The following is a 139,187-nucleotide window of genomic DNA, read 5'->3' as shown; positions in this document are numbered from 1 at the left end:
AGATGAAAGGGAAGCAAGCAGAGAATTGGGAACCTCATACCACCAGGAAAGAAGCACCTGGAGCAGGCATGTCCTTTGGACCTCGGGTTCCTGCAGGAAGAAGCTCCTCGACCACGGGAAGATTGCTGACAAGGACCTAACTCCAGAGCCAACAGGAAGAGAAAGCTTTCCCTTGGAGCTGATGCCCTGAATTTGGACTTCTAGCCTACTAGACTGTGAGGAAATAAATTTCTCTTTGTTAAAGCCATTCACTTGTGGTATTTCTGTTATGGCAGCACTAGATGACTAAGACACTTTCCATTCCCATATGAATTTTGGGACCAGCTTCTCAATTTATGCAAAAAAAGCCAGCTGGGATTTTGGTAGGGATTTTATTGAATTTGTAGGTCAATTTGTGGAATATACCCATCTTAACAATATTAGATCTTCATTTATTTAGATCTTCTTTAATTTCTTTCATCCATGTTTTATAGTTTCAGTGTATAAGTCTTACACATTTTTTGTTAAATTTATATCTAACTATTTCATTCTTTTTGTTGCTATTGTAAATGGAATTTTGTTCTTTATTTCATTTTTGGATTATTGTTAGTGATTAGAAATACAATAGATTTTTGTACATTGATCTCATATTCTGCAACCTTGCTGAACTCATTTATTAGCTTTGATAGTTTTTTTTTTTTTTGTAGATTCCGTAGGATTTTCTATATACAAGATCATGTCATCTGCCAATATAGTTTATTTCTTCCTTTCCAATCTAGATGTCTTTCATTTCTTCTTCTTGCTTAATTACCCTGTCTAGAACCTTCAGTACAATGTTAAATAGAAGTGGTAAGAGCAGAAATCCTTGTCTTGTTCCTGATTTTACGGAAAAAGCTCTCTTTCACAATTAAGTGTGACGTTAGCTGTGCGTTTTTCATAGATACCCTTTGATAAGTATCAAGTTGAGGAAATTCCCTTTTATTCCTAGTTTCTTGGGTGTTTTTATTATGAAAGCATATTAGATTTTGTCAAATGCGCTTTCTGCGTCTGTTGAGATGATCATATGGTTTTTGTTCTTTATTAATATGCTGTATGATATTAATTGATTTTTGGATATTAAACCAATCTTGCATTCATGGGATAAATTCCACATGATCATGCTATATAATTCTTTTTATTTATTACTAGATGTGGTTTGCTAGTATTTTGTTGAGGACTTTGGCATCTATATTCATAAGAAATATTGACCTGTGGTGTTCTTTCCTTGTGATTTCTTTGTATCAGTTTGTATTCCCAGTAGCAATGATGTAGCATATCTGCTTACATTAGAGCCCAGTCATCAGAGTGCATTGTCAAGAGTTTAAATACTTGATAATCCAATAGTTGCATTCTCTCTTAGTAGGAATTAAGAGCAATTTTTGTATCTTATTAAATGAACTGCCCGCTTGTATATCTTACCATGCGAAAGCTGAACAATGAGTAAGGAAAACCGAAGAAGAATTGATACCTTTGAACTGTGGTGTTGGCAAAGAATATTGACTATACCACTGACTGCCAAAAGAATGAAAAATATGTCTTGGAAGAAGTACAACCAGAATGTTCCTTAGAAGCAAGGATGGGGAGACTACGTCTCACATAATTTGGACTTGTTATCAGAAGGGATCAGTCCCTGGAGAAGGACATCATGCTTGGTAATGTAGAGGGTCAGGGAAAAAGAGGAAGACCCTCAATGAGATGGACTGACACAGTGGCTGCAAGAATGGGGTCAAGCATAACAACAATTGTAAAGATGGCACAGGACCTGGCAGTGTTTCGTTCTGTTGTGCATAGGGTCACTATGAGATGGAACCGACTCGACAGCACCTAACAACAAAATATTTTACTAATTTTTCTAGTTTTCTGATAACACCCAGACGGTCTGACTTCTGACCTTTGCCTTTTTTCTGCCCCACTTCCCTTACCTCCTCAACTCCCTATAGGTCTGTCTCAGGTAGTCCCAGGTAGTAAATGCATCTGGGAAATGTAAAATCTCAGGCTCCACTGCTGGGAAAATAGCTGACATGACCCCTCAGTCTATGCTGTGGGCTGCAGTCATCATTCCCTCCCCAGCCAAATTAATTGGGGCTCCTCACAGGGGAATTTTCTAGGACCAGGGCTGAGGCAGTGGTCCTAACAACAGGCTTGGTAGGTGGAGCAGTCATTCTAGACTCAGCAGTAGAGATTCAGAGATCAGTTCTCGATGACTTACTTATACCCCATTCTCAACAGAAATCCTTCCCACTGGAGCTTGCCCTCCTTTCAGCCCCTGCCCAAGCTCTGACCTCATGTCCTTCTCCTACTGCTTCACTCAGCAGGCTCTGGCCATACTAGCCTTCTGTTTGTTTCTCCAACACTCCCGAATCCTTCCCAGCCTCAGAGCTTTTGCATTTGCTCTTCCTTTGGGCTGGAACCCACTGCCCTAGATGTGTCACTGATGCTCTTTCTTATCATTCAGGTCTTAGCTCAAATGTCATTGCATTAGTTTTCTATTGCTGCGTGACAAATTACAACAAACTTAGCAACTTAAAAAAACATCCATTTATTACCTCAGCTCTGTAGCTCAGAAGTCCAGGAGCACTCAACTGGGTACTCTGCTTACAGTCTTACAAAGTTGAAGGCAAGGTGTTGGCCAGCCTGGGCTCTTAACTAGAGGCTATGGAATAGAATCTTCTACCAGGCTCATTCACATCATTGGCAGAATTCAGTTTCATGTGGTTTAGGACTGAGGTGCCCGTTTCCTTGCTGGCTGTAAACCAGAGGTTATTCTCAGCTTCTATAGGCCATCTACATTCCTTGGCTTGTAGCCCCTTCATCTTCAAAACTAGCAATGACACATTGAGTACTCCTGATTTTAAGCTCTCTGAATTCTCCTTCTGCCTTCCTTTTCTGCTGCTAGCTGGAGAAGCTTCTGTGCTTTTAAGAGCTCGTATGATTACATTGGGCCCACCTGAATAATCCAGGATAATCTGCCTATTTTAAGGTCAACTGATTAGTAACCTCAATTAAAATCTAAAAAATCCCCTTTGTCGTGTATGATAGTATATTCATAGGGATTAGGGCATGGAATCTTGGGGGACCATTATTCAGTTTGCCTTCTAGCCCTCAAGGAGTCACATCTATCCCACAGGTGAAATACATTTGCTACCCCCTCAAGATCCCTAAAGGTCTCATCCCATTACAGGATCAAATCAAAGTTCAGAAAAAGCTCATCAGTTCAAAAGTCTCAAATCTCATCATCTAAATTATCCCATCATCTAAATCATCCTAGGGCACAATTCCTCTCTTATCTGCGAACCTGTGAAACCAAAGCAACAAGTTACCTACTCCCAGCATACAATGGTCAAACAGGCATAGGATAATAGTTATACACATCTGGTTCAAAAAGGGGGAAAATGGGAGGTTAAATGGAATGGCCACTCCAAAGCAATTTCAAAATCCATGTGGGCAAATCCCCTTAGGTTTTCAGAAGGAAATAATCCTCTGTGGCTCTGTTCTGCCCTCTGAGCTCTTAGTTTAGCCCTCTGGGTTATCAGTTCCACCCTCCATGTTAGTCACCTTCCCTAAGAGGCCATTTCTGACCACCTATCAGAACAGCCATCTTCCACTCCCCAGTCATTCTTTGTCACATCATCTGCTTTATTTTCTTTATAATACATGTCATGATTTGGAATATCGTAGATATTTGTTTACTTCTCCTCTCCACATTACAGTTTGAAGCCACTAAGTTTGTGGTAATTTGTTATAGCAGTAATAAGAAACTAATACAGCTGAGGATGGGTTAACATTCAGTTTCTGGGAGCAACTGCTGGTGGCCCCCTAATATTCCTTCTCTCCTTCTTCAAGAGTAATACAATGTTTAGCTGGGCAAACAGCTGCCCAGACTAAAGACTATATTTCTCAGTCTCTCTTTTAACTGAATGTGGCCATGTGACACTTTCTGGTTAGCTGGATTAGAGCAGAAACGAATGTACAATTTCTGGGTCATGCAGTTTAGGAGAAAGGGCATGCCATCCAACCCTTTCACTTTTCTGCCTTCACCAGGGTTGACTGTGGCAGTGGGGGTGGACCAGCTTGGACCCTGTGGTGAGGGCAACTCCCTAGGGATGGAACAACAACAATATAAAAAGAACCTGGGTTTTGATGACTTCATGCAAAGACCTACCACATTATCTTGGACTTTTATATAAGAAAGTGATAAACTTCCATCTTGTTTAAGCCATGGTTAGTTTGGGTCTCTGTTTCATACAACTGTACTCATTCACAAACCAATACAGAATTTTCACTCACCATCCATTATGTTGCAGCTACTTGGAAGGGTGGGCATCTATGGAATTATGGTGAGTTTGGGCTTTACCTTCCTGCCTCTTGTTTCCATTTGAGCAGCTCTGTTGTAATGGTGCCATTGTGGTCTTAGGATGTATGTGAGATTGACATTTACTAGGCACCAAGTTGATGTTAAATTGGGCCCCATCTCTCCTGGATGTTTTTCTAGTTCTCATGAACAGCTGTCACCAGTTGTCAAAAGCTAGCAAGAATGAAGAAGGCTCACTAGATAGGATCTGAGGGTAAACATCTCTGAGTAGTAGGTGTCTTAGTCATCTAATGCTGCTGTAACAGAAATACCACAAGTGTATGGCTTTAACAAAGAGAAATTTATTCTCTCACAGTCTAGTAGGCTACAAGTCCAAATTCAGGGCATCAGCTCCAGGGGAAGACTTTCTGGAGGAGAGTCCTTGTCATCAATCTTCCCCTGGTCAAGGGGCTTCTGAGGCACAGAGACCCTGAGTCCAAAGGATGCACCCTGCTCCTGGCACTGCTTTCTTGGTGGTATGAGGTCGCCCTGTCTCTCTGCTCACTTCTATCTTTTATATCTCAAAAGAGATTGGCTTAAGAGACTATTTAATCTTGTTGATCTCATCAATATAACTGCCGCTAATTCATCTCATTAACATCATAGTGATAGGATTTACAACACATAGGGAAATCAGATGACAAAGTGGTAGACAATCATACCATACTGGGAGTTATAACCTAGCCAAGTTGACAGATAATTTGGGGGGGACAAAATTCAATCATGGCAGTGAGCAGAGTTCATTGCAGGCTCAGACCTCATAACGTCACCACAACTCATTATAGTACGCCAATTGTCATAGTAATGGGAAAGGAGAACTGAATAAGCAGACTCTGCAGTATGGAAGGAACTTTCATCTGTCAGCTAGGACCCAGTTATGCTGCAATAACAACAACACAAAAATCTCAGTGATTCACAATAACAGATGTTTACTTCTCATTCATATTCAATGTTCTCCATGGGACAACTGAGGCTCTGCTCTATGTCTCTTCATTTCAGGATTCATTCAAGCATCCACTCTGAAGGAACAACCTCAGTCTTGCCCATCTTGAGGCAGAGAGAGAAGAGAAGAAAGGTGGCAGGCCCCACAATGGCTTTTAAAGCTTCTAATTGGAAGTGGTAAATCCATTGGCTAAAGCAAGCCATATGCCCACACTTGATGTCAGTGGTATGTTGATCTATAATCCTCCCATATGATGGGCCTCATAAGGAGGGCCAGCAAATGTTTTTAAACAATTATAGAATCTTCCCCAGTCTGTCCTTTTTTGTCACAAATACTGCATTTCCTTTTCTTCCTTCTACATGCAAAATAAATGCATCCCCTCCCCGAGAGAGACAACCTAAACGACCCATCTAATTATGGCATCAGGTTCAAGTCCAGGATCTGTGATATCTACATCACATCCAGATATGGTGTCTCTTGACCTAGACAGTTATGAACAACAACAAAAGATGCACCCCTTTATACCCCGCCAAAACAAAAAAAACCAAACCCATTGCCACTGAGTCAGCTCTGACTCGTAGTGACCCTCCACACACCCAATATATAAAGTAGAACAGTGACAGGAAAACAGCAGTAAACACTCTATTCAGAAGGAAGAATGAGGGACACTGAGCAGTCACTGGTCCATAGTAATTCTAACATCCTGCTGGGCAAATGGTGAGAGGGCCCCTTACTTTACTCCTGGGAATGAGACTGTTTCTAGATTAGACCTCAGTTCTGTTTCCAGGGAATAGGTCATTCTCCCTGTCCTTGGTTCTGCTCTTAGAGTGGCCCTTCCTTTTCTATTATTCTCCTTGGCCCCTGTTATGGATTGAATTGTGTCTCCCCAAAATATGTGTTGTAAATCCTCACCTCTATGCCAGTGGTTATAATCCCATTTGGGAACAGGTTGTCTTTGTTATGTTAATGAGACAGGATTAGTATAGGGTATATTTTGAGTCAATCTCTTTTGAGATATAAAAGATATTCAAGGCAAGCTAGCAAGCAAAGATGGGGAAAGAGAGATGCCAAGCCACATGAAGATCACCCAGGAGCAGAAGCTCAAACAGACACGTTCCTCCAGAGCCAACAGAGAGAGAAAGCCTTCCCCTAGAGCTGGCACCCTGGATTCAAACTTCTAGCCTCCTAAACTGTGAGAAAATAAATTTCTGTTTGTTAAAGTCACCTATTTGTGGTATTTCTGTTATAGCAGCACTGACAACAAAGATGGCCAACCACCTTTTAAGAGGATATTAGAGGCTATGCCTTCCTCAGGAGTGGAACAACTTTCTAAGCCTCCTTTCTGTCTGTAGCAATTTGAGGGCCAACGGTCATTTTAAATCTGGAACACTCACACTCTTTGAAAAACCCAAGCTGGTGGTTTTTGTTTGTTTGTTTTCAGTACAATTCTCTTAAAACAAACAAAAACTTAGCTTCTTATCTATTTGATTCCAATCAGTTCCACGGGCCAATAGCCATACCCACCATTCTTTTCAGACTAGCCTCTTTCTTTAGACCTAATTGTAGGCAAATTGAGCCTACTAACTCCATTAGAACAATACTCAATCTTTTTTCTCTAAATTGACTTGACTAACTGTAAAAGTGGCACTGCAGGGGTGTCTAACCACCTCTAACTTCACAAGGAAGAAAGAGAATTAAGATCAACAGCCCAAAGCTGATTCCTATAAGGTGGAGGTCAGACATGCCTCCACCCTCCAACCTTTTTACCAGCTTTGATACCAACCCACCCATGGCACTCTCTACTTCTCTCCTGGGTTTGATAATCTGGTGCAATGGCCACAGAGGACTCACAAACAATACTCACGATTATGGGGCTTATTAGGGAAGTAATAAGCTACAGTTCAGGCTCCGGAACGCTCAGGATACAGTTCTTCGATCAGGACAGACTCTTCTCAGCTGTGTCCACAGGTAGGTCTCTCTCTGGCCCTTGGCCCCTGGCCCTCGGCCTCTGCCCTGCTCGGAAAAGTGTTACAAAGGTCTTTTAGCTCTGCCAAAAAGTACCCAGAGGCACCCTACCCTGCCAGTAAGCCTTGGCCCGAAGGCGCTCAGCTCTACCTCCAGGAGTTGGCAAACCTAGCTCTACCAAGTGCCCAGCGGTAACCTACTCTGCCAGCAACCTTCCTTTTGAAGGCACTCAGCTTTCTTGCTCCATGGACCAGGAAGACCACTGCACTGTCTCCTGCTGCCATTTCTGTGCTGTAGCTTCTCGTCATCTTTGGTGTTACAGCTGGCTCAGTCTCCTGGTTCCAGGAACTTCTCAGCACAGAGACCCCGGTCCAAAGGATGTGCTCCACTCCTTTCTTTCTTGGTGGTGTTGAGATCCTCCCTTCCTGCTTCTGGAATGGCTCATTTTAAGCCTAGCAGAACGGGAAAACTGACCAATCCCCTCACTGGGGTTCTGTCATGGACTGAATTATGTCCCCCACCCCAAAATGTGTGCATTTAATTTGGTTAGGTCATGACTCCCAGTATTCTCCATTTTATTATTGCAATTTTTGGTTAAACAGGATTAGAGTAGGATTTTAACACCCTTACCAGGTCACATCCTCGATCCAATGTAAAGGGAGTTTCCCTGGGGTGTGGCCTGTACCTCATTTTATCTCTCAAGAGGTAAAAGGAAAGGGAAGAAAGCAGAGAGCTGGGGACCTCATACCATCAAGAAAGCAGTGCTGGGAGCAGAGCACGTCCTTTGGACCTGAGGTTCCTGCGCTGAGATGCTCCCAGACCATGGGAAGACTGATGCATCACAAGGACATTCCTCCAGAGCCAACAGAGAGAGAAAGTCTTCCACTGGAGCTGACACCCTGAATTTGGACTTGCAGTCTACTCAACTGTGAGAGAATAAACTTCTCTTTGTTAAAGCCGTCCACTTGCGGTATTTCTGTTATAGCAGCACTAGATGACTAAGACAGGTTCCATATACCTTATTTGCATGGTTCCACCCCCACAAGGGTGTGATACACCTTACTGACATTATTAGCAAGCTATCCAATCCCTGTGGTAGGCCACAAACACCTCATTTGCGTAACCCTCCAATCATTTGGTGGGAGCTACAAAACCGTGGTGAGAAAGGCCATATAAAAGCAATCCATTACACCACACTAACTGAAAAGACTTAATGAGGACCACTTAGATCAATTCAGGGTGTTTTTTTTAACAAAGACACAACAGACACACACTTGATATGGCCCTTGTCACAAAGATGTTTGTTGTTTAAAGGCCTTCTCAATTATATTTTTTACTGGTTGACAATGTGGATCACTTGCCTAAAGTGTCTATATTCTCTCCCATTCTTGCTTAAAAACTGGCAAATTAGTTTCTAAGTCACTTCTCTTATGGTAACTTGCCAAATGCATCCAAAGCAACGAATGCATGCTACTAACATTTGCTTTCCCAATCTTTTTTTTTTTTTACTCTAAAGTCCCAAGCTCATTTGGACATTATTTATCTTCTTAGTTATCACCAGCTTACAGTTTAACCAAATGCTTCACCACTGTGTAACATGGGTCACCGTCTTTCCAACTTCCAATGATAATTTCTTCATCATCCATTGCCTGGCCACAAAGTTTAGGTTTAGTTTTTATTGTATAGCACCCCACTTCTGGGCATTAATTCTGAAACAGTTCATTTAGACTACATAATGATGTGGGAACAACCCTCAAATATTAGTGGCTCACAGCAAAAGAGGCTTTTATCTCACTTATGTATCATTTTGCAGGTGGGCTAGAGCTCAAATTCTCATCATCTTCATTCTGGGTTCCAGGCTGAAGGAGAAGTCTTGATCTGGAAATGTCCAGGCTCATGGCAGAGGAAAAAGAAAAGCAAGGCTGGAAGACTACTCATGGCACTTAAAGCTTCTATTTGGAAGAGGTGCTTGACAATTCTACTCACAGTCCATTGGCCAAATGAAGTCATATAGCCAAGCTTGTTGTGAGTGGGGCATGAATGCATAATCCTCTAGTGAGAGAACCAGCAGGGAAGGACAGTAAACATTTGGAACAAGAATACAACCTACAGTGGGATGTACCAGAAATTTCGATTACTGAGTTTGTTCACTCCTCCCTTCCTCAGATATACACACTCTGCTGCAGCATTTTGTACCATGAAATGCCTCACATATACCTTGCCTAAGCCTTGACTCGAAAGCAGACAATTCACAGGCAGGTCAATGTAGCCTGACCTGGAGAGTTGATTGGACCAATCAGATTCCCTTTCTTAGGAATTTGAACCATGAAATATTGAATGAGTGAGACAATTAAGTGAAGAGAGCTGCAGATGAAAGGTTGTGATACAAGGTGGATTTGGAAAAGTCACACTATCCAAGACCCTACTCCCTGAATGTTGGGCTGAGAGCAGCCAAGCCAGGATTTCAGTGCAAAATCTGGCCCTTGCCCCTCGTTCAGGTCAGTTTCCCACACAAAAAAAACAGTATACACAGGGGAGCCTGTGAAATCTCCAGTGCATGGATCCACTTGTCCACTTGCCTGTGTCAGACCTGCTCCAAACTTGTTACTCACTTGCTCAAGTGTCTTAGTTTCTTAGGGCTGCTATAACAGAAATATGACAGGTGGGTGGCTTTAGCAAAAAGAAATCTATTTTCTCACAGTTTAGGAGGCTAGAAGTCCAAATTCAGGGCATGAGCTGTAGGGAATGGCTCTCTCTGTCCACTCTGGGAGGAAACGATGTCAGCTTCTCTGGTGTTCTTGGCATTCCTTGTAGATCTCCACTGGCATCTATCTTTCCCTGTTTGTCCTTACTTGCTTCTGTGCCTGATCTGCTCTTTTATATCTCAAAAGTGATTGGCTTAAGATACACTCTACATTGATATGGCCTTGTTAACATAACAAAGAAAACCCTGTTCCCAAATGGGATTACATCCACAGGTATAGGGGTTAGGATCCCAAAACATATTTTGGGAGGACACAATTCAATCCATAACCTATGGATTCCCATTGCCCACACGGACAGTTCAAACTAGTGAACTTGGCATCTGAGGCCTTCTCACCTGACATCTACCCACCTCTGCCAGGAGGTTCTAGACAGCTTGTTGTGTGGGACAGATGTGCAGTCTTTCAGCAGTAGTACTGTCCAGAGGAGGGCCAGGCAGAAGGCACGGCTGCACAGGGGTACCCAGCTGCGTAGATGGGGCACAGTGGGTGCCGGGTGCCGAAAGTCTCTACCAGATCCCAGTTGGTGCCGTGGTCCTGCTTTTTACTCTGCGGGCAGAGAGGTAAGGGAGTTGGACAAAGGTGCCAGACGGGACAAGATTCCACAAGAGATGCAGGCTGCCGGAGGAAGGGACCAGAATCAGTGAAGCCCAGAGGCTCCGGGGCCCCAATCAGTCTTCTAGTGAGGAGGGGTTCCCCTGCCCTGCAGCTTCCCTGTCGGGTGGGCATCCAGATTGTGCTTGCACACTCCTGGGGGTGGGGAGACCTTTCCTGTAGGTACCTAGGGCTTCATCTGGACACAGGACACGTGATCTTACGCAGGCCGAAAGCACAAGTATCCTTCCCGACTCCCATGTGAATTCAGCGGCTGGGGAGTAGGACCTGGCCCCTGGCCGCGCCTTCTCGGGTAAAGTCCCTGACTCTTCCCTTCCCAGTGCCCTGCCCACCTCCTTTGAAGGTTTGGCCACGCCCCCTGTGCTCTGTGATCCAATCACTTTTGGGTGCGTCTGTGGGTACGCCTTCCCTGAGGCCCAGCCCACATCAGCTTCCTAGGTCCAATTGGCTTTTAATAAAGCAGGGGCATTCTCAGGCCCGCCTACGGACCAATCTCGATGTCCTTAGAGGACAACATCCAGGTCCATTGCCCAATCGTTTTCCAGTTCCGATGGCCACCGTCTCAGCCACTCCGAGTAAACCCCACGCCACACTCGCAAGCTCGGACCTGGCGCCGGCGCCGTTCAACCACCAGGCTAGGGCCACCGGGAGGCGCAGCAGGTGGCCTACCAACCGTGGATTAAGGAAAGAGCAGGCAGGGACTTGATTTGGTCCCGTCCTTGGGACCAGTTCCGTCCCCTGATCCCTCCCGCATCCCAAGGTCCAGGGCAGGGGTCCGAGGGCACGCTAGTGACCAGAGACGTCACCCCCGGCACTCACGTGTGGCGCGCACTACATGGCCAAGGCTGGGCAGTCAGGAGCAGCAGTGGCAGCAGGAGCCTGTGGGATTGAAAGTGGGATGGGACTGGGCGGCTGGCACCGGGACCCTAGACCTTGGTGATGGGAGGAGGAGAGTCAGGCGCTGCCGCACTACAGCCAAGCCTGAGCCACGACCCAGTTTATCCTTAGAAACTGAGTATCCGGGACCAGGAACCACATCCCTTTCCAGAAACTAAGCTTCAAGAAGCCGCTTGCCCTTAGAAATTTAGAGTTTGGGCCTGGAGCTCAGATGCCTCGGAGAAACCAGGACTCAGGCTCTTCTGCCTCCTCTCCCTGCTTCAGCCACATAACTCCTTAGAAACCAGGTGTCCAGACCGGGGGCCACTAAGTTTAACTCTTATAAAACGCAATGCTTTTTTCTGGTCACAGGGCCTGGCCTGCTGGTCCCTCTGCCTGGCACCCTCTTCCCCTGCTTCTTAAAATTGGCTCCTCATTTAACGTTCCACTCAAAATGCCACCTCCTCTGATAGGAGACATTCCCTGACGACTCTATCCAAAGTAACGGCCTCGGTTACTTTTCTGGTTCCTCTTCCTCTTGGCCTCAGGAGTACCCAACTGATGCCACACCATCTCCTCCCCTCCCCCACCCCATCTCGTTGTGTCCCAGCCTGGCCTGGCCCAGTCTTGTTTCAGGGATAGGTATTCATAGTGGTCTTTCCCCATGGACAATACTGAGCTGGGACAACCTGATGTGGGAGAGAACAGCAGTGCCAGCCTGCTGTGGTCACAGGGTGGAGGCAGTCTGATCTGAGTCTGCCTGGGCTGGATCTGAATCCACCCATTCTTCCAAGGATGGTCAAGGGATGGGGAGGCTGGACTCCTGGAGACCCTGGGCCAGCCCTTCCAGGAACACACATGCACAGGGGAGTCTCCAAACTCTTTTTTTTTTTTTCTTTTTTAATTTCTTACAAAACCATGTGTCCCAGCCAAAGAAGATGCTACAGGACCTCCCCAGGCATTGTAGCCTGAGGGGGGAGGCCCTCATGAATGGGCAGCTGCCAACTCCAGAAAAACCATCTGCTCCTCTGCACAGAGGCCAGTTCAGGGAAGGCAGTCTGGCTGGAGGCTCTGCCCAGTCCCTCTGCTGCTGGGAGAGAAGGCCAGGCCCCAAGTTCCTGGTGCTCCCGGTGTCTGCAAGGGAAGGAGGGAGAAGAGGGTCTGAGGGGAGGAGGAAAGGGGGGAAAAGGAGGAAGGCCAGGGATGGGGCAGGCGGGGGGTCAGGCCCCCAGTATCTCACCAAATGCATGACGCTATCCAACCGCTATGGCAATGCCAATGATGACAGCCAGGATGAGGACAGTAATGGACACGCAGATGGTAATCAAGATTTTCTTCTGTAGAAGAGGAGGGGCTCAGGGAAGTTCATTCAGGAGGGGTCCAAGGGGCATTCAGGTCACTTTGGGGAGAAGCTCACCTTCCGTGCCTTCTTCTGGTTCTCCAGGGCTATCTTGACGTGCTCCTGCCCACGTTCCACGTAGTCCGCTGAGCTCAGGATGTTCTTCTCAATCCGGTTGATCATCTCCCCCTGCTCAGAGGAGGGGCAGCTCAGGGGGGTCGGGTTGGCTGGGGCTGGGGGGCCCAGTAGCCCCTCTGTCTGCCCACTCCAGACCCAATGGCTGAGGATATTCCTGGTAGAAGAAACTGCGCTAACAAAGAATGGAGGCAGGAACAGACCTGGCAAAAGTTCAGACTCCTGAGGGTGGCTTCCAAGCACCCTTCTATCACATGGTCCCTTCTCTCCTGCTCCCCACACAACCTCGTTTGCACTGATGGCTCAAACCTCTTCACAGAGGGGGAACCTTTGTTCCCTTACAAATCTGTCTGAATCCACTCATTCTTCCAGGCTTGTCTCCCAGCTGCTGTGAAGCCCTTCCCCAGCCCTGCCTCCTCATGGCACTGCCAGCCTTCAAGGTCCTGGTACTACTATTGAATGAAATCACTTCCCCTTGACGCCTCGCTGCAAAAGGACATAGGCTATAGCACTACCTGAGGTCAGTTGCTCCAGGACAGGACTGGAAGCTCATCTCATCCCATATAACCAGGGCTAGGGGAAGAACTCCATGCCCCCAACTGTGTACAGATTTTAAGAAGCAGACCTTCTAAGGGGCAACTTTGACAGGAACTCTTGAGGGTATAAGAGTGAACTCTGTGGGTGGAAGAGGAGCCAGGGCTGGGGTTATACCTGAGGCAAGTTCAAGTTGGGAGTTGTTGGGGCGGGGAAGGGGGATACAGGTCACCATGTGTGGAGGAATGATCATCTGGATAGGTGTAGCCAAGTATTGTGGAGGTGCACACAATTTTGGGGGCACAGCTAAGGATGGAAGCCCCTGGCTGGGGGCTCTGACTGGTGTGTGGCCTCATGTCTAGGGAAGGCTCATCCTGGGGGCATGGCCAAACCTGTAAGAGACCAAAACCTCCTGGGAGAGGCTAAGGATGAGGAATGCCAACAGTCTTGGCTGGAGGTTCTGATGGAGAATGGTCTCACTTCTGGAGGTGGAGCCAACTTGGATGGGGCCAAGCCCAGCTAGCTGCCTGGAGTGCCCACCTGCATCTCCACCTCAGTAGCCAGAAAAGTGAAGATCTCGTGAAGCTCACGGATACTGCGTTCAAGCTGCTGGATTTCGCTGTGCCGGGCTGAAATCTCATTTAGGGCCTGCCGGGTCACCTGTGTATCCTTCAGTATCTGGGAGGGTGGATAGAAGTGGGGAAGGTAGGTCACAGGGAGACCAGCAGCAGGTCAGAAGTTCCTGTTGAGCTCTGGGAGCAGCAATATGGCCTTGAACTGGGGCCAGGGCCCTGATGAGTGACTCTGGGCAAGCCAGTGAATTCCCGTCTGTGCCTCAGTATTCCCTTAAACAAAAAGGTCCTGGGTTCAGGCAGGATGGGAGGCCCAGCAGAGGGAGGCTGGCTGTGGCCACTCACATTGGACACGAACACCTCGCTCTGCCCACTGTCCAGCATCTGTTCCAGCTCCTCGTCAGACACCATCCCAGCATTGGCTGTGAAGGAAGAGGCCAGGCTGTGTGTGGGGTCACGGTACTCCCATCCCTCCCGCTCCACGCTGGGGCTGGGGACCACACGCACTGATCTTCAGCTGCCTTCGAATCCGCTCCACGTTCTTCTCCCGGTATTCAGACTGCATCGAGTTGCACTTGTTGATGAGCTCCACGAATTGCTGAGACAGGACTCCATGCTATAGGTGGAGAACATAGGTTGGGTACCTTGGGGAGGATCCCTGCCTGGTTTGGGCCTCAGCATCCCCGAGGGTACAGTGAGCAAACAGCATGAGCTATCGTGAGGTGTCTGTGCCTTAACTACCTTATGACGGCTTGAAAAGGTTCTCCCATTTCTCTAAGAGGAAAAGCTAGAGCTCTTACCAGGACCTACAAGGCCCTACATGATCTGCCCCTCCCCCACTGCCTCAATGACCTCACCACCTACCACTGCTGTCCCCTCACTCGCTCCCTGCAGCCACAGTGGCATCCTTATTCCTCCCTGAGCAAAGCACACTTGCACCTTAGGCCTGTTCCTTGCCTAGAATGCTGATTCCCCACAAAGACTTTTAAGTATTTGTTCAAATGTCGTCTTCTGAATGAGGCCTTCTCCACCTTTAAATTGCAACCCTACCTTCTCCCAGCACTTTCAATCCTTCTCCTGCTCTATTTTGTTTTTTTTCTTTAATACTTACAATGTTCTAAAATAATTTAATGTTTACTGTGGTGATTGTCTGTTCCCACCAGAATGTAAGCTCTATGAGAGTGGGGATCTTTGTTTGGTTCACTGTTTTGCAACCCAAACAACAAGAAAAGTCAGTAGGCACTCAATAAATAGTTGTTGAATGTTTGCTGACTGCTGGCCTCTCTCCTTAGAGCCTACAGGTGTGCCAGGACTCCTGGCAGTCAGCCTGACGTACAGATTTACAGGTCTGTCTAGGCCCTCTGCCTCTCACAAAAATATCCACCATGGCTCCTGCTGAAATACCCTCTCTGGACTTCTGTGAGGCTTCTTTGTCCTGCCTTGTCTTCCCCCAATGTCTGAAATGCGTTCATTCCTTGCATTCCTTCTTCAGAGGCACATCTGCTCTCAAGATGCCCAAACCTCTCCTTCTTTGATCTGAGGTCTTTGCTGAGCTCTGGGCTCACCTACTGTAACCATGACCTCCAACAACCCCAACCAGTCCTCACTGGACACCCAGAAGGGGCCCATCAGATCACCTCGAAGCTCCTAACTAAGATGTTGATTCAGTGACCTTTCCCTCAGGGCAGTTCCTCTTCCTGACTTCCCAAATTCAAGTTTGTCCTTGTCATGTGGGCTGGAAACCCCTAGTCATTTGACTTCTCCCTCTCCTTCCTTGGGCAGAGCACCATTAGTCATCAAGTCCTACTCAACCTGTAACTCCCCACCTCAGGAAAGTATATCTCCCACAGCTGAGCCTAGGACATATCTGGGGACTCAGCAACTGTTAAAATGGATTGGGAATCAGAAGACCTGGGTTCTTGACCTTGGGTGAACCCTTTCTCTCTCTGAGCCTCAGTTTCCTCATTTGGAAAATTATCAGGTTGGACTTGATCTCTAAGGGCCCTTTGTTTTCACTTCTGCCATCTAATGATCTATGAAACACTTGCTGGAATGTCCTAGTTCTCAGAACAAGAAACCTACCTGGGTTTTTCTCATCCTCATGTTGACTGAGTTATAATTATCATCAGCTTCCTCCTTCTGGGGCTCTATTGCTGTGGGAAGACACCAGGGTAAGGGCAGGGGTTGACCTGTGGCTTCTGAAGACTGAGGATGAGGACACAGAGCGAGGGCCAACCCCCAGCCACACAACAGGAAGGTGTTTGCATCCACAGACTTTTTAAGGGAAATACAATTTAGCGTAAAATGATTAATTCTAAGCCTCTAAGAGTAGAAAGTGTATTTTTGGTTTACAATGCATCAGTCAATTCCCACAGGTATGCAGAGGTCTCCTAATAAAACCCCCATCTGCTTGCACAAAGAATGCACACTGGGCAGGAGGAATTGTAGGAGTCAATGGTTTCATTGTAAATAAAAGTACAGGAAAAAATCAGGCGTTTGCTGTGGAAAGTGTGCTGGACTGGACACTGGAAGACCAAGGTTTTAGAGGCCTACTGTGTGACCTGGATATACCACCAGCCTCTCTGGGCCACACATTCCACACTCCCCAGATGTACCAGCAGGTAGGTAGGATCAGAAGAAAGGATATATCTGAAGTTCTAGGAGCTCACCCTTCAGCTGTGTGCGGATTTCCCTCCCCAGCTGTTTGATCTCCTCGCGCAGGTTCTGCAGGTCCTGCTTCATGCCTGAACAAGAGATGACCATAACTCCCAAAACAACAGTTCCTACCTCAACCAACCACCCCGGCCACCACCTGCATGGAACTACAACCCCCACAACCCCTAGGACTGAGCATGCGCTCTGCACCCGGGGTTTCACTCACTGTCCTCGGGAAGGGGCGTGGCCAGGATGGTAACCTGCTGCTTCTCCAACTCCCGGACTTTATTCTCCAGCTCGACAATAGTTTGCCGAATTGTCCTGACCTGGGGAGGGTGACAGCGAAAGCTAAAGGAGACACGGGGTACTCCAGGCCGCACTGCTCTTCATTTTCTCCAGCCCCGTCCCCTCGCAAATCTAGGCCAAGACCGCAGCCCCTTACCTGCTGGAAGAACTCATCGTCCGGGTCCCCCAGCCAGGCCGTGCCCGGGTGCATCATAAGCGCGACCCGCTCCTTGTCTTCATCGTCCGAGCTGTCATCTCCCTGCCAGAGCCGGGGTCATTGGCACTACTTTCTTGCTACTGCTCTCGCCCCACGGAACCGACGGGCTTCCGGGTCTTTCCTTCCCTGCCATCAGCCACCCTTCCCTGCCCCGAGGACCAGAAGTCCCGCATTCCAGCCAAATCCACCCCGTTTGTCCGCTCCCAACCCTGCTGCACCGACTCCTCACCTGCCTCAGCTCGTGGGTCCTGTCCCGCATGACGGCCCGAGCTCCCTCTCCCCCGCGCCTGAGCCCCGAGGGCCTCAAGGATCTAAGTTTGGAACTCCCTTCCCCACTCACACTCTGACGCTCCCCTCCCTCACCCTGCGGACCCCAACACCTCCACGAGCCGCCAGAGGCTCTGTCCCTTGCACGGTCCACAGCCAATGGGAAGGAGCCAGCCTCGGATACCCCCCCGATTCCACAGGTTGGTATTCCCTCTTCTTCCCCCCCTACCAGCTCCCGTAGCCTCAGCCCCGCCCCCGCTGGGAAGATTCGGGGCATGCGCACAAGGACGCGTCTCTCCCTTGCCCCAGGGAGAGGAGGAAGTCGGAAGCTGTGGCGCCCCGAACGGAAGCAAAACTTCAAGGATGTGAGAACCCGGTCCCTTTACGGGAACAGTCTCATCTTCCAACGGAAATCTAGTTGCCAAAAGGGGTGGGAATGCGTCATTTGGACGTCATATGAGAGGCCCCTCGTCTCACATCACCCCATGGTGGCCCCCTGCGTCATGTGACCGGCCCCATCTCAGCCCCGCGGACCGCAGAACTTGATGTTTTCAGTGTCACGTGTACCGGCTCTATGAACTCCTTTTCTGGGACACCCTCCTCCCCACGATGTCCCCGGCTCTCCCGCGACCGAGCTACACCCCTACAGCCCCCAAGAGTTGGGGGGCGACGCTGAGTACCACCAGAGAGGCCTTTTGAGGCAGTGGGTGGTAGGACCCTTGCTGAATTTCTCTTATTTCTTTTGGGTTCAGGGGCGTGGGCAGAGGCTGACTTAGAGTTTGGAGCTGTCAGTATCATGGGACCTTGAAAGTCAGAGAATAATAAGATCTGAGTTTTTAGCGTTAGAGAATTGCAGGGCTTTGTAGGCAGAGAATCTGGGGGTGGAAAGTGACCTCACCCAAAGCAGAATCTTCTCTCCCGCATACTCCTGGCACAGCCTCTGACAGGTGGGCGGTCAGCCGCCCTGCTTGAACACTGCAGTCCCGCTGCACTCATCACCTTCCAAGCAGCAAGGCCATTTCGGGGCAGCTCAGGCTGAGGAAAGTGTCTGCGTTATATCGAACCGTTCCCTTCCCTGCCACTTACACCCCCACCCCCGCCTTCCACCTGGTTCTACTCTGGAGTCCACAGGAAAATGCCCACATTCAACATTACAGTGGACTGTGAGTTCTTGAGGCCGGGGGGAGGGAGGGGGCATGACTGGCTTGTCCTTAACTGAATCCCCATAGTCTGGTTCAGTACCCAGAACAGAATGGGCCCTCAATAAATATTTGTTGACAGAATTTTAGCCTTCTACGTATCTGAAGATTTAGCTCGTTGTTCTTGGTCTTTTCTCCTTTAGGCTTCAGGCTCTCTGTCATGACACTTTACCAACCCTGGCCTTGTAGACATTCATTCATTTAACAAATATTTACTGGGCATATACTATGTTCCAGACACTGCTCCAGGGGCTGGGGATACATCAAGCACTAACAGACAAAAATCCCTGCACTGGTGGAACTTACATTCTATTGGAGGAGTGCCTAATGCTACTCAGTGGCTCTGAGGATAGCCAGGAGTGGATTTCAGGTTTCCTGGATCCCAGAGCTCTCCCCAGGGAGCTTATATGAGGTTCAAGCAACAGAAGGAATGGCCCCTCTCTCATATACCCTGGTCAGAAGATCTAGATTCCTATCACCGAGTTACTACAGACGTCTGGAAAGTCATTTCTTGTCTCTGGGCCTTGATCTTCCGTCTGTACAATGGGTTGGCACTAGAGCTGGTGGGTATTCCCTGCGCTAAATTTCGATGGTTATGAGCTTGAACACTGTGAAGTACTATCCGATTGATTCTCTGTGAAGGGCTTCAATCACTCTCTTTCCTTTAGAGCCCAACTCACCTGGGGTTGGGAATGAGAAAGCAAGGATGCTGCTGCTCTGATCAACCCACAAGAGGGCCTTTTCAGGAGCCCAAGCCCTGCTACGTGAATACCCTGAAGGTCACAAAGAAGAATTTCCCTCCTCTTGTGGCTTCCGGGTCAGCCTTTGCCTCTTCAGTTAACTGCCACTTGCCTCCTGCCTCCTGTCCCCATCCCCCCTCTGCCTTTCTCATACTCTCTGTCTGATTGGTATAGGGGAAGGGCTCTTGGATCCCTGATTCCTAGTCCTGCCTGTGATCTTGAATAATTCATTGTTCCTCTCTGGGACTCAGTTTCCCGTTTGACAGCTTGGTCTACTAATTTCCGCCTTGCCTAAGGTAAGAATTGGACAGTATCAAGTGAGGCCAGGAAGGATGTGACAGGGTTTTGTAAACTGTTGATGGCTTGCCCCTCTGCAGGCTTCCACTACTATGGGTTCCAGTTATGTGGGGCCCAGCAGTCCCATCTGCCTCTCTTAGTTTCTCCGTCTCTTGATGACTTGCCTTCTCAGGCCCCAGAAGCAACCTGGAGTTGTTGGTGCCTCTGTTAAACTTCCCAGGATTATGATTTTCATTACGTTATTTGCGGTCTGTGGGTAGGATCACCAGGCTTTGGGATGGTGACTTAAGGCCACATGTGGAGGGGGCGGGAGACCAGGGGTATTCTGGGGGGCTTGGGTCTGAGGATAGAGTTCTCCAGAGCTGAGCCCTGATCTCTATTTCATGGCCCTTAGTTACTCCTCCCAGGCCCTCTGAACAGCCTCGAAGCTGGATGTGTGTTAAGTATATTGAGTCTTGGGTATACACGTATCAAGGGTGTATGTATATTCCTTCCAGTCCAGTCTGTGTGAAGGGCAGGCCCTGGCTGGTCCTGGGGCGTGGCAGCCTGTCTTGTCCCACCACCTGCAGGTTCAGTCCTATGAACGCTAGAGCCAGATGACTTGGGTTTGAATCCCAGTTCTACCACCTCCTAACTCTATGACTTTGTTAGGCAAGTTAACCTGTTTATGCCTCAGTTCCCTCATTTGAAAAATGGGATTAATAATAGGACAAACCTCATTGGGTTGTTATAAGGATTAAATGAGATGAGATACATAACATAACGCGAATAGAATAGTGCCTGGTAAGAAATAAGTGCTATTTAAGTGTTTGCTGATATTATGTTGTGTTGTTGTTAGGTGCCATTGAGTTGATTCCAACTCATAGCACCCATATGTACAACAGAATAAAACACTGCCCGGTCCTGCACCATCTTCACAGTCGTTGCTATGGCTGAGCCCATTTTTGTGCAGCCACTGTGTCAATCCATCTCATTGAGGGCCTTCCCAAGTAACTTGCCCTAGGTTACACAGCAAGTAAATGACAGAGTCAGGATTTGAACCCAGATAGTTGAGCTCTGGAGTCTGTGCTTTCAACCACTACACTATGATCCCAGTGTTTGCTGATATTATATGATGGGGATAAGGATGATTGTTACTTCAAAGGTTCAGCAACCACCAGGGAATCCACTCGGCCACTTGCTCAGTGTCTTCCTTCCTCTTTCCATCTCCTGAGTCCCACTGTGCCCCAGACCCTAGGCGAGCAGTCTTGCCAACTCCTGTGCATCTTTCATGTCTCTGCTTGGGTCTGACACGCCATATATTTTGCGAATTTATTTTGTGGATTGTCTGTCTTCAGTACCCTGCTGGAATGTAAGCTCCACGAGGACAGGGATTTTTGCCTGCCTTATTCACTGCTGTGTCCCACCACCTACAACACTGCTTGGCATGTAGTAACTATTCAATAAATATTCATTAATGAATGAAATTTGTAATTCTTAATTTAATAACCATATTGTGTTTGCTGCGTGCCACGAACCAGTATAAACACTTTATAAATGTTATCCTCGTAACAAGTCTATGAGATAGGTATTTCACTGAAACCTGTGAGAGCCGGAACATGACAGGACTGCCTTGTTCTTCCAGGTCTCATGCGTTTTCTGCCTTTGACAGGGTACAGTCTTACCACTTTTTCCATCACACCTTTTAGTGGAAAATATTTGAGTTTTCCTTCACTGACAGGTTTCCACTTTACACAGGCTCCAGCTTTTGAGGGTTCTACTATATTATTATCCTCATTTTACAGAGGAGGAAACTGAGGCACATAGAGGTTAAGTAACTTGCCCAGAGTTACACAGCAAGTAAATGACAGAGTCAGGATTTGAACCCAGATAGTTGAGCTCCAGCGTCTGTGCTTTTAATCACCATACAGTGATCCAAGAAAAACACCAGCCAGGGGTGGCTCCCCATGTTCCACACCCGTTGGGGACTTGCTGACCCTTACAGACACTTGGCTTCTGGTTAATTTTGCCTGCCAGACTGAGTCCCTGTCACAGGGTCTTTCTCCCGCACCTGCTGGGTTGGAGCTGACTGGGAGGTTGTTGGTCCTCCTCCCCCTCCTTTTTTGCTGTGTCACCAGGAGCCAAAAGTATCCATGCACGTTTCACCTAAAGGGCCTCTATTTACCTTACGCACATCTGAGGCAATTCTGTGCCAAAACCCAACAGTTGTAGAGATGAACCCCTTACAGCTATCTTCTTGAGAGTATGTTTTGGGCCTGACCTTGACCGCTCTCCAGAGCTCCATCTGAGGACCTCTCTTCTTCAAACTCTAAATACACTCTCATGGCTTTAACTGACATCCATATGCTGGCTCCCAAATCCATAACTCCAGCTCAGACTTTTCTCCTGAACTCCAGACCCACTCCTGATCCATCTGCCTCTTGGACATCCCCACCTGGAAGTCCCACAGGCATCTTAAATTCAATGTGTCCCAAACAGGATGCGTTGTAGCCCCCTGAGAGTCTCCTAAGCCAGCTTTTCTTCCTCCTGTTTCTTCTTCAGGTGGCTGACACCACGTCACCCATGACATAAACTTGGCCTTGAACTTCATTCCAGAGGTGACGGAGCACATAAAACCCTTTTTTTGGCAAGACCATGGGGCAACAGCACACATATCCCTTGCTGGAGGGAGTGCAAAATTATACAACCCAGACAACATTTGGAGCCCCGGTGTGCGGTGGTTAAGAGCTTGGCTGCTAACCAAAAGGTCGGCAGTTTGAATCTACCAGCCGCTCCTTGGAAATCCTATGGGGCAGTTCTAGTCTGTCCTACAGGGTCACTATGAGTCAGAATCGACTCGATAGCAGTGGGTCTGGTTTCGGTTTGGTAGACAACATTTATCAAAATTCTAAGTGCATATATACGTTGAGCCGGCAATCCCACTTCTGAAAATCTATGTGAAAGCTATTCCTCCTGTATTAGGATAAACGCCACGTAAATACTAGAAGAAAACGTGGATAAAACCCTTTGTAACCCTAGGCGTAAGGAATGCCTTTCTAAGTTCAGCTTAAAATTCGGAAGCTATAAAAAGAAAAGATGAATACATTTGTCTACGTTTTTAAAAAATCTGCATGACAAAAACATTGTAAGCAGGAGTTATTAAGGGGTACTGAGTTTCTGTCTGAGGTGCTTAAAAAGTTTTGGAACTAGATAGTGGTGACAGTTGTACAACATGGTGAATGTAATGTCACTGAATTGTACACTGAAAAATGGTTCAAATGGCAAGTTTTTGTTACATTTTAAAAAACAGCATATGCCAAATCAAAAGACAAACAACAAACTGGGAAAAACATATTTGCAATTCTTATCATATCCAAAGGGCTAATCTCCCTACTATTTAAAGATCTCCTACATATTGATAAGAAGGACCAACAGTTCAATAGAAAAATGGGCAAAGAGCGTGACAGACAGTTCATAGAAAAGGAAGTACATAAGGTCTTAAATATACACGCAGATGTTCGACCCTGCACCTAATATGAGAAATGAAAATTAAGACGATAATGAAATATCAATTTATTGCACTAGCAAAAACTCACGAGCTTAACGAAACACTCTTTTGGCAAGGCAGTGGAGAAACAAGCACTCTGACTCCTTGCTGGTGGGAACACGAAAGTATACAACCCAGACAACATTTACCAAAATTACTATGGTTGTTAACCAAAAGGTTGGCAGTTCAAATCCACCAGCCACTTCTTAGAAACCTTATGGGGCAGTCCTACTCTGTCTATAGGGTTGCTATGAGTCAGAAATCGACTTGAAAGCAATGGGTTTTGTCTTTCTTTTGGTTTTATATACTTTGAACCAGCATCCCACTTCTGAAAATCTCTGTGGAAGTTAGTCCTGCTATATGAGTTAGCTACTGTGGCATAACAAACAACCCCGATACTTACAGGCATAAAACAATGATTTACTCCTTCTCCAGATTCTGAGGATGACTCCGTGGTTCTCCTGCTGGTCTTAACTTTGGATTACTCAAGTGGCTGCAGTCAGCTGGCAGCTTGACCGGGGTGCAATGACCGGATGGCTTCATTCACTCTCACGTGTCTGGAACCTAACCTATGATGGCTAGGTTGGCTGGGATGGCTGAGTCACTCTCCCCATGTGGTATTTTCATCCTGAGTTTCTTCACAGTATGGTGGCCTTAGGGTTCCAGAGGGTGCGTGTGGAAGATGCAGTGCTTCTTGGGGTCCTGATCAGAAGCTGCACAACATGACTTCTACCATATTCTCTTGGTGAAAACAAGTCATAGGTCTAGATCAGTTTGAAAGGGTGAGGAAATAGACTTCACCTCTTCATGAGAGGAGTTGCAAAAAACATTTATTTAATTCGCCACCTCTGCCATGTATGAAATGACATATACATCCAACATTTTTCATTTAGTATTGTTTGCAATAGATCAGAAATTTGTCCCCCAGCAGGTACGCAACTGTAAAACAGAATGAGGACACTCACTGTGACATATAAATATGAAAGAGCTTTAAGATGTATTGTTACTTAACAATATCAAGGCGCAGAATGATTGTATTATGCTACTGTTGTGTGTGTGTGTGCACATACATACATATATATATACAATAGGTATGTGTGTGTATTTCCTTGTATCCTCATCAAGAAACCCTGGGAAGTTATATAAGAAACAAAAGTGGTTCCCTGAAGGTGGTTCTTGGGAACAAGGTTATAGAAAGAATTTTCACTGTAAACCTTTTTATATGAGATTTTTGAACCTATTAAAAAAATTATCTCTCTCAGTTACCACCACTGACTGCTCTGGCAGGGATCACAATAGAAAGTTGTGAACAGAGCAGGAGAAAAATGTAGAATCAAATTCAAATTCACATACACACACAAAAAAGACCAGGCTTGCTGGTCTGATAGGGACTGGAGAAACTCCACGAGTATGGCCCCCAGACACCCTTTTAACTCAGTACTGAAGCCACTCCTGAGGTTCACCCTTCAGCCAAAGATTAGACAGGTCTATAGGGCCAACAATAACACACATGAGGGACATGGTTCATAGTTCAATCATGTATACGAGACTAATGGGTATACCAGCCCAAAAGCAAAGACAAGAAGGGAGGAAGGGACAGGAAAACTGGATGAATGGAAACAGGAAACCTGGGGTGAAGAAAGGGAGAGTGTTGATACATCACGAGGTTGGCAACCAATGTCACAAAATAATTTGTGTATTAACTGTTTAATGAGAAACTAATTTGCTCTGTCAACTTTCACCTAATCACAATAAAAAAAAGATCATCTCAAAAAAAGAACGGTGAAGGGATATCTTTGAATAATTTTAAGCAAAGAAATAAAGTGATCAAACTTTCATTTACCAAGATCGGCCTAGTGGCCACGCGCAGGGCCTCCACAGATGACTGTGCCAGGTGTGTGCTACACAGGGCACCACACCTAAGGGGTACTGTTCACATTGTAGACATCGTGTACTTGAATATTCACTACAAGTACCCAGCAGTTGGAGGCAGAGTGTCGTTGTGAAGAAGGGACACCTTTTTTCTAATTTACACAAAGAGGTAATAAGAGTTGGAAGCAGCCCTGGCTATGTGAACATGGCCTGAGAGATCATTTAGGAATTTCCCAAGCCAAAAATAATGAAGCCCACACTGAGGCCTGGAGGTGGGGATGGAACATCCATTAAAGAGATGGAATCAATCAGACACCATGGCAGATTGGAAGGGGTAATGAGGGAATAGGAAGATCCTAAATCCCTTCTGGAGCCCTGGTAGCGCAGTGGTTAAGAGCTACAGCTGTTAACCAAAAGGCAGGCAGTTCGAATCCACCAGCTGCTCCTTGGAAACCATATGGGGGCATTATACTCTGTCATATAGAGTCACTCCTGGGTCTCTGGCTCTGGCTATGCATCGAGACAAGTTTGCTGGAATAAGAGCAATATCATAAAATCAATTACTATATATCACTGCAACCAATTATTAGGAAATATAAAACACCATGAACAGATAGTGCCTAAGAATAAATCTTCAAGTAATATGTTCAAGTCCTATATGAGACAAAATTTTTAAATGTTCTTAAAAGGCTTTAAAGAAATTCTAGATCAATGGATCTTAATACCAGGCAAATATGGATAGGTAGACTCAATATTGTAAGGATATCGATTCTCCCAAAATACATCCACCGAGGCATTGGAGCACCGTGATCAAGTCTCTGCCTCTGGTTCTGGTGTAAAGAAAGGCTGGGATGAGCCACTTGGAGCAGAGACCAGTTGACCAGGAGAATGTTTTGACAGGTATTTCTGTCTCACTTGGATCCCAGCTCCCGCCTTGAGCAAGTTACTTAAACTATTTGTGCTGCAGTTTCCTCAGCTACAAATGAAGATAATAAGAGCAGTTACCTCCGATGGGTGTTGTGCAGTTCAAATGAGTTATTACATACAAAACAGAACTTGGTATATGATAAACACTATATAAGAATTAGCTGTTGTTATCATTATTGAAGTCTCTGGGAGGTACAAAATGGTAATGCACTCGGCTGCTAACTGAAGGGTTAGAGGTTCCGGTCCATCCACAGGAGCCTTGGAAGAAAGTACTGGCCATCTATTTCTGAAAAACCAGCCTTTGAAAATCTTATGTAGCACAAATCTACTCTGACACACATGGGGTGGCATGAGTTGGAGTTGAGTCAATGGCAACTGGTTATCATTATTAACGTATTGGCATCATATTCATCTTACAGGTTCATGATGGTCTAAATGGAGCATGGAAATAGTGAGGAGAGAGATGTGTGACCAGCTCTGGGGGCCTAAGAATAAAAACCTGGAAACTGGATGTGAGGGATGGAGGAACAGGAGGAGGCACACACAAGAACAACAATGCTCCCCTGTCTCCTTAAACTGAGCTTTCCAGGCTACAAATAGCTTCCATGCTTGTTTTCTCATTAAGTCCTCATACCATGCATGAGGAATGGGTATTATAGCCCATTTTACAGATTTGGAAACTGAGGCTTAGAGAAGTTAGGTAACTGGTTCCATGAAGATAGGATTGACGTTTATTTTGTTCACCACTGTATCTCTAGCCCCAGAGCATAGTCCTGGCACAGAGAGTAAGGCCTCAATAAATAATTACTGGCTAACAAAAGGATAGGTCAAATCGGTATTCACTTTTCTGTTCCTGGGAGCAGTAGTTGTGAAACAGAGATTAATCAAAGAGGGTTCTTGAACATGAGGGACTTAGAGCCCAGTAGGTTATTGCCTATATATAAATTTCTCCACCTTAAGCACTAGGTCTTCCTTGAAGGACAGATGCACTGGACATTAACCCAAACCCATAGCAAAAGTAAACATTTGTTGTATTAAATCACTGAGATTTGGGGGATGTTTGTTACACAACATAACCTCGTCTAGCTTACCTATTATATGCTGGTTCTCAAACTTGACTAAAGATAAGAATCACCAGAGGTAACTGCTGAAAACTCAGATCCCTGGGCTCCAACCCAGAGGAAGGAAAAGACAGGGAATGCCTTGGGCCTGGAAACAAGGGTGCAGAAGAGGTGGTGGCAGGAGTGAAAGCTGAAAACCAGGTTAGGAATTCAGGCCTTTACCCCATGAGCAATGGGAACCAGGGGAGTTTTCTGAGCAGGAGCTGGCCTGGTCATATTTATGGTTTAGGAAGGCCACCCAGGCAGGAAGACCACATACAAGGTTGGTGCATGGTCCAGGTGACTCAACTCATGGGGTTACTGGGAAGACTTTAAGCGATCATGGATGTGATGAGCTCAAAATCACCGAGCAAAAAAAGAAATTAGCATCATCAATGCACAGTGCATGCCTGGGTCCATCGTCCATCTTTAGGGCTGTAGCCAGCTTTGTGTTGTGTACCTTTCACTCACTCATCATTCATTTAACAGATATTTATTTATTGAGCCTCTACTATCTGCCAGATGTCAGGCACTGCAGAGCCAGCAATGAACAAAACAAAAAGACCCCTGCCTTGATGGAGCTTATGGTCTTTGTCTTTATGCCTGGGTAAAAGTGTGACTATGCCATTCATTTGCTCAGATTTTTAGTGAACATCTACTTTGTGCCTGGCCTTGTGTTGACTGCTGAAGAGAAGCAGATATGAGTCAGGCCCAGTCTGATCTAGCTGCGAAGCAGACATAGCCCACACCTAGTGAGGTTGTCTGCCTGGACTGCTGGGAGGAGCCTGAACTGGGCCTTGAAGGGTGAGGAAAAGTTTGACTATCAAAGAAGCAGTGAAACAGTGTTCCGGGCAGAAGAAGTGTTAAAATAAAAGACTGGAAGGTGTTTTGAGCCCGTGATGCCTTGGTGTGGTTAAGGCTTGGGGTCCATGGAACAGGGAGGGAAGTGGTAGGAGAGATGAGGTGATGATGGGTGGACTCAAATACCAGATTAGGCTTTTGAGAGTAATCTGGGAGGTTGTGGGGCCAGTGGAGGTGTTGGTGCAAGGGACTGATGACATCAGATTTGTTTTGGGGACACTCTCACTGGTGGCTGGGGAAGAAGAGGGACATGAAGGAGAGGGGCTGCAAGTGGGAAGACCAGAGAGGAGGCTGTTCTGATGGTCCAGATGAAAGTCAGTGAGGCCCTAGACTAATCTAAGGATCCAGGAGACAGCTCTGGATTTGGCAGCTGAGGGGCTATAGCATGTGGATATAAGAATGGACTTTGTAATCGAAAGATATAAACTAGAGCCCCAGCCTTGCCTTTTATTAACCTTGTGAATTTGAGTACATTATTTAATCATTCTAACCCTCAGTTTGCTTATCTGTACACTTGGGATAATAGCAATAACGACTATGAGGCTAAAAGGATTACGGAGGCTACGTGGAGCAGCACCAGGGACACAGTGAATGCTCAGAACATGGTAGCATTATTATGATGGAAAAGGGAGTTAAGGACAGCTTTCTGTCTGTTGTCAGTGACTGCATAGATGGAGATGGCGTCTCAGTAGAGAATACGGGAAGGAGCAGTTTGCGGGGGGTCAAGGCCAACATACTCTTCGAGATTCCCCTATCAAAACCCTGCTTTGCTCATGACAGTTATGGATCTACTCATAACAGTATCTCTTATCTCTGTATTCTTAGTGTCCCTCAGTGCTTCAGTACACAGTAGTTGTTGCCTTTGCGGAGGGGTATCTAGCTTGCAGACATAGTTGGCCATTGTGGGAATGCAGGTTCAGCTGAACCCAGGGAGGTGAGAGGGTTAAAGACAGAAGAGAAGAAAACCTGGGATGGGGCCTAGGAAACCCTGATGTTGAGGAGTTGTAGGAGAAAATAGGGGCCCATGGAAGGAGACTGGGTAGCAACATCCGGAGCCTGAGGGAGGGGTGGGTGTGGGAGTGTGTGTGTGGAGGGGGGGAAGAGTCAAGGAAGGGAGGGTTTCAAGAAGAGAGAGGTCATCGGGGTCAAGTGTCACTAAAAAGTCATCAAGAATGAATGAGACCTGACAAGTGGTGGGTGAATTTGGCATCAAGGAGGTCACTGGGCACTTGGCAAAAGCAGGGTCAAGGCCCACAGGGCAAAACCCCATTGCAGGGTGAAGTTGATAAGACGTTAAGGTGCAGAGATAGGGAGCCAAGAAGTAGACATTGAGAAGAAGGGGATGCAAGGCAACGTTGGACCCTTTGGGGTACCAGATATCCCTCCCATTAAGAACAGAATTTCTTTTTTTTAACAGTCAGAGTCAACTAAAGATGGGCCAGGAGCTGTTGGTATGGTAGGTAGTGAACACCCTGTGCCTGGAGGTGGACAAACAGAGTTCTGAGTCCCACCACTGCAGGGGGATGCTCACACTTACAGTGGAGAAGACTGCAAAGCAAACCCCTTGTCCTTAGCTAGAGCTTGGCTGATTCTTTGCATTACGAAAGCCATGCAAAGGGTCGGTCTTGCCATTTCTAGCGTCCAAAGAGCCTCCTGCAGGGACACTCGAGCGCGCGCGAACACACAAACACACACACACAGGTGGTCGTGCGCTGGCTCACATACATACGGACACAAAACATAATATCTCTCTTGATGCAAACGGGTTCACAGCGCCTCTCCCCAAGGTTATTCCCTTAATTTCTTCCCTTACCCTTCACTCTCACTCTTCCAGCATCTCAGTACCTCCCTCCGCATCGTCTCTCTTCGCATCTCTCCCAGCTTTTCTGGCTCTGCCCTTCCCCAGCCCTCTGTAACCCCCTTCCAGGCTTCTCCAGACCCTCTCCTCGTGCTTCCCCCTCCCGCGGACTACAACCCCCAGGCGCCCCCAGCCCCCGGCGCTGCGCATGCCCCCTGCTCCCCGCCCCCTCCCGGCTCCCCCCTCCCTCCCTTCCTCCTTACCTCCCTCCGCCCCCCTCCCCCACGCCTCGGCTCCCGCATCCCTCCATCCAACCCTGTGCCGCAGCCGCATCGCCACCGCAGCCCCGGCAGAGCCGAGCCCGGCCCAGGCCCCTGCCCCTGCCCGGCCCTCGGCCAGCCGCCCCTGGTCCCGCCCCCGGCAGCGGGCCCCCTCCAGCAGCTCCGGTGCCCCCCGGCGCCCCTAGACCCCGGCCCTCAGCACCTGGGCAGGAGGCAGGGAGCAACAGCAGAGGCAGGAGGACGAGGAGGAGGAGGAGGAGCCGTCGCAGGATGAAGGATCGGACTCAGGAGCTGCGGAGTGTGAGCTTGGGGGTGGGGAAAAATGGGGGGCGGGACCCCAATATTTGGGGAGCGCTTGGGGGTTGAGTGGGGGAGGCTCTGGGACGTGTGGGCGCATTATGAGACTGGAGCTTGGTGGCCGAGGCTCCCAGTATCCCGAGGCACCTGATGTCTCCAGTGAACCTGCATTTTGGGAACAGTGGCTGGAAGGGGTTGGAGGCCATTAAGACACAAGGGGGCAGGAGAAGTCTCGGGGGCCTCAGACACCCCACATTCCCCGGAGGGCCCTGGGGTCTAACCTGGGGGTTGGGGGAGAGTGAATGTCAGGAGAAAATTGAAGGTGCTGTCACCCCCTGGGCAGATTTGCCAGATTAGAAGGATGGGGACGGTTAGTGGGCCCGGCGGAGAGTCTAGCAGGACCCAGATTTGGGGGATGCTGTGAGGAAGGACGGGGGCTGGGACCGAGATGCCGACAACTGGCAGTGAATGAAGTGTGTGTGTGTGTGCACCCGCATGCGAGTGTGTGTGCTCTGTGTGGGGAGGAAGACACCTCTCAGAGATAGGGAGGGAAGAGATGGCCTTAGCTGGACAGCCAGGCCCTGAGATGGGGTGACCCTAGAGGTGGCAGATGGGGGTGCAGAGGAGGAAGGGAGGAGGTGGCACATGCAGGACCATGGAAGTGGGTTGTGTGACATGGGCTGTGCTCTGCTGGGGGGAACTGGGGCATCTTGAACCGTCGGGGTCGGGGAGAGGCTGATGTGGGCCCCGGGGTGCAGGCCTGAAGAGGCCTGCCTCCAAGAGTCTGGCCAGGCAGTTAGTTGTGTTTGGTGACAGGGGAGGAGTGTGGCACTGGTGTCTGCAGTGGAGGCTGCTGTTTGAAGGGACTGGGAGTGGGGGCTTGATAAGACTGGTTTCTGGGGCAGGGAGGATGCTGGGGGATTTGGAGAGATAACCTAGGGCTTGGGGAGGCAGAGCTGACAGTCTGGCATGTGCGCGGGCCTGTGGTGTTATATTAATAAACATACTAGCCTTGGTCAGTGTATCCTGGTGCACTGGGTCTTTACTGAAAGTCTGTTGGCTGTTGCTCTAGGGGCTATTCCCCCATTTGACAGATGAGGAGACTGAGGTTTGGAGATGGGTGGGAAGGGACTTGCCTAAGGTTGCCAAGCAAGTGGCTGGGGGTGGGGTCACACTGGAATCTGAGTTTCCCATCTGCCAGGTTGACATGTGTCTCTGCTTTTCTGACCTTTGAAACAGAGGTCTCGACCCTGGGGGTGAAGGGGTCTGCCTTTGAATGGAGCCCTGGATTTGGGGGTGGGGAACAGGTTACAGAGAGACAAGGGGAAGGGGCTTGGAGGCAAGGGATTGCTGTCTCTGGGGAGAGGCAAGCAGGAAGAAGAGAGGAGCTGGTGACTGAGGGAGGGAATTTTGAAGGTTCATTTTTTATTAAACTTTTACGAAATATACTCTCAGCATCAGGAGAATAACAACAATAATAATAATAGCCAACACTTCTGCACCAGACACTGTTCTAAGTGTTTTATTCATATTAGCCCATTTTGATCCTCACAGCAACCCTATGAGGTTGGTACTGGCATGTCCTCTTTTTTATTTTTAATAAAAAAAATTATTAAGGCCCCTGGGTGATGCAAGTGGTTTGCACTCTGCTGGTAACCAAAAGGTTGGCGGTTCGAACACACCCAGTGGCACTGCGGAAGAAACAGGCCTGCTATCTGCTTCTGTGAAGATTGCAACCAAGAAAACCCCATGGAGCAGTTCTACTCTGTCACAAGTGGGGCGTCCTCAGTCACAAATCAACAACAGAAACAAATGCAACAGCAACAAAATTATTGTGATAAAATATATATAGAATATTAAATTGGCCATTTTGACCATTTTTAGGTGGGTATCCCATTTTATAGAAGAGAAAACTGAGACCCAGAAAGGGTAAGTAACTTGACCAAGGTCACACAGCTAGTAAAAGGCAGGATTTGAACCCAAGCAGGCTGGCTCCAGTATCGGTGCTCATCATTCCCCTTCTCTTGAAGTGCAGTTTTCAAAGCAGGTTAGATCCTTACCAACCTCCTGTTGAGGTAGTAGGACTACCTCATTCTATAGTTGGAAAAACTGAGGCCTGGAGTTGTAAAATAACTTGCCCAAGGTTGTTCAAGAGAGGAATCTAGATTTGAACCCAGATCCCCTGCTGCCAAGATGATTCCGTGACTCAAAAAAAAAACCAGAGAAATGGAAAGTCAGTTTGGGTGAGGTGGTGGCAGAATTGTGGTATAATTAGAGGAAGAAGGAGGAAAAAAGGGATAAGACAGGGGTGAGGGGGGAGGCAGGGGACAGGGAGTCCTTATCTGAGTAGTTCAGGGTGCCCCTGGCCAGAGGTGAGAAGTCCTGTCAGCTGGGGGTGCTGGGGGCTGGGTGAATGCTGGTAGGTTTGGTGTTAGTCACAGCTCAGGGAAACTGGAGATTTGGGAGGAGGCGGGAGGAAGCTGCCAGATGCAAGGAGTGGGAGTGTCCCCCCACCAGTGTTGAGAGCAGGAGGCTGGTAGGTGGGAGAGCCTAGGCAGGGCGTGGGGGGCTTAGGAAGAGGGCCTTGGAAGATGCTGGCAGGACCAAGGGGGCTGGTGGTGGGAGGGGGTGTCACCCAGGGGGCCTGATTGTCTTTCCATCGGTACCTTAGAGTTCCCACTGGTTTCTCAGGTCCGATTATCACATAGCCATTGAAAGCACAGACTGGATTCAAATTCCAGCCTTGCTACTTCCTGTGTGATCTTAGGCAAGTTGCTTCACCTCTCTGGTCCTCAGTTTCCTCATCTGTGAGTTGCTAGTAATGATTAATACCTGCTTTGCAGGGTGCAAAGTGCCTGAAAGAGGGTCTGGTGCACAGCAATGCTGTATGAGTGATTGTTATTCCACAAATGACTTGCTGATTTCTCTGGACCCTCATTATCAGTCCCCTAAGGTGGGCAGGATATGCCTCCCAATTTATTTTAGAGTAATTTGAGGGCCAGAGACGTAAGCTGACTTGCCTAAGGTCACATAGCTGTTAATAGCACAGCTGGGGTTAAACCGGGGTTTTTGTCTCCAGTTCACCAAGCACATATCGTTGGGAACTGGGAGCTGCTGGGGTGGATGTGGAGGCTCTATTGGGGTGTTAGTGAGCTGAGTAGGGGTCTCAGGGCCCAAGGAGTGAGGCTAGGTTGGGGCTCCAGAGGAAAAGATAGGGAGCAAATGAGATAGAGAGGGAAGTTGGGCAGAGAAAACAATGAGACACGTTATGGGAGGTGGCTGTGGAGTGGAAGGCAGGAGAAGTGGCAGAATTGGGAGACTGGAAAGAGAGGTGAGAGGAAGCTGAAGTGAGGGGGGCTTGAACTTGAGGCTGCGTGGGAATGGGGTTGGCATAGGACAGGCCACATACCCTGAGCACCTATCTGTAGCACTCAGGTAGGGGCAGGTACAGTAAGCACTTGATAAATGCAGACCTGAAGGAGCATCAGCAAAGAGTGGCCCATCGTGTCAGAAAGGTGGGCAGGGACCAAGGGAACCCTGGGTGATGGCTTATATCCTCCGGTGGCCCTGGACTTCTTTCTGTCATTCAAACACGCCAAGTTCATCCCTGCTTCAGGGCCTTCGCACTTACTGTTCTCTCTGCCCAGAATATGGTTCCTTCTATCTGGAATACTGTTCCTTCTGCCACGAATGCCGTACCCTCTGCCTGGAATGCCGTTCCCTCTGGCTAGAACAGTGTTCCCTCTGCCTGGGCTGCTGTCCCTCTGCCTCGGATGTTGTTTCCCTTAGATTATGGCACAGTTGGTTCCTTCGGGACTCAGCTCAAATGTCACTTTGCCAGAAAGGCCCTCCCTGACCATCCTCTATAAAGTAGCCTCCCCTGATACCCGTTTCTCTCTGTCACATCCCCCTATTTCTCTTCCTCCTACTATTTAGCACAATCTGAAATGATCTTGTTTTTCCTTGTCTGTCTTCCCCCACTGGAACATCAGTTCCTTGGAGGCAGGGTCTTCTTGCTGGTCTTGTTCACCACAGTATTCCCAGCACTGAGATGACAACTTGGCACAAATCGTACATATTTGTTAGATGAATGAATGACTCAGTGGGGCAGAGGGAGGACAGAAATGCAAGGTGGGGGAGGGTAAGGCAGGGAAGATGGAGGAGAGAGGTAGGAGTGGAGGCTGGGTTATGGAAGGGAAGGAGGAGGAGCCCAGGCCAGGAGACAGATGGACAGAAGCTTGGGGGGTGGGGGTTCCGTGTGAGGCTGCTGCCTCCAGATCAAAGGACACTTAAGGCTCCTAAGGAGCATGTGTGAGTGCGTGTGTGTTATGTTTACAAACACATGCACACACTCTAGGATTTTTCTATCACCCAATTCCAGTCTCTTTCCACCTCTGTTTTGGTCACCATCTTGTGTGTTTGTGTCAACATCTTGCCATCTGTCTCTTTGGTCACTGACTTGTGGCTCCCTTGTCCCTCTCTCCTCTCCTCCTTCCATCTCTGTATTTGTCTGTGTTGTCTCCCCACCGGCACACATACACAAGGGCTGTTGGTGTCTCTGATATGGAAGGCCTGTACTTTAAGAGGCCCAGAGGAAGCCAGACTGAAGCTAGAGGTTTGGATTTGATGCCCCCTATTTCTAAGGAGGAGCCCTGGTGGCATAGCAGGTAAGAGCTTGGCTGCTAACCAGAAGGTCGCCAGTTCAGATCCACCAGTTGCTCCTTGGAAACCCTATGGGGCAGTTGTACTCTCTCTTATTAGGTTGCTGTGAGTCGGAATCAACTCAACGTCAGTGGGTTTTTTTTCTCCACCAAGGATGGAGCCCTAGTGGTACAGTGGTTAAAATGCTCAGCTGCTAACCAAAAGGTCAGTGGTTTGAACCTACCAGGTGCTCTGTGGGAGAATGATGTGGCAGTCTGCGTCTGTAAAGATTTACAGCCTTGGAAACCCTGTGGGGCAGTTCTACTTTGTCCTGCAGGGCCACTAGGAGTCAGAATGGACTTGACGGCAGTGGATTCTGTTTTGGTTATTTCCAAGGAAGTTCCAGAAGGTACCCAGGAACTCTGTACAGGCTCATTTAATCTTCAGCCTTCAAAAATTGGTGAAGAGTGAAGAGCAGACAGCTTGGGTTTGAATCTAGGCAGTACCACCCCATCAACTGCGTGATCTTGGATAAGTTACTTAATCTCTCTGTGTCTCAGTTTCCTTCCCTGTCAAATGGGAATAAGAAGAGTACCTACCTCATGGCGTGGTTGTAAAGATTAAGGAGAAAATGCAAAGCATGGTAATAGGGCCTGACCCCTGGTAATCAGTACATACGTGTTAGATGTACGTAAATGATTATCTTCCTCATTTTGCATGTGAGGAAACCGATGCTGGAATTGTCCATCCGTAACAACAGAAACTGGATCAGGGCACATTTGCCACCTTTTCCTAGGTAGTCTCATTTGCCCACAGTCTGCCTTCTTTTAGGCTGGGCCTAACTTCCTCCAGAAATGGAGGTTGTACTTATTATTACACATGTATACCACAGAGCAGGGAAGGCCCTTGAAGAGCACACACCCCAGCCTGCCCATTTCCCAGGAGATGGGACTGGCGCTCAGAGAGGAGCTGGGATTTGTCTAGGGTCACGCACAGGCTGGAACTGCTGGCTTCCTGTCTGGGTTCTTCCCGCAGCCCCACAACAGACAGACATGGGCCCTTCTTCCTGATTTTCCATCCCAGTCATGGGAGTTCAGCAGCACCAAGGGCACAGCAGAGCAGGCTCTTTGGGGCCAGGTGGGAATAGAGGGACAGCATCTGTCAGCAGGATGGAGGGGAAGAGCCCGAGATTTAGATTTAGCAGCAGTCAGCACTGGGCTCAGTTCCATCTCTGGCCTTCTTTGCTGTGAAGCCCTAGGTGGGCCAGGCAACCTCTTTGAGCTAGTTTCCTCATCTGGAACATGAGGATAGGAGGGGAAGGGGGTAATATCTAGTCCTCACTGAGCAATTAGTGTCTCTGGCAGCATTAGGCATTCTTTCTGCCAGGCCTTGTTGCCTCCTCCAGACCACCATTTGCCATTTGGGGTAGACAGTATCACTGCCATTCTGCAAATGTGGAGACTGAGGCTCAGAGAGGCAAAGTCACGCGGTCTTTCTAGCTGCTGACCTGGGACAAGTTACCTAGCCTCTTTATGCCTCAGTTTCCCCATCTGTACAAGGAGGTTATAATGATACCTACCTCAGGGTCCCATTGTAAGAATGGATGGATGAATATATGCAGAACACATAGAGCAGTGCCCAACATATTGTAAAATGATATGTAAATGTCTGCATAATTATAAACATGGCGGTCAACAGTCCTTACAGAGTTTTAATGAAGATTAAATGAGATAACAAGAATGTAAAACTTATGCAAAAAGTGATAATATTTGCTAGGTTTTCAGGGCACAGAGACCCACCCAGATTGGGCCTTAGCAGAGGCTGACCTGAGAGCTGGTGGTAGAGTCACTGGGAGGAGGGTGGCCTGGTCTCAAGGCTTCCAAGGGGCTGTAGGGGAGGCATGTCCTGGAAGCCATGGCTCCCCAGCCCTGCTCAGCCTGTGCACCCTTGGGTAAGTCACTTTCCTCTCTCCCCTCTGACTTTCTGTTCCCTCACCTGTGAAATGGGGACAATGGGATATGCTCAGCCTTTCTCAAAGGGCTTTGGGGGTGAGGATCAAAAGGAATTAGGGATGTGAAAGTGCTTGGTAAACCATAAAGAATTATTAGTTTTCTTTGTAATTATCATACCAAATAAATCAAACGTGAGTCTGCTCCTTTTCTTCCTCTCTCAGAGTCAGGTAAACAGATATCCCAGGACATCCCAGGCCAGAATCTAAGGGAACTGGCTCTGGGAACAACAGGAGAGATTGGAAGAACTTCCTTCCTGAAGTCAAGATTGGAAAGGGAAAGAGAAAGAGACTGAAAACAGGCCTTGTGACCTGTAGATAGCAGGGCTGAGAGCTGCGTGAGGGTTTGAAGTCAGAGAAAGTGCAGAGAAATGGCTTTTGGCTCTAGGGGAGGGAAACCTCGTGTGCCAGCTGGCTTTTTGAGGACAGAGAAGGTGGAGAGCATCATGGAAGGCCCATGGGTCCTCAACAATGAGCCCGGCATCCCAGAGCGGTCCCGAGTCAGGTGTAGACTTGAGAAGCTAGAAGTCATATCAGCGTCTCCAAGACCCACCTGGTGCCACCCCTCCTTCTGGGTGCAGCGGTGGGTGCGCAGAGACAGAGAAACCACCCTTTCCAGGCAGACATACGGGGTTGTCTGGAAATAAACATCAAGTGTCTGTGGGAGGAATCCCTGGGGCTTCATCTGGGCAGGGGTTGGGTGGGAAGCTGAGTGCCCCCAGGAGTGTCTAGCTGGTGGTCTCTGCTGGACTGTGCCAGCTCTTCCAGATTCTCCCAGGGCTCAGCTGATTCTGAGTTCTCTTGGCTGTCTAGATTCCATCGAGGGCCCATCTGGCTCTGTCTCGGTTCGATCTCAGTTGTCTCGTCCTGTCTGGGTTTCATCAGGTGCTGTCTGCGACCTGCTCAGACCCTGTCAAGGTTCTGTGTGTGTTCCTCTCTTTAGATCCCAGGTGGGCCTACACCAGAAGGCTCTGTTTGGGTGCTGTCTTGATGCTGTGTAGGTTCCGGCAGTTATATTCTGCCTGAGTTCTGGTGAGGTTCTTTCTGGAAATCAGGGTGAACTCTGCTTAAATTTCTATTGGAGTTGACTAGGGCTTCAGGATGTAATTAAGCTTGACGGGCTCAGGTTTGGCCCTCAGACCTCTGTCCCAAGCAGACAAAAGTCTGCAGCCAGGGGTGTACAGCCTTGGGAAGCCCTTTTCTGGCTCTGAATGAGTGCACAGACCTGAGGCGCGGAGAGGCAGCGCCCTCCTGAATGTCCCTAGGGCATGAGAGCACATCTGTATGTCCACATGTGTCAGTGTGTGGCTTCCCGGTGGGTCTGCGTGCAGGTGGATGTCAGCTTGTCAGTGTACTCTGTGTGGGTGCCAGTGGGCCTATTTCTGTGTGCCTGCATGTCAGCCCTTCTGTCTGTGTCACTGGTCTGTCTGGCGGTGGTGTTGGCTGTGTGGGTGGGTAAACCCCTTTGTGTCTCTGAGCCCTGGGGGTGGAGTGCTGAGCAGCTGCAGGTTGCAACTGGGAAATCCAAGCAAGTGAGAGTAGGTGGGTGTGAAGTTGGAAGGGGCTGGATGAAAGGGAGAGAATACTTGGAGAAGAGTCTAGAGAGCAGCTGAGAGGGGGCGAGAGGGAGCGGGGAGGAAGACGCAGGGAGCCAGGGGGGATTGGGGCACTGCCTGTGTTTCTCATCCAGCCCTCACTGGGTCTGACTGTGCTTGCTCAAATTGGCGCCTGCCAGTGACCTTGCATAGGGGACATGGTTGATTGAGTGGAGGCTGGAGGGGAAGAAAAGGGGAGGAAAGCGAGGCTGGGGGGTGGTGGAGTCGTTCAGGCCCCTGGGCCTCCAATCCAGACCCCTTCGGCGAGACTGGAGCCAAGAGTATAGCGCAGGCTGACATTTAGCTGGTTGTAAAAACACTGAAATACTTCCAAACTGGTTAGCCAGTAACAACTGCCCCAATGCACCTCCTACCTCCTGAGTGCGACTCTGCCTCCACAGGGCCATATCCACTCAGAAAGTGCACTTTTGCCAATTCCTTCCAAGGTGCCCTTTGGGCTCTACGCTACCCTGGCGTCCAGGACCCCGTTCCACAAGATATCCAGTGTTCTCCTGACTGGTTGGTGCCCTTGCCATCCACCCTGCATAGGACCCCTCCCAAGACCCCTTTTCTGAGCCTAGAGCTGGGAGCATGTATGTGTGTGCAGTGGGGAGAGGGCCAGAGGGTTAGCCTTGGGGATCACAGTAGGGCCTGCCCATGGATTCAATCTTTCTTTGTCTCCCAGGCGAAAGACAGTGATGATGAGGAGGAGGTGGTCCATGTTGACCGGGACCACTTTATGGATGAGTTCTTTGAACAGGTAACTGAACCTCCCAATGTCCCAGTCCCAGCCCCCAGCCAGCAACTTCCTTTTTCCTGTCCCCCCCTCCCCCCACCACTTCTGTACCCTCCCTGGCCTTTTATCAACCCCTTTTTGTGCCTGGCCCATTTCCCTGAACCAAATCCCCCGGGTCCCCTTGCCTGGCCTGGTGACTTGGCTGAGGCAATCTTCCGCCCCAGGTGGAAGAGATCCGGGGCTGCATCGAGAAGCTGTCGGAGGATGTGGAGCAGGTGAAAAAACAGCATAGTGCCATCCTGGCCGCCCCCAACCCAGATGAGAGTGAGTGCCCACTGCTGGAGGGCTAATGGGGCAGGGGAAGGAGGAGTCTGGGCCCCACCAGGCTTCTCACCTGCCCTTCCCCTTCCCTCAGAGACCAAACAGGAGCTGGAGGACCTCACAGCAGACATCAAGAAGACGGCCAATAAGGTTCGGTCCAAGTTGAAAGGTGAGGAATGCAACCCCCTGACCAGGGCACAAAAGAACTCTGCCCTCCATTGAACAGAAAAGGCCTTTCCATTAGGCAATATCCACAGACTTTCATAAGCCAAATTCCTAAACAATGAGAAAGCACAAAATCCCACATTTCTCCCCTTTGCTCCAGATTCTTTGGGAGAAATGAGGGAGAGGAGGGTTTCTGTCCAAATAGGACCTAAGCTCTGCTGGTTCCATCAGCATGAAACCAGCATTCATCTGCCAGAAAAATATCATGTCTTCCAAGTGTCTTTGCTTTCATTAAGTCCTTATTTCCCCAGAACAGTGCCCGGCATGGCACTAAGAACCCAGTAGGTGGGCTCAACAAATGCTTCTGAAATGGTGTCTTCAGCTCAGGACAGATTGGACCGTGTGGCTGACATCAGGGGCTGGAAAGCTTTCAGGAGGGACTTGCCAAATGCTCATGTATTCACTCTAATTTAAGGGCTTGGGTGCTGGTAATAACTACCCTCCCCCAAAGCATTGTGGGTTGGAAACCTCCTTGTCGGTTGGTGCCAGGGGAATAGCAGTGTTACCGTGATGCTAATTTGTATCCTCACGGTAATTCAGCATCAGAAAGCTTTTACCAGGTACCCACTGTGTCCCAGGCACAGTGCTAGGCTCTGGGGAAAAGGAGCTATACCAGACACCTGGCCCTGAGACCTGAGAGCCCCGACCTTGGGCCAGGGAGATGGGGACATGAATTCTGTGCTGCTCTGGACTCACAGGGAGACATGTGTGGACCTCTAATGCTGACTTGTGAAAACAAACACCTTTCGCACTCAGGAGATTATGTTGCAGTGGGATATCTCCTAAGCTGGGAGCACATTAAGTTCAAATTTAGGCAGACAGAGTCCAGCCTCCACTGCAAACTCACTCTGGACGTACCCTCTACCCTCAGCTTTCTCATTAGTATGGTAAAAAAAAACGGAAGCAATTTCAAAGCTGGCTTTTTTTTTTTTTTTTGGCAACAAAATATTGTTTTCAAATGAAACCTTACAAGGGACCCCAATATGTAAAACAGACAAAAGTTGGGCTTATTGTTGTCAGGTGCATCAAGTCGGTTCCGACACATAGCAACCCTACGTACAACAGAACAAAGCACTGCCCAGTCTTGCACCATTCTCACAGTCATTGCTGTGTTTGAGCCCATTGTTGCAGCCGCTGTGTCAATCTATCTCCTTGAGGATCTTCCTCTTTTTCACTGACTCTGTACTTTATCAAGCATGATATCCTTCTTCAGGAACTGGTCTCTCCAGATAACATGTCCAGAGTATGTGAGATGAAGTCTTGCCATCCACGCTTCTAAGGAGCATCCTGGGCTGCTCTGGCTGAACTGGAGTTGGGAGGTCCAGGGCCCTACCTCCCTGCAGCAGCCACTGAGGTTCCTTCTCAGAGGCAGGGTTCCGTGGAACACGGTTTAAAAACCCCTGGACGCAGTGATCTGTTTGGGTTCACTCACCTCTGACCTCAAATACTCGCTATAAAACCATGAAGGCCCCGTGATTCAGGTTGTAGGAATGGGCCCAGAAAGAAGCTGGAAAAGTGGTAGTGGCTTAGAGACTTTGATGTTCCAGACCTCCAAAAAAGAAGAATTCGCCTCCTTCCTCCTCCAGCTATGTGGTGACATGAGCTCAGGCTTTGCGTGTGACCTTGAGTGAGTTATTTCGCCCATATGAGCCTCAGTTACTAGTCTGAACATGGGCTGATATCACTGAGCTTCCAGGATTGTTGTAACATGCCAAATAGATCGTGTAAAAGACCTTGTGCCCCCCCCCCCACCCCGCTGCCGGGCTTGGCTTCACCCCAAGTCTAGCAGTGGGACCCCAGTCTGGGCCAGCACATTCTGACACCACTGGTTTTGTGTTCTGGTGTTTTCCCAAAGCGATTGGGCCAGAGCTGTCACTCAGTCATGGTGCCACCACTGCTGGCAGGGAAGCCTTGGAGTGCCATCCAGTCCCATACCTCTCCAGCTGCAGCAGAACAGAGAAGTGATGTTCTCAGGAATGGCCTCAAGGCCCTGTGAGGTCTGAGAGGATCCCATGGTTCGTCCCTGGTGCATTTTCCCAACATAGGAGATCTTACCACAGTTCTTTTTTTTTTTTTAAGAAAATCTGAATGGTAGTGTCAGGAGTGATGATACAGAAAGCAAGGATCCCAGTTAATCCTTGCGTTTTCCAGAGCATCCTTTAGAAGTGGGATTACCCTGGACAGCGATCACCTTGCCGAGCAGGGGAAGGGCTATGTTCCCTGTTGGCACATCCGTCTGTTCAACGTAGAATTTTCCAAAGAAAGGGTGGCTACTAGAATCTGACCCACTTGGAAGTGCCTGCCTTCCACCAGAAAAAAATCCCAGGGTGGGTCCCTGTCCCTTTTCTAGATGCCGTAAGAAGTGGAAAACCTCACATACACGGCACCTTCCTGTGCCCTGGGTCCACACTCCTGGGGTTTGGGGAAGTGAGTGACAGGCCTGGAAGTGTCCAAGACTCAATCCTTCCGCCAGAATAAATAGTCCGCTCTGGTGAGGAGCCTTGGTGGTGCATGGTTGCTAACCAAAAAGTCTACCCTTCGAACCCACCAGTCGCTCTGCAGCAGAAAGATGTGTCAGCCAGCTTCCGTAAAGATTACAGCCTTTAAAACCCTGTGGGCAGTTCTACTCTGTCCTATAGGGTCACTATGAGTCCGAATGCACTCGAAGGCAATGGGTTTGCTGGGCTGGCCTGTCTGGTGACTGTGGACCTCAATCTCTCTCCCTCCTCACCCCCGGAACCGCCTCAAACACCTGTCCCTTATTCGCTGGCCTCTTGCTCCCACACTCTGGATCCTCTACTGCCCGCCCTGGCCATGGGTGTGCCATCTCTTCACGGGCCTGGGGCCTGCCCCCATGCCCCGGGTCTCTGGTCAGTCCCTGCGTCCTCTCTCCCGCAGCAATCGAGCAAAGCATTGAACAGGAGGAGGGGCTGAACCGTTCCTCCGCGGACCTGCGCATCCGTAAGACCCAGGTAGGAGGGGCAGCCGAGCGAGCGGCTCAGAGCTGAGCTGGGGGTCGCCGAGGCTGGCCTTTGCTAGGGCCAACGGCGCGGAGGCGGGACCCAGCGGGGCGGGGCTATAGGGAGGTGGGCGGGGCCACATCTGGGGGCCTTGCCGGTTTCGGCGTAGTTAGGGGGTCGGGGAGCTGGGACGTGGGTAAAGAACTGCGAACTTGTGTGGGGTTGGACTCGCAGCCCGAGCAGAAGAGACGGAAAGCTGATTCAGCCCATCCTTCTCCTCTCCACCCTCCACTGCCTCCTCACTCCCTGTGTACCCTGCTCCCTGACTCCCTGATGTGTCTCTCCCCCCCACCACCCCAGCACTCCACACTCTCCCGGAAGTTCGTGGAGGTAATGACCGAATACAACGCGACCCAGTCCAAGTACCGGGACCGCTGCAAGGACCGGATCCAGAGGCAGCTGGAGATCAGTGCGTGTGCCCCAGATTCCCCGGGCCTGCCCAAGTCTTCTTCCAGACCACAGCCCTTCCTCGTGGCGAGGGGCACCTGGCCTAAGGCTGGGTAGCAGGGAGGGTTCCCGGGTCCCAGCCCCATCCCACCATCTCAGGCCTCAGGCTGGGCCAGCCTCTGAGCCGGGAGTCCTTTCTTCCGGCAGCCGGAAGGACGACGACTAATGAAGAACTGGAAGACATGCTGGAGAGCGGGAAGCTGGCCATCTTCACGGATGATGTGAGCCTGCTGGGTGGGGATAGGGCCTATTTTTGGACAGCACTTGTCTCTCCTTCCTAAACCCAGGTTGAATTCAGGATCCTAAAATCATCCCGGAATAACTTGCAGCCTTGGACTGGGAATTGGGGAAATTCCATGGGGGCAGGGCAGGAAGGCACACCCATAAAAATGGCAAGCCCACGCTCACTGTGTGCCAGGCACTGTTCTAAGCATTTTACATATATTAACTCATTTAATCCTCACCACAACCCTACAGGGAGCCCCATTTCACAGATGAGGAAAACTGTGGCCCGGAGAGGTTAAATAACTTGCCCAAGGTCTCAGAGCTAGGAGCAGAGCCACCATTTGAATCCACGTGGTCGGGTTTCAGAGTCAGCACTCTTAAGTAAGATACACTCACTACATACTTCCTTACTGAGGCAAGTTATTTCACCAAGTGACTAATTTGCTAAATTTTGAAGATTAAAAAAAAAAACAAGTTGTAAATTTTGCTGAGGCTTTGCCCACTCCCTGCCCTTGTCATTTTATACGTGAATGAATGGACTTTCGCCTAACCAGGGTTCTTTCTCATTATAGACTCTTGCCTTGGGCTGCCTAGTCCTATATCTGTTTCTGCTTCTGGTGGCAAAATGTCAGTGGTTAAGGGTTCTAGGCTAGGTTTAAAGTGTGTGCAGTGGTTGTCTATAGGGTCACTATGAGTTGGAATCAACTCAACGGCACTGGGTTTGTTTTTTTTTTTTTTTTTGACAGTGGTTGTCTGACAGCTTTCAACAAATTGTTATTTGAATAATTGATTTTTGTTGAACTGGCTTTGAGCACATTAATTGTGGCCTAGGTAGCCTGGAGGCCTGCAAACGGCTTTGCCCAGGCTGTCTGTCTGTCAGAGAATGGAGGGCAGCATGGTGGGTGGTTCCAAGAAGAGGCACTTCCATGGACAAGGGCCAAACTCTGCCACTTGGCTCACCATCATTCAGTAGAAACCCGACATTACAATGCAAGGTGGTGTGGACTTTGGGCAAGGGCTGTGTAAGCCAAAGATGGGGCCCCAATGTGGAAGTCAAGGGTGGTTAACATGGGAGTTGGAGAAGGCTTCCTGGGGGAGGTGGCATTGAGTTATGCTTTGAGAGACAAGAAGCATTTGGATGTGAGGAGCTGGATGAAAGGCATTCTGGATAAAGAGAACAGAGTGAGCAAAGACAGGGAGAATGGGCCACTTGCCAAAGAGCCACTGGATGATTTTGGCTCTAAGATGTATGGGAGATGAGGCCACAAAGGGAGGCTGGATCCCTCCCTCTGTCTTCCCTGGGCTCCCAGTAGCCTGGTGTGTGTGTGAAAGAAGGAGCCCTGGGACAAGGTGGTGGGCCGGGGCCTCAGAACAAGCTTGCTGTGTGCCAGGTACTGTTCTAATCAGTCTACATATATCAACCCGGTGAGGTGGGTGTTACCCACATCTTCTAGGTGAGGAAACCAAGGCCCAGAGAGGTTAAATTACTTGCCTGTGGTTACAGCTAGTAAATGAAGCTGAATTTGAACACAGCCACTCAGGGTGCAGAGTCCATGCTCTTATGGGTGGTCTGTAGCTCTCTCCCCTTCGCATTGCCCTCAGATCAAAATGGACTCGCAGATGACAAAGCAGGCGCTGAACGAGATTGAGACGCGGCACAACGAGATCATCAAACTGGAAACCAGCATCCGTGAGCTGCATGACATGTTTGTGGACATGGCCATGCTCGTGGAAAGCCAGGTACCGGCTCAGCCGCGCCACCCTGGGAGCCTCTTTAGGCTCCCCCAGTTTCCAGGGCCCCTCTTCCAGCCCAGGCCCTAACCCTCCCCATGGGCCGTCTCCTCTGTCTGCAGGGTGAGATGATTGACCGTATTGAGTACAACGTGGAACATTCTGTGGACTACGTGGAGCGAGCTGTGTCGGACACCAAGAAAGCTGTGAAATATCAGAGCAAGGCCCGGAGGGTGAGCCAGGGTGGGCAACCCGGTGGAGGCTGGTGGGCTGGGAGCCGAGTGGGTGGGGCTGGGCCTGGGCTCAGAGGTGAGTGATGAAATCAGGTGAGAGGCTTTATCTCTGGCTCTGACATCTTGCTGTTTATGTTTTCTCTCCCCTCTTCTTCCTCATACCCTCCTCCCCTATCTTTTCTCCCCATCTGTCTATCTGTCTGTGTGTCTCTGTATCTCTCCGGCTCTCTCTTTCTGCCTTCTCCCCTTTACGGCCTGCAGAAGAAAATCATGATCATCATTTGCTGTGTGGTGCTGGGGGTGGTCTTGGCGTCGTCCATTGGGGGGACGCTGGGCTTGTAGACCCCACACCCCGTCTCTCCCAGACCCCTCCCCCACCACATTGGGAGCAATACCCCCACCATCCCTTTCACTCCATCCCCTGCTCCAGGCTCACCCCCAAGACAGACCCAGGCAGCCCCATCCCTTCCTCCACCCCCACGTCAGACCCTGGAGTTCCTGGTCCTCACCCTGACATAGACCACTGCCCCCTTCCCCCGCACGTAGATAGCAGCAGGCGTGAGTACACATGCACACCAACATGCATGCCGCCGGCACATGCTTGAGACGTGTGGATACCCCAGCGTGTGCGTGTACGTGTGTAGATGTGTGTAGATGCACCACATTGCCCCCCGTCCCCCCCTGAAGTCTGTGTGTGGCCTGATTTCCCCCCTCACCCCGGGGTGTTGTGTAGACTGTGGTCGAGTATAACACAGCAGCCCACCAAGTCCTGCTCTGTCTTCTCTGTGTGTGTGTGTGTCTGTACATAGATCCATGGACACAGCATTTGTGTACGTGGAGTTTTGTGTTTGAATTTAATGCAACAGCACTTCCCCCACTGGCATCCCTAACCTGTGTCTGCTACAGATGGGGCAGGTGGTGTGTACAGAGGCTCACATTCACATTACTAGAGGATCCAGTTTGTCCAAATACACAGGGGCCCATGGTGGACACCCAGCGTGATGTGGAGCAGACCCTCCTGGGCTGTTACGTGTCCTGGGGAGGGAGAGAGAGAGAGAGAGAGAGTGTGTGTGTGTGTGTGTGTGTGTGTGTGTGTGTGTAAGCCGATGGGGTTCAGCCGAAGTGGGTGGACACATACACGTGGAACTAACCTAGCTCAGCCTGTATATATATGTGAATTTCCCCCCATAGGTAGCAGAGACTGTGTGAGGGACATGTGTCTCAGGAGGTACCTGAACTGTCGATAGGTCTTCTCCTCCCCACGATTTGTACTGGACATCTGTTTTGGGTGGACACAGAAATCTATATTTCTATTCTACCTAGAATACAGCAGTGTGAATGTGTGTGGGGGGGAGAGCTTTCTAAATAGTGTGTTTCTGCCCCACTGTGTACTCTGCATATACACACATGTTTATCTTGAAGGATATGTAACCCAGCCAGGTTTGACCATCTGTATTTGTTTGCCCCTCCCCAAGAGCTGCTTGCCAGTATGTGGTCATGAGCGTACACACTGATCCAGCAATATTGGGCAACCGGGGCTCCCTGCCCTGCAAGGCCTCAGGGGCTCTTGCACACATGCCCGGGTCCTTATCTTCTCTCTGTCTCTGCCTGTGGGGAGGCTGGCACCATGAAAGTTGGTACCCCTCAGTGCACACACACATGCCAAGGCTGAGGAGGACCCGTGAAGGTGGCTACACCCAGGCACCCACATACATGCCAGAGCCCATGAGCATGCAACTGTTGGCATGGTGACTGTACAGGCCTGCACCCATGCACACACAAATGCCTCCTGGAGCAGCTTTTTGTGGCAATGTCACCCAGGAGGCAAGGTGTGGAGGGCTGTCCCAGGCAGATTGAAAATCAGAGCCCCGCCCCTTCCTGCCTGTGCCACCTCCCACGTACTTACCTGGGAGAAGCCACTGTTTGTCCCCACTGCTCGAATCTCACCCCCTGGGCTCCATCTCAGGGACCTTGGGTTTGCAGAACTGGTTATTTCAGACGTACTGGAGTGGCCAGTGTGGCAGCAACCACTCAGGGCGGGCTAGGTCCCATCCGCTGAACACCTCTCCTGCTAAAATGTCAGTGATAGACGCTCCCCCAACCAGGGCGAGATTGAGAGTGGGACTCAGGCCTGAGTTTCTGATGGTGAGGAAAGGGCCAGCTCCTCCCTCATTGTGTCTTGAGATATGCTCACGCTCACACATTCTTCAGCCAACCAGGTGAGTTTGTGTTTTTGGTGACAGGTAGGTGGTATACAGGGCAGAAGACAATGTTAGAAGCCCTTCTCTCCATGCCTAGGAAAATGGACTCACAGGTTGAAGACAAGTACATGAACGTGCTGTGCCCTGGGGTGGGCTGTACATGTGTGCAAGGTGAGGGACTCAGGTGTGTGTATGGATTTCCCAGGGTCCTATAGCAAGGGGGAAGCATGTGTGGATGTTGTATGGTGTGAGTGAATTTGAATGTAATTTCCCAGAACCCGATGCACCTCCCCACCCTTGCCCTGGCTCAGACAGACTGCCTCTCCTCTGTCCCTCCCCACTCTGGCCTGTGTGAGTGTCTGTGTGGCCATGTGTGTAATCCCCCAGGTCGGCTGTCCTGAGGAGGTCAGCCAGCCTGTCCATTCCCAGAATGCCGTTCTGAAGACAGGTGTCTAACTGCCCTGTGTCTGACTGCCAGTTCCGCTCCTATCTCAGGCTCCTTTGGGCATACCAGAGCAGGACCCAGCACCCCCCGCCCCCCACCTTCTTCCTTGGGGCTGCAAGAGGAGGGCGGAGCTGTGGCTGGAGTGATGCTACTGCCTCCTTGAGTAGTATTAGGCCCACAGCTGCCCATCTCTGGGCCCGGTTGGACCAGGGGACCCAGAGGGTCTGCTGTGCCCTAACATTCCACAAGCTGCACACATCGTATGATGTGTTTGCTTGTTGGCTGCTGTGTGTGTCCTGGAATGTTGTCTGGGGGCTGACGTCTTTTGCATGTTCTTGGACAAGCGTGTGCTGTCCACCCTCCGTGCACCTACAACCATCAAGCCCATGTGTGCCCTGTTGATGGTCCCGGGCCTGGCCAGAGCTCTATGCTCCCCTCTTCCCTTCGTCCCAGCCCTGCCTCTCACAAAGCACACTGCGTGTCCATCCCATGTGCCCGTGGGTTGATGCACGCTCTTGCCACGCCTTGAGCGTGTACATATGATGTGTTCTATGCATTCACCCTGCCTCCTTCCAGCCCACCCCACAGAGGACAAGATGGCTGGTTCCCGCTCCTTTCTCCCCGCCCGTCTCTTGCCTGCTGTGGAGCTCTGTGCGTTGGCGTGTTTCCGTGTTGCTGGCATGTCACGTGACATAGCTGTGTTTGCTGACATGAGCCCCTGCCCCCTTCTCCGTTTCTCCGTGGGTTTCTAGAGCTGTCTCCCTCCCTTCCCTGGAAGAGACAGGACTCCTGGGGTCTGGCTGGGGGCCCAGGGCCAGGCCACCCCCTCCTGTTAGCCCTCAGAGCCCCATTTCTCTCTATTGGTAACCAAGTTGCAAACGGATAAAACACAGGAAAATTCTGCCTTTCCCCCCAAGCCCTGCATGTCCTGTCCCCGGAGCCCCTTATCCCAACCCTGGGCCAAGTTGGGCCCCGTGGGATGGGAGAAATAGCAACCAATCCAACAGTGGGTTTGCTGTGTGCTCACATCCTTCTGTCCCCACCTGGGACGGGGCGCCGTGGGGAGGGGTAGATGCTGTGGTAGTGGAGGAGAGGGGGAACTGGGCAGGTAGATGGACACAGGCTTGGAAAAGGAGTTTTAATCCAGATTTGACCAGGTACAGAGTTAATGGGGCGTCTACGGGCAGAGATCTAACACTATTACAGGAACCGAATTTGGGTGGAAAGGTGGGAAGAAATGAAGGTGCACTGATTTCCTCAGCTTTCATTGAGGGCCATTAAAAGATAACCATGTAAAGGTGATACATTTTCTGAAATAATGGGATTATGACCCCCACCCACCCCAGGAGGGACGAAAGGGGTGAGAAGACCCAAAGACCTAGCTTCACTCTGAATCCAGGCCTGAGGATCGTGCTGGATGGATGCCAGGAGGCCACCCTGAGGCCTGTGGAACCCCTGCCCTCTTGCCACATGGAAAGGCCAGAAGTGGGCAGGGGCAGTTGAAAACTCCAGGGGCGTTAGATTCTTGCCAAGCAGCTGCCAAGCCCAGGTTGCACGTGAAGACGACCTGCCCTAGGACTTGGAAACATCCTGACACAGTCTCAAGGCTCGTAGATTTAAAAGGCGGAGAGCTCTAAGACAGCTGATCCCACTCAAGACCCCGGCCTCCAGCTCTGGGATGTAACCCTTCCAGCTCATCCAGGGTTTGGAAGCTTAGGACCTGGGTGGCTGGGCCACACCAGGCCTCCAGGCCCCAGCCCCGCCATCACTGGGTGAACCCTCCACAGCCTGCACCCAGCGAATGGTACGGTTCCGGCTGTCCTCCCATGAGAACAGAGGCTCGTAACCAAAATGGCGCTGAGCTTTGTTGGTGCTGACAGTGAAAGTGGTGTTGGCCACGGCCAGAGTATAGGGATTGAGCATGGGCGCGTAGAGCAGGAACGGCCTCAGCAGCCACTGCAGCAGGGCATTGAGGGTAGCCAGGAGCACCAGCAGCCAGTACGGCACCAGCGGGCGAGTGCCCACCAGCCGCAGTCCACACGGGGCCAGGAACTCCATGTTGAAGTCCTCGTAGCTCTTGTAGGGTGACTCGTCATAGCAGAAGTACACCTGGCCGCCCATTAGTTTCTCCCGTTGCTCCAGCTCCCGGGCCACTAGCACATGCATCCAAGCCACATTGCCTGCCAGTGGGAGGAGGGGGACATGCCCCTTAGTGCCCTTGGGACCATGCAGACACTGCTTTCTCCTGGGCCAGCCCATGTACATGCCACCCGCTCTTCAGGCCCATATAGCTGCTGCCCACTATAGCTACAAGCTCTGGTAAAGACTGCTATTTCCCAGGCCCCTGTAGCCACTTGCTCTCTTTGGCCAGCCTGTATGGATGCTACCCCTTCTTTTGGGCCTGTGTAGATGCTGCTTCTCTCCTCTCCTGAGGCAGTGTTGTCTCATGACTGCAATTCTCGCTTCAGCCAATGATACACTTCTTATGTCAGCCTTCCCAAGTTGTGTAGTCACGTTTCCTCATGGTCTCTACGCTGGCTCAGGTACAGATCATCTACTTCTAGCCAGTGTATACACTGCCCCTCCCGGAATCACCTAGTCCTGTCCACACCCAGAACAGATCCTCCTGCCCTGTTCTTAGCCTCCCCCACTAGCCCAGGCCTCACCCACATAGACCCGACCGTGCTCCACAGAGGCTGGGATGGCCCGGAAGAGCCGACACCCCAGGCGCAGGCCCTGGCGGTAGAAATCCCTCATGATCTGGTGACCTTCACCGTAGATGCCCGTGGGGCGCAGGGCACATGTCACCAGCGGCAGTCCCCCACGGACCTGGTGGCAAAAGGCAGGCACTGCTGAGACCTAGTACCTAGTGGACTGCTTCAGCCCTGGCCTCCTCAGGCTGGAGATAGAAAGGAGGAGCCCAGGGCGAGATGCAGGGAAGCCTGAGTGGGCCCCAGCTCTGTCTCTGACTGGCTGTGAGGATTCTGGGCAGCCCCCATCACCCCTCATCTCTGTGCCTCATTTTCTCCAGTCTCACCCTCCTTCCATTGGCCTCCAGGACCAGCTGCTCCGCCAGGGCCTTGCTGCAAGGATAGGGATGCGAGTGTACTGCTTCATACGGGGTCTCCTCATTGCCCCTAGTGGAGGAAGAGGGAAGACCCTTAATGCTGAGGGTAGATGGAGCTCTTAAAGTATGAGGGGGATCTGAGCTCACCTGTAGAAGGGGTGGCCTTTGATGTTGGGCCCTACAACTTCCATGCTGCTTGTATAGACCAAGAACCGTGTTCCAGTCTGCACACAAGCCTCAATCACATTCTTCGTCCCTGGGGTGGAGAAGGAGTATAGCCAAGCCAAGGCTCCCTCCCTCTCTGCATCTTCCTCTTACCCATCCCAAATCTAGATGAGAGCTCACAGTTCCTTCCCCAGGTCCGGGGAAAACCACAGCAGGTCAGGTGAGGGCAGGGCCTGCCATGACATGGGGCAGGGCTGTCACACACACAGAACAGATAGCCATAATAAGAGGTCAAGGCAAAAGAAGGGATGGAGAACAAACAGGCAGGATCAGGCCATGTGCCAAGGAGTGTTAGGTAGGTTAGAGGAGGCAGAAAACAGGCAGGGCCCCTCACCCTGCACGTTGACCTCGTGGATGGTCTTGGGACTGGACCTCCCAAACACGTCCACCAACCCAGCTGTATGGATGACCACATGGGCTCCAGCCACAGCTGCTGCCACTTCGTGGGCCTGGGTCACATCCCCCTGGATGGCAGTCACTTGCACAGGCCCTGGTAGGGATGGGGGAGGCCAGAGGCCCTGTCAGAGCTGAGCCATAGACTAGCTGCTGGGTTCAGCCTACACCCTTGGGAGCCACTTGTTCCACTGTGACTCATTCATCCCATCCATGTGGACTGGAACATAAACAGGCCTCATCTTTTCCACCACAGGGCTGGGGATCCTGGCTTGAGAGATGATGGGGGAAGGAGTCCACACCCTCTGCCCTACTCCCTCCACACCTCACTCACCTGTCTTTAGCTCCTCCAGCCAGGGACTCAGATGCAGGTCAAAGATGCGTATCTCACGGAGGCGGGGCTCCTGCTGCTGTAGCAGCATCCGTACCACATGCTCCCCCAGGAAGCCACAGCCACCTGTGACCAGGTACACCTGCTCCTGGGCCTGTGCAGTGCCTGCCATGCTGGGCTGGGGGAAGAAGCCCTGGCTTACCTGGGGTGGCTGCTGCTACCTGCTCCAGAACCTTCCACTTCTGGAAGGGGGCCTGCTGGCCTAGTAGATTGGAGCAGTGACCCAGGGCTGGAGCTGTGCCTGGAGGCACAACAGCCAGGCCACTGACCTGTGACCTTGCCAACTAGTTACTAACGAGGGTAAGCACTTGGGGTGCAGGAAGGGGTCAACAGTTGGGGTGGATAGGTAGAAAGGCTCTAGGGCAAAAAAGGAGGGTGGGGAGGCAGGGAGCTGCGGAAGGCAGGCAGGGAGGGTATAGGAAGGTGGGAAGGGCTGGACTAGGGGAAGGGAGGCCTGGGCCCTGGTGTGGCCTCTACCTACCTGAAGCGACTGCGCCAGTGTCCAAACTGGTTCCTGGAGGGGCTGTCTCTCGTCACTGTTGCCTGGGCCAGTCGGCCAGCGACACACCTTCCCCCTTCCGCTTGCTCCTCCTCCTCCCTCCTGGCTCATTCCAGGAACAGAGACCAGCCTCCACCTCTCCACAGCCCATGCTGTCGCCATAGGGCGCCCCCTAGTGGCCACTGGGCCATTTTGCGACCCACTGGCAACCCGTTCTAGCAAAGAACTTGGGAAGGTGAATGGGAGAACCAGAATCAGCTGAGGGGTTTGGGGGCTGCAGGATGGAGCCCGCAGGGTAACCTCATTCCCACTGCATGACCTCAGTTCTTCCCTCCTGCTGGATTTCCCAGGAGGCCAGAGGCCCAGCAGCAGCTGTGATTCTGGGAAGGGAAGGAGGCCTGACCTTGGCCTGGCTCTGGCCGGCCTTGGTGGGGGATTTCTGGCATGGCTATTGCAGTCTATCAGGTGGCCCAGAGCACTGGTGGCTGGCTCTGAAGGTCTGGACTCTTGCCCAAAAGGCCCTCTACCCACCCCAAACTTCAGGCCACCCATTTTTTCCTCTTTTCAGCTTGCTCCACCCTCTGTATCCTTAATCCCCCTTCCACCCCACTCTTCCCAAAGATACTGACCAAGCAAGCACTTTTGTACAATAAAGTTTAATCACAATTATAAAAATGTGGCATTGGGTTTGCACTATTAACATATGTACAATCCAGCCCAACAGGAAGGGCACACCCCCCACCACCCTGGCCTGGCTGAGCCAGGGGCCTCAGACACCAGGGTGGGAGGGTGACCCACAGGGTCTGGCAGGAACTGAAGATGAGGCAGGGTTCCAGGCACGGAGTCCCCAGGACTGGGGGCGCAGGGCCCCCCCAGGGGGAGAACATGGCCACTGCCCCTAGAGACCCCTAAACTGGGGAGGGGTACACGCAGGGCACAAAGGGGAAGTCCCCATTAACACAAAGCACGGGGGCTGTGTAGCCTCCCAAGAACAGATCTGTACAGGCCGGCACCCCAGGTTTCCACAGGAAACAGCTGCTGGCAGCTACAAAACATTTACAGCTTCTTCTCCGCAAAGAAAAAAAATTAGGGGATGGGTGGGCAGGGGCAACAGGGGAGGCAAAGCTGCCTCAAGGGACTGAGTGAGGCTCCCTCGCTGGGCCTGGGGGCCCCCTAGCCCCATACTTGGAGATGGGAGCAAGTGGGCCCTGCTGAACCCACTAAGGCTAGGGGGTTGTGGGTGCTCGGGGCACCACGGGAGAATAAATAGGGGTGTGGGCACCAGTCCTGCCCCATCTCAGTTGAGGGAGCCACGGCAGCTCTCAGTGCCGCACAAACACGGGATCTTGTTGTCCTCCAGCGGGAACTTGTAGTCGTAAGTGATCTCCTCATCCACGCCGATGGGCTGCTTGGAGTAAATCACAATCTTCTTCTGTGACTCGATGGTGATGACCTTGGCGTAACAGTTAGGCTGTGGGGGGGACAGTGTGAGCTGTGGCCCAGCCCGCTCCACCCCGCACCACCCTCTGGCCTGACTCCCCGCGTACCGTGCAGCAGTGGTTGATGAACCGTGCCAAGTTGCCGCACTTGGTAGCGTCAATGATGGTGTCATGGTCAACTCGGAACAGGTAACTGCTGCCAATGCCCTCCTGCACATAGCGTTTCTCCCGCATGTCAGCCACCATCTGGCAGGATGGGATGCAATGGTCAGGGACCTGCCCCTCAGCTTCCTGCTGGGCCTAGCCTGACCCACCAGCCTGTGATGGGGGTCTGAACAGGCTACCAGCTACCACCCCAGGGCCTACACTGACCTATACTGGTCCTGCAGTTCTCCTCTGACTCCCACTAACCCAAGGCACTGGCCCTTCTCTGACTCTGCTTCCAGCAGTCCTCTCTCATGGCCACCCACCCTGAACCTCTGGCTGCCATTAAGTCACCCAGGCCAGGCCTCCAGGGAAATCTGTACTGGTCATCAGGCAGAAGCACCGGCTCCTCCTGGAGTGTCTGAGGCCCTTCCTAAAGGAACAATGGCCATTTTACGAACCAAACCCTACCCATCTCTTCTCCCCGGACCCCCTCTGCAACACATGCATCCATTGGCTGCCTCTGGCCAATGCAAAAGACCAGTTGTCCATGCTAGGGCCCATGACCTTGTGTGAGAAGGAGCAACTTTTATTGCCCAAAAAACGAGGGCTGATAAGCCCTCTGCACACACTCCCGAGGTGATCTCACCCCCTCTAGAACTTCACCCGCAGGCTGAGTGTTGGGAACTCCACCCAAACTTCCATCTTCAGCCAAAAGCCACCTCAGTGGAGCTGCTGGGTGTTGTCCCCTAGATGTCCCCTGGGCATCTCAACCTCACATGTCCATCTACCCCACACATCTACTCCTCCTCCTCGCTCCCCAACTCACTGGCAGCCCTACCGTACTCCAGACTGCTGAAGCCAGCCCCCTGAGAAAATGCCCCCTCACCCGCACTCTCTCCATACCCGACTCATTGCCTGGTCTTGCCAACGTCCTTGGGCCTGCACACTCTTCTCTCTTACCTCTGCTACCTCTGCCTAATCCAGACCACTGTCACCTTTGGCCTGGGTCTCTGCAAACTCCCCTCATCCTTCACTGGTCTCAACCTCTGGTTCTTTCACAGCAGCCAAAGGGAGCTTACTAACCTCCAAAATCTTCTGCTGTAACACTTCTCAGGGGCTTTCCTCCTCTGTCCCGTGCAGGTCCAAATTTATTAACATGGCCTCCAGGGTCTGTGGAATCTGGGCTCCACCTATCTCTCTAGCCTCACATCGCTGCCACTGGCGCCAGCACATTTTTCCAACCAGCCAATCTGATCTCCTCACACTCATAGACTATGCTGCCTCCAGGCCTTTGCACATCACGCCCCTCACCTGAGCCAAGGAGTTCCTGATTATCTTTCAGCTCTTGGTCAAAACGTCGCCGTCTCTAACTGGTCTTGGGTCCCTTGGTACGTGCTGCCACTACCCCCCCACCCCCCGCAAAGGCTCCCTTAACATCAAACACTATCCTTTGTTCTTACTCATTCAATACCTCTCTTCCCCACTAGACTGTCAACTCTTTAAATGGGAAGACATGCTGTCTTGTTCCTGCTGTGTCATTAACACGTCTACTAGTAACCATTACTAACTGTTCAGTGAAGAAAGAAAAGAAACAAATAACGAGGCAAATTGCACTGGCTAGCTAAGTCTTGGAGCTAGGAGGCTACAAGAGGCTTTCTCCAGAAGGTCAAATGGTGTTCATGGGAGCACCTGATGCAATCTGTTGACAGACAGCTGGGCTGGGGGCTGGAGTCTCACCTGGCGGATGTTCTGACCCACATATTCGATGACCATCTCATCAGCTGCGATGGGCTCCATGGCAAACAGACCCCACTCATGGATCCGACTCCGGCCAAATCGGAGCTTCTTCTTCCGGAACTGAGGGACAGAGGGTAGACCGCTGCTGCATGCACCCACAACCCAGCTCCTTGCCTTTCCTACAGACCTCTCAGGTAGGGGTGGCCTGGCCCCTCACCTCCCATGCCTACCCACAAGGGACCACGTGCTCCTGCCATGGCTGGCTCCCCTTGGTTCAGTCTTTTCACGAAGTCTCCTCCCCTTCCCAAGCCCCCACTCCTCACCTTGAGCTGGTTCAGCTTCAGCAGATCGCTATCCATGACGGCCGAGGTGCCAATGGCACTCAGCAACCGCCGCTGTTCAGACCGGCGCTCCGAAAGCACACGGTTAGTCCCCTGTGACAATCAGGAAAGGGAGGTGAGGGACAGCACCAACGATGGGAAGACGATACCAGTGGGCCAGGGATGAGGGCAGGGCCCCACCTGAGTGTCCACTCCCTCCAGCTGCCGGGCCGAGACGGGGCACACATCCAGGTACTTGTCCTTTTCTTTCTTGCTGATGGGGTAATAGCCTTCGCTGCGGGCCGAGCCTGTCTGGTGCTCACGGGGCCCATCTTGGGGCCGCCGCTTGCGTTTTGGAGTGTTCAGATTGGTGAGTGCAGGGTGTTAAGGAAGAGGTTGTGTTCCTCACTGCCCAGATCCTGGAGTCCCTCTCCCCTCTGTCCCCAGCCTCAGCCCAGGGAAAGGATGACCAATTTTAGCAGCATGGTCAGTTTGAGAAAGAGAGAAATAAGTCTCAGGCTCCATTACCTTTTTTGCCAGACAACTTTCAGGAGGCAGAAAAGAAGCATAAGGAAGAAAAAAAAGGGTAGCTTGGTTGCCAGAGAAAAAACACTCAGGCTGAAGGAAGCAAAGAGAACTAAACAGACAGGTAGGGAAACAAACACAGATACTGGGAGTATCTGAAGGGGATACTGCCTAGCTGTGCAACCAAAGGGAAGTCCCCTACCCCTGGGCCTCCGTCTTCCCGTGCTGGGGAGGCCAGCCTCTACGGTTCAGGATATTTGTGTGATGGACCCAGTGGGTGTCATTAAGCCAGTCAGCTCCACTTGTCTGTTGTAGTAGCCGCTCGTATGTGAGTCGGAGGTAGCCCATATCCTCCAAGTCCAGGCCTGAGTTCCAAATGTCATACAGGATGGTCATCTGCTCAAACTCACTGCGGGGCTCGAAGGTGGGTGGGGGTGGGGGGGGGTGGGGGCTGAGGTGGCCGCCGGCGCCGGGTGTGGGAGCGGAGGCTACGCCGCCGGAGGGCCCCTTCCCCATCACTGCTGCTGCTGCTGCTGCTCTCAGATGACTCTGACTCCTCCTCTTCCTCCTCATCCTCCTCCTCACCCCCCTCTTGCTGCTGCTGCTTTGGCTCCTCTGCCTCAGCCACCACCACCTCAGGGGCCTCCAGGACCTCATCTGCCGGGGAGCTGAAGAGGGCTGCAGGGGCGGGAACTGGCTCCAGGGGCCGAGGGGCCAGCGTGGTGGGTGTAGGCTTGATGGCCAGGGCATAGTTGTGCTCCAGGAGGACGTGGCTGAGTGGGGGGCCTGGGCGGTCTGCCTCATCTGATGTCTCTGTAGCCTCTGAGTCGTCGCCAGTAGGTGGGACCACCAGCCCACGCCGGGCTGGGGTCAGGGCCAGGTCGGCTAGCACTGCCAGGTCCACTTCTGTTCCTGGCTCAGCCTCTTCTTCCTCGGTGAAGCGGCCTCGGCTTCCAGCCCGGCTCCGACCTCCTCTGGACACCTCCTCGGGCCAACTCTTGACCAGAGATGCATGGTCCAGGGGCAGGTTGCGAATGGTCCGCTCCACACCCCGGGGGGCTTTGCGAGAGACTGGGCCAGGAGACTTGACCTGTGGTGGGGCAACTGGGGGAGGCTCCGGGGCTGGCGCCTCCTCCATGGCAGAGAAGGAGACTGTTTTCCGGCGTTTCTTGGGTGGGGGAAGGAGAGGGATAGGAGAGGATGGGCGCTCCTCGGGGCGTGGGGTGGGAGCTGGGGGCCCAGCTGGTGGCTCTGGGGGAGGCTGGGGAACACTAGGAGGTGGTTCCTCAGTGGAACCTGGGGAAGGAAGCACACAGGTAAAGGCAAGAAGGTCAGATTCCTGCCCTGACATCATCAAACTGAGATGCACTATGGGCAGGAGACATGAGGCCCTGGCCCTCCTCACCGAGGAATCCACACCACAGCTGCTCTGCAACAGGCTGCACTTGTTCTCTTCTCAGCTTCTGCCCAAGCAACTCAGACAGACAGACAGACAGACACTCCTGCTTTCTCAGGGAACATACTGCCTGTCTCTCACACCTGCAACTCCCCGTTTTCCTAGCCCTCAGCACTGTGGGCTCCCTGGACAGGATGGGACTTAGCACCCGCTCACTCATACCTTCAACGCATATCTACTGAGCCTCAACTGTCTTTAGGCCTGGGGAAAACAGGTTCATCAAACAGACACTTTCAATGCCCTCACGGAGCTCACAATCTACCTGGGAGACGATTACACAAAATGAATGGACAGCCAAAGCTGTGACAAGTAGAGCAGGAAGAGGAGTCTAAGAAAACAAACACTTCAATCCTAGCCTTTTTACAACATTGGTGGTGAGAGAACCACATTCGACAACTAGGTACAAAGACCAAGAGAATTTCTGCCAATTGCATTTCCTTTAACGAGAATGCAATGAGATTTGAACCACAGTATCCATTATTTCAAGTATAAACAATTTCTTAGTTCAGTGAGGCAGGGAAATACAATGTAAGCACTGCATCTTTGTATTAAAATATTTTATAAAGTTTGCCCCTCCCCGCCACAGAAGTGGGGATTTGATCTAGTGGGGAGGGGGTCAGGAACACTTCCCTAGAGAAGCTGAGGTTTAAGCTGAGATTCAAAGGATGCGGGATGGGGTAGGGAAGGGATAATACATTGTCCACAAGCAGACAGCAGTGTCTCCTCAGCTAACGCCCCCAAGACAGGGGGCACATTCCTCCTCAGTTGGGGCCCTCAAGTCTCATGCCACGTGTGGGGGTCTGAACACTGTTTAAAATGTACACAGCCCTTTCCCTTGGGACAGATCTGTCTTCCTGCAGACCTGACTCTCAGACAATCCCCATGGAGTCAGGCCATGGCTTTTTCAGGCCACTGGCCCTCTGCTTATGCTGTTCCCTTTGTTTGAAATACCTCTCACCCCTGGTCCACGGGGAAAGCTCACATGCAGCTTTTAGACCCAGCTCAAGGCCACCTCCTTTGTGAAGCCTTCCCTGACTTCCTCAGACATTGGAAACACCTTCTTCACAGAACCAGGAGGCTGGTGGTTCTCAACTGCTTCTGTGCCAAGGACCAATCCAAGCCTATGATATACATAACTTATTAATTCTGACAAGAAGCCTATGAGGTGGGTACCATTAATCCCGTCTTACAGATGAGGAAACTGAGACACAAAGAGGTTAATAACCTGCCTAAGGTCACACAGCTGGCAAATAACAGAACAAGGCTTGTACCTGGACAGTCTGGATGCCCTGCACTAGGATTCAGTAGTTTCACATCTGACCCTGCTGCTCCCACAGCTCAAGGGCAGCCAGCACAAGACCTGGCCCAGAGTGGGCAGTGATCAATATGTGTCCACTGCCTTAACAGATGTTCTCCAACCCCGCACCCTGAGCAAGGCCCTCAGCTTGCTGTCTCCCTGGGCCCTGGATACTAGCCAGGGTCTCAGCCCGTATTAATCTGTAGTGTGAAGCTAGCGAGGCCCCTGGATACTTGTTCCAGGCCCTCCAGCTTCTATAAGTCCTCCTAACTCTTCTTCTCTCCCCCGTTTTGGGGCTGCCTCCCCACCCCCACCCTCTCAACCTAGGCTGCTGTGTCCTCTGGAACCCTGGCTTTTTAAGCATACAGATTTCTCACCTCTCCCTGTCCTGAGAGTTTAAACCCAGACATCCCTTTCATTTAGGTTTTTGGGGTACCTGCCCAGCCAATCCAACTCCCACTTTTCTCCAAGAATTTCTCCCAGTATTTTTAGATTCACAATGGCGAGGCCCCAGAAGCCACTGCTTCTACTGCATGACCTGCCCCCTCTCTCAGGGCCATCATTAACTGGACCACCTGACCCTAGCCAACCCAATCAGAAACTTCTGAGAATAAAGATCTAAGACTGAGAGTGTGTCTCTGGGGCCAATATTGGGGGTGGGGAGGGGTGAACAACCTCTGCTGGAATGGAGGAGCATGAGGCAGCCCTCCGGAGGAGGAAAGAATGAACCAGACTGGAAGACAGAAAAAAGTGAGTCCTAGGGCATCCAGGTCCCTGATTCTGGCAGCTGTCTTTGGTCCCACCAGACAGGTCACATCCTGTTAACAAATCTTTCTACTTAAACTGACTGAAATTGGTTCTGGTCACTAGAAACCCAATAAGCCCTCGATAAGGCCCCCATTTACCAGGAACCACTATTCAGTCTCTGGAGGTGGGTGTGGGCTGCCCCTGGTTGCCCTCTCAATCCCTCTCCCCGTCTCCTGCCACTATGCCACACAGCCCCCCTATCCAGCCTCATCCTGGTAACTGATTTTCCTCCCTGTTATGACTATCATTCTCACCAAGGGACCTGGTTTAATCCTCTTCTCCTCCCCCATCCCTGACATCTACCCAGGGGACTTCAGCATCCCACCTGTTCACCTAGATTCTCTCATCTCCAGGGACCTGTTTCACTCACCCTCAGCTACCCTCCACTAGTCACACACCTGGACCTTATCACCCTCAAATCGGCTCCACCTTGGACACTTACACACCGATTTACTCTCTGACCACAATTCCTCACTGCCCTTTCAGCTCACCTCAGTGCACTTTTTCAATTTCGCATCCCTCCATCCCATCGCCCTCCCTAAGGGGGCCCACCCTTTATCTTCTCCCTTCATGGCACCTTCCACATCCTCAAGGCCTCATCTCTTGACCCTGCAGATCCCAACCCTGAAACAAACCACCTTCTCTCCTCTTTCACTCTCAGCCCCCCGCCTCAGCAGGGCTTGTGTTGTCGGCAAGCCTTAGGTCTCCTTCATCCTCACTCTCCACACCCCTCACTGTCCCAGGTCCTCTCCTCTACCCACCCCTCATTCTCAGAAAATGTCCTTCCTTCCCACTGCACAGAAGAAACAGGAGACCACCATGCAGGAAATCCCACGTTTCCCTGCCTCCCCACTTACAAATCTATTTGTATCTGATCAAAAGCCCAACCCCTCTACCACCTCAGGAATGCTAATCCAGAGAGTTCGCCTGGGCCACTTTCCTGCTCCCTCTTCCCTTCAGTGTATGAACATGCTAAAGTCTCATCTACTTTTAAAAGTTAAGCTCTCCATCAACCTTGCCTCCTCTTCTTGCTACCTTCCCAGACCCCGGCAACAGCCAAGAGCTATCTCTCCAGTCCCAGGTCTCCACTTCCCAGCTGTGTAACCTTGAGGTTGTTCCTGTACCACACCAAGAGGAATGATAACACGGACATTGTGAGAAGTTAACGAGAAAACGAATTTGCAACATGCTCAGCCTAGAGCCCGGCATACAGTAAGTACTCCATAAATGTTAATATTTATTATCCAACTCAGAAATCAACACGGTACTAACAGTTTTAATTATGAATTACTACCTCTCAATTTTCTTTTCTATCACAGCAAGAGGGGCCTGGCCTTCCAGAAGACTGGCTATCTCTACTTTGTCACCTCCCCTCACTCCTTAACGCCCACAACTTGGCTTTAGTCTGAACTACTGTCCTCAACTGAAACCAGTAAGGCCACCGATGCGGAAGCCAACAGACACTTTCTCTATCTTACAACCTCTCTTGGGGCCTGACAATACAGCCCACTCCCTACTTTTTTAAACTCTAGCTTTCCTTCCCTTGGTGTCCAAAACACTGCTCACTCCCTGGTTTCCTTCCCACCACTCTGACCATTCCTTTTCAGTCTCCCGGGCTCCGCTTTGGCCACCTATCTCTTACGGAACTTTACGGCTCAGACCCCCTTCTCCCTTCTCGTTCTATACACTCTCCTAGGGTGTACAGGTGTATTCACAGCCATTCCTTCACTACTCCCAAATAACTACCTCATTTCCAGCCTACTTTTTCTTCCAGTGCTTCAGACTGATTGATCCCACTGCCTCAGAAGTACCTCAAAGTTAGCCCCAACTGATCTTCATCAACTCTTCTCCTAATCCTGGTTCTCCTTCTTCTTTCTTTTTTAAAACATACTGTGTTTTTCATGGAGGTTTACACAGGAAACAAAGTTCTTATTTAACAACTTCTATACAAATGTCATTCAGGGACATCGGTTACGTTTTTTACAATATATCAGCGTTCTCATTCTCTCCATTCTGGTTGTTTTGTTTCCTTTCATCTAGCTTCCCTGCCCCCCGCCTGCCTCCTCATCCTTGCTCTAGGGAAAGTGTTTACCATTTGGTTTCATTTAGATGATTACCTAGAGGAGCACAGTACTCATGGGTGATATAATTTATTTTTTGGGCCAATCTGTCATTTGGGTGAAAAGTGACCTGACCTCTGGGAGTGGTTTGAGTTCCAAGTTTAAAGGGTATCCTAGGGTGATAATCTCGGGGGTTCACCTAGTCTCTACTGGCCCTGGTTCTTGACTTTTCTTTCCTGAAAAACAGTTTAGCCAAATCATTTTATTTCCTTAATTTCTCTCAAATCTTCATTCCCACTTCTACTCTTCTGCATCTCTTTGTGACCCCTTAACTTAATAGGAAAGAAGCCACTCTTTTTCACTTACATAGCCAAACATCCTGGTCTGGCTCTGTAAGCCATTTATAGGAGTGCTGTTTGACTGTGTCAGGCTATAAATGTCTCCAAGGGGGGAGTGACAGGAGACAGTGACTTCGATCCAACTTTGTATATTTCTCCAACAAAGTCACACAGCGGTACACAATTAATAAATGCTGGTTGCACTGTTCCCTCACAGTCACAGACACACACACAGCGCTCCCATCGACAGCCCTGTACCACCTACTTGCAGGTCTTGCTGGAGACTTCTCCTGTTCAGGGAGAGGTGTGACGGGGGAGCCTGCAACTCTCTCTGGCTCGGGCTCTTCTACAGGCACTGGTGGGGGTGCTGGGACTTCTCTGGGGGGCGGTGAGGCTGAGGGTTTGGTTGTCGGCTGCTCTTCTTCTTCTTCTTCAGAGGACTCAGATGAGGAAGAGGAGGACGACGACGAGGATGATGATGAGGAAGAGGAAGAAGACGAGGAGCTGGAGGAGCTGCTGCTCTCGGAATCCGACGGGCTATCATTTTCACCATCTGAGTCAGCATACAGAGAACATTTGGAGGACGAATCGCTTTCCTCGTCCTCGCCTGAAAATCCAGAAGCGGCAATCAGGCGAGGTGGAAAGACCCCTCACTTGGTCAAGCCCTGGGCTCATTCACAGACCTGCTACTATGGATGTGTTAGGGAGACTTTATGCTAGGTGCTGAGAAGTCCAATATGAATAAGATAGAAGTCCTACCCTCGAGGCGGACAATTTGTTGACGGTGTGATAAACATCAGTGTCGGGGGTAGGGAAGCATGGAGAAAGGACACCCTTAATTCTGCCTGGAGGATCGAGTCGGGAGAGGAGTCCCTGAGAAAAAGATGTTGAAACTGAGAAGGGCAAGCAGGAATCCACCAAGCAGCCACAGAAGCTGAGCAGGGATGTCAAAGGCAAGCGGGCAAGAGAAGATGGGCATCTGGAGACTGGCAGAAGTCTGCTCTGACTATAGAAGTTCTTCCCAAAGTGGATCTGGACAAGAGACTGCGTGAAAAAGGATTCCAGAGTGAAATCAGTTTAGAAAGTATTATATGCTATATGCCTCTTGGAGACTGGTAACCACAGAAAGGGTTCTTAGAAATTCTGCAATAAAACCTTGTTTAACTCTAATTAAGCATTTCCAAAACTTGCTCCCTCAAATAATAAATTTTGCAGTCTTTGAGGAACGTAACTGGATAAATCAGAAGATTGTAGTGGCCAGAGAGGGGGCTAGAAGATGGTGAGATGGAACTGAACAGATAAACAGGGGCTAGTTTATAAATGGCCAGGGTATAAATGCCAGACTGAGGAGCCTGCTTTACTGTGAACAATACAGAGCCAAGTAAAGACTTGAAACAGAGAGGTAACAGGCTCAGATGTGCATTTTAGGAAAGATAAGGCTGTCACCAAGTTGGAGTATGGATTGGTATGGATGGAGACGGATGGAACAGAGACAGGAAGATCAGTCTAGACTGCTGCAAGAATCTAAGAGAGGAAGGCCTGGACTAAAGCAGAATAGCAGGAACAAAGGAGGAGACAAATTCAAGGAATAGTCAGGAGGTAAGGCTGAAGGGAGTCAGTTATCAAGCGGATGTGTAAGGGTCTCAAGCCTCTACTCCATTCAGTTTTAGCAGATGACCTTCCTCCCTGCTTCACTGAAAAGAGAGGACCTCAGACCATCATTTTCACCATTCTGGCCCTCTGCTCAAATGGTCCTCTTTGATCATCCTATACAAAAGGGTAAATCTTCCCCCCAACTCCCCCATCCTATCACTCTCTACCCCATGAACCTGTTTTATTTTCCTCAAAGCATGTACCTCTATCTGAAGTGATACTCGTTCACTTGTTTGTCACGTCTCCCCCACCTCTCCAAATAATCACAAACTCTGTAAAAGCAGGAACCACATCTGTTTGGTCATTGATGTGTCCCTAATACCTAGAACAGTGGCTGACACAGAGCAGGGATTCAATACATATTTCTGAACAAATAGATGAAAAAGAAGACTGAACCACATACCCAGGACTTCAATGAATGTGGAGGAACAAACAGGTGTTCAACAAAAGGATACAGTGGTGGCTGGCTGATGGCAGCAACGGGTGGGCAAAAAGGGAGACAAAGCTTAGTGGCAAGGGCCTTAAAGGAAAAACAGTCCCCAAAGGTGGACAAGTACAGTCTGGTAGCATCAAGGGGTAGTAGGAGAATGCAGACCCCTTGTCGCTAAGGCTCAGGTAAATGAACAGCCACTGCTGGGTTTCCTCAACGGAGACCTGTATTTCAGGAGAAGAGGTACGCAGAAGGGAGCATTTTGCATAGTGGGCTTACTGTTCACAATGGGTGGAGGTTTCAAAGGATATGGCTGAAAGACAGTTGCTCTTGGGGAGGGCAAAAGCAACCAATAAATTCAGCAGGGAGGTCATGTGGACTCAGGAAAGGACTAGCCAGGTGGCTGAATGCCTTCCTCCCTAAACCAGAATTCTATTTAACTGCCTGTACTCACCATCTGATGCCTCTATCTCCTTCTTAGTTGTATCCACGGATTCCTCTCGATCTTCGTCTTCTTCATCTTCCTCATCATCCTCCTCGTCCTTAAACAAAGAGACAGATGGAGATGAATAGGAAAGGGACGACTGGTCCTCTGGGGGCACAGCTGCCAGGGCTCTGGCCTGGAGAGAAGTTGGCTAGGACAGGGACTCAAGAAGTGGGCTTTTGGCAGAGATTGGGAGCCCTGGCCCCTCACCTTCTCTGAGGAGGACTCCTGGGATGCCTCCTCGCCTTCACTGTCCAGAGCGAATGACTTGCGGTGCTTGCCCTGGGTCTTGCCTCGCTCTTCATCTCGCTTTGGGGGCTTGGTTCCAGGACGCCCTGACTCTCCAGCATCCTTCTCTCGCTCAGGGTCTAGACCCAGGTGAGTGATAGTTAGGGTAATTTACCATCAACAATAAATTACTATTCCTCTACCCCATGCAAGGAGCTTTACGTACGCTACTGCTAATCTTCCTGACGGTTCTACAAAATAGAACTCATTTTACAGACAAGAAGTTGAAGCTCAGCAGAGAAACACAAACAACTCACGGTTACCTAACGTTTTATATGGCTTTAAACATTCCTGCCCACTTTATCTGCATCCTTTTCCGGGAAAGGTGGAGGAGAGAACTGACTTGTTATGCTGGGCCCCAGAAAACAGTACTAAGGCCAATGTGTCTCGAGGGAAGCAGATCTGACTCAATAAAGTTTTCCAGCTATGTAAGCTGTCAACCAATAGCTCGGACTTACACAAACTGGTGGAAGCTTATAAGAGAGTTTAAGCACCAGACGGTAAATTTGGGTAGATGATCTGTTTAACTTAAAAATTCCATGATTTTAGACACTGAAATTATTATTCCTATCTTACAAGTGAAAACAACAAGATACAGAGAGATTACATCAATATACAATTGTAAGCACCACAACTAAAATCCAGGGACAACCCTATCTGATGGTTCTCCCGCCACTCACAACTGCTTTATCTTAGCATGTACCAAAACCTTCACTTGGCTCCCTGCCTCCAAGACACCTTGACCACCCCTATGTCCCTATCTCTTGTTTTCATATCGAAATATATACACAGCCTGTCCCCTTTCTCATTTCTCCTGACCTCCCACTCACCATCTTCATCTTCCTCTGCTGGAGTGGAGGGTCGAGGCCGTTTTTCCTCGCTGGCTTCTGAAATTTCTGATGGCTCTTTCCGCTTTACCTGGAGTGTAAGGAATAGACAGGGCTCGTTTCAAACACTCATGGTTCCTGACCACCCTACCCCAAAGAACGGAACCCTTCACCCTTCTCCCCACCCCACTCAGCAAGGCCACAGTTCTGGGTACCTTGAAAGAAGGCAGCCGAAGGGCCCCTCGTAGCCCTGACCCAAAGGCGAAGGCCTCGATGCCTGTGGTACCCCCACTCTTGGCCCAGTCTACGAGGGAGAGCAGACCTGGCTCCTTAAGCTTCGTCTTCTCTTTATCCTCTTCCTTGGCTTGTTGTTTGGCTGCGTTCTGGAATGGCTATAGGCAGAAGGAGGACTAAACCCCAGAACCCAGGTGCACCCTCCTACCCGAGAGTTACTTCCAGGCCCCAAAAATACCTAACAGCAGCTATTCGCTTTTCCACTTGATACGTATCTACGTCATGCATCTCCTTGTACTAGCTCCTGTTCAAGCAACGGACATTTTTTCAAAGGTCTGCTCATTCAGTCTGTCAACCTCATGAAACAACTACCATTATTCCCACTTTACATGTGGAGAAATGAAGATCGAAGCCAAGAAAGATTTAAGGGCCTTGCCTAGGGGAAGTAAGCAATGGAATCAGAACAAACCTTTTTGACCCTCAGGCCTGAGCTTTTTCTACTGCGCGCTCCCTAGCCCCCATCTCCGCACCCACCTAGTATATCTCACTGAGTGCCCATGATCTCTCTCCACTTGCCTGGATTACCTCTCTCCTCTATTTTGAGCTGTGCAGCCTGGAGGAGCCAGAAGTCTATTTCCTGACGGAGCCCCATGTTTCCCCAGTCCCAGGCGCTGGCCCTCACCTTGGCCTTCTCTTCCTTGCTCTCCCACCACTGGTCAAAGGCTCCAAAGGCCACATTCTCCACCATCTTGCGATTGAGGTCACGCTGCATGATGCTCTTCATCTCTTGGACTAGGGTGGCTAGCACACGGCCCACGGTGCCTGCTGACGGTAGGGCCTTGCCCTCTGCCAGCTCTGCTTCCTCCCTGGGAGGCAGCCGGGCCTCTTCTCCCGAGGCTGAGGAGGAGGGCAGGGGCTCGGCTGCCACAGGCAAAGGCAGGTGGTAGGCCTCCCGGGAGTATGCCCCTCGGCCTTCCTGCCCTTGTGGATACAGAGCATAGGGCAAGCTGTAGGCTGCCTCTTGGGGGGGTGCGAATGGTAAGAAGGCCTCCCCGAAGGCCCCACCAGGGGGACCAGCAGAGGCCGTAGTCAACCCCTTGCCCTGCCGCAGCTGGTGGAGCCGAGTCAGCATCTGGGTTTGCATCTGGAAGGACATGGGCATCCCTCCCCACTGAGCCCCAAGTCGATCCATTAGCTCCAGGGAGTTCACAAAGTCATATATGTGGGGCGGCGGTGGAGGAGGTGGGGGATACTCGGGGGGCGGTGGGCCATCAGGTCGGGGTGGGAGGAGGTAGGCAGGTTGGTGGGGAGGATAACCAAGAGGAAGAGAAGCCAGGTATGGAGGAGGAGGAGGGGGTGGAGGGGGAGGCGGTGGAGGCTGCTGGGGGGGTGTTGGGGCCGGAGGGGGTGAGCCGCCCCTGTCATCATCGGAGATCTCCATGTCCTCCCCAGAAGAGCATGGAGAAGCCTGTGGGGATGCAGAGAAGAGTCACAGAAAGCTTCTGCCCATTCCCTGAACTTTTCCTCAAATCTCTGTTCTTGTCTAGTTCCCTTCCCTCTCCCCCAGTCCTGCCTCCCAGGTCCCAGGTCCCTTTGCTGGCTGACCCCGGCCTCACCTGGTTCTGTCCGTTGGCCTTCGGCGACTCCCTGGTGGCCCCTGGTTCCCCACTCCCTGTAGGTGCCACATCCTCAAAATTAGCTGGGGCTGGAGGGGGTGTGCAGGGCCCATGACCTGACCCAGAAGGCACCTCACTCCCTGTGTCTCTAGGCCCAGGGCCTGTGCTGTTGTTCTCCTCCTCCTCCTCTGTGTCAGAGGCCAGGAAAGAAAACTTGGAACGCTGCTCTTTCAGCAACATTTCGATGCGGGAATCCAAGCTGCTGTGTTGAGCAAAGGGCACGCTCTCATTGGTGGTCTCTGGGGCTGGAGAGCCGGAACGGGCAGGTGAGGCTGGGTGGGGGGAAGTCCGGGCTTCTTCTCTCTCAGGGCTGGGCCCCCCACCATCCCCGCCTCCACCAGGTTCTGGAGGTTCTGGGGGCGGAGCCTCTGAGGCAGGAGGCCTGTAGTCCTGATCAGTTGGCCGGCTGGGCTCAGGGGGCAAGTAGGATGTGTAGGAAGGTGGGAAGCGCTCAGCTGTGTTTTCAGCAAAAGGGGCTCCAGGGGGCTCCTCCCGGGTTGCCCGGCGGGGTGGGTAGGACGCATGACGTTGATAGCGATTCCAACTTTCATAATATGCTGGGTAGTTTGAGTCAGAACCACGAAAATGAGAAGACGAGGAAGAGGAAGAGGACGAGGAGGATGAGGACAATGAAGAAGACGAGGAGGAGGACGTGGAGGTGGCTGCAGTGGTGGCTGAGATGGCTGTAGAGGTGGTTGTGGGGGCTGAGGAGGCAGAGAAATGACGGCGGGAAAAGGAATCTTGGTAGCTGTTCTCTGACCGCCGGGGCTTGAAGGAGGTTGAAGTAGTGCTGGAGAAGAAGTGGGGGAGTTAGACGATTTCATTTTACATGACTAAACCCTGGTATTCTGGTTCTTGGTACCCAAAGCCCCTCTATAAAGCCCCTTCCTCCAAAGGATGATCTCAGTGCTTTTGGGTTCCTGAACTATAGTGAATTCCCTGAAAACAGGGATTTGTACGCTGAATCCACAGAGAAACTAGAAAAATGATTTCCAACTCCTTCTTGGAGAGACTTCGGGGTCTTTCATCCTAGTGGCAGCTCCCAGAATTTAATGGTTTGGGGCCCCAGATGTCTGCTTTGTACCTGCTGGAGTAGGCAGAGTCCTGAGAGTAGGGGGTGCTGCCCCGAGAAGTGTAGGGGGTTCCTTGGGAGGACTGAGGGGTGAACTGGCCGAAAGAAGATGGGGTGTCTTGTCGGCTGCCGGAGAAGCTTGTGTCCTGGGAGCAAGGGGTGCCATTGCCAGGGGTACCCACCACAGTTGTGCCTGCTGGGTAGGCAGCTGTGTCGGAGGAGGAGCGGCGGCGGGATTCAGTCTGGAGGGAGGGAGTGGGACAGAGAGAAAGGAAAAGAAATCAACTACCATTTCAGAACTTCCCCTTCTCCAAACCAAGAGTTCTATTTCTCTGTCTTTGAAAAGTCCCTATGTGGTGCAAACAGTTAGGTGCTTGGCTACTAACTGAAAGGTTGGTGGTTCAAGTCTACCCAGAGGCACCTCAGAACAAAGGCCTGGAGATCTACTTCCAAAAAATAAGCCATTGAAAATCCAAGGGAGCACCATTCTACTGACACACGTGGGGTTGCTCTAAGTCAGAATTAACATGACAGCAACTGTTTTGGTTTTATAAAAGCATCCAGGCATCTTTCCTTGGCTCTCCTGTACCTAAAAAGAAAGGTCAAGGACCTCCCAAAGGCTGCTCCTATTCCTGAAACCCAGGTACCATGCCTACAAGGCTGGGACTGTGGCAGCCATAAGCTTCTCACCGTCTCAGTGGCTGCACCGGAGCCCTGGAACTTCTCACTTAGGGCCTTGCCCCCAGTGGGCACCGTCTGGGGAGTGTAGGAGCCATTAACAATCAGTTCATAGTACTTCATTCGTTGCTGTCCTGGAGGGAGGCAAATGGGAATCGACAGGGTCAAGTGGAGAAAGTAACTCCTTCCTGGTTTGGTTTTCCTGCTGCTTTCTCAGTTCTCGTGTTTCCTACAATTTGTTGGAATCTAAGATTTCATTTCGGGTCTTCAATCTTCCTCTGTCTTTAGGATCTCAGTACCTGCCCCCAATAGCTACTACAAATGCGCTGCACAACGTTTCCCAACATACAACAACACATTTACATGAGTTACTACTTTGGATGAGCACTGGGAAAAAGATGCATCAGTAGTTCTATTTTGTAGGCTTAAAGAAAAATAACCTGCACAGAGTCACAAAGCTAGTCAGTGGCAGAACGAGAATTCAAATCCAGGTCACTTAATGCTAAACCCATCATCCTCTTCAACCTGTAAGATAAAGGCCGCAAAATGGTAGCCTGAGGGCTAAATCCAGCCCACAGTTGTTTTATTTGGTCTACATGTAACATAAAATTTTATTGGAACCAACATTTTAAAACTATGAGATTTCACACAAAACTTCCTATTTTTGGTTTCTTTTTTTAAGAGTCAGGTTATTTAGCAATATTAGTTCTCATTACCACCTGAAAACAACTAACTAACTCACAGCTGCTTCCTTTAGGTGGCACTATAACATACAGCTTGCCAGTTCCCACTCCACTCTACTGTTCCTTAACTCAGCGCAGGCTGCTTCACTCTAATTCCGTACCTAAAATTTCGAAACCCCAAAAAGCAAAAATCCAGTATTCCTAGGACTTTGGTGTCAAAACACGACCTGAAACTATTTATTACAGTCTTTGTACATTCTACTTAACATGACCCTTGTCATTCACTTCCTTACAAGTACAATCACATGCTTGACTGCGGGGCGCTGCCTTAAACCCTGCTGAAAACAACAAGCAAATGACCACGTATAGAGTCCGCAATCCCTTTCAAACAGTGGAGAAACGTTGACTTCGGAAACACATCTGGCCCCAGGAGTTTCAAATAAGGAATTTTGAACCTGACCACTTGCCTGGCCTCAACGGGCATGTGCATGTACAACCTCTGCTGGAAACCAACCTCGGCAGCAGGCCGGGGGAGTCCTCACCTTTGATATCGAGCTGGGCATGGATGATGTTGCCCATGACGGAGGTCAGGTGGAGGTTTTTGACCGTTTCCTTGGCTCCCCGAGTGCTGGTAAAGAGCACGCGGGCCAGGCCCAGGTGCTTGCGAGTACGGGGGTGAAGAAGGATCTCTACCTCTTCCACCTCGCCATACTTCCGGCACATGTCCTTCAGAAAGGTCTCCCGCACGTTGTCATTCAGCCTTGCAAAGGTCACTTCCTTCAGTGGGATCTGTCCAATATAGAACTCATCCAGCTGTGGAGAGGACAGGAGTTGGTCTATGGTCTCAATACTGGCCACTGTTCCTTTGCCCTTGGGGGAACTTTAGCAAGATCCCGGAGGTCAAGAGAGATGGGACTGGGAAACTAAGGGGCAAGGGAGAAAAACCAGGAAAAGGGCCATAGTAAGGGTCTACATCAGTCTTGATCCCCTCTCTTCCCTAAGTTCTTCCCAACATAAAATAATGGCAAAACCAACAAAAGAAAGATACCAACCACGGAATAAACGTACTAGCTTATTCCTAGTCAACAGAGAAACCGTTCATTCAGTCAGACTAAGTGACTACCATGAACTGGACACGAGGAATACAAAGATGGGCAAAAAAATGACTACCATTCAGAAAAGTAGACGAGACGGATAGACACATACAATCACCATATGACGTTGCAAGTGTCAGCAGAGGTATGGATAGGATGTTTGGAAGCCCAGAAAAGAAAACTTTGGTTCATGGTAGAGTCAGAGAAGGAGTCATAAAGATGGCATAATCTGTGCTGAGTTTTTTGGATAAACAGGAGCCCATCAGGATGACAAGGACTTCCAAAGCATGAACTATAAAACACCTTGTCATTTTCTAGAAACGGCAAGCATCTGGAATGAATGGAACACAGGCCTGTGGGTGTCAAAGCAGAAGATGAGGTGAGGCCAGATCAATAACCATACAAGCCAATGCCTAAAAACGTAGACTTAATGACAATGTAAAGTAAGAAAACGGTACAATCAAAGAAATAAATGACAGCAAAGTGGAGCACGAACAGGAGCCACATACACAAACAAGAAAATCAGGTGAAATAGATACAAGAGTCTGCATTACAAAAATAGCAATAGAAACAAAGAGATTAAAGTAGAAAGAAAACATGTTTAAGAAAAATCAGCAAGACTTGGTGACAAGGTAAGTGAAATAAAGGAGAAGAGAATCAAAGGATGACTCTCAGGTTTCTAGCTTGTGCAGCTGAATAGATGGTGTTACCATCAATATGTAGACGAAAAATGAAGAGCAGGACTGAGAAGATAAAGATGATTTGTTTTAACCTTCTGACTTTGAAGTGCCTGTGGAGCTGTCCCTCTAACAGGCATACAAGTCTGGAGGTTCAGAGAGTGACCTGGGCTGGAAACAGAGATTTGGAAGTCATCAACATTTACGTAATAGCCCAAACCACGGGTGCGAAAAAGATCATCCACGGAAAGTGTACAAAGTGAAAAAACGGATGAAAGAATGCGACAAACTACTTAAAAATGAAAAATAAAGAATCAGTGAAGAAAACTAAGTATAAAGTTTTATATGCCCAGGTCCAGGCCTGATAAGTATGCTGCCTAGACAGGAAAATGGGAGACCTCTGAAGAAACATCATGGAGAAAACATGGTCAAGTAAGAGGCAAGAAACAGAGGACTCCAAGGAGGCAGTGGCCTTCCCTTAGTTGTTGAGGAATTGGGATACCCAACCAGAGCACTGTCATTCAATTCACTTTCTAGGGTAAGTAGTTTTAGCTATACCTGCTAAACCTGTCTTTACCTTACCTTTCAAGAAGTCAACGCTCCTGCCGCCAGGGGATGCCTCACCTGTGCCTTTCTAGAAGATATGTATACCTCCTATACAGAATAACGCAGACCCGTAGCTTCTAAAGTTGTTTCGTTAAGCTACTTTAAATCTAGACTGTTAAGATGGATCTTTCACACCGTCCAAGTCACCACCACACCAGGAGATCAGCAGACACATACCTTAAATTTAGGGACTGGGAGGGAAAAGTCTCTGTTTTTGGACCTGACGTGGCAACGGGGGTCTTGGAGATCTTCAACTGGAATATACTTTGAGTCCTAGGAAGGAAAGCAAGAACAGAAAAATAGCTCAGCGTGAAACCAGGTTGCTGAGCTCTAGGAAGCCCATTTGAGACCCATACGCAAAAGAGCTGGATTCTGACTGCCCACTTTTAAGAAGAGAAGCTATGGGTGCGAGAGTTCTAGATGCCGGACTGAGGTAATGGAGAAGAATCTGCCTGGAGTTCCCTAGACGGCAAGGAAAGGCCAGGAGCACTCACACTGACACTGAAGTGGACTCCATCATAGCGGTACACCTTCTGAGAAGGCCTTCGCAAGGCAGGGTCCAAGGCAGGATCCACGATGAGCTTGTAGTTCCGCCACTGGAAGCTCGGGGCCTTCTGCCCATCTCCCCCACCTTCCTGATCCATCTTTGCTCATTTACACTGTTAGGGAAGAGGAACACCCAAGGAGGTTCAGGACTAAGTTCTGACTGCCTTGCTGTTTCTCATCAACTAACCCCAACTCCAGCTTCTCTCATTACCCGTTTCCACACCTCACCAGGAGTCGTGCCTTCCCCAGATTTTCCCTCAGATGCCCTGTTTCACCACAACATCCCATTCTCTCTTCACCTCCCAACTCTCCCATCAGGTCCCCGGGCCCATCTCGCGCCCCCTTATCCTCCTGCTCTCCCTAGCGCGCGCCCCACTTGGCCTCGGCACAAGACCCCTCCCCCGCCCCCTGGCAGGCCCCGCCCCCTCCCGCCTCCTCACCGGCCAGCGGCCCGGGCCAAGCCTGGCTCCCGCTCCCACACACCCGCTCCCGTCCCCGCGCCCCGATCCCCTGGCCGAGAGGTGGCACCTCTTCGGGGCGTTGGAAACACCGCGAGACCGAGCCCGAGACCCGGCTTCGGCCCCGAATCCGGGAGAGGGGGTGGGGGTAGCGCGCGTCGCTGCCCTCTCCCGCCCCAGCGCGCTTTGCACCCCCCCGTTCCCGCGCACGCGCGCCCCGGCCCCACTCACCCGCTTGTGGCGAGCGGCTCCCCCTCCCCCCACCCCGCGCGGCACCTCAGCGGCGCGAGGCGGCGGCGGCGGCGGCGGCGGCAGCAGCGCGAGACCCTGCCCCGCAGCGGTGGCGGCGGCGGCGCCCCCCCCCACCACCACCACCCCGGCGCGCGCACCAAACACCACAGCCACCTGCGCGAGGCCCAGCGGGCACGGAATCTGCATTCGCACTTTCGCCACGGGCGCCGCTGGGAGATCCACAGGGCCGAGGGTAGCGGCCTCGCCTCGGCCAGCACCCTGTAAGGCTCGGGAGTTGCGGCCCAGGGAGCCTGGCGATTGGCCGCATCCCCCGGAGAGTGGGTTTCACTACTGCTATCCAGCTGCTCCGGCCTGGGGGCCTTGGCGAATCGGCGGTGACGAAAGCTGCGACTAGTCCCTGAGAAAAAGGGGGCGGGACTGAGAGGAGGAGGCCAGCCAGAGCTGAGGAGGTTTGAGTGGCGCGTTGGACAGACGCAGATTCGTCAGGCGGGCGGGGCGAATGGGTAGCTAGCATGCGCGCTCCTTTGCTCCTCTTCCTTGCCCTTTCTTCGCGCGGCCAAAGGTGCAAAAGCCCGCAGATTCGCCACGGGTCCTGGACTCAGCCGTCGCCACCCTTCACCCGCCTTGGTGGAGTCAAGAAAATAACGCCGGGTTAGCCAAGCCCTATTGGCAGAGTCTGCCACTTTTTTCTGGATCTTTCTTACTAGCACAGTTCACACAGCGGCCCAATTCCGATGCAGGGGGAAATGGCTACGACCCAAAGCTCCTCTCGGAGTCCGACGAGAATCTGCAGCCAAGTAAAAAGGGGCCCAAAGTAGTTCTGAGGAGCAGGCCTGGCGAATCTGCAGCTCCTGCTGTGGGCGGGGCCAAGGCGCTGCGCGCAAGGGGCGTGGTCAGGGCGTGCAGATCCCGGCACAGCGGGGGCGCTTCCTGTAGGACCCACCGAAACCTGGGCCGGCTGGGAGGGGTGCCCGGGAAGTGGAAAAATACCATCAGTGGTGACTCAGGCCGTTTGCCCGGCGCCGCACAGAATGCGAGGATCGGTTTTCTCCCGTTATCTCCGTCGGGACTCTAGCTGTCTAAGATCCCCATTTGACAGATGGGGAGACTGAGGCCTGCAGAGGCGTCCCATTTTGCTCGTGCTCATCCCACCATTAGTAGGCGAATCCAGGGCTGTCTCGGGATTCTCTGAAAAGTCTGGTGGGGTCTAAAGGTCTTTAAACGGGTCCTGTAAGAAATAGTAAAGTAGGTCGTACAGGAACTGGGTTGGGCTGGACGATTTTCCAGGTATCATGGTCCCGGGGCCCGCCGTTTTTAGCTGTAGCCGCCTCTGCTCACGCCGTCCCACATCTGGGAGCCTGGGGCTGGAGTCTCCTTGGAACCCAACACCCTTTTTCTCCGGTCTGGACGAAGGCATACTAGTCTAGCTGGGGAACAGCCCTCCCATTGAGGCCCCTGTGCCTGAGCTGAGGATGTCCTAGGTTCCAGACACCTCAACATCACTCTCTCGCTGTATGACCTTGGGCAAGTCATTGACCTAAGGTTTATATTCTTCCTTTAAGAATGGGTGTTAATTCCTGTCACATAGGACTATTGTAGGTTTCTGGACAGTGTAAAAAAGGCCCTTGGAGCCTGCTTCATGCAAATTCATCATTTTAAGTTAGAGAAAAGGAGATGGGGACTTGGCCAAGGACTCACACACAAAATTGAAGAGAAAAAGCGGGACCCTTTAAAATTTTGAGGAATACAAAGCTGAAAAAATTAATTTACATGGAGGCAGAGGTAATGAGATCAGGTTCCTTTCTTTGTCCTAGTTGAAATGGACTGCTTTTCTCAGATCAAACAAAGAGATTTCCCTGAATGATGGTAAAGTTTGTACAAGTTCAGTTTCACTGACTAGCTGTGTAACTTTGGGCAAGATCCTCAGCCTTCTTGGGTATCAGTTTCCTTATCTCTGAAATGGAAATGATAAAAAGACTTGTCTCTTGAGATGGTTATGACAGTTAAATGAGATAACCTATGAAAAGCTCCTAATATGTAATAAAAAAAAAATTTTTTTTATGTAATAGTCACTCAAAAAACTTATCCTAAATCCCTAGCAGGAGAGATAGAGACCCTGGGCTCACAGGAACAAGAGTTCAAAGGCTTTTAGCCTTCAAGTAACTCAGTCTCCACATTCAAAAGCGGCTAGCGCCTGCCAGCGCTAGATGGGGTCTAACTTGGAACCCACTTCCCCTACCCCCAGGTATACTAGCCTCCACCTGGCTCTCAGGAACAAATTACCTGATCCCAGGAGGCCTCCCCTCAACCCATTCACAGTTACAGAGACATCTGTGAAACCCAATTTATTATACAAAACAAGATGCATCAAGAATTCAGTGTCGGAACAGCTCTGCATTCCAGGGGTTAGGGCTGGACCTTCTCCCTTAAAACCTCCTCATCCCAACCCTTGCTAGGGAGTCAGGCTAGGCACACAGGCCCTCAGTCTCCAAAGACCCAAAGCCCTGGCTCAGGAGGGCAAAAACCAGATGTGGAAGCACAAGTGTTGGTCTTGGGGAGTAGGAAAGGACCTGCCTTTTCTGCATATGGCCACAGGTTGCTAACAGTGGGGCGTGGGCTTGAACCTCCAAAAATAGGAAGGCTCATCTTGGGAAAGTTTGGGCCTATGCCTGGGGTGGAAGCACCCAAATCTCCCTCAACAGCAACCAAAGCAACAGTGTGGAACCCGTCCAAATCAGGGATAGGGAAAAGCTTCCCCAAAACTGCCAACCCTAACGTAAATTCTATAAAAATAAAGCAAGGGTTGGCTGCTTTCTGGGGCAGCTGGGTGGGTGTGTAACCTTCTGATCACCACATCCCATGGAGTAGCAAGTGGCTAAGGGTCAGTACCAAGGTCCAACCGGGATCTTCCTCTACCTACCACATAAGCCTTGGACTGAGAACCTTCCTCCCCTACCCCTCTCAGCCAAGACATAGAGTTTACAAAACCCATGGGTCAGACAGACGGAGAATCCCTGGGAATGTGGGAGTTGCCCAAGGCTCAGCCCAAAGGACCCCGAATCTGGCAGGAATTTGGTCTCTACCTGAGAGTGGCCATAGGAAGTGGCTCTAGCCAGGGGCAGGGAATGAGGTCCATAGGCCTCTGGGGCCCCTTGCAGATCCCTGAGGGAGGCAGTGCTTGCAGCAGAGGCTAGCACCAACCTCACACAGCCTGCAGCTCCCCCTGCAGGCGATTCAGTTCCTCTAGCTCCTGCTTGTGACGGTCTGTCTTGTGTGCCACCAAGGAGCGGTAGAAATGCAAGGCAAAGGCCATGAAAATGAGCCCCACAGGTACCATGATTGCTGTGGAGGCCATGGCTGCTTGCCAGCCTGGCCCATGGGCCCCACCACCACCACACACTTGCTGGGGTGGGCAGGCCTTAGATGACCCAGCCTGTGATGGGGCTATAGAATCTGGGGATGGTGGGAGCTTGGAAGCTGGGCTAAGGGAGGTGGCCACTGGTGGCAGAGTCCCAGGCACCTGGGAAGCAGGTACCACAGGGGCTGGTGTGCCCAAAGGAGCCCCAATGGGTACAAACTTGACCCAGCCAACCAGGACAACTTCAGCGAGAAAGAGGAAGGTGCCCAAGGCAGTGGAGAAGCCCCAGGCCAGCTCCACATAGCGGTGGAGTCGCTGGTGTGGTGACTGGTGGACAGAGTTGAGGTTGTGGATGTTGCTAACGGCTTCAATGTGGGGCAGCAGACACGTGGAGACCATGAGTGCAAAGAGGTGCACAGCTACTAGCACGGTGGTGCAGGCGCTAAAGGCCACCAGCAGGCCTGGCGGGTATTCATGGTTGTTCTCCAGCTGTACCTCCACCATGGCCACCTGTGAGGACAAGAGGAGACTGACTGAGTACCCATAATCTCCCCCACCATAGGGCTTTTTGTTTTGCCTGTGGGGATACATCACGATTGAGAACAGTGAGTGCCTGGCACAGAGAAGGTACTCAGTATGTTGTGTGAATGAGTGGGCAGCCTTGCAAGGTTCTATTCTGTTCTGGGCCTCCGTTTCCCCACCTGGCTATTGAGAGGGCTGGATAACATGTTTTGGACAGTCTTAACTTGTTATAACATAGGGGTTAAAGAGCATAGATTCTGGAGCTGGGATGCCTGGGTTCAAATCTCAGTTCTACAAACTGCGTGTTCTTGAGCAAGTGACTTAATTCTCGCTATGCTTCAATTTTGTCATCTGGAAAATGCGAATTAATAATAGCACCTAAAAACACTGCCAGGCACATAGTAAGCACTATGTTTTTGCTGTTGTTATTATTATAGTTAACAGTAAAGTCCCAGGCCAGAGGTTGCAAATTGGCATACCATGAGCCAAAGCCAGCTGGCAGCCATGTTTTGTTTGGCTCATGCAGCATGTGTTTTTTTTTTTTTTTTTTTCTCTTGAACAATTGAATCAGTTGCCAAATTTTAAAAACTTAAGAGATTTCATATTCCTATTTCTAGATCCTCTGGAAAACTTGGGAGTTCTGGCCACATCAAGCTCACACTCCTGCCTGGGAACTATCAGCTAGTAGTTGAGTCATGGCTGCGTGCTTTGGACAGATCATGGGGTCTCTAGATGGTCGCAGTCCCCACCCAGCCAACTTGATGTCCCTATTACCTAACCAGCCTTGGCAAACATTTTGAACTGATGACCCTGTTCTAGGCTTTTGTAAACTTGGACTCTATAGCCAGACTACCTAAGCTCAAAGCCTACTGTGCCACTAACTTCCTGTGAGACCTTGGGCTGGTGTTTAACATCTCTGATCCTCAGTTTCCTTATCTGTAAAATTGCCATAGTAGTGGTACCTACTTCAGAGTACTAACATGATAAACATAAAAACCCTTGAACACAGTGTCTGGTACTTAGTGACAGTTCAGTGCAATTTGTATAGCATTGCCGTTCTATCCCAAGCCACTTGCATTCCAGAATCTGGTTCTTGCCCCATCCCTGGTTCTTGTACAATCCATTAGATTGTTCTGGGGCTGGGGGAAGGAGAAGGAAGGTGCACAGCCTGGCAGGAGGTGGTGAAAAGACAGGACTGAGTATTTTGGGAAATTGGGCCATGGTGCGTATCAGCAGGTCTCTTCCATAGACTGAGATCTGGGCCAGGCTTAGTCCTGGTTTCTTCCAGAACCTAGTCTAGCACTACTCTGCCCTGCCAGGACTGGGGTCAGTCCTACCCCAGAACCTACACATCCGGCCTTTTGATTCTACAGAGAAATCCTTGGCCCTTAAGCTGTCACCCCAGCAACCTGCAGGTCAAGCAACAGGTTGAATTGTTCCCTTGGGAACGGGATGATGGGGGTAGGAGACCTCTCCCAGCTGGGTACATGGGTGTCTGCTCCCTGCCCTTTGCAGCTAGTGCAGATGAAGGGGAGCCAACTCCCTGCCCCAAATGACACTCCCCATCAGGAAGGGTGGGCTGGCCTGTGGATCCTGGGTCCCACATAGAACACCATAGACTGAGGATGACCCTTACTGATAGGGACTTCCCCTGTCATATTTCAAATACAGACACTGTGGCACAGAGAGAGGCAGGGACTAACCCTTATCACCTAGCGCCATGCCCCCTGCCTCTATCCCCATATTCATATCCCTTCCACAGGAGCACCTTCCAAGATGGCACCCCTCCAGCCCACTTTCTCCTTCTTCCTGTCATGAAGGCGGGGAAACCCGGACTAACATTCCAGGGACCCTGGGTCCTAGTTCATTCTATATCCTTCATCTGCCAAGTGCTCTTGGCAGAGTGCCCACCCCACTCTGGGCCTTAGTTTCCCCACCTGTCCAATGAACAGGTTAGTCTGAGCCATCTCTGGTATGTGCCCTGCTTTAGGCATGTTTGGATATGGAGTGCCTGATGACAAAAAATCACAGCTCATCCCGGGGCAAGTTCCTGGCAAGCTACAGAGGGCGCACCCTCCATGATCTCATTTGGTTTCCCACTGGCCTTTGAGGGGGTGGAGGCCTGTCCGGGGTCACACAGCTGGCTACAAGCAGGGAGAAGCCAGAATTTGTCTGCTGACTCCTCACTCTGGGCACTTCCTATGGGGCCACTGCTGGGACCGTTAAATAATACCACTCTCCCACGTCTTTAGTTTATCAGCTCGGGAATCACTTATCAGCTTCCTCATCAGCTTCCTTCCCAGAGGCTTCCTCACAATCTTCTCCAAGCTTTCCAGAGCAACTCCTCCATCTAGTTTATTCACCCCAGCTCTCCCAGACCTGCAGCCCCGTTTACATAGCCCCCACCCAGTTTTAATTATCTGAGGTCAGATCTGGGATAACCACTTCTCCAGCTGGGCTATGCTTCTTTTGGACCTCTTTGCTCCATTGTTGCATATTTATTCCCCTTGGTGATTTGTTTACCCCAACCCCCACCATGACACCTTTGGGACCTGTTTATCCTCCTGGAGACCTGTTTACACGCACACACCCTACACATCCCCATAAAAAGGGACTTATGTAGTCCCCTGGGACCTTGTTTTGTTTCCTCTTACCCACTTAAGAATTTTTTTTCTCTGCCCTGTCTCCCTTGGGGACCCATATACTTTACTCACGACCCTGTACCCCTGTAGGCTTCACCTTCACTCCCACCCTATGCGCCCCCTTTCAGCCCCTCACCATGGCGAAGCCCGAGAGCAGGGCAGACGTGCGGCTGGAGGCTTTGAGCTTCGCCCGACTGAGGTAGAGGCGGCGCCAGCTGAGCGCCCGCAGCGAGTGCTCACTGGCCCCCATGAGGTCCAAGTAGCCGCGGTGCACGAACTCTCGGTATGTGGCCGAGGCCGCGGGGCTGTCGCCCGCGGGGTTCAGCGGGGCCTGCTCGCCCGCGTCCCCCTCTCCGCCCTTCATCCTGGGAGCGGCGGCACCAGGTGGTCACGGCGGGGCCGAGAAGCCTCGGGGACCACGAGAAGGCCAGGCCAAGTCGGGAGAAAGCCCCATCTCCCGGAGAAGCGAGCGAGGATGCTGGCAGCTGGCGCCCTCCTAGAGGCGGCCCCGGTGGAGCAGGAAGAACAGATGTCGGCCGGGAGCCCCAGGAACCGAAGCAGGACAGCAGAGACCGAAACAGGAACTGGGGCAGAGGCGGAGCCGGGGCGGCCACATGATGGGGTGGAGCCGGGGGGGGGACGCATCCCTTGCGGCTCGGGTCCCTTAGCGGAGATCCCGAGGGTCCCCACAGGAACATCGTCCATGCACCTGAACCCCACCGAAGCGAAAGCCTAACCTGTCTAGCTGTGACTGAAAGTTTCTGGGCCCGGGCACCCTGGACCTCTTCAAAGTACACCTGGATACCCCGAGGTGTCCAGATACCCAAACCCCTCCCTAAACAGTGAATTAAAGCTTGGGAAGGTGAGCCAGCCGCCTCTAATCCACCTGTGGGGACCTCAGGCTTTGCAGCCTCAATCCCAGGGAGCCTGCCCCCCTCCCCCCGCCCCGATCCACCCAAAGAGCCCCCTGCTCTGACAGCCTTGGGAACCAGCAGTCCTGCCAGCCGCGCCCTACCCACATTCCCAACGCCGCAGAGAGACACACAAACTCGGAAGCCCCGGCTGAAGATTTTGAGTTTTATAGCAAACCGTATTGTATAGACCCGGGGCCCAGGGGCCCAGCCCGGCTGGGTCCCCCACCTGCCCCCACCGAGCTGCCTCCTCCCCTTCCCCCAAGTGGCTCCATTCTTAAGCCTTTCGCGATCCCCAGGCCCCCCTCCCCTCTGGCCTTTGGTCCGCCCAGTCCCTCCCCCCCACCCGTGCACCTCCCAGTTACCTGAGGTATGTGGAATAGATTTCCCCCTCCCCTACATGGTACAACTGGCTCCCCAGGGAAGCTTGGGTTGAGGGACAGGACCTGGCCCCATCCCTCCCCCTGGCTCCCGAAAACCCGCCCCCACACTGGAGGAAGGGGGCGGGTGGGAAGGGCCAAGAGAGCCTGTTACTAAGTTCCCATGGCAACTAAGAGGGGCCATTTCCAGCTTTAGCACTGGCATTGGGAGGTGTCCATTGGCTGCTATTTCCATGGCAACCAGGAGTGGCAGTTCCCTGGGCAAATGGGTACAAGTTTCCATGACGATGAAAGAGTGGGCAGAGCCACGCTGGAGGAGTCCCATCTTCCCCATCCTAGGACTGGCACCGCCCCCCCCTCAGGTCAAGAGGGGTGGAGCTACTCAATACAGCAAAGCAAAAGAGAGCCTGGTGGCCCAGTCCAAACTGGGTGCCCACCGGACCAGTCAAGAGTTCAAACTGGCCCCATCCCCTCACACTCCAGCTCCCCCAGGTCCGAGGTTCCCCCGGTTCAAGTAACACTTCAGTACAGATGAATGTTCAAGTATTGTGCAGGGAGGCAGGCAGGGGGCTGGAGCAACCCTCGCCACTCCCCTGGGCCGTGCTGAACAGGGCCTGCAGCCCCCACTCCTCACAATAGCTGCCATTGTCAGTGACGTTCAAGGAGTCAGGGTTGGGGGAAAGGAACTGAAATCTGGGGAGGGGGAAAGGCGGGGAGTGACCCCCGTGAGGGGGCACTACTAGCGCCACACCTGCTCTTGTACCCCTGCGCCCCACTCAGTCCTGGCTTTCCCCTGGCTCCTGGAACTCCCCTACCTCTGACACCTGGATCCCCAATCGCTCCTCTGGTTTCCCTTTTTGGCCCCCCACCCACCCCCAATTCCAAGTATCTGGTCTTTGTTCCCTGAACCCTTGATGGTCTGCTTTCTGCCCCCCTCCCCCCAGCCCATCCTCCACCTCCCCCAGCCCCCTGGCTCCCAGTATCCTGTGTGCAGATACCCTTCCCCACTCCCCCCCCAAACTTGCACCTTAACCCCCCTCCCACCATCCCTTTGGCTCAGCAACCCCCCAGTACCTCTGACCCACTCCCCCCAGGGGATGGACAATGAAGTAGGTGGAAGGGGGAGGAGTTAGGAAGGAGAGACCCCCAGAGATATCAGTGCAGGGGGAAGAGAGGGGGAGGCTGGCTCTAGTCCCTGGGCAGAAATCCCAAGCCATAAAGCTCAGGAATTCCAAGTCATGAGGTGGGTAACCTGGCCTCCTGGCAGGGGGTGAAATGAAAGCCAGAGGTCCAGGCTCCTGATGAGTCCTGGGGGAAGGTGGGGGGGCACCCAACTAGCTGTCCTTGAGAAGGAGCTTTTCCTCTGGGCAGCGGAAGGGGCCTGGGGGCCCGGCGGCTGCCAGCCGGGCACAAGCTTCAGGTGAGAGCTGGCGGCAGGAGCGCAGGTCTAGGCGGCGTAGGCGTGGGCAGCGACGGAACAGCGGGAGGCAGTGGTCCGTGAGGCGGTGGCAACCTGAGGATGGGGTGGTGGCAGCTGAGACCGGGTAGGTGAGTAGGAGACAGGAACTGGCCATGGGACCAAGAGGCTAGCAGGACAAAAGGGACCGCACTTACCAGCGAGATTGAGGTGCACGAGGGTCTCGCGGAGCGGGGAGGTGGGGGCTGTGAGGAGGTGGACACTGGGGTCCCCGACATGGGCGCAGTGGCTTAGGTCCAGGGCACTCAGCTGGGGTGCATGGCGCAGCAGGAGCCGCAAGGAGGCATCAGTCAGCTCCAGGCCTGCCAGGCGCAGCTCTGCCACTCCCTGCAGCCGCCCACGGCTCTCCGTTTGGCCTGGGCATACAGATGAGAGGTCAGCACTCCTGGCCACTCCCTTCCCTGCGCCCAAGCATCCAGACTAGCTATGTCTCCACACTCATATTCCTCACCATTCCCACTGAACCTACTCCCTGCTGGATGGGAGCCTCAACTTGCTGCACCCTCTGCCTGGCTTGCTCTTAGCCCAGACACCCACAGGACCTACTCCCTCGCCTCATCTGTCCATTGCTCACATGGCCCCTCAGTGAGGCTTCCCATGATTACTGTTGAAACAGTAACATTTCACATGCTCCTACCCTTCCCTGCATTCTTTTTTTCCCTTCTTTCACTATTTGACATATTTTATATTCATTTTTTAAATTAATCTTTCTTCCCCTACTAGAATGGTGGTTTCATGAAGGCTGTACTTTTTGTTCATACTTCATTCTGTCTTGTTCGTTGCTATATCCCCAGCAATTGCTCAATTAATATTCATTCAGTCATCCAACAAATGACTTCCCTACAGGGATTACCATCCCAGGCTCTTCATCTTCCCTCTCTCCCCGTGATTAATAAAGTCACCATTTAGATCTCTTTCTCTCCATTCCCCCTGGTCACCACTCTGGGTCAACACCAGTCTTGTCTGAACCCTGCCCCAGCCTCCTCACCCACTCCAGTCTCTCCTGGCATCCGAGAAGAGCTGTTCGCAAACACAAAGAGGACAATATCCTTCCTCTGCTAAGAACTCTCTGAGGGCACCTCATATAAACCCATGATCTCCTTGCTAGAACAATTCCTACAGGGTCTTGTCCCTGTCTCAGCTCCTAACTCTTTTCCTTCAACCCAAACACTGGAGCCAAACTCCACAACTGATCCCGCCCCGAGAGGCTCTGCCTGTGACCATCTGGGCTCAACGCTCTGCCTGGCCAGTGTCCCTGGTGTTCAGGTCTGATTTCAGAGGCCCCCTCTTCCCCCGTGTCTCCAAGGTAGAAGAGTCACACCCTTGTTCTCTGCCCCCGATGCACACAGTCTGCATGTCTTATCTTTTATTGATCTACCACATTCGCGTATTTTAAAAAGTTGTTCTTGCCTACGGTGCCCCAAAAAGCCCATACCAAACCCACTGCTGTCAAGTTGATTCCGACTTACAGCGACCGTATAGGACAGAGTAGAACTGCCCCACAGGGTTTCCAAGCAGTGGCTGGTGGATCTGAACTGCTGTCTTTTTGGCCAGCAGGTGAGCTCTTAACCACTGCGCCACCAGGGCTCCTATGATACACCAGCTACCATTAATGGAATACTGGCTGTGGGCCAGCCACCAGGCTAAGTGACCAATGGTCCCTGTGCCAGTGGTTCTCAAACTAGAGAGGCTGCAGTATCACCTGGAAGGCTGGTTAAAATGGATTGCTGCCACACCCCCAGAGTTTAGGTAGGTTTAGGTTGGGGCCTTCGGGTTTACTTTTCTAACAAGTTCTCCAGTGTTGTTGATGCTTCCGGTCTAGAAACCAGAGCTAAGAACCACAGCCTTAGGAAGCAAGCTCTCTGATCACTATTCCTGTTTACAGATGAGAAAACTGAGGCTCAAATCATTAAACAATCTGTGTAAGAGCACATGACTATGAAGTAACAGAGCAAGGAAACCCAGGTCTGGTGACTCTAAGTCCAAGCTCTTACCACAATGCTCTCTGCCTCCCAGGTACTGCCTCTAGCCCTGAGATAAACTAGATCAGATGTCACAAACTCATGAATCCAGCCTACAAAAGTGTTTTATGAAGACTGCGTGGTGCTAAATTTATTCTTAAATTACTGACATTTAAAAAGGACGTTTTTCACTGACTTGTACACAATGGCAAACATTCTATGTATTTTACCGTAATTAAAAAAGGGTATTTTTAGAAAGAAAATTCAGGTATTGAGCTTCACCTTGAAAAATCCTAAGATCTGGCATCACTGGGGTATTAATGATTGGCTGGAGCTAGGTTGCTGGGTGCCACTCCCTAATGTCCTACACCAGCATATCACTTCTGTTATCTGCCAGGCCACCTCTGTGGGCACTTTACTTTGCAAGTCCTGAATTCCACCTACCCCATCTTTGAGGAACTGAGAGCTTGGAAGGGGGGTACTGCTACAGACATCCTCAACCTTGAGCCATTAGAGGAGAGCAGAAGAAAGGTCACTTCCGGATTGCGCAGGGAGGATGTGGGCATTAGTGAGGATTTCCCTGAGGTGGCAGTATTGCAACTGGGCCTTCAAGAATTTGAACATATAGATAAGTGAGAGAGAAATACGCCAGGGGCAAAATCAAGGAAGGAGAAAGGGTGATTACTCAGGGAACGATAAGAACTTCATGCTTTACTCCAGGAATGCTGCTTGGAGCCAGGCAGCCAAGACAAGAAAGGTGGGTATAGGAGTGCCAAACTGCACAATAAGGCTTGAGGGCCCGCAAGGCTCATCTTTGCAAGCTGCTGGCCCAGGCCTGATAAAGGAGCCTAAACCAAAATGAATTCAGGCAGGAAGTGGAGTCTGTCAGCCAGCCAGCCAGCCAGCCAGCCCGCCAGCCAGCCAGCCCGCCAGCCCTTTCTCGGCTTATGGAACACACCGCCCCTACTGCCCACCCCAACTCACCCCTTGCCCACATCTTCCTGGCTCAGTCTGATTACAGTAAGACTAAGCAAGGGGTGAGTGTTTGGCCTGGCTATGCCTGTATGACTTACAGCAGTTACTCAATTCCTCTGGGAAAATCAGAAGAATTCTACTTGCTTCTCTACTCTTCTCCCAGGGCTTCTATGAAGGGGCTGGGGGTGGGGAGAAGACAGCATGGCTGTGAAAGAACTTTAAAAAGGAAGATTCTTTTACTCCCTTATTTCAGAGCCCAGCAAATCGCCTTTAGGAAATCTTCTTTCCTTAAAATAGATCTCTCCCTCCGATCCCTACTGCTTGTTTGTTCAATTTATTCATTCAACACGCATTTGCTGAACACACCACTGAGGAAGGTCCTGGGGAACAGTGGTAAACAGACAGGAGTCCTTGCCCTCAAGGAGCTTACAAACCCAGTGGGGATTGCGGAAGTTGTTGCACTGGCAAGTGTTTTGGTGTGTATATTTTCAACACACACACATATCCCAGTGGGAGGAAACAGGTATTAATCAGATCATTTCACAATCATACAGTGACAAGCTGGGTGGGGTACCTGGGTACACTGAAAGGGACTCAGATCTCCATGGGGGATAAGAGAGGGTTTCTAGAAGGAAGAGGCATTTAAACTGAGGCCTGAAAGATGATTAGGTGCTAGTTAGGTGAAGGAAGATAGGGCATTCCACGCAAAGAGGGTCCAGCAAAGGCCCTGGGGCTGAAGCGAGCTTGGCAAGGAGGCCAAAAGGCAGGCATAGCTTGAGATGCACCTAGAGTCAGTGGCAACCAGCCCATGCCGTGCCTCAGTGGCCATGGAAAAATACTGATCTTTATCTAAGAGTGCTGGGGAGCCACAGGGGTTAGAGCACACCAGTAACATGGTCAGATTGCCCTTCTGGATGATTTCCCTGGCTCCAGGGTAGAGAACAGACTGGTGGGGGGTAGAGAGGATACTGTGAGCATTTCGTCTCAGTTCCCCCTCTTCTAGGCCTCCATATTCACCTTCCTAGGATCCCTAAGGTGACCAGCCTCAGCATATGGGCCTCAAGCCCCACACCAAACTGCTCATTACACCTCACACTTGCCAGACCTTGGCACAAGCTGTTTTTTTCCCATGGGGAAGAGGCGGCTGCTCTGACTTAGGAGCCAACACCACTAACCCCCATCTAACCTCCCAAATCCACTGGCTCCCTACTTCTGTTGCAGTCTCTTAGGAAGAGTGTTAGCCTTTCACTCAGGGCAAGGGATCACAGGCCAAATGCATGGCTCAGCGCTATTTTTCTTTAGTCCACACATGAATTTTTAAAGAATCAGAATTAATTCTCATCATTTAAAAACCAGATTTCACAGAAAAATCCAGGTTTCTGGTTTCTCTGGAAAAACTGAACAGACCAGCCACACTGAGCCTGTGTTCTCTCCCAGCAACCACCGCTGCCCACTTTGGAGGAAGCTCTCCAGCAGCGCCACCACACCTGGCCAGCGTCACTCACACCCACTATCGCCCTGGCCCTGGCTTCTCCTGAGATTCATTTTCATCCTCCTATTTTGTGTTTCATTACATAGTTATCTTTCCCCCTGGAGGGCTCCTCTCACAAGGCCTAACACACAGCAAGTGAGTGAATGAATGAACGAGAAACAAGCCAACCAAAAACTACTGATGTCAAGTCAACTCTGACTCACAGTGACCCTACAGGACAGGATGGAACTGCCCCCATAGGGTTTCCAGCGCTGTAATCTTTACAGAAGCAGACTACCACATCTTTCTCCCGCAGAGCCGCTGGGTGAGTGAGAACCACCGACCTTTCAGTTAGCGGCTGAGCACTTAACCACTATACCACCAGGCCCTCCTATTCATGTTCATGTGTTCTTTCCTTTCTTCAAATATTTGGACACTCGGTGCAAATCAAAAGAGACTCTCATACCCACCCCTCCCCCAACCCATCCTGCCAACGAGCAAGCTGAGGCCGCACCTGGTTTGGTGTCAGTTGGAGGCAGCAGCAGCTCGCGGAGCTGGGAGTCTTTAACATCCTCGATCCAGCGGAGGTCCAGGAGCCTCAGGGCTGGCAGTGGAGCTGAGCCCAGGGCAGAGACGGAGAGCCAGGAGCAGCCAGAGAGCACCAGCTCCTGCAGGCCTGGGAGGGGTCAGCAAGCCGGTACTGGGAGGGCTCTGTCCCAGATCCATGCCTCTGCCCACCTTGCCCCACCTGCCCACGCCATCCTACCTTGCAGTCGGTTCAGAAGCCACATGAGCTGCTTCTTGGAGACACCTGTCCAGCTGAGGTCCAGGGCACGGGGCTGGCGCCGAACCACACCACTGAGCATGGGCGGAGTCAGTGACTTCCGCCTGCTCAGGTCCATTCGAGGCCACAGACGCTTGTCATAGCACCTGATGGCCACAAGGTGGAGACAGAGACTTCAGTCCTCAGCTCTCAAAAACCAAAAACCCAAACCCACTGCCGTTTCCGATTTCGACTCACAGTGACCCTATAAGACAGAGCAGAGCTTCCCCATAGATCTTCCATGGAGCGCCTGGTGGATCTGAAATGCCGACCTTTTGGTTAGCAGCCACAGCACTTAACCACTATACCACCAGGGTTTCCCCTCAGTTCTCAGGGACCCCACAATCCTCTCCGTACTCCAATGGTTCAGCTCAGCTCTCTCCTGGCCCACATAGCGTGGTAGCAAGAAGCTCATAGCCCTGGGCCCAGAGCCCCCCTGAGTGTGGGACCAAACTCCATCACCACGTGGATGCAAGACCCTGGGCAAGTCTATTCCTCTCCCTGAGCCTCAGAGTCCCCGTTTATAAAATGAAGATAATGATCCAGACTCTGCCTGTCCCGCTGGGCTGCTATAAGATCAAATGAGATAATTATAGTTTGCGGGCCTTACAGCTTATAAAGCATTTTGCCAAATATACGAACACCCTACACACTGCATTTGATGTAACACCAAAGGGATCTGTCAGTAGCCCTGCCCTCCACCTTGGGCTTCTCAATTCCTCCCTTGCTAAGTTATGGTGGCTCATGGGCATTTCTCATCTCTTCTACTAATCTCTGTCCTTGATGTACATTTCCCCCATCTTGCTAGCCAGCTGTCCAAGGCTTGACTTACCAAGCCAAAACCAAACCCACTGCTGTTAAGTTGATTCTAACTCATAGCGACCCTATAGGACAGAGGAGATCTGCCCCGTAGAGTTTCTAAGGAGTGCCTGGTGAATTCGAACTGCTGACCTTTTGGTTAGCAGCCGTAGCACTTAAACACTACACCATCAGGGTTTCCAGGCTTGACTTACAGCCCTAATATTTTCTCTCTTTGTTTTGTCTCTTCAACTAGAACGTAAGTGCCACAAGGGCAGGTCTGTCTGTCTTTTTGTACTTCTGTATTCTCGGTACCTAACACACAACCCAGTGCATAATACAATTATTTGTTGCACATCCGTTGCATGAATGAACGAATGGTTCCAACCCAGTGTGAACTACCTGAAGCATATCCTGAGCACCCCCTCAACACACCTCATTTATAGCTTTTCATTCATTCATTTAACCAATGTTTATGGACGATCTGGTAGGTTCCAAGTATTGAAAGTACAAAGACAAAAGAGGCCCAAATAAACAGGTTTCCTGACCCTGGCACTTCCCAGAGCCTTGAATATTCCATGGTGCACAAGGAACTAGAGAAACATTTCCCAAACATGTTTTGCCAGGGAACCCTTCCCCATCCCTTCCAAGGTAAATCTATTAACACTTGGTGGTACACAAAAATTCCTATGGACCCAGTTTGAGAAATGCTCTTCTACTGCAGTAGTTCTCAAGGCCAATCAGAAGATTCCCACTGGGCTGGATGACTATTAGATCCAACAGGGGTGACCTTGCTTCCCAACTCCCTTCTGCCCGCCTGTGATTCTGAAGAGCTTTCCCTTCAAGAAATCTTGGGCACGAACAGTGATTCCTAAACTCCACTCATTTTCTGTCTACTTATCTGCATAACATGCACTTATCTTCAAATTCATGACCTCTTTTTGCTTAAAACCAGTATTGTTTCACATAAGTACAAGTTAACCTTCAAAATAAACACAATGTTGACAGTGATGGAAAATGTGGCGACAGATACTGGTGATGGTTGCACAACATGATTAATATAACTGATGTCACTAAATTGTACACATGAAAAATGTAAAATTGGCAAATGTTGTGTTCTACACAAATTTTTTACCACAATAAATAAACATAATAAAAACAGACAAGAATTATTAAATCCTAGCCACTCATAGCTGTAGCTTTAGGTTAGTGCCTAAAGACTATTTGCGTTAAACAGAGAGATAAACAAGTGTTGTTGCTGTGTGTCACTGAATGGATTCCGACTCATGGTGACCTTATATGACAGAGTAGAACTGCCCCATAGTTTCCTAAGCTGTAATCTTTACAGGAGAAGATTGCCAGGTCTTCCCCCATGGAGCCACTGGTACGTTCAAACCATCAACCTTTGGGTTAGCAACCGAGTGCTTCACTACTGTGCCACCAGGGTTTCTTAAACAAGTATTAGGTGTTAAAGATACAATAGTACCCAAAAGAGAGACTTCCTTTTCAAAATTAACAGAAGGATGAAGCCATGTTTTTGTGTCTTTTAAAATTACCAGGCATAATACACAGCCCCGGTGTGACACTTTAGGGAATGCAGGAGATAAGGCACTAAGGCTTCAACCCCAACAACTCTAACCCTCCTGCCTCCCTCTCACCCTGTCCCCTGCTGCCATTTTCCCCTCTTCTGGCATTCCAGCCTCTCCTGGTTCCTTCTACTCAACCAACAAACATATGCTAGTCTCTCCAATTCTAAAAAAGAAAAGGAAAAAAACAACCTACCTTCAACCCAGCTTCTGCCCCTAGGTCTTGCCACTTTCTCTCTCTTTTATAAACCCTGTACCATCCAAAACCTTTCCCTGTCCACTCTGACCCAGCCTTGAGTCCCAGCTCAAATGCCACCACCTCCTTGAAACCCTCTGGATCCTCAACAAGCAGGAGGGAATCCCTCCCTCTGAAGGCACCCCACAGGCCTCAACTCGTGTTTCTCCACAACAGCCAGGCCAAACAGCCTGCTCTCCTGCAGACTCACAATGCTAACTAGTGCCAACATGTTTTGGCACATACTGTGCCTCTTCCAGAAATGCCAACCAATCCAGATTCTTCAAGGCTCAGCTCCAGTACCTCCTCTTACAGGAAGTCTCCCCTGGCCCTTTCTTGGCTGAAGCTATTCAGTCCCTTTCCCACTGTATGACCAGGCCTGGGATTAAACCTCAGCGTGACGGGCAACAGTCATTGAAGGCCCTAATGATACCAAGTGCCTGGCATCCTGGGCACTGGGCAGGCAAAGATAAGAGGGCTGGGGTTCTTGCCACACAATCAGGGGAGACACAGACAGCCCGTAGTAACTAGGGAAATAAGGGTCATGATAAACATCAGCGTGAGGACCACAGGAACCCAGAGTGGGAGCTGGGGCAGGGGAGCCTTGCAGGGCAGGGGGAAAATGCCTGAACTGAGAGTTTGAGGAAAGCATTAGTTATCTGGGCCAGGAGAGGAAGAGGATGTGTATTTCAGACAGGGAACACCTGTGTCCAGGCCCAGAGAAGAGAGTGAAAATGAGAGCTCTGGGAAGCTCAAAGGAGCCCTGGTGGTACGGTGGGTGAAGTGATCGACTGCTAACCCAAAGGTTGGTGATTTGAAACCACCAGCGGCTCTATGGGAGAAAGATGCAGCCATCTGCTTCCGTAAAGATTTACAGCCTTGGAAATCCTATAGGGTGGCTATGAGTTGGAATTGACTTGACAGCAGTGGGTTTAGTTTTGGTTTGGGAACCCTGAGCAGCAGGAGCAAAGGGGAATTCCCTGTAATAATGAGAATAATGGTGATGATGATGATGACTACAGCACTAATAACTAATGCTTATTGGGTGTTTACAATGTGCCAGGTGGTATTCTGTGCATAAAGTATTTAACCTCACAGCCCTAGAAAATAAATACTTTTAGATATATACTATCATCCCCTTTTTATAATTAAGGAAAATGAGTCCCAGCGAGTTTAAGAAGCTTATTCAAGCTCCCACAACTACTAAGTGGTAACAGAGCCAGGGCTTAAACCAAACCAGTGGAGAGCCCAAGATCTAAGTGAGGAAGAGGCTGGAGGGTTCAGGCTGTAGAGGAGGCTGGGGTGGGGATGCCACATCAAGAAGGGCCAGAATGCCAGACCATGGCCTGTCCTGGCCCAGTGTCCAGAGGTGAGGAGTGAGAGTGTGGGGATCTGAATTCCAGCTCTGCCACCTCTGTGCTTTGGGTGACCTTAGGTAAGTCACTTACCCTCCCTGGGCCTCCATTTTCCAAAGCATAAAAGTGGGTGAAAGCACCTACTTCAAAGGGTTGCTGTGAAGATGAAGAGCTATTATAGGCAAAGTGCCTAACACGGTCAGTGGGGCAAAGTCTAACAAATGTCTAACAGGATTATGGGACTTCACTGTGAGGGCAACAGGGAGCACGAACAGGCTCTATCTTCGCTGGGAAAAGACACTGAGGCAAAAGGCAGGAAGAACTCTTAAGAGGCCAAGGTATGCCATCATTCTGGGAAGGCAGGGCTTGATGTCCAAAGGCACAGCCCCCCAGTTCCCTTTCACCTTCTCCTGAACTCCAGCCACCTAGGTGATCAAGCCATCACACTAAGTTCACCTCTAAAATCCTAAACCTCCCTCTCGTAAAGACCCTCTGGGGACGCAGAGATGGGCCAGTCCAAACTGCTGCCTGCAAGGCTCACAGCCTCCTGGGCCCTGACCACAGCCAGTTCTTCCCTCTCAGGGCTCTCTGGACTTCCTGGTGCTACCACTGTCCTCCATCTATTCACCTCTGGGCCTTCACTAAACCCCAACTAGCCCTGACCCTGTGTTCTAGTCCTTTCCTTTCCACCCTCTCTGCCCACAACCTCAAAAGCCCCAACCCTGCAACTCAACCATTCCACTCCTCCCCGCAACCTGACTGCCCTCTCTCCCTCCCTCTCAGGAGATCATTTTTGCCTCCTGGTTCCAAGAGAAGATGAAAGCCACCAGACAGGAAAGCCTGCAACTTCCTGCTCTCCCACCTACAAACTTCTCTCTAGCTCCACCCTTCATCTCTTTCCCATACTCTATCCCGGTTTCCTCACTTTCATTCCTTCATTTTATCAATGAACAGTTTTTTAGTACCTAACGTATCCCAGGCACTGTCCTAGGACACAGCAGCAAAGAAACAAATAGTCCCTGCCTTAGAGCTGACATCCTGAGGTAATTCCTTCCTCAACTCACTGCAATCTGGCTTTGGACCCATCATCCCCATGAAACACAGCCAAAGATATCAATTACCTCCTTGCAGCAAAAGCTAACTGCCACTTCTTGATCCTTGATCTCCCTTACCCTCTTGCCAACATTTGACCTTCTTCATCGTTTACTTTTTCCTCAATCTGTCTTGTCTTTAGGATACCCCTTGACCCAGGATCTCCTTCAATTCTCTGGCTGCTCTTTCTCCAACTCATACCACATTCTGTCCTCTGCCCTCTTTCTTGAAGCTGCTGTCTGTACGTTGAGAACTCCCAATTTTCTCTCTCTCTTAAGCATTAGACCTACAGATCCAGCTGCTCTCCTGCTAGTTCTACCTGACTGGACCACAGGCCCATTTGGTGTATACATGTAAAAATCTGATCTCTTCACTATCCCCTGGAACCTGCTCCTGCCCTGGTTATTTCTAAGCTTGGGGAATGCTGCTATTGCCCACCCAGGCTCCTGGGCCAGAAACTCAGTTGAAGACTTGCCCTGCTGCCTTCATACCCCAGATAATCACTAAATCCAAGCTGCGGTGCAGTGGATCACTTTTATATGGTCTTTCTTACCATGTTCTTGTTGAACTCCCACCAAATGATTGGGTGAGACTATGCAAATGAGGGGCATGGCATTCTTGTGGGGGTGGCACCATGCAAATAAGGCGTATGGAATCCTAAATAGGCGATTGGTCACTAGGCTTAAAGTGATCCACCCCAGAGGCTGAAAGGGGGGACCTCACTATCATCAAGAAGAGATGGGAGCGGAGTGCATCCTTTGGACCTGGCGTCCCTGCACCAAGAACCTTCTAGACCCAGGAGACAGACAGCAATAACACCAGAGATGATGCAAGATGGTGAGAGGCAATGGCCAACTGCAGCAGAGAACTGGAAGCAGATGAACCACGAGATGCTGCAATGAGCTTCCTGATCCATGGAGTGAGAGACATGAGAGCCTTTGGGCAGAAGGCTTGCTGGTGGAATGGGGTACCTCTGGGCACTTGCCGGTGGAACTAGGCTTGCTGACCCACAGAGCTGGAGAGCTGAGCACCTTCGGGCCAAGGCTTACTGGCAGGGTGGGTTGCCTCTGGGCACTTATCGGTGGAGCTACAGAGCTTTTTTAACACTTGCCTGAGCAGGGCGGACGGAGGCCAGGCTGGCCCAAGAGGCCTGAGGGCCAAAGAGAGGCCTGCCTGTGGGCATAGCCGAGCTGTCCTGACCAAAGAACTGTACCCTGAGTTGTTCCTGATTCTGACTTATAATTTGTTACTTCCCTAATAAGCCCCATAACTTTGAGTATGGTCTGTGAGCTCTGTGTTGCCATTGCAACGAATTACTGAACCCAGTAGAGAAGTAGAGAGTGCTGTAGAAGGGATGGCTGGTGTCAGAACTGGTAAAAAGTCTGGAAAGAGGAGTTATGTATGACCTCAACCTCATAGCAATCAGCCTTGGGCTGTTGATCTTGATTCTCCTTCCCACTTGTGAAGTTAGACAAGGAGGTATGACCCTGCCATCACACTTTTACGTTGGTGTCAGAAGTGGGATTTGTTGCAAGGGGTCCAGACTCAGACAAGCATGGGATTTTGTAAGAGAAAAAAGGGGCACGGGAAGTAAAACTTTTGATTCTTAGATGGTTACTTTGGTTGTTGTTATTGGTAATGGGTGAAAGGAAAGTAAGAGATTTAATGCTGCAGCTGAAAAGTTGCATCTGGAGTGGCTTGGGGTAAAAGCCTGGGAGGTTAAACGAGATGGTAAGGGACCAAAACCTTCTGGTTTCACCCAGCCAGAAGCCAGCCCAAGGCCATATGCATATAAATGGGAAGATAGTTATGTGGTAGAAAACAAAAGATTAAGACTAGATGTTTAAAAAGGTTTGTGTGTTTATGTGAATGTACTATGGATACTGAATGTTTCTCCTACCTAGTGCTGTAAAACAAAACTAAACGTATGCTTAAAATTAATATTGGATGTTACAAGTAACAGCTCACGTAACCCTGCCTTCAGCCAATACTTGATTAAATATGCTAAAAGGGGAACTAGGATTTGCCCAAAAGAAATACAGGCTGTTGGTTTGAATGCAGTATCCCTGTGTATAGAGTATTGGGGGTTGAGGTGGAAAACCTGAGCCCCACTCAAAACTTTCAGTCAGGAAATTTGCATTTGAAAAGATATGCAGACCCACTCAGAACTGTTGGGAAAAGCAGGAAATTCACATGTGAAGGAAGGACCTGCAGAGAAAAAAAAAAGTTTTGTGTTTTGAATTTTGAGCAAGCGGTTTGCCATTAGATGCACTGAAGCAGGAAAAGTCAGTATTCATCAGAAGAAGCCCCTTTCAGAACTGGAAGCTAAAGGGAGCCAGTAAGCAGAGTTTGGTATGCTCGCTTGCGGTGACCACTTGGGGTCACAAGATGAAGTGGGCCGTGGGTACAGCAATGAAAGATGGGCTGAATTTGGACATGTTTCACTGGTACCCGTTGACCTAGCCCATGGGGGCTAGGGATGAGACAGAGAAGGGAGTGGCTGGCCTGAAGTGCAGAGAGGTATATGGACTCCCAAGTCTACAGCTGGTATCCACTGACCTAGCCCACAGGGGCTAGGGATGAGCTGACCAGAACCTGAACAAATGAAAAGAAAGATGCTTGATACCATGAACTGGTGTAGACTGCTGCAATGTGATGGCTAGCTCTAGACTAGATTTTGCTTCTGGGTGCAAATTCTCAAAGTTCTAACCAGAACAGAAAATTCTTCAGATCAAGGAACATGCTTGTCTCCTCAGATTACTGGTTTGATCCAAATCCAAACCTACTACTGTCAAGTCAATTTTGACTCACGGGAATCCTACAATACAGAGTAGAACTACCCCATATGGTTTCCAAGGCTGTAAATCTTTATGGAAGCAGAGTGCCACATTTTTCTCCCGTGGAGCAGCTGGTAGGTTCGAACTGCTGACCTTTCAGTTAGCAGCCAAGAGCTTTAACCACTGCAGCAACAGGGCTCCATACTGGTTTGATAGGGATGAGCAATTTAGAAATTGGCTATGTAGAATGGAGGGAGGTAAAAGCACGAAGTAGCCAGCTTACATGATTTACTGGGTGTGCTTACACTCAAAACGAAGAGAACAGGGAGGGTTCCCACTGAACAGACTCCTCTTTTCCTGATAGGTCTGCGGAAGAGAGAGTGGGGGAAGATGCTAATAGGATTATACGATTCGGCTGTAAATGTTAACGGGGCTAATTGTAAAAACCATAATTGTAGAAGCTGTAACTGAGAAAAAGTGGACTAAGGGGAAGTACTGCTGGACTGGAATACAGTGGACAAACCTAAAGTCCCTTAAAGGTTTTGCTATGTTGGTATCTCGTGATACTCCGAACAAGACAATAATCTTCTCTCAGCTAAATTTTATTAGGCACCAGAAAGGGTGAAGCCGAGATAACTTGGAGAACCTGACCAGATCAGATGGATATCTGCAGCATACCTGAATGGCTGGTACTTGAGTAACCTCACCCTGAGGACTCTGCTCTACTGAAGGAATAATTGTTAGTAACTGTTTTGGACTGGTAAAATGATTGGGAGGGGGAAGTTATCCTCCAAATACGAAAGAACCATGGCTAGAAAAGCCAGGGGGTGGCCTGCGGTACAATGGATCACTTTTATATGGCCTCCCTCGCCATGATCTTGTAACTCCCACCAAATGATTGGGTGGGATTATGCAAATAAGATGCTTATGTCCCACCAAGGGGACTGGACAGCTTGCCAATAAAGTAAGGTGCATGGCACCCTTATGAGGGTGGGACCCTAATGTGTATGGAACCCTAACAAGGGGATTGGGGTCAGGTTCGCAATCCTGCTAGGCTTAAAATGAGCGATCCCAGGGGCAGAAAGGGGGACCTCACTACCACCAAGAAGAAATAGGAGTGAAGCGTGTCCTTTGCACATGGGGTCCCTGCACTGAGAACCTCCTAGACCCAAGAAGACAGAGCTATGATACCGGAGACGGCGCAAGAAGACAAGCAGTGGCGGCAAGCATGGCAGAGAGCTGCAGCAGTGGAACTAGAAGACTGGGAGGAGACAGTGGGGTGGGCTCCCTGGCCCATGGAGTGAGACCTGAATGCCTTCAGCAGGAGGATTGCTGGTGGAGTAGGGTGCCTCCAGGCACTTGCCTGTGGAGCTAAGCTTGCCAACCCATGGAGCTAGAGAGCTGAACACCTTTGGGCCAAGGCTTACTAGCAGAGTGGATTGTCTCTGGGCACTTACTGGTAGAGCTAAAGAGCTTTTAACATTTGCCCAAGCAGGGCAGAAGCTGGGCCAGCCCAAGAAGCCCAAAGGTCTGACGGCCAGGGAGAGGCCTGACTGTGGGCACAGCCAAGAAGCTGTCCTTACCAAAGAACCGTATCCTGAGTCATTCCTGATCCTGAATTGTAACCTGTTACTTTCCTAATAAATGCCATAACTGTGAGTACGGTCTGTGAGTTGTGTGTCGCCACTGTGACGAATCACTGAACCCAGCAGAGAAGTATACGGCACCGTGAGAAGGACGACTGGTGTCAAAATTGGTGAAAAGTTTGGAGAGGAAGTACGTCTGATCACCGCCTCACAGGAACCAGCCCTGGGCTGCTGATCCTGATTCTTCTCCCTTGTGAAGTTAAGATGAGGAGGTCTGACACTGACATTGCCATCATACCGCTTTTTACACAAGCCATTTTGCTTCTTAAAAAGTTCTTAACCCAAGTCCCTCCTGTCCATCCCTATCTCCTCTGCTTCCATGCCCAGTCCTGACAGAGCCTCCTGACTGGTCCCACTGTGCCCCCAGAGCCCCCTGCTCTCTCCTACCCTCATCCTTTTTATCAAAAACCACCATTTTTATTGAGTATTTAGTACTCTACAGACACTGCAGTAAGTGCTTTGCAGGAACCATCTCATTTAACCCCCATAAGGTGAGTAGTGATATGAAGCTACAACTAAAGATTAGAAAACAGAGGCCTTGAAAAGTCTAGCTATCCACCCCGACAACCAGGAAGCTCAGTTGTTGTGATTGAAGAAACCCTGGTGCCAGACTCCAGGACCCAAGGTAGAAACCACCGTGCAATCCAGCCTCTCTGCTTCTCCCACTTCCATTCACAAGTCTCTCCTTGACGCAGAAATTAGGTGCTTTTTAATCCTGGATCCCACATGCCCCACACCGAGCTGGCCTTGCTGAAGGGGCCTCAGCAAACATTTCCTCAGCTAATACCAAGGCCATGGTAGTAATCCCAGCAATTTCTGTAACAATTTGATTCTATGTTGCAGATTGACTGGGAGCTCTTCAAGGGCACAGAACTATGTTATAAGCACATAATTGTCCGCGCTTTCATTAAATACTTGTAAATGAGTGAATAACAATGGCTACAGTTAAAGCACTTAGTAGTTTCTATGTCCCACTTACTGTCCTCAGTTTTTTATGTATATTGCTGTTGTCAGGTAACAGTGGAGTCAATTTCGACTCATAGCAACCCCACGTGACAGAGTGGAACTGCCCCATAGGGTTCTCTAGGCTGTAACTTTTAGGGAAAGAGGTGACCAGGTCTTTCTCCCACAGGGCCACTGGGTGGGTTTGAACCAACAACCTTTCAGTAAGCAGCTGAGTGCTTAACTGTTGTGCCACCAGGGTTCCCTTCCTGCCTACTGTGAATTGAATACTTCGATTATCCTGGTTTTACAGATTAAGAAACTGAAGCAGGGAAAGTTAAGAAACTGGCCCAATGGAACACAGCTTATCAGTGGAAGAGTAAGATTTGACTGAAGCAATTTGCGTCCAGAGCCTGCGCTCCCATTCTCTCGGCTCTGTGTGGGACTAAAAGGCGTGAATTAGTGCTCCAGACCTCATTCCAAAGGAAGAGAAGCAGAGTCCAAGTTCAGCCACTAAGCTACACTGTGACTTCAAGTGTCCTTCAACCCCTCACAGGGCTGCTATTGTGAGGAACAAATCAGGCAACATTTGTAAAGTGCTCAATATGATGCCTGGTCTAGTCGGTGCCTGAGAAAGAGCTTGAATTTACTCCTTAAGAAAACGTTTCCTGAGCACCCACACTGTCCCTTGCCCATGCTGGGGATACTAAGGTAAAACAGACATAGTATCTGCCCCAACTCAGCAAGTGATGGGGCCAGGAACACGAATAAATGAATGAAAGCTTGTCAACAAGCAGGAGGCCTCTCTGTGCTCTACCAGGGGAACTGAGGGTATGGCAGCTGGATGGACACCAGGAGGAGTTGTTGGGGTAGGATCAGAGAGGAAGACAAGTGGCTTGGGAGGGTGACCGACATTTCTCAACAAACAAGGTTCTGGGGGCAGTAGTGGTAGGAGGGGAGGATGGGCAGAGAGTGCCCCGGTGATGGCTTCAGGGAAGGAAGAAGCTCTGAGCTGAGTCAGGTGGCCCAAGCACGGCTGCCTCTGAGAGGGCAGGGGCCACACCAACAGAGGGCTTTCTCCTGTGTAAATGGAATAAGACTGTCCTTGGAAAAGGGGGTGTGCAAAGTCAGGGAGATGACGCACGGACGGCGCTGAGCACGATGCTCAGCACATACTAAACACTCTGTAAGTGATAGCTATTATTAAGAAGAAAGAACCCGGAGCCAGAAAGCCTGGGTTCAAATTCCCTGCTCTACCACTTCCTCTCCCCATGACCTTGGGCCTCAGCTTCCTCATCTAAAAAAGGGAGTAACAGTAACTACCTCAAAAAGTTGCTGTGAGATTGTGAGGGTTATATAAGCTCATAAATGGAAAGCAACCTACGTGTAGTAAACACAAAAGTATCACACCATATATGTACACATGCACGCATACGCATATATATATACATATACGTGTACGCACATACGTATGCATATACGCACAAGTATAAGACAACTGTGGTTAAGAACTTGGGTGCTAACCAAAAGGTTGGCAGTTCGAATCCACCAACCTTTCCTTAGAAACCATATGGGGGAGAGTTCTACTCTGTCCTGCAGAACTCCTGTGAGTCGGCATCGACTCGACGGCACCTAACAGCAGCAACTGTCAACTTAAGAACGCCAAGGCCTAGAAGATCAGATCAGAGACCGGCTCACGTGGCAAGTGAAGAATGCTGGCAATGAAACCCCGGTCTGTCCAGGCCACTCACCAGCGGCTCCAAGTCCGGCAGACTCGCATGCAGATGCACAGGTCACGGGGCCCGAGGTGCTGGAAGACACGAAGCCAGGCGGCCCGGGGCAGAGGGTGGTCGGATCCAGCAGCCAAAGGCAGTGTGTCAGGCTCAGGGCTTCGAGGTGGTGGCCGTACCACATGCCGTTCCAGCTGTGGGGGCCGGGGTGGTGGTGCAGGGCCAAGGGGCCAGCTGAGCAGGGGCCCCCCGCTGCCAGGGCGCACAGCCCTCCGCCCCCCACGGTTCTCCTTTTCTCCTGAGCTGCCCCGGGCGGGCCGTCGCCCGTTTCGGGCCTCGCTAGGGGCCTCATCCTCACTCAGCGATGTGCCTGATGAGTCCGAGTCTGAGTCCGAGTCTGAAGAGGATGAGGAGGTATCGGGCACCCGCTCCAGGAGCTGGCACATCCGCTTGAAGCGCTCCAGCTTCTCTCTCTGTGGTGATGGGGACGGCACCGCTGGGCCCTCAGCAGAGGCCAAAGGCGGCTTTGGTTTCTGTAGAGCGACAGGGTGAGGCTGTTCTAGGGCCTGGCAACACTTTCCCACCCCGCTGCCCTGAGAAGCCACCAAGCAATGACTAGCCCAAAGGACAGTCCTGAGTTCCAGCCCTAGTTCTGCTCCTGATTGCTGTGCGACCTTAGCCAAGTCTCTGCTCCTCCTTTGGACTTTATTTTCCTTATCTGTAACATGAGGATACTGAGTAAAATAAAAAGCTGTATGGGTTCCAATAGCTTATAAATTCCCAGAAAGAGTAAGGTATGAAGACGTTAGAAACCTAGTTTTGCTTACTGCTTTGGCCACCAACCCTTTGTATGACCTTGGGAAACCACTGCTTCACATCTTTACATAAAATGACTGCGTGATGCTAAGCGTACATTCAACAACGTGAGGACAACTGATTGTCTGCCCCTATGTAACGCATCCCACGCGCAAACTGATTACATTCTCACAGCGCGCTAATGTAATGGGAGCTCAGATCACTCAGACATGAGGAAACTGAAGCTCAGAGCATTAGGTTTTTACCCAACGTTACAAAGTGACAAACGCGTAAGGCAGAGTTTAGACACAATTAGACAAAAGCTTGTGTTTATCATGTCAGGGCAAGATAATGTCTGAATCTTGACTCTGCTGTGTGACTTTAGGCAAATCTCTTAACTTCTCTGGACCTCATTTTCCTCAAATCTGTATAGAATTTTATGGTTTACGAAATTCCCTTACTTTTATCACCTCATAAGATTTAAACAGTTCTGTAGAATAGAGATAGGTAACTTCATCCTCATTTTATGCATTATGAAACTGAGGCTCAAAACCGGTAAGTTAAAACCACACAAGGAGTCAGCAAATGGGCAGGGACTTGAACTCAGTTCTTTCCCCTTGAAGGGTTGGAAAGATGAGACAAATGGGCCAGATGATACCTCAAGGGCTCATGGGAAGTCAGGGGCTCATACAGCCTGGCTCCAACCCCTTCTCCCCCTCTATCCCTTCCCAGGGGTCCAGGCACCCTTTGTGACCAGGTGGGACTGAGGCTAGAGCAGAACAAAGTGAGCAGGAAGGGATGTATCTCTATCTCCAGGGTGGAGGGTGGGGAATGGAAAGGACTGGGGGGAAGGAGAGGGAGGAGGTCCCAGGCACACCTCCCAGTTCTCGGGAGGGAGCCCAGGGTGGCAAGACGAGAAAGCCTGGCTCGGATTCAGAACCCTGGGGGGCAGAAGGCCAGGGCCGCCTGGGTCCGATCCTCGGAGAAGGCAGGCGTCTCCACCCACCTTCTTCAGGTGCCTCTCTCTGCCTCCTTTCACCTATGGGCCAAGAAGGACATATGGGGGAAGGGAGAGACCCCATTAGCCCCTCACTGCCCATAAAACTGAAGTCATGCCCTTCTCTTAGACTACAAATCCCAGAAGCCTCCATCCCAGGGAGAACTCCAAGCATGCTCACCTTGCAACCAATGTCTTGTCTCACTGAGCATGCTCCCATCTCTTCTTTCTCTCCCCTCAGGCCCTTTCTAGCCCCTCCCTCCTCCTCTGGAGCAGCTAATTTGAGCATGCTCTCTCTTTCCTCCCTAAAGCACCCAGGGCTCCCAGAGCTTCTGGGCCTGGTGCCAGTTCCCCTCTCACCTGTACTTCTCCTCTCCACTGAGCATGCTCCATCCTCCCCCCCCCCGCCCCAAGTAGTGCCTGAACTACATCTCCCAACAATCCCTTGGGGACCCACTGAAGACTGTCTCCCAGGCCCACCCCCGCCCCCAAACTGGGCAAAGACTACAATTCCCAGAATCTCTTTGGCCTGACCTAATGCGCATGCTCTCTGGCTCACCTTTTTCCTTGGGGTGGGGGGCTCGTTCCCTGCCTCCCTCTCCTTTCGTTTGGGGGGCCCAGGCACATCCTCTGGGGGGGGACCAGCAGGTAGGGGGCCCTTGCGCCTGGGTGGGGGTGGTGGAAGTGGCGGCTCCTCCGTCAGCTTCCATCCACTCCCCAGGCTGGCACCCTCCTCGCCATTGTCAGCCCTCCGGCGGCCCGGGCCCTCTCCAGAATCCTGGGGAGATGGAGAAGGGGGGGTGAGGTCCTGCACAGCTCCTCAACCCACTGCCTTCCCAGAGCTCAACACCTAGCCCAACCCCTGCTCCTACCTTGCTGGTCCGGCCTTCCTGGGTACAACGAGGGCACTCCCAACAGTTGGGGATCTCTGCATTGATGACACCCTCAGCCTTCCCCATCTGTAGGCAAGAAGGCAGAGAGTGGATGTAGGGTGCCAGTAAACCCCCATGCAGTGCTGCCCACCTCCTCGCTCCCTGACAATCTGCTCCACCCGACTCCAGGGTCCCCAGGGCTATCACCTTCAGGCAGCCAGGGTGGACGATCTCGTTGCAGATTGTACACTCCATGAGGCTCAAACCAAATTTCTCCTCCTCTCCCTCCACCGTGTCCTCCTTCCCAGCCTCCCCACACAAGAGGCACACAGCTGTGTGTGGGAGCACGGGCTGTTAGGGGAGAGGGGGCATCAGGAACCCTGAAAGCAACAGGGAGAGACCCTTCCTTCTGGGGACCCTGGCCAGCTGATGAATAAAAAGGAAGACTTGGGAAGTGATTTGGAACCTATGGGCCAAACTGGGTCAAATCCTCAATCTGCTCCTTTTGTGCTGTGTGACCTTGAACAACTGATTTAATCTCCCTTAAGCCTCTGTTTCTGCATCTGTAAAATGGAGTTAAAGAATTTTTCCCTTGTAGGGTTGTTGTAAGAATAAGATAATGCTTACGGGGCCTCATAATAATTATCGCTGTTGTGATCATTATAGCTGTGTGATCCTGCAAGTGGGGCTGGCTTTGAGGAGAGAGACTACGGCCAAATACGACAGGAGTACTGAGGGCACAGCAGCAGCGTGGGGCGATTCTGAGGTTGCTCAATGGGCAGAAAAGAGCCCAAGGATTGTTCAAGACCCAACGATGAACACAGTTTTGGCGAGACCCTCAGGAACACTAAAGGCAGCTGGCTAGTTCTGGGAAAAATGGGAGCAACCTTCAGACCATGTGACTGGAGAGGAGAGTGGTAATACGGAATCATGTTGGAGATGCTAAAGACCATGAGACAAGTTCAAAGAAGGAGCAGGTAGGAATAGAAGAAATTGGAAAGTGAGCCAAGGGTTGGAAGACAAACGAAGAGAAGAGAGGGGCCACAGGGCAAAGGGGCCCACCTGGAAGGAGCAGCTGAAGGAAGAGAGAGTGGTAATGGTGTGGGGAGGGTGATACAGGATATACCTGGCTCTACATTGCTGATGGGGAAGGGCGACTCTCTGGAACCCTGAGAAGTTCAAAGGACGAGAAAGGCAGGGAGAAAACCCACATTTCTCTCATACCTACTGTGTGCTGAGCATTGTAGTAAGCACATTTTTTCCCACGCTACTGTTCAACCTTTATAACTCAACAAAAGAAATATTTTACAGAGAAGGCATCTAAGGCTCAAACTAGTTTGCTCAAGGTCACATGAAGGGTGAGCGTGGCCTCAAATCCAAGACCACCCTGAGCAGTGAAGAAAGAGGCCAGGGAAAGGCAAGACTTGTTCATAGCAGCCAGCTGTGGGAGTGGGCTCTTGTGCACAATTGCCTCTGGGGAAGGATACAGAAAAGCCTTAGCTTTCTATGCGCATCTACCCCTGAAAATTGGGAAAAGTGTGAAGGTAGGAAAGGATCAGATACCTCTATGCAGCCTAGCATCACTGCCCCCAGCTTGAAGCCGAGTACAAAGATGGGCCTGGTGGATTTTTCAACAAGCCAGTGAAATGAATGAAGGAAATAAGTGAACAAATAGCAACCATGCAATCCACTCTGGGAAGCAGTCCCAAGCCACCCCAGAAAAACACTCATGCCACCTGGGGAAGGGTGCCCAAGGTTCCAAGGGTGTCCAACACAGTGGGGGCAGAACTCACGGCAGTGCACTGCCGGAGCAGGCACGACTGCTTCATGCGCCCGGGCCCCCCGAACTTCTTCATGTCTCGGCAAAAGTGGCAGTCCCCGCACTCAGTTCGCACACAGGCCCGGCAGCGGCGGCAGCGGGTTCGGCGTCGGCGCGCTCCGGCCCCCGGCCCCCGGCTGCTCGACGACATTGGGGGCGTCAGCAACGCCGAGGGCTGTAGGTAGATGGTAGCAGGGTCAGGTGGGCCCACTGGGGCACCTGGCCTGGAGGGCTACTGGCAGCTCCCCCCCTCCAACTCCTAGGCAGCTAGAGCTCGTCTTTCTACCCACGGGGACAAGCAACAAGGAGGTAACATCTCCTGCTGAGGGGTGGGGCAGGAGGACTGACCACTCCCTCTACTCAAAGCCTCCCTCTCCACAACAGCTCCCAGGGCTCCCAGGGAACTGGCTTCCTGACCTCACTCCTCCACTAACACTTCCTCAGAGCCCTCTTCCCTAGCCTAGGGGGAAGGAAGGGGCACTGGGGCCCTCTCCTCTGACATCTCCACACCAAAGCTCCTTGGAAAGGTCCGGGAGTCCTTGTCTGTGGAATTATCTCAGAGATATCTCAACCTTTTCTATTATCAGAATGCAGTATGCCCCAGGCTCTCTCCAACCTGCAATTCCCCAAATTTACCTCCACGATACCCAGAAATTTCTGGGTGGAAGTTTTGCACTTTTGTTTCTTTCTCTCTCTCTCCTGTCTCTCTCCCACATAGAGAATTCACTTTACTCCAGTGCAGAACCCAACCAGTCTCTCTTACCTCAAAACCTAGATACCATCACCGGATCCAACGGGATCCTTGCCCTCCCCACACAAGCCCTTAAAGATCCACTCTCCACCCCCCAACTTCCCAGGACTCTGAAATTCCACTGAGATGCTTCTTCAGAGTCCCTCCTCAGCCCAAGATCTCAAAACTTTGGCTCCTCACAAGACACCCTCCCCTTGGATACCTCAGGTCAGCCTGGGCAATCTCCCAGATTCCTGGGGATTCTAGAATCCAGTCTGACATCTCCATAAAGCTCAGGATGGGCTCAATTCTTTCCATCCCTAATTGTCTAGAATCCCTTGGGTTCCCCTTCCTATGGAAACCAGATCCCACACTTGGACTCAACAGGCCTAGAGGGTCTCTTCCTGGCCAGAGCCTTACCCCAGCTTCCCTCTTTCGGGGACTTCCAGACCCATCCATGAGAGGAAGGGGCCCTTCAGTGCTCCAGGGGAGGGACCTGGAGGGCAGCGACTGCAGGCGAGGGTGGGGTCTGCAAGGGGTAGCAGGGGTCTAGGAAGGAAGGCCAGTTCCCCAGGGTTGAAAGGTAATAGGAAGGAGGGCTGGAGATAAAGCGCTTGAAAGCAAAGAGAAGGTGAGGCTGGGGGCGGGGAAGGTAGAGAGGCCGGGCTGAGGATGAATGGGAGTGGGAGCTGCCCAGGACCGGGGGTGAGGAGGAGCCGCCTGAACCCACCTCACACGTGTCCCGGGAGCCATCTCTCCCTTCTCGGCAGCTCCCGGCGGGTCGGCGGCCATCGGCGGCGGGGGGGCCGGGCGGCGCGGGGCGTGGAACACTCAGAACGCCGGGGTCCACGGCCCCCCAAGGGCGCTCGGCCCCTCCCTCCGGCGGAGGCCGGGACGGCGGCGAGTGGAGATGGGGGGCGCCGGGGGCGAGGCCCTCCCACGGGCTGCGACGCGGCCCTTCCAGGGGGAGGTCCTGCTCCGGGGGGCTCAGTCCCTCAGCCCCCCCAGGCCAGCGGGGGCTCCTCGGCCGCAGGGTACTCAGCTTCTGCCCGGGCCCCAATCAGTCCGGGGTCCGAGTCCCAGCTCCCCTCCCCCCACCCCGCCCCTCCTCTCCCGAGCGCCCCCGGCCCTTTAACTGGCCCCTTCCCGGCCCCCACTGCCCAAGGGTCCAGAGCCAGGCCTGGGCCCCCCACCGTTTCCGGGGTTCAAGCCCCGCCCACCGCCGGTTCCCGGGGAGGGGGGGGTCGTTGTAACCTGCCCCCCTCCCCTGGGCCCGCCCCTGGACTGCGGCCCCCTGCCCTACGGCTACGGGGCGAGAGGAGGGGGATGAAGGAAGCCGCTCCGGCCCCGCCCCCTAGCCCGCGCGCGCCCCCGCCCCTTCCCCCTCCCCCCAGCGCGCGACCCTCGGGATATAGGGATTTAAATAAAATTTGAATAAATCTCCCCCCTCAAGCAGGAGAATGAAAGGAAAGGATGGAGGAGGGCAGGGGACGGGGGAGGGGGCAATTGGGGTGTCTCAACCCCCCTGGTCCCCCGGCCCTGCGCTGCTTCGGCCCGGGGCCCTGGCCGCCTCTCTCATCCCTCCTCAGCTCCTTCCTCCTTCCTCCTCTCCTCCCCCCTCCCTCCTCCTTCCCTACTCCTCCTCCTCTTAACTCCCTCCTTCTCCCAGAGGAACCCCGCCCCCTGCCCCCTCCTTCCCACACCACCTCCACTGTCCAGGACGGGCACGCGCAGGGCACGACGGAAGTCGTAGTCCTGCGGACCCTTGTGCTACCGTGGGAATAGGAAGCTGGGGTCAGTGGGGACTACAAACAAAATGACGGAGGGTGTACCAATCCGGGAGCCGAGGGTGCCGGGAATTATAGTCCGGTTGCCCCGAGGCTCCCAATTGCACAACATAGAGAAGGAGCGGTAATGATGACTACAAACAAGATGGTCTTCTCCGCCGACCCGACCTCCTTCCCAGGCACTCACACGCCCTCCTGTCCACAACCCTCCGCGTGTGTGGTACCTGACGGGAGTCGCAGTCCAACTGCTGCCTTCCCGCTGCCATTTCTACTAGTCAGGAACAATGGAAAGGTGAAAAGAAACGAGGACTACAAGCAAGATGGCGAAAGAGGGGCGTACACCTGACTAGTAGTCAATCTTTTAGGATGTGCGATGGGAATAGTAGTTTTCTAGCCTTCTGGTGTTCCTTAAGAATAGTAGAACCAGGAGGATACGGAGACTACCATAAAGATGGTAGGTTACCTAGCCTCTCCCCGTTGCTTCATTCTATCACCTTGGGCACCTCGCCCGCCTGTAATATCAAAATTCCCCCACCAAGTACAGCAAAGCATGACGGGAGTTGCAGTCTTCCGGGCTCCCCTCTATTCAAGTTCAGCAGACAATGGAAGGGGAACCGGGCATGGACTACAGGCAAAGATGGAGGCCTGAAGGAAAGGGGAGACGGCTACAGGGGATTTGTAGTCCACAAGCTAAGGCTGCTTCTTGCAAAAAATAGGGAAAAGGACTACAATAAAGATGGCAGCCTAGTCGCTTGACTTCTGCGCCAGTGCCCGCTGGGAGAGGTAGTCTTTTTCTTGGCTCTATTTTTTTTTTACAGAGAAAGGACTTTGGCGGTAGAAGCGTGCACCACCGCGGACTTGCCAAATTGCGAGCCGACGGAAGCTGAAAGCCTCTTCCCTTCTCACCTCACCTCCCCATTCTGAACAGCCTCTCGGGAAATGTAGTCCCAAGCCTTCATGCGCTACCGGAGGAGGAAAATTTATGTCATCGGTGGGGAACAGAGCCAGCAGAGAAGAAAGACGGCCGGGCATCCAAGAATATTATAGTGTCCGTCTCCCTGTGGAGCGAAGACTTCATATTTCACGGGAAGCCTCCTTAAAGGAAAGCAACGGCAATCGGTACAGTCGCAACAAGGGAGGCGTGGTTCTCACCAAAAGTACCGTCACGCTCTTATCCCTTGGAAAGCTTGAGCACCTCGCACCGATGTTTGTTCCCTCAAACCTCAGGGGACCAGTATATTCCAAGTCTTGAGCTCAAAAAAGTCATACAAAACCCCGCCCCTCCTTGGGAAGTTACCAAACCTCGGCTTTCTCACCTGAAAAAGGGGGATAATGATATCTACCTCGAAGAAGAGTTAGGAGGGTTAAACACGACAATGTTCAGGAAAGTGCCCAGCTCATGGCCTGGCACGGGCATGTGTTGATAGTTCCTTTTCCGAGGCCCCTTCCACCTTAGCCGCTTTGGGATCCCAGGAATCCATCATGCCGGTGAGAAGGAAACTGGCGGGGAGGCTACCCCCGTCTTGAGCCGCCCCTCCCTTCTGGATTCTCCAGCGTCCACTACCGAGCTCGGCTTCCAGGGGGCGCCCATTCTCCATTTGACTTAACCCATTAAAAAAACCCCGGTGCTGTCGAGTCTATTCCGACTCATAGCCACCCTATAGGACAGAGTAGAACTGCTCCCACAGAGTTTCCAAGGAGCGCCCGATGGATTTGAACTGCCGGCCTTTTGGTTAGCAGCCGTAGCTCCTAACCACTAGGCCACAAATGTCTCCCCATTTGACTTGGGTCCTAGGAACGTCACATTTCTCATCCTGGAGTTGTAAGCGTTGCGTCTTGCCCAGCCGTGTCTCCTGCCTGCTCTCCAGCCAGCCCTAGGGGCATCCCCCAGGAAACCTCACCTGACAAAGCAAACGGGGCTGCTTCCCACTTTTGTGCCGTCTTGCTTGCCTTCTTAATATTCTTCCTGTGTGTGGAAAACTACCCACTTCTTTCAGGCAGCCTGATTTAACCCCAAAGCAGCCCCCTGTGGTTACCTGTCATTTCTGTGTTTGAGAGGAGAGGCCTTGAGGGCCCTTTCACAAGACTTGGTGGGTCTGGTTTATCTGGCAGGGAAGTTAATGCTAGTCAGTGTGATGTGAAGGCCCAAGTTTGTAGGGACTGGTCTCATGCTGAAGTGAGGGTCCTTCAAACTCACTCTGTGTTGTTGTTGTTGTTGTTGTTAGGTGCCATTGAGTCAGTTCTGACTCATAGCAGCTCTATGTATACAATGGAACAAAAACCTGCCCGGTCCTGCACCATCCTCACAATCATTGCTGTGTTTGAGCCCATTGCAGCAGCCACAGTGTCAATCAATCTCATTGAGGGTCTTCCTCTTTTTTAATGACTGTCTACTAAGCATGATGGATGTCCTCCAGGGACTGGTCCCTCCTGATAACATGTCTAAAGTATGTAAGATAAGGCCTCACCATCCTCCCTTCTAAGGCCATACTTCTTCCAAAGACAGATTTGTTCATTCTTCTGGCAGTCAGTTGTATATTCAATATTCTTCACCAACACCATAATTCAAAGGTATCAGTTCTTCTTCAGTCTTCCTTATTCATTTTCCAGCTTTCACATTAAAAATACCATGGTTTGGGTCAGGCACATCTTAGTCCTCAAAGTGACATCATTGCTTTTGAACACTTTAAAGAGGTCTTTTGCAGCAGATTTGCACAATGGAATATGTTCTTTGATTTCTCGACTGCTGCTTCCATGGGTGTTGATTGTGGATCCAAGTAAAATAAAATCCTTGACAACTTCAATATTTTCTCTGTTTATCATGATATTGCTTATTGGTCCAGTTGTGAGGAGTTTTGTTTTCTTTATGTTGAGGTGTAATCCATACTGAAGGCTGTAGTCTCTGATCTTCATCAGTAAGTGCTTCAAGTTCTCTTCACTTTCAGCAAGCAAGGTTGTGTCATCTGCATAATGCAGGTTGTTAATGAGTCTTCCTGCAGACCTGATGCTCTGTTCTTCTTCATATAGTTAAGGTTCCCAGATTATTTGTTCAGCATACACGTGAGAAAGTATGGTGAAAGGATACAACCCTGACACATATCTTTCCTGACTTTAAACCACGCAGAATCCCATTGTTCAATTTGAATGACTGCCTCTTGGTCTATGTACAGGTTCCTCATGACCAAATTAAGTGTTCCGGGATTCCCATTCTTCACAACGTTATCCATAATTTGTTGTGATTCACACAGCCGGATGCCTTTGCATAGTCAATAAAACACAGGTAAACATCTTTCTGGTGTTGTCTGCTTTCAGCCAGGATCCATCTGACATCAGCATTGTTCCACATCCTCTTCTGAATTTGGCTTGAATTTCTGGCAGTTCCCTGTCAATGTACTGCTGCAACCATTCTAGAATTATCTTCAGCAAAATTTTACTTGCGTAAGTTATTAATGGTATTGGTCGATAATTTCCACATTCCATTGGGTCAGCTTTCTTTGGAATGGGCACAAATATGGATCTCTTCCAGTAGGTTGGCCAGGTAGCTGTCTTCCAAATTTAGCATAGACAAGTGAGCATCTCCAGCGCTGCATCCACTTGTTGAAACATCTCAATTGTTATTCCGTCAATTCCTGGAGCCTTGTTTTTTGCCAATGCCTTCAGTGCACCTTGGACTTCTTCCTTCAGTACCATCAGTTCTTGATCATATGCTACTTCCTGAAGTGGCTGACCGTCAACCAATTCTTTTTGGTACAGTGATTCTATGTATTCCTTCCATTTTCTTTTGATGCTTCATGTGTTGGTTAATATTGTCCCTGTAGAATCCTTTAGCATCGCAACTTGAGGCTTGAATATTTTCTTCAGTTCTTTCAGTTTGAAAAATGCCGAGTGTGTTCTATCCTTTTGGTTCTCTCTCTCCAGGTCTTTGTGCATTTCATTATAATACTTTGTCTTCTCAAGCCACCCTTTGAAATCTTCTCTTCAGGTTTTTTACTTCATCATTTCTTTGTTTGCTTTAGCTACTCTCTGTTCAAGAGCAAGTTTCAGAGTCTCTTCTGACATCCATTGTGGTCTTTTCTTTCCTTCCTGTCTTTTTAATGACCTTTTGCTTTCTTCATGTATGAAGCCCTTGATGTTTTTCCACAACTCATCTAGTCTTCAGTCTTTAGTGTTTAATGTGTCAAATCTATTCTTGAGATGGTCTCTAAATTCATGTGGGATATATTCAAGGCCATACTTTGACTCTTGTGGACTTGTTTTAATTTTCTTCAGCTTCAACTTGAACTTGTATGTGAGCAATTGATGGTACGATCCATAGTCGGCCCCTGGCCTTGTTCTGACTGATGATATTGAGCTTCTCCATTGTCTCTTTCCACAGGATGTAGACAATTTGATTCCTGTGTATTCCATCTGGAGAAGTCCATGTGTATCGTCATCATTCATGTTGTTGAAAAAAGGTATTTCCAATAAATAGGTTGTTCATCTTGCACAATTCTATCATGGGATCTCTGGTGTTGTTTCTATCACCAAGGCCATATCTTCCGACTTCTGATCCTTCTTCTTTGTTTCCAACTTTTGCATTCCAATCACCAGTAATTATCAATGCATCTTGATTGCATGTTTGATCAATTTCAGACTGTAGAAGTTGGTAAAAATCTTAAATTTCTCTGTCTTTGGCATTAGTGGTTGGTGCATAAATTTGAATAATAGTCGTATTAACTGGTCTTCTTGTAGGCAGATGGATATTATCCTATCACTGACAGCACTGTACTTCAGGATACATCTTGAAATGTTCTTTTTGACAATGGATATGACACCGTTCCTCTTCTATTTGTCATACCTGGCATAATAGACCATATGATTGTCCGATTCGAAGTGTCCAAAACCCGTCCACACTCTGACTGATAGTGTGACTGATAAACTCGGCTTTATTAATCATGAAATCCTTGGCTCCCAGACCTGTCTCCTCTTTGTCCTCACTGCCTCAGCTTTTGCTTGCACGATTGCTTCAGAGCTTTCTCAAGAGCTATTCCCTCTGCCTGATATGCCCTTCTCCATCTTCCATCTCACTTCTCCACCTAGTTAACCACTCGTCCATCAAACCTCTGTTTGAATGCCACTATTTCAAGAAGCCTTCCTCTGATTCCCAGATGAGATTAATTATTGTTTCTTCCACTAGATTGTAAGCTTTATGAGGAGAAACCTCATTTTACTAAATGCTTTCAGCATCTCATTTATCTTCACGAAAATCCTATGAAGCAGATCCGATTTTATAGATGAGAAAACTGGGGTTTAAAAAATGATGTTCACAATCGTCCAGACCGATGAGTGGTAGAGGCAGGATTCAAATTGAAGATTCATCAGCAAACTGATCAAATCCAGCTCGTGTGTTGGCCCACATGGCATGTTAAAACAATAACAAAAACACATTTCTTGTTCAAGAATGGATTTCCATTCCCATCCTCAAATCTAGCAATGCTGGGGCTGTAAACAAACAAGAAATAGCTGGAGCTGAGCAGTGGCTGCCCCTTTTGGAAAAGACATGTACCCACTGGTTCCCCATAGTTCCCACCCAGCTTGAGTCGGTCCTAATATAAACATTATTGGCTTTGCTCTGTCAACTCAAACAACCAGAATAAGCCTACTGAGGGTCAAGACCATTTCTTATGCTGTGTATAGCTCTGCAGTGCCAGACACCATGCCCACGCCCACAGCTGGGTGGGTAAGTGGATGGCAGAATAAGATTGCATGTGGGAAGACTTTTCACTTTATAACCTACTCTACAGTGTGAATTTTTTACCATTAGCAGATGTAGTTTTATACTTAAAACATGAAACATGATTTTGAAACATGTCCACAAATTCTTTGTTACTCCTCCTTTCGAGAGCATAATTCCCCTCCCTTGAATGCCTGCTCAGGAGAAAAGGGATGAGGTAATCAACACGGGGGGAACTGACCAAGAATTTGTTTTCAGCTAGTGACTAGCTTTGATCTGATCCAAGAGGAAGCTCTGGAGCACCAATTATATCACCGAATTAGTCCCACTTTGAGGCAAGGGGTCTGCGTTTTATAACTCTGTGCCAGTCTGTCATTGGCCAAGTCTGCTGGGAGAGAGATGCAAGGCAGTTCTCCAGAGATGGGGGCAGTTGCAGGATGGGTGTACTGTCGGTAAGGGGATCTGGGTAGGGCACCAGCAGTGTGCATCACAGGTCATCCTTGTACTGCTCAGCTCCACTTGCTTCTCCCTTTAAATTCGCTCCATCTGTGCACAGCTTCTTCAGAATTCTGATTGGACACAATTTCTGGGTAAACTTAGAAGAGGAGAGTTAGTTCTCGATTCTTAACTGATACTCATTGCCTCCTGCCTCCACCACCCACCCATTCTAGAGCCCCTCTCCCCCAACTTCACCTAATATTTCTCCTGGTCTAGGTAGCTTACCTGCTGGGTTGACCCTGACCCTCATCCATGAAGGATCTGAATCTCTAGTTACCAAACCCTTATCAGGTCATTGTTGTACTTGCTCATTTATAAACAAAACTAAGAATGGCAGTATCGGAAGATGTTCCAATGGATCTCCTGAGTGCTCAACATATTCCTCCCTAACATTATGTAGTAGCAGTCCTAACTTCTTGTAATAACTTCTACCAGTACAGCAACTCCTTTCTTTGCCTGCTGGTCTACTGGCACAAGGAGAGCAAAATGACCAGGCAGAGACTGTAGTTCATCATTTACTGGGACTCCTGCTTTATCCCCTGGGGGAATCATCCCTCCTCACTCTGGGAACTCTAGACTCACAAAGCCCAAAATTGGGAATTTGGAAGCATAAGTTCCACCGAGCAGTCACTGGGAAAGATGGTAAACAGGGCCATTCCTACTTCTAGGAACCTATTCCTACTTCTGAGAATCTCTAGGTTTTCTGACCCACGTTTTTTTTTACCATCTGGGTCAGATGTTTACTTCATGCTGAAGGATGGTGCTGCACATTCTCCTCACTGGCATCTCAGCTGCACCTTCAGAGGCCGTTCCATCACCCTAACAGGCCAGCAACTTCTAGATGTGGCAGCAAATGAGAGTGTGTCCACCACCACACTTCCTTTTATGTGAAGTATGTCCCTTGATCCAAGGGAGAAGGGGGCAGCTGTGAGCTATGAGCAGCCAAAACTCCCAACAGCTTGGGGATGGGACACTGCCAGTAAAGGGGATCTAGGCGGGATACCAACCATATTCACTACAGGATCTAACTTAACCTTTTCCTTATAATTTGCCAACCATTCCAATGCTTTTTTTTTTATATATATAGTTCATTCTTATCCTCACTCATTTGAAATGTCCCTTTTAGCACATCCTAAATTTCTGTGTACACATGGGCCTCTTCCTGGTGTTTCTGTTCTGTTTCGTTGACCTACTTGTCTAGTTCTGCATTTTTATCATACTGTGTTTTATTTAGCGTAGCTTTAGAATATTTTTTGTTCTAAAAATATTCTGATTAGATTTTGTTTATGTGTCACCTCCTTTGGGAAGTTCAGGATACACAGTGAGAATTTAGCATCTAATTGCTGAATGGAGAATAGCCCTCTGGGTCTAACTTCACTGTCCCCCAATCTAAAAATCAACATCTAATTTCCCACCAGACACTATACTCCTGGTATAGGGCTTGTTACTCTTCCTCTGGCCTTCCTCATCGTGCCTAGGGTTGCTCATGAAGCGGAGGCAAAGCTTGGGTGGATTCCAAAGGCTGCCAAGGGCTGGTGAAATCTAGTAGCGTTAGACATCATCTAACTTCATGGGGAGGAGAGAGATCAAGATCATCATCAGATCAAAACTGATTCCTATGAGGTAAAGGTCAGACATATCTCTACTCTCCAATTTTTTTACCAATTCTGACACTAGCCGTCTTCCCCACTGCACTCTGCACTTCTCTGCAGGGTTCAATAATTCTTTGCCATGGCCACACAGAATTCAGACAATACTCACGATTATGGGATATATTAGGAAAGTAACAGGTTACAATCCAGGATCAGGATCAACTTGGAAGTAATAGGAACAACTCAGGAAGCAGGATACAGTTTGTCAGTCAGGATGGCTTCCAACTAAGACAGCCCTATAAATGCACAGAGGCACTCTATTCCGCCAGGAAGCAGCTCTCTCACTGCTCTGTGGGTCTGTGAGCACAATGCTGCTGCCTTGCTCTGTGGTCTGGGAATCCCACCACAGGCATCTGGCACTAGCCTCCTGGTTCTCTCCGCTTGTACGGTCTTGGACTGTCTCATGTTGTCTCACTTCCTCTTCCGTGTTATAACTCTGTCTCCTGGGTCTAGGAGGTTCTCGGCGCAGGGACCTTGGGTCCAAAGGATGTACTCTGCTCCCAGATCTTCTTGATAGTAGTGACATCCCCCTCCAACCTCTGTGGGATTGGCTCTTTTAAGCCTAGCAAGACGGCAAATCCCCTCAGTAGGCCATAGCTGCCTAGTTTTTGTAGTGACTGACCAATTCCTTAGCAAGGGTTTTACACATCTTATTTGCATAGTAGACTGTCTGATCCCTTTGTAAAAGTGTGGTCTATCAAATCATCTTAGCAGAACTAGAAAGGCCATGTTGCTGTTGTTGTTAAATGCTGTTAAGTTGGTTCCAACTAATAGCCATCCTATGTACAACAGAACTAAACACTCCCCAGGCCTGCACCATTCTCACAATCATTGCTATGTTTGAGCCCATTTTTGGAGCCACTGTGTCAATCCATTTCATTTAGGGTCTTCCTCTTTTTCAATGACTCTCTACTTTACCAAGCATGATGTCCTTCTCTAGGAACTGGTCCCTCCTGATAACATGTCCAAAGTACATGAAATGAAGTCTTGCCATTCTCACTTCCAAGGAGCATTCTGGTTATATTTCTTCCAAGACAGATTTGTTCATTCTTCTAATAGTCCGTGGCATATTCAGTGTTCTTCACCAGCACCATAATTCTAAAGCATCAATTCTTCAGTCTTCCCTATTCATTGTTCAGTTTTCACATGCATATGAGGAGACTGAAAATACCAGGGCTTGGGTCAGGCACACCTTAGTCCTCAAAGTGACGTCATTGCTTTTGAACACTTTAAAGAGGTCTTTTGCAGCAGATTTGCCCAATGCACTATGTCTTTTCATTTATCATGGATCCAAGTAAAATAAAAATTCTTGAAAACTTCAATATTTTCTCCATTAATCATTATGTTGCTTATTGGTCTAATTGTGAGGATTTTTGTTTTATTTATGTTGAGGTGTAATCTATACTGAAGGCTGTAGTTTTCATCTTCATCAGTAAATGCTTCAAGCCCTCTTCACTTTCAGCAAGCAAGGCTGTGTTGTGTGCATATTGCAGGTTGTTAATGAGACTTTCTGCAATCCTGATGCTGTGTTCTTCTTCATATAGTCTAGCTTCTCGGATTATTTGCTCATCATACAAATTGAATAAATATGCTGAAAGGACACAACCCTGACACATGCCTTTTCCGATTTTAAACCACGCAGTATCCCCTTGTTCTGTTTGAACAACTGCCTCTTGGTCTATGTACATTTTCCACGTGAGCACAATTAAGTGCTTGAATTTCCATTCTTCACAAAGAAAGGCCATACATAAAGAGAAACCTGTTGCCCTGCAGCTATATTGGGGCTGGGTTAGAACCTGGGAATAGAGCACTGCTGGGTCTGTGTCCCCTACTTGGTCATTGTGGTATCAGATCTGTGTTCCAAGAGAGGGGCGAGGTGGTAGTGTGGATATTGGGACATCAAAGGAGCTGCATGTAGGAATGCAGGGAACAGCCCAGACAAAGAAGCCAGTCCTGAATTCAAGGCCTCATTCGCTGTGTGATCTTGGCAAGTCACTAAACCTCTCTGAACCTCAGCGGTAAAAGTGGGTAGTTTCAAGGATTAAATGAGACAAACTCTGTGTATAAAGTGACTGGTAAGATAATAGCGGCTAATTGTGCCAGAGGTCCTAGCCAGAGCAATTAGGCTAGACAAAGAAATAAAGGGCATCCGGATTGGCAAGGAGGAAGTAAAATTACCTCTATTTGCAGATGACATGATCTTATACACAGAAAACCCTAAGGAATCCTCCAGAAAACTACTGAAACTAATAGAAGAGTTTGGCAGAGTCTCAGGTTATAAGATAAACATACAAAAATCACTTGGATTCCTCTACATCAACAAAAAGAACATCGAAGAGGAAATCACCAAATCAATACCATTCACAGTAGCCCCCAAGAAGATAAAATACTTAGAAATAAATCTTACCAAAGATGTAAAAGACCTATACAAAGAAAACTACAAAGTATTACTATAAGAAACTAAAAAGGACCCACTTAAGTAGAAAAACATACCTTGCTCATGGATAGGAAGACTTAACATAGTAAAAATGTCTATTCTACCAAAAGCCATCTATACATACAACGCACTTCCGATCCAAATTCCAATGTCATTTTTTAATGTGATGGAGAAACAAATCACCAACTTCATATGGAAGGGAAAAAAGCCTCGGATAAGTAAAGCATTACTGAAAAAGAAGAAGAAAGTGGGAGGCCTCACTCTACCTGATTTCAGAATCTATTATACAGCCACAGTAGTCAAAACAGCCTGGAACTGGTACAACAACAGGGACATAGACCAATGGAACAGAATTGAGAACCCAGATATAAATCCATCCACATATGAGCAGCTGATATTTGACAAAGGCCCAGTGTCAGTTAATCGGGGAAAAGATAGTCTTTTTAACAAATGGTGCTGGCATAACTGGATATCCATTTGCAAAAAAATGAAACAGGACCCATACCTCACACCATGCACAAAAACTAACTCCAAGTGGATCAAAGACCTAAACATAAAAACTAAAACGATAAAGATCATGGAAGAAAAAATAGGGACAACCCTAGGAGCCCTAATACAAGGCATAAACAGAATACAAAACATTACCAAAAATGACGAAGAGAAACCAGATAACTGGGAGCTCCTAAAAATCAAACACCTATGCTCATCTAAAGACTTCACCAAAAGAGTAAAAGGACCACCTACAGACTGGGAAAGAATTTTCAGCTGTGACATCTCCGACCAGCGCCTGATCTCTAAAATCTGTATGATTCTGTCAAAACTCAACCACAAAAAGACAAACAATCCAATCAAGAAGTGGGCAAAGGTTATGAACACACACTTCACTAAAGAAGATATTCAGGCAGCTAACAGATACATGAGAAAATGCTCTCGATCATTAGCCATTAGAGAAATGCAAATTAAAACTATGATAAGATTCCATCTCACTCCAACAACAACAAAAAAAAGCTGGCATTAATCCAAAAAACACAAAATAATAAATGTTGGAGAGGCTGCGGAGAGATTGGAACTCTTATACACCGCTGGTGGGAATGTAAAATGGTACAACCACTTTGGAAATCTATCTGGCGTTATCTTAAAAAGTTAGAAATAGAACTACCATACAACCCAGAAATCCCACTCCTCGGAATATACCCTAGAGAAATAACAGCCTTCACACAAACAGATATATGCACACCCATGTTTATTGCAGCTCTGTTTACAATAGCAAAAAGCTGGAAGCAACCAAGGTGTCCGTCGGATGAATGGATAAATAAATTGTGGTATATTCACACAATGGAATACTACACATCGGTAAAGAACAGTGACGAATCTGTGAAACATTTCATAACATGGAGGAACCTGGAAGGCATTATGCTGAGCAAAATTAGTCAGAGGCAAAAGGACAAATATTGTATAAGACCACTATTATAAAATCTTGAGAAATAGTATAAACTGAGAAGAACACATACTTTTGTGGTTACGAGGTGGGGAGGGAGGGAGGGTGGGAGAGGGTTTTTTACTGATTAGTTAGCAGATAAGAACTGCTTTAGGTGAAGGGAAGGACAATACTCAATACATGGAAGGTCAGCTCAACTGGACTGGACCAAAATCAAAGAAGTTTCCGGGATAAACTGAATGCTTCGAAGGTCAGCGGAGCAAGGGCGGGGGTTTGGAGACCATGGTTTAAGGGGAATTCTAAGTCATTTGGCAAAATAATTCTATTATGAAAACGTTCTACATCCCACTTTGAAAGGTGGCGTCTGGGGTCTTAAACGCTAACAAGTGGCCATCTAAGATGCATCAATTGGTCTCAACCCACCTGGATCAAAGGAGAATGAAGAACACCAAGGTCACACGATAACTATGAGCCCAAGAGACAGAAAGGGCCACATGAACCAGAGACTTACATCATCCTGAGACCAGAAGAACTAGTTGGTGCCGGCCACAACCGATGACTGCCCTGACAGGGAGCACAACAGAGAACCCCTGAGGGAGCAGGAGATCAGTGGGATGCAGACCCCAAATTCTCACAAAAAGACCATACTTAATGGTCTGACTGAGACTAGAGGAATCCCGGCGGTCATGGTCCCCAAACCTTCTGTTGGCCCAGGACAGGAACCATTTCCAAAGACAACTCATCAGACATGGAAGGGACAGTGGGTAGGAGAGAGATGCCAATGAAGAGTGAGTTATTTGTATCAGGTGGACGCTTGAGACTGTGTTGGCATCTCCTGTCTGGAAGGGGGATGGGAGGATAGAGAGAGTTGGAAGCTGGCAAAATTGTCACGAAAGGAGAGACTGGAAGGGCTGACTCATTAAGGAGAGAGCAAGTGGGAGTATGGAGTAAGGTGTATATAAACTTATACGTGACAGTCTGACTTGATTTGTAAACATTCACTTGAAGCTCAATAAAAGTTAAAAAAAAAAAAATTACCATGAGAAAAAAAAAAAAGATAATAGCAGCTAAAAATGTGGTTCTGTTATTTCCCTTCCACATCATCTGCAAAATGGAGATGACAGCCCTTTGTCAGATGACCCTGAAGGAAACCCAGGGTGACAAGGGCTATGGAAAGAGTTCACAGTCTAGAAAGTGTCAAACCCCAGAGATTAGACAAGGTAATAACAGTACTGAGCCACAGCTCTGAAGCCTGATCACCAGGTTCAAATCCTAGCACTGTCCACTACTAGCTGTGTGACCTTGGGCTAATCACTTAATCTTGCTGTGCCTCAGTTTCCTCATCTGTAAAATAGGGAGATATTACCACCCACTCTATGGGGGTTTTGTAAAGAAAAAATTAGTTAATACACAGAACTTAGAACAATGCTAGGTAAGCTCTCAGTACTGTTGTTATTGATGATGATGAAGATAATGAAGGTTGAGCTGCAGCAGGCTCCAGGAGAACAGACGCCTTTCAATCTTGTACCATCTCCCAGTATCTGGAACAGTACTGTAAAGGTTCATGGAATCAGTGAATCGAGTGGGCTGTTGTGATGAAATGAGTTCCTTTATGTGGTCTTTTGCCTTGGTTTTTTTGAAAAACAGCTTGAGAGATTTTTCCCCTAATCCCTGAGGAGTTACCTTAGCTTTAGCTCTTACTCCAGAGGGTTTGTTACTTTAGTCCAGGTTGATTGACATTTCCTTGGTAAACTGTGAACGATTTGTGGTTTGATACTATTTGTCTGGTCCTGGGCTGCAGCCTACCCTGTGATTGGTATGCACCTTGCAGGGATTGCTCAATATAATATGCAAATGAAGTGACTATAGCCTATGCAAATGAAGTAAGTTGCAGCCTACCATGCAAATGAAGTGTCTGTGGCCTACCTAGAGGGGATTGGTCAGTTTGTGGCCCCCCCACTGGGAGGGGCCATGCCTTGAAATTGACAAGGAGTTGTATATATGCAGCCAACCCCAGAGAAGTTTTTTAGACAGAAAGAAGCAGGAAGAGAAACAGCAGAAAGAAGCAGAAGGAAGAGAGAAGAGAAAAGCACCAGAGAGAAAGAGAGGCAAGGAATCTCCTAAAAGAGCTGTAAACATGGCTCAAAGCTGTAATACTACATACAGTGAGAGGCCCAAAAGGTGCCCAGTGGCAGAGCAGGTGGCAACAGGCCTGGAGGGGGCCCTGTGGCAGAGTCAGTGGTGACAGGTGGCAGGGCCACGAGGAGCCTGTCATGAGGGGGCTGAGAAGAGGCCCTTACCACTGAGAGGAGCTGAGAGCTGTCCTGCACTGAAGAAAGGAGACTTTGCTTACATGCTTATTGATTCTGATCCCAAGTTGTAGCCTGTTACTTCCAAAAAACCACTTAACTCTAAGTATAGTCTATGAGTTCTGTGTGGTCATTGCAATAGATTATTGAACCCAGAGGAGAAGTAGAGAGTGCCAGAGGAGGGACAGCTGGTGTCAAAATTGGTAAAAATGTTGGAGAGTGGAGGTATCAGCCTTGGGCTGATCTTGATTCACATTATCCCTCCTAAAGTTACACAGGTTCTGATGCTACTACTAGTCTCGTTTTACAGCTATGCTTCTCACTTTGATGACCCCTGCTGTCTTCCACCTTCTCTGCACTAGCTGCCCCTTCACCCCACCGCCCCAAGACAGAGGCACTGACATGGGTATTTCTGAGGCAAGGAACCTGCTTGGCAGGCCAGACTCCTGGGCCTGGTTTTGCAGAGCTCCAAATTGGAACTGTCATGCTCCTGTCTTCCTTCATTCAACACTCACTGCTGTCTCTCCTTTGTGTATGGTCTGGTGCTGCGGAGGTGGAGGTGACTGTGTTCCTGCCTCCCTGTCTGGTGGGAGACAGAGATTTGGAGACTGAGAATTACAATGCAAGGTAATCAATAAATGGACAGGAGGAACACAGGGCTGTGGGAGCCCAAAAGAGCCCCTAACCAGATAGAGGCAGAAGAGACAGGGAAGACTTCACAGAGGAAGTGACACACAAGTGGAAGGTTAAAAGATAATCAGGATTATGTGAGATGAAGGAGGAGCTGGAGGGTATTCTATGCAAGGAGAACTATATGAGCAAAGGCCTGGTGCTTACACACAAGACCTACAAGTAGATTGTGTTGCTGGAGGAGAAGGTAGGTGTGAAGGTTAAGGTTGTGTGTCAGCTTGGCTGGCCATGATTTTCAGTGGTTTGGCAGTTATGATGCAGTTTGGCTACTATGTAATGATGTAATCACCTCCATGATGAGAACTACTATGAGCAGCCAATCAGTTGAAAGAGAGTTTCCTTGGGGGCGTGGCCTGCATCCAATATATGTGGACTTTCTGGAAAAGCTTAAGGGCTTTTGCTCACTCCAGATCCTGCATCTGGCTCACCTGACATCTGACCTCCAGTTTTTGGGACTTGAGCTAACTGCTTGCCTGCTGGTCTTGAGATTTGTCAGCCTCTGCAGCCTGTGAGCCAGAGGGCTCCCATCTGAGCTTCTGATCTTGGGCTCATCAGCCCTGCAGCTACATGATCAGAAGCCTCCAGCCTCCACCTGCAGACTTGGGACTTTCCAGCCTCTACAGTCGTGTGAGCCATTTCCTTGATACAAATCTCTCTCACTGTATATGTACACACACACACACACACACACACACACACGTATACATGCTTCACTGGTTTTGCTTCTCTAGAGAACCCAGCCTAAGACAGTGGGGAAAAGCAAGAGGTGAGGCTCAAGACTGGGCAGGGACTGGGTGACTGAATGCCTTGAAGGCCAGGCTAAGGGGTAGGGATTTATCCTGAGGGCTCTGGAAGCCAAGGAAGTGTATGGGAGATGGGAAGAAGAGGACAAGGTGACCCTCGCTCTCTCTCACCCTGCCATATCTCACCAACCTCCAGTCTTCTCTTTGTGCTCTCTAGTTGGCCTTGTTTGTTCCTAAAGCAATGCAAACATGCTCCTACCTCAGGGCCTTTGTACTTGCTGTTCCCTTTCCTGGAACAGGTAGGAGTGAGGATTGGCAGTCAAGGTTGGAAACGGGGTTGGGGTTAATGTTGAGGTCAGGGTGAGGATCTGGTTTGGAGTTCATTTTTGTTTGTCCTGACTGGGACTTATTACATGGTTTGCTGCGTAATATTGGGGTCATGCTTGAATGTCCTAGGAAGATGAAGGGGCCTCAGGTCTCTTGGTAGCACAGTGCACAGCTGGGTGGGGCCTAGGCTCCAAACATGGGGTCAGGGAGCATTGAGCCTTTTGCTATTGGATGGGCATTATGTACCATTGGGGCAACCCTTGAGAGGCCTAAGAGGGGCCAAGATCAGGCTTCCTGTCAGCCAGGGTACTTGGTGGGTGGGGTCAATGACAGCCTGTGAGATGGGAATTATTATCCTAGTTTGTACATGAGGAAGCAAGCTGAGGCTCAGAGAGGTTTAAGTATCTTGCCCAATATCACCCAGCTAGTGATGAACAAAAGCAAGACTTGAGCCTGAGTCAGCTGGCTTTTAAGTTGCTGAGATTCCCAAGCTATCAGCTTCTGGCAAGACCAAAACAGAGATGGAGACAGATGGGCCTGCAGGGTGGGGCAGGACAGGATTGGGGAGCTAATTATTTATGCCAAGACAGACACCTTAGACAAATGGAGCTGAGCCTAGGATGGGGCTAATTCTTCCATGGGGGTCCATACAGAGAGAAACTGGGGCCCCTGACAGAGGCAGGCAGTGGTGGGATCCAGCAGGGGTTAGCCTGCCCTCAAGGGTGAGGCCCAGCTCCACGTACACCATCCACCTGTGAATAGCGCCAGATCGAGTAACTACCTCCTTCGTCCCCTCCTCCCCTCCTGCCTCTCCTCTGCCTCCTCCACTACCATGGTCTGGCCCACGCCTCGCTGCACCCACTCAATGGGCCTACTCTAATCCCCTGACATCACTGCCTGCCCAGCACAGGCCCCACCTGGCAGTCCTGGCAGCCCCCAGCCCTGGAGACCCTGCTTAGGACCCTCCACTTCAGAACCCAATTTTTCTTTCAATTTTCTTCCTCTCTGAGCTCATTGTTGGACTCCCCAGACTCAGGTCCAAGCTGGAGGGCAGAAGCTTAGGATCTGCCCTGGCCTTGCTGTGTGACTCCAGGGAAGTAACTACCCCTCTCTTGATCTCAGACACCTTATCTAAGTTCCCCCCTGACCCCCAACTAATCACATCGATCTGTTTTGATTTCTTCACTGCACATTGTCACATTAGCAAAAAAAATTTTTTTTTAATTAGTTCATATGTTTACTGTTGGTTTCCCTCACTGGACTGTGAGCTCTACAAGGCAGGAACCTTGCCTACCTTATTTACCTTTGTGCCTGGCACACAGTAAGCACTCAATTAATATCTGCTTAGCGAATGCGTGTAGCCCTGGTGGTGCAGTGGTTAAGAGCTCAGCTGCTAACCAAAAAGTCAGCAGTTTGAACCCACGAGCCGCTCTTTGGAAACCCTACAGGGCAGTTCTACCCTGTCCTATATGGTCGTTATGAGTCAGAATCGACTCGATGCCAATGGGTTTGTTTTGGTATTGAATGTATAGATGAACGAATGAATAAACTGATGTGCCTCCTGCCTTTAGCGGGAGGGGCGTGGGCCCCTTTCCCTCTACGCCACCCCCTACGTGCATCTGGGTGCACATGTGTGCACTCATCTCTGGGATTCTGGATGTATACTATGTGTTAAGCATAACAGGGTATACAAGATACAACACACATGTAGACATGCCTTCTAGAGTGTCAGCTCCATGAGGGCAGGGATTTTTTTCTGTCTTGTTCCCTGTTCTATCCCCAGTGCCTAAAACAGGGACTGGCACACAGTAGGTGCTCAATACATATTTGTGGAACGAATGAATGCACTACGGAAGTGTGCACACATGTTGGGTATGTGCCCACGTGCCAAAGCGTGTAGACGTGTGCACGCTCCTGCGTCTCAGGTGCACCTGGGCATGGGTCATGTCGCTTGCGCACCGCCCCTCCTATCCTTTTTTCCAAACTTCTTCAGAGCCAGGACAGAATACTTGGGTCCCTGTGGGGCGGAGCAGGGAGCCGCCTCCTCAGGGGAAACTAGATCCCAGGACGTGCAGAGCAGCATGGAGCAGGGCGGCCCCTTTGTCCCCCCATAATCCCCTCCCCGCCGTGGCCCCCTCCCCACCCTGGCTCCTCCCTCTCAGCCACCAGGGTTTAAGGTTGAGTTTGGGGGCTGTAAGGGCCTGGGGTGTCACCTTAGTGTTCCTTTCCCTGCCTGCTCTCCGGAATGTATGCCCTTTTCTGGGTCTTTCCCAAACCTCTCTTTCTAGTCCCTTGGCCTGCCAAGCCTGTCTCATTCTTCTCTGGGACCCTCTCTGCTGCCTGCCCCCACCAGGGTGTGGCTGCTTCCCTCCCTTTTGGGTGGTGCCAGGGCTCAGCCCCAGCTATAAAGCCACCTGAGGGACAGGAGGACAGGTGCCCTGGAAAAGCCCAGAGACTGCAGAGAGAGGAAGGAGCAAAGGAGAGAGCATGAGTGGCCTGCTGGGTAAGTGAAGAGGGCAGGGACACCAGGGCCCAGAGGCCTGGAGGGGAGGAGGCACCACCCGCTGACCCACATCCCTGACCGTCTTTGCATAGGCTGGCAACTGCTATATCCTTACATAGAAGGCTTCATTCATTCCTCATTTGTGCCTTCATTGATGTAACAAGGGTTTATTGAACACTACAAAAAAAAAAAAATTTTTTTTTTTTTTTTTTACTATGTACTAGGTACTGTTCTAGGCATTTGAGGATACAACTGTGAACAAAACAGACAAAAATCTCTGGACTTACGGACAGGCTGTTCTGCAGACAGACAATATATATAATAAATAAGTAAATTATAATGTTGTGTGATAGAAGGTGAGCGCAATGATCCAGGTTTGTAGAGTGAATGAATGAATGAGAGGGCCTTCACCCTTGGCCTTCTCTTAATTGACTCTGAACTTTAGGGAACTTAGGAATATAGGAAGGGGAAGGAAGGAGGCCAGCCTGGGCTTGCCTTTTACCTCCATTGCTTCCTAGCTGGTGACCTTAGGTAATTCCCTTTCTCTCTGAGCCTCACATTGGTGGGGGGAACATAAACTGGGCCAGACCTTGGAGAAGACAATTTGGCAGCATCTCCTCAAAGTTAAAATGAGCAGACCCTCTGCCCCAGATATTCCCACCTTCCAAAGTGCCCAAAGATACTGTGACAAGGATGTTCATGGCAGCATTCATTCATGAACAAATACTTCTTGAGCTCTGTGCTAGGTCCTGGTGGCCCAGCTGCGAATGAACCAAGTGAGGTTTCCTCGTTCCTGGAGATGACATTCTAGTGGGAGAGACAGCAACAAACAAGTAAACAAACAAATAAATAAGGGAACTTCAGATAAAGTCTCTGAAACAGGGAAAGGGAGGGACTTTTGATCTGGTGGTCAGAAGCTGAGGCCTGAAGGACAAGAAGGAGGTAGCCTTGGGAAGATTGAGGGGGAGACCTGGTGGCACAGTGGTTAAGAGCTCAGCTGCTAACCAAAAAGTTGGCCGTTTGAATCCACCAGCTGCTCCTTGGAAACCCTATGGGGCACTTTCTACTCCATCTTACAGGGTCGCTATGAGTTGGAATCAACTTGATAGCAAAAGGTTTGGTTTGGTTTTTGGTTCTGGCAGCCATAGCAAGGATAAAGGCCTGAGGGAAGAATGAGCTTGGAGTGTTAGTGGGACAGAAAGAAAGTCAGTGTGGCCTTGAGTGTGCAGTGGTACAGGGTCCAGTGGAGAAGCTCAGGGCCCAGAGTGCACGGGCCTGGTGGACCACTCCAAGGAGTTTGGATTTTGTTTAGGGAGCTAATGGAGGGCTTGGGACAGGGGAATTAACAATGTTAGCTTTCCATTTCAAAAGGCTCCTTCTGGCTGCTGGGAAGAATAGACAGTGTGTATGTGGCGGGGCTGGGGGGGGTGGGTTGGGAAGCAGGGAGGGGCTGCCATATCAACTTGCATTGTTGGCAAAAGCAAAAAAATTGGAATTGACATACATATTTGTCAGTAGGGAGTTTGGTGCATCCATACTATGAAATATGAGAGAGAGAGAGAGAGGACCAAGATGAGCCCTGTGGCTGAGGCGGAGAAGGAGAGGAAGTCAGAGAGGGAACAGGCCTACATAGCTTTTACTGAGTGAAGGGGGGAGCCATGAGAGGGTTTGAACAGAGGAAGGATATGATTAGATTCAGGTGTGTGGGGAGGTGGGGGCAGAGGCAAGTATGGAAGTGGAGAGACCAGGGAGGAGGCTACTGCCATGTCCAGGCTAGAGATGATGGTGGCTCAGACCGAGGTAGCAGGAGTGTAAAGACGGGAAGAAGTGGTTAGATTCTAGATGTGTCTTTTAAAACTTTTTGGTTTTGGAAGTAATAAATTTACAGAAAAGTGCACAAATCATAAGTATACAGCTCAATGAATTTTCAAAGTGAACAGACCCTTGTAATGAGCACTCTGATCAAGAAACAAAGGTCTGGACTGGCTGCCTGTTGAGGGTAGAGCCACCAAGATTCATTGTGAGGTTGGATGTGAAGAGTAAGACAAAATGAGGAGCCAAAGAAGACGGTGGTTTTGGCCTGAGCAGCTGAAAGAATGCAACTGCCCTTATCTGAGATGGGGAAGATTGGGGGAGGAGTGGGTTGGTGGTGGGGAAATTCAGAGCTGAGTATTGGGTATGTGGAGTTTGAGATACTTGTTCATATCCATCTGAAAGTGTCAAGTAGAAAGCTGAATACATCAATCTGGAGTTCAGGGGAACATTCTGGTCTAGAAATATTCCACCTACAGGGTGATTCTACCCTGACTTAGGCCTACAAATTCATTGTAGGCAACAAGGGCTATACTTATTTGAGTTGTGAATGAATTGAATGTGAATGAATGAACTGATCCACAGGCAGGATCAGGAATTTGGTGCTGACCTCTGGTTTCCTCTGCCAGCTCCCCTCTGCCTGCTGACCCTGCTGCTGCCACCCCTCAGTTCAGCGGCTCCTATCTCCCCAGCCAAGCCCATCAGTCAAGCTTATAGTCTGGCCCTCTACATGCAGAAGAACACATCAACGCTGCTGCAGACTTACGTGAGTGATGCTGGGCATGAACGGGCGACAAGGGAGAGGGACACTGCCCTCCTGGCCTAGCCCTGGGTAGAGGAAACACAGGAAGCCCAAGATAAGGCTCCCCTGAGAGTCCAAGAGGGCAGAGACTCTATTAACTAGAAACATATCTACACGAATGCTGTCACTGATGGCTGCATGACTTTGGGCAAGTCATTGCTCTTCTCTTGGCTTCAGCTTTTGCAACTGTAAAATGGGATGGTGATCCTACCTTTACTGACCTCTCAGGAGTGTTGCAATGTTTAAAGGAAAGCACACAGAGGGAAGGGCTTTACATGGTCATAATAATTATTTCCATAACCACCTCATGCTGTGTGCTTACTTGAGCCCCATGCCATGCTAGCCCCATTATCTTATTGACACCTCAAAGAGTTCAGAGAAGTGGAATTATAGGCCCATTTTACGGAGGAGAAAACTGAGTCTTAGAGAGGGTGAGTAATTTGCCCACAGTTTCACAGCTAATAATTGGAAGAGCCAGGATTTGACACCAAGTCCGTGGGACACCCTGCCATTTACCCCTCTCACTCTTTCAAAGTTAAAACTGGCAGCTTGCTGGCTGGGTATGACCTACAGATGTTTTTAGTTTGGCCCGCTCGGTGCTTGTTCAACTTTTGAATACGAACGTCTACCTAAAACAGATGCAGGGATCCTATTGGCCAAAGCTCCTACCCTCCCCCCCATCTTAATCTTGCTTTCTTCTCCCAGTTACACGATCTGTCTGGCCCCTGGAGACCCTGGAGTTGGTGACTCTTCCACTGTGGTATATTCTAGGGTCGTGTGAAATTATTAAATCCAGGTTCTAGTCCCATAACCAAAAAAACTCGTTGCCGATGAGTCGATTCCAACTCATAGCGACCTTATAGATTAGATTAGAACTGCCCCGGATTCCCAAGGAGCAGTTGGTGGATTCAAACTGCCAATCTTTTGGTTAGCAGTCAAGCTCTTTAACCACACCACCACCAGGGATCCTCCAGTCCTATATCTGCCACTATTCCCTGGATGGTCTTGGGCAAAGCATGGTCCCTCTCTGAGCTTCAGTTCTCCCATCTGTAAAATGCAGGTGTGTGACTAGGTAATCGATCAGTGAAGGGGCCTATCACCCTACACTAAGATTCTATGAGTCTAAGTCTGTGAAGGCAAAAACTTGGATGGAGAAGGCCCTCAACTAAATTTAATAAGGTTAACAATTATTCACTAATGATTATAATAAAATTAACAAACATAAACAATCCGGTGCTATAAATAAAAAAATAGTGCTGTAACTATATTGTCAATGATACACTTGGATGGAAAATATTATCATAAATAATGTAATCATACTGTCAATTGATATTAATAGAACTATTGTATTAGTAACTAATGACGGTTTATCATGCCCTTCTTGCACGCCAGGTGCTATGCTAAATGCTTTATATTGTATGATACACACCCACAGATGTATATATATAATTTCTTATCATCTTCACGATAATAATAGTGTTGTTGTTGTTAGGTGCCGTCGAGTAGACTTAGATTATTAGCAACCACATGTGAAAGGGGACCTGCCCTATAGGGTTTTCTAGGCCATAATCTTTACAGGAGCAGATTGCCAGGTCTTTCTCCCTAGGAGCCACTGGGTGTGTTCAAACCACCAACCTTTCAGTTAGCAGTGGAGTATTTAACTGTTGTGCCACCCAGGCTCCTTACAATACTAATGCAAAGTGAGAATTATTAAAAAGCTCGTGATTCAAAGCTGCACAGCTAGTATGCAGAAGAGGCAGGACTAGAACCTAATTCTCTTGGACTGCAGTGCCCAGGCTCTTTACTACAACATCTCACCAACTCCCTGAGGGGTGGCGGATGGTGACTCCCTCTGAGAAGATGCCAGTCTTATGGAGGGCAGATGTGAAGTCAGAGCTCTGGGGCACTCCTGGGCCCCATCACTCCCACCTGTCTCTGTCCCTCATACAGCTCCAGTACCAGGGCAGCCCCTTCAGTGACCCTGGCTTCTCAGCTCCTGAGCTCCAGCTCAGCAGTCTGCCTTCTGCAGCTGTCTCCTTCAAGATCTGGCATGCCCTGGAAGATGGAGAACGGCTGAGCCGTGCCCAGGGAGCCTTCTTGGCCTTGACCCAGCATCTCCAGCTTGTTGGGGACGACCAGACGGACTTGAACCCTGACAGTCCCATCCTGCTGGCCCAGCTTAGGGCTGCAAGGCTCCGGGCCCAGGGCCTACTGGGTAACATGGCTGCCATCATGACTGCCTTGGGTCTTCCCATTCCCCCAGAAGAGGACACCCTCGGGCTTGTCCGGTTTGGGGCCTCGGCATTTGAGAGGAAATGTCGGGGCTATGTAGTGACCCGGGAATATGGCCACTGGACAGACCGAGCAGTGAGGGACTTGGCTCTGCTCAAGGCCAAATACCCAGAATAGAGGAGGTGGGATTTCCTGTCAGAGGCTGCAACACTCTGCCTTTTCACAATGGACTGAAGTCTGTCTTGCTTGCTGGCTAGAGAAAGAGGCAATCTTTTGTAGCAGACAGGACTTACGTGCCACGTCTATGGGACGATTCTCTCTAAGCCAGGCCTCAATCTCCTATTGCTTGGGCCTTCCTGCCCAGGTCCTATGGCCTCCCTTCCAGAAGTGGGTGGATCTCCAGTGGTACCATCTCCTGGATTACAAATCCAGTGGTACAGGTTGCACACTTTCTGGGTGGAAAAAAGTATTTCTCTGAAGAGACCTTGCTTCCTACTCTACAGGGAGAGGACAGTTGGTTTCCTTCCTAAGCTCCCCCTGAGTCTTTCCTCTTCTAGGGGCTGAGTTCCCATCTTCATCTACCTCACTTCCTGTATGAAGATATGACCTTTCTGAGCAGACAGGCCTCCTTTCTTCCTTCTGGAGGAGCTCATTTCCTCTCATAGTCTACCTCTCTGCTTGTGGCCACTGCTCTAACTTCCTGTCTCAAGGGGCTTCACTTCCTGATCAATAGAAGTCCAATTCTTGAAGCTCTAAGGACTTCATACCATATTTGTTTTCTGCTCAGGACACATCCACTTCCTATTTTGGACTGATGGTGTCCCTGGTCCTGGTGCTGTCATTAATCTCCTATTTATATTGTGTCCTTTGGGTATGTTGGGGGGACCTGGCTGCACCCTGAGGATCCTATTCTTCTCAAAGCTGTCTCCCCATTTTCCCAACAACTGTATATACAGGTAACTTTACAGTTTTCTTTTTATTTTGAAACATTTACAAAAAATTAATTTATTCTCAGAAATAAAACTTTTTTTTAGGTGTGCTTTTCTCTACAGACCTGGGTGGGAAGGGGGGTGCAAGGACAGGGCAGAGGGAGGTGAAGGGGGGGAAGGACATCAAAAGGAAAGGGGGCAGGGCCCAAAGGGATGGGATTGGGGAGAGTGGGAGCAGCAGGCAGGGTGGCCCTGGGGGAAGGTGACTAAAATTTGTCTGGAGTAGCCCTCCCAGCACAAGGCCACAGCAGACACTTTCCTGGCTAGGAAAGGACAGACAGAGGGAGACAGAGAGACAAATGAAAGATAAAGGAGGAAGTGATTTGTAATCTGTAGCCTCCTTGAGAGAAGGCTGAGATACAGACACACTCACATGGGCCAGGGGGAGACAAGAGATCCCCTGAGCGGGTAAAGGGGTAGACCAAGAAAGATGAGGCAGATCCAAGAAGGAGCAAAAGAGGGGCAAAGCAATAAAGTGACAGACACAGAGGAAGTCACACACAGAGACAAGGAGGCTCAGAAAGAGAAAAAGAGAAGAAGACAAAAAGGGACAGAGAAACGGACACAGCCAGAGACACAGACATGAAATGAAGACGTTCGGAGGCAGAAAGGGGTGGCAGCAGCGCGAGCTGTGCCCCCACACCCTGCGTTCAGGCCGGGCCCCCCGGCACCAGCTGGCCCAGGTCGCCCTCTGTGCGGCTCACCCACTCGCGGTAGAGGCCGCACACGCGAAACCCCAGCACCTTGGCCGGGAAGACGCCCGTGGAGGCGGCGGCGGCGGCAGCTGGAGACGGCTCGGGCCGTGGCCCGCTGGCCGGGACGCCGAACGCGGCCAGCACGGCCTCCACGGCGGACCCCAGGGCCCGGGCCTGGCGCGCCGCATCCTCCAGGCGCCGCAGCAGGCGCGGCGCGCGCGGGTTCAGCTCGGCCTGGTGGCGGCGCACGATGTCCAGCAGCGGCGGCAGCGCTTCCAGCGCCGCCGCGTCCAGCCGCAGGCGCTCCGCCGCGGGCAGCCCCGCGTGGCTCGGCGCCGGGGCGCTCAAGCCGGCCACCGGCAGCCGCGGCGGCGAGAAGCCAGGCAGGCCGAAGGGGTCTCCTTGGTGCTGCACCTGAGGAGACATGGCCAGACTGTCAGCGAGGCTGCGCTTGGAGCGGCCCCAGCTGTGCGGTGGGCCGGGGCGCGAGCTCCTCCACGTTTAACTGAGTCCCCCACCCACTCCGGGGCCTTAGTTTCCTTATCTCGCAAATGATAAATCTCTCACCGGGCTGCTGTGTTTGAGAGAATATAAAGCAACAGAAAACAACGTGAGCTGTACATCAGTGCCTGTTTTTGTCTCTGAAGTGGATAATAATAGTATCAACTTCATATGGTACTTCCAACATGCTGGTAAGTATACGAGCATGTAAAGTGCTTAAGACAGGGCCTGGCCCATAGGAAGGGCTCAATAAATGTTAGTCTTTCAGTAATGTTATCTTACAGGCCAGGGTTCAAGTCCCGTCTCCACCACTTACTAATTGTGCCGTTTAGGGCAAAAACCACTTCCTTCTCTGAACCTCAGTCTTCTTATCTGTAAAAAGGGAAGCAGCTCCCTGCCCTGTCTTCTTACCAAGGGTCTCCTGAGAATCATATGAGATATTGCAAGGACCAAGTCTATTTTGCTCTTCTTCCCTACCCTCCTGTTGTGGATTGAATTGTGTTCGCCATTTATCCTTTCCTAACCTCTTCCCTCCAGTTCAGGCATTGTGCTTGTTGCTTTAAACATATTAATTCAAATTTTCCCAATAATGAGTAGAATGATGATGATAATTATTTTGTAAATGAGGAAACCGGGCTGAAGAGGTACAGTGACTTGCCGTAGATCACTCATCTAGTAAGTGGCAGAGCTGGAATACGAACCAAAGTTGGTAGGACTGCAAAGCCAGTTCCGTCTCTGTTATCCCAAATCATAATTATTACTTGGTTATTTTAATATTAGCATTACTGCCCAATGTCATGGTTAGCAAGCTGATAGGCCTGGGTCTGTCTGATTCCACAACTATACCTTCCCTTCACTACATCAGGGAAATTTTGGGTAAACATCTTCTTTCCTTGGGCAGGGCCTTCTGCCCAACCAAAATGTCAGTAGATCTCCCTCTGTAAAAATCCCCTCTTGAGGTGGAATTTTTGCCCCAGATTGAAAACCGTTATTGGCCTCTCTGAATACCCAGCTGAAAGAGCTCACAGCTCGTCTTGCTCAACTGCCTCCTTTTACAGCTAGGGAGACCAAGGCCCACGGAGGCTAGGTGATGAGATCTCATAGACCCTAGTCTTCCTGACTCTCAGACCAGAGTTCTCATCACTCTCTCAGGCAGCCTCTGACTTAAAGCTCTGAGGAGGGAGCCTCCAAGGTGATGAGGACAGAGGGCATTTGGGTCACAGATAGGACCCTCCTCCTATTTGCTGTGTGGCCAGGGGCAAGTTACTGTCCTTCTCAAGGGGAAATGAGGTAAAGAAAATGGATGGTGTAGGACTCCTGTGATCTGTGCTTCCCCATGATTCTCTAGGCCCCAGGCCCCTACAACATCCTCCATCCCCACCCCCACTCACATATTCCTGGAACAGCTGCTCAGCATATTTGGTGAGAAGACGGGCAAGGTTGTGAGTCTGACGGATCTTGGCTTCCAGGTGGGGAAGGAGTGAGGTTGAGGAGTCAGCCTGGGGGTCTTCTGGTGAGAAAGGGGGGAAGAATAAGGGTAGCCCAAACCCCTCCTCCGAGACTGCTCCGAGGCTGGCTCCTGCTTCCTAAACCCAGCAGCTCTGCTCTGAATTTTCCCATTTTTAAGCTAGGCACAGTCTGTCCCATACCAACTGAGACCCCAGATCTTTTCCAAGCAGTAGCTCTATGTGAAATGTGTTCCCTGTGTCCAAGCTGCTGTTGAAATCATATTAAGGCCAAATTCAAACATTGCCTCCTCAGTGTGGCCTCCAGATTGACCTGTTTCCCAAATTAACTTCTTCCTTCAACCTAAAGCCATTTGCTTATACTTGCCAGGTAACTCTTTTAATGGCAGATTATAATTATTTGTGTGTATCTGCCTCAGCCTGGGATCCCTGAGAGGATAGGGCTGACATCTATTTCTGTACTTGAGTGACTATTAGTGGAATTCAACATCATTGAAGCACAGCATTGCAAATCGAAAGAGGCCTGTAAGGAAAAAACTCCCTCATTTTACAGATCCGGAGACCGAAGTCCCATTCGCTTTCTGATGTCTCTTTTATGCAAAACACTGGGCTGGGCCCTGGGCGGCATCAATGAATCAGCGACCCGCCCTGAGGGACACAAGCCATAGGGTGGCGCCCCAGGAGAAGGAGGACTACACTTCCCGAGACGCACAGCGCGCTCCCAAGTGCATGCTGGGGGATGTAGTCCGGACACGGCACCTCCCGCCCCGCCCCCCGCCTGAGTTTCCCACTGCTAGTACCGGTCTTCAGCTGCCTAGACTTTCGTTTCCTCTTGTCATGCACTCACTCATGTGGCCCAAAGACTTCCACAACTCTACTTCTCCCTCTGACCCCAAGTTCTGATTATTTCCGAGACTCGGAGAGGACCCAGGGGTCCAGCCCCCTGTCCTGACTCCAGTCCTCCCCCAGGTGGACTCGAACCAGTTGTCTGGCTGCAGAGCCCAAGTCCCTGAAAGCGCAGCTCCAGGCCTCTTCTGAACCCTGGCGCCTGCTCCCTTCCCACAACTCTGGCGCCTGCTCCCTTCCCACAACTCACCCGCTCGTTACCTGACACCAGGGTAAGCTCCCGTGCCCAGGCCGCTCCCCTCCCAGTCCCGGAGGTGGCGGAGACTCTGACCCTAGCTCCCAGCCCTTCTGACCCCTGCTCCCCTCAGTGACCCGGCATCTGACCCTTCAGCCCCTTACCCAGACTTCCCTCCCTCCGGCTCATGCTGGCCCTTAGCCGATCTCGGTTACCTCCACGCCCCCCTTCGAGGCGGGAGAAGGGGGACAGGGGTAGGGGCGTGACTCGGGCGCAACCAATCATGGTCCAGACCCCAAACACCCGCCCCACCCCCCCTCTCCCAGGCAAGATTCCTTGGCCCTGAGCTCAGCTCCCAGCCTACGCAGCCTAACCCGAGAGGGACCTAAGGGGTGGGGTGGGGGGGACAGCTTATTGGCACTATGGGCTTGGGACCTGGGACCGAGGGTCGGGGGCATGGGAAGCAGCCCTGCGTCCCACCAGGAGGAGGCTCAGGCACCGACCTGGGGCAGGGCCTGGCACTAGGAGATAAAGAGGGAGGCTGAGGGGCTGGCAGGAGAGGATGTGCAAGCCCTTCCTCTTGGAGACAAAGGGAGGCTAGGTGAGAGGGTTGTCCGGTAGGAGTCTCTAGGGCTTGGGGGCACACCTACCCAGACACACACCTGTATCTTATATGCGTTCCACCCAGTCAGCACAGTCTCATTGTCACATTGATATTCCCCGTCTCCTTTCTTCAAGCACATGCTGGTTGTCACACCTACCAGGAGGGAGACACATCACCTCATCTCACCTCACCCCACTGACACACACACATGCATCTATTGAAAGTTAATGCATACACTCATTCTTACATAGGAGCAAGCTTCAGAGACAGGTGCAGGAGGTCACACTCACACGTAACCCCACTAACCTGGTGCAGATAGACACTAGGGGGTCTGCATACACATCCCTAGAGATGGTTCTAGAGTGCCTACTCTGCTCTGGATCCTGGGACACAGATACGATCCATATGGGGTCTCAGACCCCCTAAGGAACTCACAGTCTGATGAGAGAGACCATACACAATGGAGACTGTGAGCAAAAGGACTGTGTGTCTGTGAGGATGTTGACATGGGCAGACAAACTGCCAGAATAAAGGAATGCAGGGATTAACTGGCAGACAGCAGAGCAGGTGCAACTGAGGCTGCACTCTTTATTCACAGTTAATATTTATTGAGGGTTTATTATGTGCAGGCTCTAAGAGCTATACATGTATTCATGTATTAACTTGCTTAATGCTTATAAACTCATTCACCCTGTTGCCATCGAGTCGATTCCGACTCACAGCCACTCTATAGGACAGAGTAGAACTGCCCCATAGGGTTTCCAAGGAGTGCCCGGTGGATTCGAACTGCTGACCCTTTGGTTAGCAGCCGTAACACTTAACCACTATGCCACTAGGGTTTCCTTAATGCTTATAACAATATAAAAAGGTAGGTAATATTATCACCCCCATTCTATAGACAAGGAATTAGAAGTATAGACAGATAAGTGACTCGTCCAAGGCCACATAGGTAAGTGTGGCACAGTTGGGATTTCTCCCCAGCAGTTTAGCTCCAGAGATGCTCTCATCATCACCTTGCTATACCTTAACCCCTCCGGACGGTCACACAACAGCACAGACACAACAGACATACCCTTGAAACACACTCACACATAGCAACACACATTTATATCTGCTGACAAGCACCTGTAAACCCATCGCTGTCAAGTTGATTCCGACTCATAGTGATCCTATAGGACAGAGTAGGGCTGCCCCATAAGGTTTCTAAAGATCAGCTGGCGGATTCGAACTGCCAACCTTTTTGTTTGTCGCCAAGCTCACCAAGGGTCTGCTGACAAGCACGGTGTCCAATAAAACCAACCAAGACACAGTCATTTTCTTTAAGAAAACTTTTTATTGAAGTAAAATACACATACAGAAAAGTGCACACATTATAAGTACACAGCTTGATGACTTCCCATATGATAAACATGCCCAAGGAACCAGCACCACATTAAGAAACAGAACAGGATCTGCTTGGAGAAACCCCCCTCTTAGCCATTCCCAGTCAGTATCCCCCAAGGGTGACCACTATCCTGCCTTCTCACACCATAATTTTGTCGTTTTCAAACTTCATATAAATGGAAGCTTGTGTCTTCTTTCACTCAGATGTTCATGAGACTTATCCACGTTGTTGGGTGTAAAAACCAAAGCCACTGCCGTCGAGTCGATTCCAACTCATAGCAACCCTATCGGACAGAGTAGAACTGCCCGACAGAGTTTCCACGGTGCGCCTGGCAGATTCAAACTGCCGGTCTCTTGGTTAGCAGCCGTAGCACTTAACCACTACGCCACCAGGGTTTGTTAGGTGTAGCAGGAATCAATCATTCTCATTGCTGTGCCCACGGGTGTGAATAGGCTACAATTCATTTTCCAGTCTCCTGTTGATGGGCATTTGAGTTGTTTCCAATTTGGGGCTATTATGAACAGTGCTATGAACTTTCTAGTACACATCTCTTGGTGTTCATACCTCCGTTGGGCGTTGACGACTTAGGATTGGAACTGCTGGATCATATGGCCAGCTTCACTAGAAAACTGCCTGTTTTCCAAAGTGGCTCTACCAATTTACACCCCCCCAACTCCCCGCCTAAATATGAGTTCCACTTGCTCTGCTTCCTCGCCTACCTTGGTATGGTCTGTCATTTTCATTTTAGTCATTCCGGTGGGTGGAGACCCACTCATACTGGCAGAACCTGGCACATAGTTGGCACTCAGTAGACTGTTGAATGAATGGATGAGCTGGGCAACATAGAATCAGACAACTTGGCGAGGGTGGACACACACATACATAAACACACCCTCACCCAGAATTTCAGGGACGCCCAAGCGCGGGGGACGCACATCCGGACACGGACCCCCGCGCGCATCCCCGGGGCCCACGTGGCCTGAACGCACCGCCTCTGGCCGGTCGCGCGCG

At 50.2% G+C, this 139,187-nt stretch overlaps 8 protein-coding genes across 18 annotated transcripts; 2 read left to right on the top strand and 6 right to left on the bottom strand.

Moving 5' to 3' along the window:
• Positions 1-1,857: 1,857 nt before the first annotated feature.
• On the bottom strand, positions 1,858-17,766 carry STX4 (syntaxin 4). 4 transcript variants are annotated; one of them, XR_007519690.1, is made up of 14 exons: positions 17,497-17,766; positions 17,208-17,309; positions 16,992-17,091; positions 16,780-16,854; positions 16,193-16,263; positions 14,618-14,726; positions 14,456-14,532; positions 14,079-14,216; positions 12,948-13,058; positions 12,771-12,867; positions 11,474-12,664; positions 10,393-10,588; positions 7,177-7,325; positions 2,572-2,764 (listed from the first exon to the last, which is right to left on the bottom strand). XR_007519690.1 is itself a non-coding variant. In XM_049904526.1 (10 exons), the coding sequence occupies exons 1-10, from the start codon at positions 17,524-17,526 to the stop codon at positions 12,784-12,786; spliced, it is 897 nt and encodes a 298-aa protein (XP_049760483.1). In that variant the 5' UTR covers positions 17,527-17,766; the 3' UTR covers positions 12,671-12,783. The 4 variants fall into 4 exon arrangements, 1 of the variants encoding a protein (XP_049760483.1); XR_007519691.1 differs by having other exon boundaries at positions 1,858-7,325; positions 17,631-17,766; XR_007519689.1 differs by having other exon boundaries at positions 1,864-7,325.
• A 12,398-nt stretch (positions 17,767-30,164) lies between these two features.
• On the top strand, positions 30,165-49,404 carry STX1B (syntaxin 1B). 5 transcript variants are annotated; one of them, XM_049904524.1, is made up of 11 exons: positions 30,165-30,435; positions 39,123-39,195; positions 39,362-39,436; positions 39,637-39,736; positions 39,828-39,902; positions 42,857-42,930; positions 43,279-43,387; positions 43,573-43,646; positions 45,253-45,390; positions 45,504-45,614; positions 48,837-49,404. In XM_049904524.1, exons 3-11 carry the CDS (start codon positions 39,416-39,418, stop codon positions 48,954-48,956), a joined length of 822 nt encoding a protein of 273 aa, XP_049760481.1. In that variant the 5' UTR covers positions 30,165-30,435; positions 39,123-39,195; positions 39,362-39,415; the 3' UTR covers positions 48,957-49,404. The 5 variants fall into 5 exon arrangements, with proteins under 5 accessions (XP_049760481.1, XP_049760478.1, XP_049760480.1 ...); XM_049904521.1 differs by lacking the exon at positions 39,123-39,195; XM_049904523.1 differs by lacking the exon at positions 39,123-39,195 and having other exon boundaries at positions 45,876-48,930.
• On the bottom strand, positions 49,385-52,950 carry HSD3B7 (hydroxy-delta-5-steroid dehydrogenase, 3 beta- and steroid delta-isomerase 7). 2 transcript variants are annotated; one of them, XM_049904493.1, is made up of 7 exons: positions 52,818-52,944; positions 52,280-52,454; positions 51,887-52,042; positions 51,475-51,583; positions 51,298-51,397; positions 50,927-51,089; positions 49,385-50,440 (listed from the first exon to the last, which is right to left on the bottom strand). In XM_049904493.1, exons 2-7 carry the CDS (start codon positions 52,446-52,448, stop codon positions 49,974-49,976), a joined length of 1,164 nt encoding a protein of 387 aa, XP_049760450.1. In that variant the 5' UTR covers positions 52,449-52,454; positions 52,818-52,944; the 3' UTR covers positions 49,385-49,973. The 2 variants fall into 2 exon arrangements, with proteins under 2 accessions (XP_049760450.1, XP_049760451.1); XM_049904494.1 differs by lacking the exon at positions 50,927-51,089 and having other exon boundaries at positions 50,356-50,440; positions 52,818-52,950.
• A 530-nt stretch (positions 52,951-53,480) lies between these two features.
• SETD1A (SET domain containing 1A, histone lysine methyltransferase) lies at positions 53,481-74,683 on the bottom strand. Its single transcript, XM_049904420.1, is given in 20 exon segments — positions 53,481-54,306; positions 54,383-54,520; positions 56,159-56,278; positions 56,482-56,592; positions 56,680-56,852; positions 57,261-57,447; positions 57,449-58,299; positions 63,227-63,568; positions 65,499-65,586; positions 65,739-65,896; positions 66,647-66,734; positions 66,859-67,035; positions 67,560-68,345; positions 68,494-69,343; positions 69,638-69,867; positions 70,316-70,437; positions 71,529-71,799; positions 73,541-73,636; positions 73,858-74,022; positions 74,599-74,683. Coding segments are annotated over 19 exon segments (5,112 nt in total). The 5' UTR covers positions 74,008-74,022; positions 74,599-74,683; the 3' UTR covers positions 53,481-54,132.
• A 2,564-nt stretch (positions 74,684-77,247) lies between these two features.
• On the bottom strand, positions 77,248-81,743 carry ORAI3 (ORAI calcium release-activated calcium modulator 3). The gene is made up of 2 exons (XM_049904528.1): positions 81,278-81,743; positions 77,248-78,487 (listed from the first exon to the last, which is right to left on the bottom strand). The coding sequence occupies exons 1-2, from the start codon at positions 81,503-81,505 to the stop codon at positions 77,822-77,824; spliced, it is 894 nt and encodes a 297-aa protein (XP_049760485.1). The 5' UTR covers positions 81,506-81,743; the 3' UTR covers positions 77,248-77,821.
• A 1,748-nt stretch (positions 81,744-83,491) lies between these two features.
• On the bottom strand, positions 83,492-107,589 carry FBXL19 (F-box and leucine rich repeat protein 19). Of its 2 annotated transcripts, none has more exons than XM_049904451.1 (11): positions 107,244-107,589; positions 105,758-105,958; positions 104,172-104,315; positions 103,965-104,051; positions 103,652-103,870; positions 102,973-103,134; positions 101,322-101,833; positions 89,083-89,246; positions 88,831-88,992; positions 84,047-84,265; positions 83,492-83,945 (listed from the first exon to the last, which is right to left on the bottom strand). In XM_049904451.1, the coding sequence occupies exons 2-11, from the start codon at positions 105,932-105,934 to the stop codon at positions 83,767-83,769; spliced, it is 2,025 nt and encodes a 674-aa protein (XP_049760408.1). In that variant the 5' UTR covers positions 105,935-105,958; positions 107,244-107,589; the 3' UTR covers positions 83,492-83,766. The 2 variants fall into 2 exon arrangements, with proteins under 2 accessions (XP_049760408.1, XP_049760409.1); XM_049904452.1 differs by having other exon boundaries at positions 103,102-103,134.
• Positions 107,590-126,594: 19,005 nt separating this feature from the next.
• Positions 126,595-131,633, top strand: LOC126087518 (cardiotrophin-2). The gene is made up of 3 exons (XM_049905048.1): positions 126,595-126,610; positions 129,052-129,188; positions 131,175-131,633. The coding sequence occupies exons 1-3, from the start codon at positions 126,595-126,597 to the stop codon at positions 131,631-131,633; spliced, it is 612 nt and encodes a 203-aa protein (XP_049761005.1).
• Positions 131,634-132,161: 528 nt separating this feature from the next.
• On the bottom strand, positions 132,162-136,426 carry CTF1 (cardiotrophin 1). 2 transcript variants are annotated; one of them, XM_049904533.1, is made up of 3 exons: positions 136,353-136,426; positions 135,033-135,151; positions 132,162-133,554 (listed from the first exon to the last, which is right to left on the bottom strand). In XM_049904533.1, exons 1-3 carry the CDS (start codon positions 136,375-136,377, stop codon positions 133,096-133,098), a joined length of 603 nt encoding a protein of 200 aa, XP_049760490.1. In that variant the 5' UTR covers positions 136,378-136,426; the 3' UTR covers positions 132,162-133,095. The 2 variants fall into 2 exon arrangements, with proteins under 2 accessions (XP_049760490.1, XP_049760491.1); XM_049904534.1 differs by having other exon boundaries at positions 135,033-135,148.
• Positions 136,427-139,187: the final 2,761 nt, after the last annotated feature.

This window comes from Elephas maximus, chromosome 12, assembly GCF_024166365.1.
Source record: "Elephas maximus indicus isolate mEleMax1 chromosome 12, mEleMax1 primary haplotype, whole genome shotgun sequence".
Lineage (NCBI taxonomy): Eukaryota > Metazoa > Chordata > Mammalia > Proboscidea > Elephantidae > Elephas > Elephas maximus.
This window is presented reverse-complemented; position numbering and strand designations above follow the sequence as displayed.

Bases quoted from the DNA above. Each gene is read 5' to 3' on its own strand.
- HSD3B7 (XM_049904493.1), bottom strand. From the start codon at position 52,448: ATGGCAGGCACTGCACAGGCCCAGGAGCAGGTGTACCTGGTCACAGGT. The intron at 51,584-51,886 runs GTGAGGGGCCCT...TCTCCACCCCAG, and splicing joins CCACGAGGTCAACGTGCAGG to GGACGAAGAATGTGATTGAG. The intron at 51,090-51,297 runs GTGAGACTGGAG...TTTTGCCACCAG, and splicing joins TGGAGGCCAATGGAAGGAGG to GTCCGTGGGGGACTGCCGCT.
- CTF1 (XM_049904533.1), bottom strand. From the start codon at position 136,377: ATGAGCCGGAGGGAGGGAAGTCTGG. The intron at 135,152-136,352 runs GTAAGGGGCTGA...CTTTCTCACCAG, and splicing joins CCGGAGGGAGGGAAGTCTGG to AAGACCCCCAGGCTGACTCC. The intron at 133,555-135,032 runs GTGAGTGGGGGT...ATGTCTCCTCAG, and splicing joins AGCAGCTGTTCCAGGAATAT to GTGCAGCACCAAGGAGACCC.
- FBXL19 (XM_049904451.1), bottom strand. From the start codon at position 105,934: ATGTCGTCGAGCAGCCGGGGGCCGGGGGCCGGAGCGCGCCGACGCCGA. The intron at 101,834-102,972 runs GTGTGCCTGGGA...GTCGCTCTACAG, and splicing joins TCCCTCCCGAGAACTGGGAG to AAACCAAAGCCGCCTTTGGC. The intron at 89,247-101,321 runs GTGAGTGGCCTG...TGTGGCCATCAG, and splicing joins TGCCGGACTTGGAGCCGCTG to GTGCTATGACAAGCGTCTGT.
- LOC126087518 (XM_049905048.1), top strand. The intron at 129,189-131,174 runs GTGAGTGATGCT...TCCCTCATACAG, and splicing joins CAACGCTGCTGCAGACTTAC to CTCCAGTACCAGGGCAGCCC.
- STX4 (XM_049904526.1), bottom strand. From the start codon at position 17,526: ATGCGGGACAGGACCCACGAGCTGAGGCAG. The intron at 17,310-17,496 runs GTGAGGAGTCGG...CGGCTCTGGCAG, and splicing joins GGACCCACGAGCTGAGGCAG to GGAGATGACAGCTCGGACGA. The intron at 16,855-16,991 runs GTGAGTGAAACC...TCTCTTGTTCAG, and splicing joins CACGCCCCTTCCCGAGGACA to GCATGAAGCAGGACCTGCAG.
- ORAI3 (XM_049904528.1), bottom strand. From the start codon at position 81,505: ATGAAGGGCGGAGAGGGGGACGCGGGCGAGCAGGCCCCGCTGAACCCC. The intron at 78,488-81,277 runs GTGAGGGGCTGA...TTGTCCTCACAG, and splicing joins TGCTCTCGGGCTTCGCCATG to GTGGCCATGGTGGAGGTACA.
- STX1B (XM_049904521.1), top strand. From the start codon at position 30,406: ATGAAGGATCGGACTCAGGAGCTGCGGAGT. The intron at 39,737-39,827 runs GTGAGTGCCCAC...CCCTTCCCTCAG, and splicing joins CGCCCCCAACCCAGATGAGA to AGACCAAACAGGAGCTGGAG. The intron at 45,391-45,503 runs GTACCGGCTCAG...CTCTGTCTGCAG, and splicing joins CCATGCTCGTGGAAAGCCAG to GGTGAGATGATTGACCGTAT.